Consider the following 125420-nt stretch of genomic DNA (forward strand, 5'->3'; position numbering starts at 1 on the left):
ATGTTTGCTACATATTTCAGTCTGAGACTGCCATCACTGAAATCGTTTGTGGTGATGTCGAAATTTGGGTTGTTGTACAAAACAAAGTCAACAGCGATTTAATAATTTCTAAGCAATCGGGTATCAAAGCCTATGATGCATTTTCTAAATGCTGCTTTACAAACGTGGGTTCTGGCTCTGGCCCCACCCATCAGTTTCTGGGACCAATCAGAACAGTTAGAATGGGTTTGCGTTCCAGAAATCGTCGCGGAGATACTAAGATCCAGACTCATTGCGGACAAGAAACTAACGTCCATGGACGTGTCGTAGGGTTTTACCGAAGCAAGGGGTTTGGGTAGCCAGGCAAGATGCATGTTAGATGATAATGTGTATGGGGGCGGAGTCTTACGGCTGAACACAGCGTTGTCGTACGTCATCGTAGTAACTGCCCTCTGAGCAGCCACACCCCTCAGCACAGTCATCATGGTTACAGGTCTCTCCACTGGAGAGGGAGCGGCACGAGCGGCCACAGGATGACACACAGGAATGGAACAGCATCCCACCCATACACACCACCCCTACACACACACACACCTGAGTTAAACACCTCCGTCACACCACCTACACTGTAACAAATTGCTGTAACTTTACAGCCAAAAATATTCAGTTAGCTACTGTAATTCTATATTACAGTGCAGTACTGTAAAGAGCAATGCATTATGGGGGCTCAATGTCATTCCGCTACACTGCTGTAAAATTGTGCTGTATATTTTGCTGTATATTTACAGTAGCATACTGTGAATTATGGTGCATTGTGGGAAAATGTTGTGGACGGAGAAAGAATGTCTGGCTCATTAACATATTTGGAGGTGTGCCCTGTAAGAAGCTATATTTGTTGCACTCGTAATGGAGAAAGCTGTACAACACAGAACACAGAACCATACCGTATTTTTGTGCCGCCAAAAACCTTTTGAACAGTAGTGGATGCATGGTGTTGTTGTTTCTGGCTCATTAAAATATTTTGAGGCATGCCTTGTAAGAGTCTATATTTGTTGCACCTGTCAGTGCGTACCAATTTAACTGAAATGTGGCAGTACTTTCCTAACAACGATAGACAGCTGTCCCTGATTGAGAACCATACCCGGCCAAAACATAGAAACAGAAAACATAGAATGCCCACTCCACATCACACCCTGACCTAATAAAACGTCTCTCTAAGGTCAGGGTGTGACAATCATTGCCAGTTTAGACACCTTTGTTAAGGGCATTACAAGTGAAAGTGATATAAAACACCAAATATTAATTGGTATGCTGCTGTAAAATATAATTACATATTCCATTTTATTACAATACAATTTAACAATAAAGTATTTTATTGCGGTTTTGTTGTATATCTAGTACAGCATTCTGGAAATTATGTTGCATTATGGGAGGGGTCAAATTTGCTGGATTATTAACATATTTTGAAGCGTGCCTTGTAAATGAGTGAGAATGCTGTACCAATTGAACTGATACAATACATGGTAGTAGTGCTCTAACAATTTCATGTGGATATGGAACAAATCAGAGTGGCAGGAAGTCAAGGTTAAGTGTTTTGCCAAGTCCTTTTCGTCTGTTTTGCCCTGTAATCACGGCCAGTTTGGAAGTCTTTGTTTAGGCCTCTAGAATAATGATGAGTGAGAAAATTACAGACGCACAAATATCCTACCCCCAAGACATGTTAACCTCTCACCATTACAATTACATTAACAGGGGAGGTTAGCATTTTTTTTTTTGGGGGGGGGGTATGATATTTATGCCTCTGTAACTTTCTCACACATCATTATTCCGGATTCCTTCACATTAATGTAGAAGTGTTAAGAAACATTCTGTTCTTATTTACAATAAAAGTGACGTCAAAATGACACAATACATTATTTGCCATTAATTTCTATTAGGCACAAAATAATCTGAAACACAACCAAAACAAACAGCAAATGCATCCAACAAATTTGTAGTCACAAGCTTGATGTAGTCATTGTATGCTATGAATATGGGGTCAAATACTTAACTTTTTAGTAATTTAATACACATATAAAGTGAAATTGTTCAAATACTTTTGGTCCCCTAAAATGGGGGGACTATGTACAGAAAGTGCTGTAATTTCTAAACGCTTCACCCGATATGGATGGAAGTACCCCAAAAATAATGCTGACAGTCGGCACTTTAACCTCATAGTCATTGTATCATTTCAAATCCAAGGTGCTGAAGTACAGAGCCAAAACAACAACAAAATTGTCACTGTCCCAATACTTTCAGAGCTCATTGTATATCAAATACTACGTAACAGAAATGCTGCCCATTGTTGGGACTAGCTGCCTGCACTGTAAATCTGCTACAGTTTACTAACCACTGTGCTTCAAGTAATGCACTGTACATTCTAGAAATATAGCATGTTGCTGTAGTCAGGTGTTACAGTAATAGGCTGTAAATGGGGTGGCAGGGTAGCCTAGTGGTTAGAGCGTTGGACTAGTAACCGGAAGGTTGCAAGTTCAAATCCCCAAACTGACAAGGTACAAATCTGTCGTTCTGCCGCTGAACAGGCAGTTAACCCACTGTCACTAGGCCGTCATTGAAAATTAGATTTTGTTCTTAACTGACTTAAATAAAGGTAAAAATGTATGTTTCAGTAAAGGTCCTGTAATTTACTGATGTCTGTGCTGCAAGTATTTTACTGTAAATGTACAGTAACCTACTTTTTACAATGTAGACACACCACCACTACACACAGACATATCATTCTCCAGCTCTCCACTGCCCAGACTCACCACACTCTGAGACGTGGGCCCTGTAGTTGACTGCAACATGGTGTTTGGAGCAGAGGTAAGTGTAGTGGGCCAGGGCCGTACACAGACAGGTGTTTCCACAGCGACATGCCTGGTAGCGACACTGTTGCTGGTACACACTGGGACTGACGTAACCATGGCAGGGAGAAAACACACTCCCCAACAAAACCTCACACAGAGAGGCATAGAACACTGTAACACACACACACACACACTTCTCAGCTTTTTAGAGGATATGGCTGCAGCAAAACATGAAGATATATCAAGCAGTCAATGGAGGTCAGGGTTAGAGTTTTGAGGTCAGGGGTGAGAGGTTACCGTTGTGCTGGTTCATCTCACAGGGGTCGATGATTGGCTGGTTGATGGGGGCGGAGCAAGCAGATGAGACCCTCCAGGAGTTAGCATGGAGCTGGGGAGTCCCCTCTATCATCCCTGCTGGGGAACTATACACACACAGGCCAAAATGTCATGAATATACTTACTGTAATACTCTTTTACTCAACTGCCTCAGATATAAATGCCCTAAACCTTTTCTCCAAAGAACATTTAGGGGTCAATATGAGAGGAAGTAGTTTCCTTACAGGAAGTCGTCCCGAAGATTTCCGTTGAAGGTTCCACAAAGGCCTAGCGTGTTCCCACGCCATTGGCTGTCCAGTTGTAGGTAGACGCGCCCACCACGGCCGTCATACTGCAGACGCAGTCCAAGCAAGGTCCTCAGCTGGACGAACACCGATGTTAGCCTCTGCACCTCCACTACATCTACTCACATAAACACATATTAAATCTGACGTTAAATAAGGTGTTCCACAAGGCTGTGTTGGGACCATTACAGTTCTCTCTATACCTGATGTTATCCGTATCATACTGCATATTATACGAAGTAATGATAGGAGTATCAATTATAAGTTGATTGTATCGTACCATTGGTGTAGGGCAAGGTGGGAGCGGGGTTGACCCCTATAAGCACCTCCCCCTCTCGGGTCAGAGTCACCTGGTGACTAACATTTTCATCCAGTACCACTGTCACCGACTGGATACACGCCTGCTGCTGGGCCTGTACACAGACACACACACACACACACGATTGTTTCAGATTGTGTGCGTGTTACCTATGTGAAGATGGTATACTGCAATATGTGTTTGTGTGTGTTACCTCTGTGCAGGTGGTGTACTGAACGGTAACAGTAAATCTGTTGCCAATCCGGCTCTTAACCAAGACGTACTGACACGCCCCCGGCTGCAGGAACATCCTCCCATCGAACGACGTCACAAACACATCACCGACTACTGAACACTCCGCTGAGAGAGAGAGATAGAGAGAGAAAGAAGAAGGTAGGCAGGCAGGCCGGCAGGCATTGAAAGGTGTGACATTGGATAATTCAGCATATGAGTTTCTGATCATATGACTTGAGAGGTTAGCTCACCTGTACAGTTGTTCTCTGTGCAGTTCCACACTCCCCCCATACACACACTGTAAATACACCACAGGTTAGCAACTCACAAACACACACACACACATGAACACACACACAAGTCACACACACACACTCACCAGACGCTGCAGCCCTGCTCCAGAGTGTGTCCCTGTGTGTATGAGGTCCCGTGATAGACACAAGGACACTGAGACACTGCTATACACGTCCCATTCTGTAGAATCAACCCTAAAATAGTCGGACACAGAGGGTGAGATGGAGTGTGTGTGTGCGTGTGTGCATGCGACGTGTGTGTATAAATGTGTTTGTGTGTACCATCAGGGCAGTAGCATCCATCCAGACAGTGCAAGTTGGTTCCCAGACATTCCTTGTCAAAGGTACAGGTGGGAGGGCAGCAGCTAATACAGTCTCTATGGACAAAACTCTCCTCACAACCATCATCTACGGAACAGTCAAATGAAGAACTTACTGCAGTAATAAGTTAGCTCACTGTCAATTAAAGGTTGGGGTTAATGTTTTGCTCCAGAACTTTTAGAACATTTCAGCCAAAACGGGTCCCCGTTTACATCATCCAGTTGTGTACTCCCTCATCCATTTCGTATGACATGTTTCGTCATGCAAAAGATGATTCTCATAATTTTTAGGGCAATTTGTATGATATGCAACAAATCCAATTCGTACAATATGTTGCGAATTAGTTGTGCTGAATGGGAAATAGATGATTTTTTTCTACTTAATAGTCATCCCCAGCACCACCGCAACATCAACATATGTGAAAATTGCACGTATCCATGTTTTGTAATAAGAAAGATAGAGGAAGATAAGTGTTTTCAATGACATCATCAACCAATTAGTAGGCAATTAGTAGGTGATTAGTAGGCAAAGCATACTTATAATTGGTTAAAATCACATGATGCACACTGATGATGTCATTGGAAACACTTATCTTCATATATATTTTTTTCCACAAAACATACAGAAAGTCGACAGCGTTGTACCAGATCTTCAGTTTCTCGGCAATTTCTCGCATGGAATAGCATTCATTTCTCAGAACAATAATAGACTGACGAGTTTCAGAAGAAAGTATTTTCTTCTAGCATTTTGAGCCTGTAATCGAACCCACAAATGCTGATGGTCCAGATACTCAACTAGTCTAAAGAAGGCCAGTTTTATTGCTTCTTTAATCAGAACAACAGTTTTCAGCTGTGCTAACATAATTGCAAAAGGGTTTTCTAGTGATCAATTAGCCTTTTAAAATTATAAACTTGGATTAGCTAACACAGCGTGCCATTGGAACACAGGAGTGATGGTTGCTGATAATGGGCCTCTGTACGCCTATGTAGATATTCCATAAAAAGCAGCCGTTTCCAGCTACAATAGTCATTTACAACATTAACAATGTCTACACTGTATTTCTGGTCAATTTCATGCTGTTTTAATAGACAAAACGTGCTTTTCTTTCAAAACAAGGACATTTCTAAGTGACACCAAACTTTTGAACGGCAGTGTAGAAACTCGCCATTTTCACATATGTTGATGTTGGGGTGGTGCTGGAGAAGAAGAATATGAACTAGAACATTTTTTAAATTTCCTGTTAAGATCCTGGACTGCATGTTTAAGTTAGGTTAGTATAATGTTACTGACTGCAGGAAGGGAAGCTGTCTCGCCACTCTCGTACAGGGTATCCTACATGGCTGCAGGCTCGTGTGTACTCCACCAAAGCACGACAAAACGTCTCCTCATCATCAGACCTGGATCACAGAAGACAACAGTCAGAAATACTCAAACAACAGTCAGACAACACTCAGACAACAGCCAGAAAACATTCAGACAAAACTCAGACAACACACACACAACATTCAGAAAATAGTGAGACAACACTTAAGACAATAGTCAGCCAGAAGACAGACAGGCAACTCACTCACGCACGCACACACACTGGGGTGTGACTTACACACAGAGGTCAGCGACACAGCTGGCCACGTAGGGGTTTGGATCAATGTTATCATGACAGGACAGGAAGGGGAAGAACAGGAGAGCACTGCACTTCTCTATGGCATCCTACACACACACATACACAAACATCAACATAATACAACAAAACACAGAATATCATTGTACAGTCTTATGGCACACTGACAACCTAGGTTCAAGTAATATGTTCCAAACAGACAGACAGACACAGACAGACAACTCTTACGTCCATATCAGACTCAGAGTGGCAGGGTCCAGTGAAGTCTATGTCCACCAGAGGACAACCTCTCTCATGGGGCAGATCTACTGACCAGCTGTTAGCAAACACTGCTGGCTCCTCTGTCTGCACACCTACACACAGACACACACACACACGAAACACGCACACACACAGTTAGGGGTCCTTCCTCTAGATGCCTGAAAATAATCCAATATAATATAATAACTGTATAATGACTGTATATTAAAATAACTTCTCTCCTCTGCTCTACTTTTCTCTCTTCTCCTCTCCTCTGTTTCCCTCGTCTCCCTTCCTCCCTCTCTTCTCCTCTCTGCACTCCTGTCCCCTTTGTACTCTTTTCCCTCTCTCCTCTCTTCTCCTCTTCGTTTCCCACTCTCCTCTGCTGTCTAGGTCATGTTACAGGACTACGGCCTCCACCTCCGTAATAATAACTATAATGGTTCCCTGTGGTGCTGAGAGGAGAAAGGTTGTGATGGAAGGATGATTGGGTGCTGAGACAGAGGATAAGAGATGGGTGGAGGAAAGAGGATAAGAGGCTGGTCGGACCCACCTGTCCAGTCTTACAGTAGGCTTTGATGAGGTGTGAGTGAGTGAGTGTGTGTCTCTCACCGCGGGCAGTGGTGAGGTCATCGTTGGGCAGGTTGTTATAGTTCCCACAGAGGCCACAGGGGGTGCCGTGGTGCTGTTCAGACATCTTCAGATATACTCCGCTCTCTCCGTCCCACGCCAGAGAGAAGCCAAACACACTCTTCACCAGAAGGTAGTCAGCCAGACGCTCTATAAACACACCTCCTATTGTTTGGGGCAGGCTCAGCCTATGTACATATGCAGGGATAGGCAAACATTTCAAAATACAATTACAAAATACCATAAAGATCAATGTATCAAAATAAACAACAAAATACATGTGTTGTTTTGTGTTTTTTTAACATTTTAAATGTATACATTTGCATTTAGCCGGCCGAACAGGAACAACATATTTGTACTGGCTATGACTGTGTTATGTTGTTGCTTAACTACCTTAGTTGAGCAAGTCACTCTGGATACATGTCTGCTCAATGACCAATATGTACATTTATATGTGAAAATGAACATACCAAAAAGAACTGCAAAGCACACTGTGTATTGTTTCGGCCGGAGCTCATTAGAATAATACTCAGCATGCTTTGCAATTGTTCATTTTTACATATACAGTTATATTTAGTTGATTTAGCACACGCTTTTATCACACCATAGTGCTATCAGACTTCTGATACCAGTGCAAGGTGAAAGGGTGGACACAAAATATGAGCTTCTATTTAAAAAATGGTAAAATACTCAGAAGTAATTCAAATATATATTTAAAAAACTGCCCATCTCTGCACACACACACACACACACACACACACACACACACACACACACACACACACACACACACACACACACACACACACACACACACACACACACACACACATTACAACAGAAAACATACACATTCCTCCATATCCCACGCACCTGCGGCCCCCCTGGTGGACTTGGTATCCAGAGATGTGGATCTCCTCCTCGTTGGGGAAGAAGAGACTGAGAGCCCTGGGACAGGAGTACACACTGCCCTCACACACACGGCTGTTATGGACCCACACTGTGTACTGTGGTGTGGCTGAGCGGCAGTCCTGGGCCAGTATGTAGGAGCAAGTTCCAGGGTAGTAGAAGTAGCTGCCATCGAACGTCTCATAGTGGTGCTGACCCCAAGACCTGCAGATCCCATCTCTGTCTTGGCCTTGGTTAGGAACTACATGCACACACAAACTCTGAGTTGTGCACGCTTATCTCAACTCTGAATTGGCATGATAGTGCGCTGGTGTGTTTGTTTGTGTGTGGGGGTGCCCACAATGCTAGCTCACTAAAAGCCGCTCAGTTACAGGAAAACCCGTCTCTGTGCCATACCCAGCCAACTACACCCACTGTCTAACAGTGTTGGTGCTCTGGTGGTACTTTAGCCAGGTAGGTACTTGGTTGACAGGAACAGTGTGTATCAGAGTTCATCTGCCACACCCAGCATGATAAACGAACAGCAATACTTCATATTCCTGACGCTAGCGTGCTTACCATTGCGCCAACAAAACCATTGTGGTTGGGTGAGGGAAACACTACTTTAGGTCTCAGGCAATGTATCACTATAGAGCAATGGTTGCCAACCGGTCGATCGTGATTCCTAGTCGATCACCAAATATTTCTGTAGAAAAGCCAACAAACAATAAAGGCTTGCACTCCTTTTTTAGAATCATGTTGTGCTGTTGCCGGTAGGTGCACTTGATTCATGAGAAGTAGGCGGGCTACCCGGCGGACCGGCAAATCTGTGACTAAATCGAGTGCACCTACTGTGCTGCCCAATCGGATGGCTTAAATCGCCGTGGCTGCAGAGCTTCCGGGACCCTGGCCACAGCCAAGTTGAATAGGCTACTAGCTTAAGTAAGATTAAATAACTTTTAAAATCATGACCACAGAGAGACTGTCAAAGAATTACAGCAAAGAGCTGCTGTTTTTATGAGTGAGTTCATGTTTAAGTTTAAATTCAGCACTGTCACTGTTTTTATTCAACACTATTACAAAACGCGCTTCTCCATATTCCGTACAGCTGTCATGAATGAGTAGCCAAGTATCGATAGCCCTGCATTTTATTATTATTATCAGCTCATCGTGTCGATTTTAATATTAAATAATATTAAACTTTCTCTGGTCATAGGAACAACATTAATTTGTGCATGAGACAGAAGACGATGTCCCCACTCTCTGGTTAGTCTCACCAGAGGAAAGGACGGAAAGAGCAGGGACCGTGAGAAGCAGTTGAGAAAAATAGTTTTGAAAGGTCATCCAACTCGGGAATTATTTTTGACTGCGAAAGTGATCTTGACTCAAAAAAGGTTGGTGACCACTGCTATAGAGGCTCTACTAGAGACGCATCTCTGATGTATAGAGACCCTGTGTAGTCTACAGAAACTCAACCCTAATCCTCCAGACTTAATCATACACACTATGGACTGGTGTGTGTGTGTGTGTGTGTGTGTGTGTGTGTGTGTGTGTGTGTGTGTGTGTGTGTGTGTGTGTGTGTGTGTGTGTGTGTGTGTGTGTGTGTGTGTGTGTGTGTGTGTGTGTGTGTGTGTGTGTGTGTGTGTGGTTATTTATGACAGTGTGGACAGCTTATTAATGGTTGCTGATGGATGTGACAGTCTGACTCTCATGCAGGCACACACACACCAAAATGAAACATACATTGTGGTTCTAGGTTCAAGATGTGTGTGTGTGTTACTCACTGATCTGGCAGCGGTCTCCGAGGGCCTGGAACTGTGCACAGTCACACACACCTCCCTCCTGACACCAGCCCCCATTCAGACAGCCACAGTACTCTGGTGAAACACAGACACAATCTTTCCTCAATTCCTTAGAACTCCTCTGGAAATACTTTGAGATTCACCAATTGATGAATAACTTATTCTTTACGAGAGAAATTGCTTTAACCCTTTACACTTGTGATAATTGGCCTATATGGATAGAGACAGATTAAAATGTTTCTAACAGAAGAAATATGAGTAGCATATGCATAACCATGGTAGCAATTGAAAGGGAACACTTTGGAGATTATGGTGAAATGATCAGACCAAAGATAAGGACCAAACAGTTCACCTGACACAAGACTGAATCAACACATTACACTGTTGGTTTTACATTAACTGAACTTTTCATATTATTTGTCAACATCGAAATCAGAAAATACTCTGGATATTTAGTAACATAATAAGAATATTCATGGAGGTTTTGGGGTCAGTGCAACATTTTGTAAAATGACAAGGGTCCACACACCTCTCCAAAGTGTGCACAGTTCCTAAGTCATTTCAATTCTCAAGGAAAGAGCCTTCAAGTATTAGGTGCTTTTTTGAGCTCTGTTAGCTGTGTTTTTGAGGAACTGAAGCAAGCAAACGTGTTGTTTTTTGTTTGGAACGCATCCCCCCATCGCACAATTACTGTTGTTTTTACGGAATCCAAAAACGGTCCATTATGAACCATGAAATGGGTCAGGTGGGCATAATTTGAAAGCTTATTCAAATTGCCAACATGACCAGCTAAGTTATAAAATACGGTCTTACAGTGTTTGGCTTTCACAAGGAGAAACAGATAGTAATTGTGGTGCTCATAGAATGGAGTCATGAGTACAGTTGAAGTCGGATGTTTACATACACTTAGGTTGGAGTAATTAAAACTAGTTTTTCAACAACTCCACAAATGTCTTGTTAACAAACTATAGTTTTAGCAATTTGGTTAGGACATCTACTTTGTGCATGACACAAGTCCTTTTTCCAACAATTGTTTACAGACAGATTATTTCACTTATAATTCACTGTATCACAATTCCAGTGGGTCAGAAGTTAACATACACTAAGTTGACTGTGCCTTTAAACAGCTTGGAAAATTCCAGAAAATGATGTCATGGCTTAACAAGCTTCTGATAGGCTAATTGACATCAACTGAGTCAACTGGAGGCGTACCCGTGAATGTATTTCAAGGTCTACCTTCAAACTCAGTGCCTCTTTGCTTGACATCATGGGAAAATCAAAAGAAATCAGCCAAGACATCAGGAAAAAAATTGTAGACCTCCACAAGTCTGGTTCATCCTTGGGAGCAATTTCCAAACGCCTGAAGGTACCACATTCATCTGTACAAACAATAGCATGCAAGTATAAACACCATTGGACCACGCAGCCATCATACTGATCAGGAAGGAGACGCATTCTGTCTCTTAGAGATGAATGTACTTTTGTGTCGAAAAGTGCAAATCAATCCCAGAACAACAGGAAAGGACCTTGTGAAGATGCTGGAGGAAACAGGTACAAATGTTTCTATATCCACAGTAAAACAAGTCCTATATCAACCTAACCTGAAAGGCCACTCAACAAGGAAGAAGCCACTGCTCAAAAACCGTCATAAAAAAGCCAGACTACGGTTTGCAACTGTACATGGGGACGAAGATTGTACTTTTTTGAGAAATGTCCTCTGGTCTAATGAAATAAAAATAAAACTGTTTGGCCATAATGACCATCATTATATTTGCAGGAAAAGGAAGAGGCTCGCAGGCCAAAGAACACCATCCCAACCGTGAAGGACGGGGGAGGCAGCATCATGTTGTGGGGCTGCTTGGCTGCAGGAGGGACTGGTGCACTTCACAAAATAGATGGCATCATGAGTGAGGAAAAGTATGTGGATATATTGAAGCAACATCTCAAGACATCAGTTAAAGCTTGGTTGCAAATTGCTTGTTTGCAAATTGGTATTCCAAATGGACAATGACCCCAAGCATACTTCCAAAGTTGTGGCAAAATCTAGGTATTGGAGTGGCCATCACACAGCCTTGACCTCAATCCTATAGAACATTTGTGGGCAGAACTGAAAAAGTGTGTACGAGCAAGAAGGCCGACAAACCTGACTCAGTTACACCAGCTCTGTCAGGAGGAATGGGCCAAAATTCACCCAACTTATTGTGGGAAGCTTGTAGAAGGCTACCCCAAACATTTGACCCAAGTTAAACAATTTCAAGGCAATGCTACCAAATACTTATTGAGTGTATGTAAACTTCTGACCCACTGGGAATGTCATGAAATAAATAAAAGCTGAAATAAATCATTCTCTGTACTATTATTCTGACACTTCCCATTCTGAACAATGCAGTTCACGAAATAGAATTCAGAAAATATAAAACTAAATAAACTAAAGTTTAAAAAATTAATAAAGTAACACAATAAAATAACAATAACGAGGCTACAAACAGGGGGTAACTAGTCAATGTGCGGGGGTACAGGTTAGTCGAGGTCATTTGTACATGTAGGTAGTGGTAAAGTGACTATCCATAGATAATAAACAGTGAGTAGCAGCAGTGTAAAAATAAGGGGGTGTCAATGTAAATAGTCCAGGTGGCCATTTGATTAATTGTTCAGCAGTCTTATGGCTTGGGGGTAGAAGCTGTTAAGGGGCATTTTGGTCCTAGACTTGGCACTCCGGTACCGCTTTCCATACGGTAGCAGAGAGAACAGTCTATGACTAGGGTGGATGGAGTCTTAGGCAAATTTTTGTCCCTTCCTTTGACACCACCTAGTATATATGTCCTGGATGGCAGGAAGCTTAGCCCCAGTGAAGTACTGGGCCGTGCACACTACCCTCTGTAGCACCTTAAGGTGACGAGCCGTTGCCACATGAGCAGTTGCCACACCAGGTGGTGATGCAGCCGGTCAGGATGCTCTCGATGGTGCAGTGCTGTATAACTTTTTGAGGATCTGGGGACCCCGTGTCAAATATTTTCAGTCTCCGAAGAGGGAAAAGGTGTTGTCGTGCCCTCTTCACGACTGTCTTGGTGTGTTTGGACCATGATAGTTCGTCGGTGATGTGGATACCAAGGAACTTGAAACTCTTGATCCGCTCCACTACAGCCCTGTCAATGTTAACGGGGGCCGGTTAGGCCCACCTTTTCCTGTAGTGCACGATCAGCTCCTTTGTCTTGCACACTCCTTTGTCTTGCACACTGTCAGTTCTCTGACCTCCCTATATGCTGTCTCATCGTTGTCGGTGATCAGGCCGACCACTATTGTGACAGGTTACCTTCACTTTCTTGGGCACATGGACTATGGTGGTCTGCTTGAAACATGTAGGTTTTACAGACTCGGTCAGGGAGAAGTTGAAAATGTCAGTGAAGACACTTGCCAATTGGTCCGCGCATGCTTTGAGTACACGTCCTGGTAATCCGTCTGGCCCCGAGGCTTTGTGAATGTTGACCTGTTAAAAGGTCTTGTGTGATTACACAGTCGTCCGGAACAGCTGCTGTTCTCATGCATGCTTCAGTGTTGCTTGTTTAGAAGCGAGCATAAAAGGCATTAAGCTCTTCTGGTAGGCTCGCGTCACTGGGCAGCTCGCGGCTGGGTCTCCCTTTGTAGTCCGTAATAGTTTGCAAGCCCTGCCTCATCCGACAAGCATCAGAGCCAGTGGAGTAAAATTCAATCTTAGTTCTGTATTGATGCCTGTTTGATGGTTTGTCTGAGAGCGTAGCAGGATTTCTTATAAGCGTCCAGATTAGTCTTCCGCTCCTTGAAAGCGGCAGCTCTACCCTTTAGCTCATTGCGGATGTTGCCTGTTGGTTGGGATATGTACGACCAGTCACTGTGGGGATGAGTGATTGATGCACTTATTGATGAAGCCATTGACTGAGGTGGTATACTTCTCAATCTAGAAGAAAAAGAAACGCACACCTATTTAGGCGAGGTGCTGGCTAGCGGAGTAGAAAACTTGAAAATAAAAGAGAGCCGCACACTCTAGGAGCTCAGATGCAAAAATGAGATTACCAACGTTTTGACAGCCAAGCTGTCTTCATCAGGGTATAATCACAAACACTGCGGGATGACTCGTTTATGTAGTGTCAAAAGACACAGGTGTCTGTAAACATGGCCAAAAGTGGTTAAGGGTGACATGTTCAATGCCAATATAACGCAGAGACGAAATCGAGTGGCCTGCCTCCAAGAAGTGGGCCGCAACTGGGTAAGTAAAGTTTTTACACCTAATGGTGCTACGATGCTCTGAGATACATACTTTAAATTCGTGCTTTGTTTTACCTCCATAATTTTTACCACAAGGGTAGTTAGAACACAAGAATACGTCTTTTTGCGAGACTGACCTTGAAATATATTTTTTTATACTTTTACATCACTACATTCCTAAAGAAAAGTATGTACTTTTTACTCCATATATTTTCCCTGACACATACAAATATTTGTTACATTTTGAATGCTTAGCAGGACAGGAAAATTGTCTAATTCACACACTTAATCAAGAGAACATCCCTGGTCATCCTACTGCCTCTTATCTGGCGGATCACTAAACACATGCTTTGTTTGTAAATTATAGTGTTGGAGTGTGCCTCTGGCTCTGCTTTGCTTATTATATGGGTTATACTTGTACTTTTGATACTTAAGTAAATTTTAGCAAGTATATTTACTTTTGATACTGAAGTATATTTAAAACCAAATACTTCCAGAATTTTACTCAAGTAATATTTTACACTAGGGAACTTTTTGCACCCACGGTATACCACAGTAACTTTACTTTTACTTAAGTATGAAAATTGGTTACTTTTTTCCACCACTGGGTGTTTGAGTAGGCTAAACTAGCTAGCTGCATTTTATAGCTAAGTAATGAAAGTGAAAAACATATCTCTCTCAAAACTGTTCAACGATTGACTTTCTCTCTATTTGTGTTAACTACTCACCTCATGTTATGCACTGCAGTGCTAGCTATCTATTGCTTATGCTTTCAGTACTAGATTCATTCTATGATTCGTTGATTGGGTGGGAAACATGTCAGTTCATGCTGCAAGTTGGAGGACATCCTCCGTAAGATATCATAATTACTGTGCAAGTCGATGGAAGGGGGTGAAAAACATGACCCTCCTGGGTTTTGTATTAAAGTCAATGTACCCAGAGGAGGAAGGAAACAAACTGTCCTCCGGCTACATCATGGAGCTATCACAGAGAGTGATGTTGAGGGTAATGTAGACATTGATTCCAAAACAGTGTGTTTTAATAAATTATTTGGTGATGTGAATATATTTAGCATGGTTTTATCTAAAAAGGATAACTTTTTTATGTTTCACTATTTTTATTTTTTATGAAATTCACTGAGGCGGATGGTCCTCCCCTTCCTCCTTTGAGGAGCCTTCAATACATGCAAACTATTATGTGACTTGAACTTCTTAAGTATCTGCACTTTTTCTTTTTTTCCCCCGCCTAATATGACATACCCTAATCTAACTGCCTGTAGCTCAGGCCCTGAAGCAAGGATATGCATATTCTTGGTACCACTTGAAAGGAAACACTTTGAACATTGGGGAAATGTGAAGGAATGTAGGATAATAATATTACACAATAGATCTGGTAAAAGATAATACAAAGAAAGAACCAACCGTTCTTTAGCATTTTTTTGTACCATCGTCTTTGAAATGCAAGAGAAAGGCCATAATGTACTATTCCAGCCCAGGTGCAATTTAGATTTTGGCCACTAGATGACAGCAGTGTATGTGCAAAGATTTAGACTGATCCAGTGAACCATTGCATTTCTGTTTAAAATGTTGTATCAAGACTGCCCAAATGTGCCTAATTTGTTTATTAATAATAACTTTTCATGTTCAAAACTGTGCACTCTCCTCAAACAATAGCATGGTATTCTTTCACTGTAATAGCTACTGTCAATTGGACAGTGCAGTTAGATTAACAAGAATTTAAGATTTCTGCCAATATCAGATATGTCTAGGTCGTCCTGGGAAATGTCCTTGTTACTTACAACCTCATGCTAATAGCATTAGCATACGTTAGCTCAACAATCCCAAAGAAGCACATTTTTACTCCTGAACTTATTTAAGCTTGCCATAATAAAGGGATAGAATACTTATTGACTCAAGACATTTCAAGACATTGTGTGTGTGTGTGTGTGTGTGTGTGTGTGTGTGTGTGTGTGTGTGTGTGTGTGTGTGTGTGTGTGTGTGTGTGTGTGTGTGTGTGTGTGTGTGTGTGTGTGTGTGTGTGTGTGTGTGTGTGTGTGTGTGTCCGACCTGATGAGGCATCGCGGGCGGTGTAATTGTGTAGAACACTGCGAGGGAGAGTTGCTTCAGAGAGAAGTGGACTGAATGTCTGGTGAGAAGAGAACACTGATGATCACACACACATGCACAAACATGTGTAGTAAATGTGTATCTCTACCCCTGTGTGTAGTTGCACCAGTGTATGTATGTGTATGTGTGCGTGTGCGTGTCCTACAAAGGTGTCTTTGTGCTAGTCAGGGTGTTGTGTGTGTGTATGCCCTGACCTCATCTGCTTCTCTTAGGTGTAGTGTGCCTACCTCCTCCCCTAGGAGATCCCGTTTCCTCCGCAGTGCATTAGCCCTCCTGCACGTACGCACGCACATACACATGCACACACACACACAGACACACACAGACACACACACACACGGCACAGGGAGATATACATTCATTATGAGGAGAAACATGCAAACTGAAGTTAAGTGCACTTTTGACCACTTGAATACATCCAAACCAAACACACACATGCATCAGTTTAGCCATGACATTGAATTAATGAATCCCCTGAGATTATGAATGTTTCTCGCTTCCTCTCCTCTCTTACCTCTGTAATCTACTGTCTGTCTCTGTCAGTTGGCTCTGAGCTGCTGAACACAACAACAAAAAACATCAGTAAAACCTCACACACCATCAAAAGTATTACTTCATTGCACATCACAACACATAAAATATAATCAAATATATACCACAAGTCGACAAAACATATCAAATGTATTAATTTAAACGTTCGAATTTAGGGTCGCTGGAGCACATTATTGAACAGTAACAATTTAGGCTACACCTCTGAATGATTTAAAAGACAGTATCAGCTCTAATGTATTCCTATCGAAAGGAAAACATTTGTCAATCATAATTCCCCAAGGCCATAACGATGTCACTGCGGGGGGTTGAAACCCACATCTCAAACGTGAACAGTACAATTTGCCTATCATCCGATATTTCCTAAGGTTAAAACAGCAAAATATTAACTTTTCAAAAATGTCTCGCGCATACAACACTGGTGCTAGTTTTCTCTCTCTTTGACATTTTTGGAATCACTCTTAGAACGTCAAACGTTTATGTTGAAACAGTAAAGGTTATAGTACTCATCTAAGTTATACATTTTGATATGATGCGCGTGTGTCGCTGGGAGACTCACGGTGTGCTGTCAGCAGCTGGAGAACTGAACACCACGAAAGAAGGACCAGTATTACTCTACGTGGACCGTTCATCTCAGAGCTCATCCACCCGGAGGTTAACGGAACATTTCACAGGACAGACAGGAGAGTAGAGGAGGGTCTCTGTTCGTTACCGGACTTCCCGCGGTTCACGTCCACGCGCACATAGTTGAGCGTGCAACTCGGATGAATGACGAGGTCACGAGTTCACCTTCGCGCAGGTGCGGGGGGGGCATGATTTTTGTGTAAAACTGGTGACATCAAACCGACTGAAAGTGGTGTAAAGTACTTAAGTAAAAATACTTTAAAGATTTGCTTAAGTAGTTTTGGGGGAAATCTGTACTTTACTATTTATATTTTTGACTACTTTTACTTTTACTTCACTACATTCGTAAATAGAATTATGTACTTTTTACTCCATACATTTTTCTTCACACCCAAAAGCACTCTTTACATTTTGAATGCTTAGAAGGACAGGAAACTGGTCCAATTCACACACTTCAAAATCAAAATAACATCCATGGTCATCCTTATTGCATCTGACCTGGCAGACTCACTAAACACAAGTACTTAATTTCTAAATGATGTCTGAGTGGTGGAGTATGCCGCTGGATATCTGCTATACTTCCACTTCTGATAGGTAAGTATATTTTTCTTAATTGCATCTACTGTTGATACTTAAGTCACTAAACAGTACATATACAGTACCAGTCAAAACTTTGGACACACCTACTCATTCAAAGGTTTTTATTTATTTTTACTATTTTCTACATTGAAGAATAATAGTGAAGACATCAACACTATGAAATAACACATAAGGAATCATGTAGTAACCAAAAAAGTGTTAAACAAATCAAAATATATTTTAATAGGGAACAACATTGCATCCTTCAAGATTGTTGGAAAAGCCAGGTGAAGCTGGTTGAGAGAATGCCAAGAGTGGGCAAAGCTGTCATCAAGGTAAAGGGTCACTACTTTGAAGAATCTCAAATATACACTTTTTTTGGGTACTACATGATTCCGTATGTGTTATTTCATAGTTTTGATGTCTTCACTATTATTCAACCATGTAGAAAAAGGTAAAAAAATTAAGAAAACCCCTGGAATGAGTATGTGTGTCAAAACTTTTGACTGGTACTGTATATTTAAAACCAAATATTTTTAGACTTTTGCTCAAGTAGTATTTCACTGGGTGACTGACTTTTAAGTCATTTTCTATGAAGGTAACTTTACTTTAACTCAAGTATGACAATTTGATACCTTTTCAACCACTGTCCCTACCCCATTGAAGTTGACATTTAAAATGGTTAAAGTAAGGTTAGGGTTAGGTAAGGGTTATGGTTAGGTAAGGGTTATGGTTAAGGTTAAAGGTAGGGTAGAGGTTAAGGTTAGAGTATGGGTATGGATGTTCCAAGGATCCCTGATTGCAGTATCCACAGGAGAATAGTGGGCTACCTGCAAGTTAGAGAGATTCTCTGAGTTCAGGACATAAATGCAACAAATTAATTCACTGTAGGGCCTACTTATGATTACAAATATAGTCTTACTTTAGAGACAGTCATTTAACTTTAATAAAATTATAAATTAGATTGTATATGTATATATGTGTGTGTGTGTGTGTGTGTGTGTGTGTGTGTGTGTGTGTGTGTGTGTGTGTGTGTGTGTGTGTGTGTGTGTGTGTGTGTGTGTGTGTGTGTGTGTGTGTGTGTGTGTGTGTGACTTGGACTCCCTCTGCTGGCCATTGATGTATGCCTATCTGATATGAGTGAAAATGGACATGAGCAAAAATCTCTGAATGTTTAATAACATAGTATAATGTACATGTTTAATAGTATTATCATGATATACATGTTAGTGTCCAGGATACATAATGCGTCTTAAATTCTTTAAACAGTAGAGGAGGGGGTTTGGGGTGGCACGAGTGGTGGTATTGTTAGAAAGTTAGTGGGGGTTGAGTAAGGCTTGATGGGGTTGCATACCAGTGAAGTATTGGGGGGTTAAGGAGGGGGATTGCTGATGAGGGTTCATGAGTGGTGGATGGGTATCAGGTATTTTGGAGTGGGTAAGTGGGCAGCAGTAGAGGCTGCTGAGGGGAGGACAGCTCATAATAATGGTCTGAAGGGAGCGAATGGAATGGCATCTAACACCTGGAAACCATTTGTTTGATGTGTTTGATATCATTCCACTGATTCTGCATTAGCCGTTAGCACGAGCCCGCCCTCCCCAATTTGGTGCCACCAACCTCCTGTGGTGGGTAGGAGGGCAAAGTCAGTCTGCTACAGAGAGCTGCCTAGTAATGTGACATCACTTCCTGGCAGCCAGTTCAGCGTTGACTTGATCCTCAGTTTTGAGGCCGTGCCATTGGGCGATGGGCCTGCGGGGGTTGGCCAGCATGTCTGACCAGTGACGGCGCTCGGTGCCGCTGCTGGCTCCACCCAGAAACACCTTCCCGATGGCATCATTCTTCCCAATCTTATCATAGTCCAACACTGTCACTTCTACCTGCACCTTCTACACACAGAGAAACACAGACCTCTGCTCGAAGGGTTGATCAATTATAAAGGAATTCATTGTAAGGGATAAGTGAGAGAGAGGGAGAGAGAGAGAGAGAGAGAGAGAGAGAGAGAGAGAGAGTGTGTGTGTGTGTGGGGGGTGTACCTTTATCTGTTCGAAGGGCACCTCAAAGCTGAAGGACTCATTGTAGTAAGGGTTGAGTGTGTTCTCTTCTTGTCTGGTAGAGTTTAACATACGGGTCTGAACTTCCCCCCACATCCATGGCTGGGAGATCACAAGCCTGCAGGACACCTACTACCATCTATAAATGGGAAAGGGGGGCAGAGGGTATGGAGAAGACCCACAGCTATAGCATGTGTCTGATGGAATAATATTTGGTACTCAGAGAACACGGTGAGAACTCCTTGTTCCTGCTCCGAAGGACATTGGTTAGGAGAATCAGATGTGTTAGAGCAGGGATCGAACAAGGAGTTCTCACCGTGTTCTCTGTGAAGTTGTAGTCCAATGAGAACTCCAGTCTGCCCAACTTCACTTCCTCTTTAGGCTCCTCCTCCCTGCCAGTCAATCCAGTCTCTGTGTCACCCTCATCATTTAGGGGCTACAGGACACACACACAAACACAGAAAAACCTGATACATACTAAGCAGCAGACCTACACAGGTTAAAAAACATATTCAGGATCGGTGGGACCCCTACGGGACGGTTGACCTAACGTAGGCTAATGCGATTAGTGTAACAGAATAACTTTACGTCCCTCAACTCGCCCCAACCTGGGCTCGAACCAGGGACCCTCTGCACACATCAACAACCGTCACCCTCGAAGCATCGTTGCCCATCGCGTCACAAAAGCCGCGGCCCTTGCAGAGCAAGGGGAACTACTACTTCAAGGTCTCAGAGCAAGTGACGTAACCGATTGAAACGCTATTTAGCGCGCACCGCTAACTAAGCTAGTCGTTTCACATCCGTTACATTAGCATGAGGTTGTAAGTAACAAGAACATTTCCCAGGACATAGACATATCTGCTATTGGCAGAAAGCTTAAATTCTTCTTAATCTAGCTGCACTGTCCAATTTACAGTAGCTATTACAGTGAAATAATACCATGCTATTGTTTGAGGAGAGTGCACAGCTTTGAACATGAAAAGTTATTGATAAGCAAATTAGGCACATTTGGGCAGTCTTGATACAAAATTTTGAACAGAAATGCAATGGTTCATTGGATCAGTCTAAATCTTTGCACATACACTGCTGTCATCTAGTGGCCAAAATCTAAATTCTACCTGGGCTGGAATAATACATTATGCCCTTTCTCTTGCATTTCAAAGACGATGGTAGAAAAAAAATACAAAATAACGGTTTTGTTTTTTCTTTGTATTATCTTTTATCAGATCTATTGTGTTATATTCTCCTACATTCCTTTCACATTTCCACAAAGTTCAAAGTCTTTCCTTTCAAATGGTACCAAGAATATGCATATCCTTGCTTCAGCGCCTGAGCTACAGGCAGTAAGATTGGGTATGTCATTTTAGGCAAAAAAAAAGGGTGTGATCCTCAAGAGGTTGTTGTCCACGCTATTTATTAAAAGTTTGTGTGTAGCCCTCCACAGAAAGTTGATATTACACAATGTCTGTGTGTGTGTGTGTGTGTGTGCCTCAGAGTTGTCTCCCTCCAGCTCAGTGTCCGTGTTCAAGCCGTTCTTTCCCTTCTTCTCCTATGTTAGCATACTGAGACTTCAGCAGGAGACATCTACATTCCAACTGGGTGACTGGTATTAATGTATACATGTCCCTGTGTAACTGCGCATGCATTTATGACATAGGCATTACTGTATGTGTGATTGTGCGTGCATATACTGAAAACCGGTATGCATTATGTTTCCGGTGGTTGATACTGTTTTGTCTCATATTGACTATGTATAGATGCTGCTGCCTGAATTAGAACTGTAGGATGCGGTTTCTGCAGCAACGCTGGTATCAAGTTCCGGCCCCACCCAGAGATAGAGATGCAGATTCACACACATACTGTACACAGACACACAGAGCTTAGACCTCTGTGGAGCATTGTGACTTCAACTCTGTTGTTCACCTTGCTGATGATTCGGTGGACAGGGACGTTGTATTGATCTGTGTGTTGATTCATGTCTTATAGGGAATTATAAACTGGGTGGTTTGAGCCCTGAATGCTGATTGGCTGACAGCCGTGGTTTATCAGACCGTATACCACAGGTATGGCAAAAACATGTTTTTACTGCTCTAATTACATTGCTAGCCAGTTCATAATAGCAATTAGGAACCTCAGGAGTTTGTGATACATGGCCAATATACCACGGATAAGAGCTGTGTCCAGGCACTCCGCGATGCATTGTGCATAAGAACAGCCCTTAGATGTGGTATATTGGCCATATACCACACACCCTCGTGACATTATTGCTTAAATGTACTCTGTGATTGGAGGCACTATAAGAGGGTCATTCATTTAGATACACCCAAAGCATTATATTCCAGTTTCATTTTTAGAAGAAACTGAATAATAATTTAATGTAACGTCTTGGTTGATCCGATGGTTCTAAAATATGTGGAAACAGATATTTTATTTAGATTGGTCTAAAACTTTTCACCCTATATAATACATAGCACCCAATGGTTCATTATATTTCTATTAAAGCAACCCCACACATCAGTACTCCACAAAATCCTTTTAATCAGAAAAACACTTCTCCATATCACTGGTAACAGCACACACACTGTCAACAAACAGGTGACAATGTATGTACAGGGCAGTCACCAGTGACAGGCATGGCACTGCATTGTGTAAAAAAACAGCTATATCATATACATTATATAAGACAACGCAAACACTTTACTAGAACCCTCTGTCATAAGGGCTACCTAACATGTCATAAACAATCATACTGTGTCAATTTAGCACAACTGATTTTACACCAACAATCATGACTGTTTATGACATTGTTATGGCAGTGTTAAATAGCCCTTATAAACAGAGGGTGTAAGTCAAGTTGAACCAGACCAATAACAGTGGTTATAGATGGTCATACAGTGAGGGGCATTATACAGTTATGACAACAATAACTAAAGAAGCCTGAGGGTAAATCTGACTTTAATAATCCTCCAAAACATAGTGTAGTATGTGTATGATTGTGTAGTGTGGCACAGCATAGAATTCAGCAGATTCCAAAATAAAACAGGATGTTTCATACTCATAGCACAGGGCTATGAATATGTTGTGCTAATTCAGGGACTAGATCATAAATGTATGACCCATTAGGTTCTCGGACTAAAGTTGAGAAACACTGATCTAACCCCTAATTAAGCATCACCAAGGGACTAAAACCTGCACACAGGGGTCACTGAGGACCGCCATTGGCCGATGCATGGAGATTCAGGCACACTCCTTGGATTACAACCACTAACCCTAGCAGGATTGGCCACATTGCTGGTCTTCGTATCAACTCAAAGAGCAGTTTGTGGTGGTAGCCCATAGAGTGGCCCCCCCTTCATAGTCCAGTGCATGGCAGAATACACACTGCTATTTTTATTTTACCTTTATTTAACTAGGCAAGTCAGTTAAGAACATATTCTTAGTGTCAATGACGGCCTAGGAACAGTGGGTTAACTGCCTGTTCAGGGGCAGAACGACAGATTGTACCTTGCCAGCTCGGGGATTTGAACTTGCAACCTCCGGTTACTAGTCCAACACTAACCACTAGGCTAACCTGCCGCCCCTATACACACACCAGGGTTGAAATCAATTCAATTAGTTTCTTATTACATTTGATTTCCCTTCCTAAATTGAACACTGAATTGACCCCAACACGCAGTTCGGCACATAATTGCATGCACGATATTGTTTTTGTAACCTTGTTTGAACAAACACTTACTGTCTTCTATAAATCTTTTTTTAAATTTTTATAACAAAGTTGCTCTGCAAACAAAAAGACAAGCCAAAGGAAATATCCTTTCCATTGTCCGAGAGGGTGGTGGAGGCAGAGCTGGAACAAGGTGTCCTGATTGTGTACTACTTAGTACAAAGTAATGCATTCACTAGTGTGTATAATAGGCCAGGAAATCAAATAAATTGTCCTTGGCATCAGAGTGAAAAAGTCCCATCTCAAATGTCACTCCATATAGTGCGCTAGTTTAAAATTGAGATTTTAAATTCCATGACTGAGTTGAATTGGAATTGAGCCCAACCCAGCATGGGAAGTGAAAGGGTTAGAATTCATCGTGTCTTGCCAAGGCTTCTCCAAAGTCAGTAGCCTGGCTACCAACGAATAGGTCATACTTCTCAACGATCTCTGCCTTAGTCAGTTTGCCATCCTACAAAGGGAGAATAAATAAGTGTTTCAGTATTTGCTTAAATGCACACACACAATGCAGGCAACTAGCTCAAACAGCAACATGTGTGTGTACCTTGTCATTATCTGACTCGTAGACCAAGTGTTTGGCTTCTGCCTCTGCGTGGTCATAGTCTGAAGGCAGGATCCAGTCTTTGGTCTCCTCCTTGTCCATGCGGCCATCTTTGTTTGTGTCTCTGAACTCAGTAAACTGTTCCCTCTCTGTCCTTACCCACTCTGGCTCTGACGGATCCCCCTCTTGGTTATACATGTCACCTTGAGGATGGGAGAGAAGGGAAAGGAAGGGAGAGAGAGAAATGTTAATGAACCGCTCTGCTGATGCTATAAATCGCACCCATGTCCTCCTCCAGGTGTAATAACATTTAAGAACGCCATGTATTATAGCAGGCATTGAATAACCCATGTACTTCTCCAGATGTTATAACTTACCTATGTACTCCTCCAGGTCTATAAAGCCGTCTCCGTTCTTATCAATGTCCTCCATGGTCTCCTACAGGAGGGTAATGTCACAAAGATGTTACTGCCTGGCTACCTTCAAACAACTTAAATGTTTTATTTATTGTGTATAACCTACCAGTACAACTATATCCTTCATATGGTCGTACTCCTCAGGATGGAGGAAGGCTGTAAACTCCTCTTTATTGGCCTTCAGGTCAGCATCCAGGTCAGACATTTTGAATCTCCTCTCATCGCGTGAAATCATCTGTCTGTAGCTGAAGCCATCCTCTGGGTCTGGATCATCTAAAAGGTCACACACACCAATAAGAAAAATCAGACCTTCCAATAAAAAGGCACTGGTCAGGTGTCATAGATTACATTCTTATACTCCTTTCAGAGTGTCCCCCGTACCCAGTATGTATCCATATGTAGCATTCTTGTACTCCTCCCAGGACACAAGTCCATCTCCATTATGGTCATGACCTTTCCACTGGCGGTCCACGTCGTCATAGATCCACCTCTTCTGACTGTGTTTGATCCACTTTCTCATCTCCTCTACTGACACATACCCATCCTTGTCCTCATCTATATGCTCTACCAACATACTGTAGGGAGAGAGAGATGGCGTGTTAAACCATCTTTTCTATACAAATCCATTTCTCACTTCTATACAAATGTAGCTGCTAGAGTGTGTGTTACCCAAGTCTCTCCTTGCTCTCCTCTGGTGTGAGCTGATCGAAGGTCTTGGCCTCGTCCTGTCCTAGAAACGCCTCGTGGTCGTAATCAAAGTTCTCTGCATCTTCATGATCGCGGTTGCTAAGCGGGTCGTCATGGTGGACGCGGTCCTTTTTCTCAATGGTGGGTTTACTAGAGGCATAGACCACGCACAGCGCAAAGCACATGACCAACGGCCGCAGCTCCATAATCTGGCACACATACACACAGGAGCGAGAGCAGAGTTAACTAACTTGGTTTACTACACAACAATATCGTTTGTGACAGTGCGTTTAGTTGACAGGAATTCGTCATGACTTTCCTGAGCTTAACTAATTCGGGGTTTCCCCTACTCATCTGTGGGTTCACCGGTTATGGTTAAAATAAACAGGGTAGCTAGCAAATTTGTGAGTGCTAGGACGTATTCATTACGGAAACCGTTTAAGAACCTAACAGAGTAAAACGAGAATTTCTATCGAACAAATCCAGGTACGTCACTCCACGTTTCGTTCCGTTTGTTTCCGTTTAAGAAGCGTTTTGCAACAGAATCGGCGTAATGAATACACCCTTGGTACCGGTGCAGTTTGCAAGCAAGCTAGCCAGACTTCAGTTGTTGTACTAAATGCGAGATGTCATTTGCACTCCCTACTTCAGTGTGTGTGTAACGTTAATGTCACAATAACTAAGCAGGGGGGAAAAAACATAGATGAACTGTGCATTTACGTAAGCCTGAAATAGATACTTTACTCACCACCGGTCTTTCTGAAAAGTCTTTCGATTTTGAATATCTAGCTACTCCGGATACACACCCATCGTTTCCGGTCCTAAAAACTCAACCAGCCAACAGCGTTACATATGCGTTTGTGCCATGCCTCTTGTCCATTGGTCCACTTCAGGACAGCTTCGGCCTTGTGATTGGTCAATAACCGCCACGTCCTCAAGCTATGAGCAATGGAACACGGTTTTGGGTCTTTGCTGTCAGAAACGATACACGTCAAATAACACTATTTGACGTGTCAAATAACACTATTTGACGTGTCAAATAAGATTGTTGACCAATCAATCAGGACACGAATATGACTGCACGTCACATAATAATTTAACGCCTTCATACATTTTTTAAAATGTTGTTTTTTACGAAGATATTGTACATTGATTACACATTCAAATTTCATGTCACAACAATTCATCAATACCTATGCTATGACACTGGTAAAGTTGTTTCGCGCTCCTACGGTGCTGGTCATTTAAAAGAAAGTTAGCTAGTTCATGGATGCAAACAATGTTATTCCCCAAAACATAGAAAACGACATCTGTTTCAGTAGCTATATAGTTAGCTAGCTAACTAACTAACTAACTATATAGCTAGGTGTCATCATCTAAAATAACCCTAATTTCTAAGATAGTTCTTATTTATTTAATGGTGGTCGGGTGTGAAGCTAGCCACAATAAGGAATAGCTACAATAGTGTATTTTGCGGTTAGCCTTCAAAATAAACGTATGTCATTGACAGTGATGCAAATGAATACAAATAGTATAATTATGCCATAATTGAATAGATCATGCTAAACGAGGTTAGAATGTTATAGAAAATAAACAAACGACAATAATTTGCTAATTTGACAAAAATCTGTTTGAAATCCCACTGGAGTATTATACTTTAGAATTGCATAGGGGGCATACTTATTTCACTGTACAGCCTTACCTATGGATTGTGGATCAATGACATGGGGTATCAGTCTACTCAGTGACACGCAGAGAACATTGGCGTCGAAGCTCTAATTGCGGGACTCTGAAACAACTGAATTGAGACATTTTTTGTCAACCTATGTGTATTGACCACTATTCCAAAGGAAAAACAATACTAGGTTGATGTTTTGGAGTCTAATAACTCAGAGGATGTTGGGAAAAAATATATTGGGTTTTGAGTAGACTTATACCCCATTTCATTGATCCCCAATCCTTAGGTAAAGCTGTACAGTGCAATATGAATGTCTATACACACACTAGGCTGACTGGGGTTTGCTTCACGTGGCTAATGACGCTGGACCGGACCTGGTTATGGGTTGTGAAGCAAGCCACAATAAGGATTAGGCATAATAGTGGAATTTGCGGTTTGCCTTCAAAATAAAGGTCCCTATTTGAAAGTGATGCTGAAGGTTACAATTGGCTGGAATCATGCCATATTTAGATTAGATAATGTTAAACAAGGTTGGAATGAAGTACCAGTCTACTCAGTGGCACCGACAGAACACAATTGTGAAGAGTTTACGCAAATATTAGCATTGTAGATCTTATCGCGGGACTGTGACTGTGTGAAATCACCTTATAAGGTGAGCTTTGGGCAACAGGGTTAAGGAGTGGCTATCTAGCTAATTCTTACTCACAAGGATTCCTAAATCATTCCTAAGAATAATGAAAATGACTGCAGTTTCTAGTGTTCATTGTTTTCAGGCTGATTGTATTGGTGCAAGCTCGGTACCCCAGAAGTTGCGGTCGAACAAATAATGCCTTATTACGTGGTATTGTAAACGCATCGTTCGTGGCCGGTGTTTGCTTATTTGCAGACATTTTGTACAACTTTGACAGTTCTACTGATAGTAGTGGTGGCGCTTGCCTTGCACGTACAAATTCAGAACACAACATTCTATCATATACATTTTATTTTACGTGTCAAAGTCAAATAGTGTTATTTTGAAGTGTATATTTTGACACACAAAGACCCAAACGCGTTCCACAATGAGCGTGTTAAACAAATTCATCTTCCCCATTCATGCAAATCAGCAGCACTTCAGGCAGTGAGCGATGAATTATCAAACACAACATTTATAGGTATTACACATTTATTTTCACAACACAAACTTTAATTTGTTTTTTTAAACTGCACCACACAACCAAGTTTAATAGTAAGTCCTACATTAGTGCATCCCCTCTCAAACTGCATACCCATCTCATCCTCAATCACTGACATTTTGACTGAGTGGGGATGTTCAGAAATTAAAGAAGACCATTTCAGAGGTCACCATAATCAAAATATATACTGTAGGATAGAGATGTAAGCTATGCCAGGCTTCTCAATTCCAGGTTAATCAGGAAATATTAGTACTAGAATACGGTAGGTAATCAAGCACAACATGTCTAGGAAGACATTTATTTCAACACCATAAACAAGCAGTGGTGACCCCTCATTCAGGTTTTAACCCCATATTTATAGCAAAAATGGGACATGCCTGTTTTGCATGTTATTTTGGCATTAATACGTGTCATATCAGTTTGCAAACAATGTAAAAAATAATATACATTAAGTTAATAAAGCCTCATACAAACATGGTCTCTTTTGTTTTCTTGAGTAAGGCAGCTCCAAAATGCAGGTGTTTCAGCCTAGCTCAGTGCTTTCTGTGATGGTGGGGCAAGCCAGCAGAAAATATGGAGCGTTGCGCCGTGATTGGCTCAGTGTTCTGTCACTCATGGTGACTTTACGTCACTGCAAAGTGTAAGAGGATACATTGTTACGGTTCAAACACTTAAAAGACACCCTATCCCCTCAGCCCTCAAAATAAGTGGACACTTCTGATGACGTATCATGATGTCTGAGGAGTATACACTTGCAGGGCAAGGGGCGAGGGTGGAAACAATGATTTTTAAATGGACCACCCAAGGCCGGAAATTCATCCCGAGATTATTGTGTTTTCAGCCACCGGTAGCTTGTGGGTGCTTTATTTGCGCTACAGTCAATTATGAGTGCATGTCTATTAATATTAAATACATCATTATTAATATACGCCTACTGTATGATAGCAAGGAAATTAATTCGTTAACTAACGTTAGCCTGCCAAACTGGAAAATGTTTTATTTTTACAATTTCCAAAAGATAACCAAACAAAAACATATTTACTTTTTACGAGACGTGTTTGTGCCGTCATGTGTATTAGTTGCACGATTTATAACTTATTTGCATTCGTTTTTACTTACACTTGTGTGTTGACTTCTCCATTGATGTTGTTTTTAAGTGTTCGCAGACTTTTGTTAGCGGATGTACAATCGTCGCAAATTGAATTCTGGGGAGTTTCGGGGCCAGGAGTGAACATAATTGTACACTCGCAAAACCGACTAAACGTGCACATCCAAGAAGGCTCAAGGTCATTGGCCACAGATAACATCGTGTTATATGTGCAGTAGCTTTGATTGGACTGATCATGTCAACATCATACTTTCACAATCTTAATTAGCAATCATCACATGAATCAAGTCGACAATATACTGGCAAATCCCTTTTAATCCTTGTCATATGAAGATAAATAAAGAGAAATTATAGGTAAAACGTATCGGTGCTCATCGACCATTGGACATAAACATTACACAACAAGTTGGAAATCGCAAATTCATCAATGAGTGGAACGAATCAGTGACCGTGGCTGTGTGGTGGTCCCATATCGGGGATTAAGGGTCTCATTTCCAAGTTTAAAACGATAAACATTCAACATTGGCCATGCTGTCAATTAAGCAGGAGTTGTGCTGCGCTCAAAACAACTTAACTCGGAGGCCCGCGGCACCACCTTCCTGTTCAAGTGAGCACAGCATGAACAATGTGAGTCCAAAAATGTATTGTATGCTGCTGCATAAATTGTAATATGCCAGGGAAATATGTATACTGTAGCTAAGAAAGTAATACTAAGTGTATATTGTGTAGTAAAATGTTAGTAGGCCATGTGTCTCACCCTAATAATTTGGTATATTTGCTCCTCTTCATTTTGCCACTAAAGTTACGTCCGTCCTAGCGCTCTCGTTAATGTCTTATACGAAATTACGGATTGCCTCTTATCTGCATGTGTCACAAGGAGAACAAGGCGCAGCTTGATGAGAATACATTCCTCTTTATTAAATTATTACTTACACAAACTAACGTGACCCTATAAACACTGGTGGTGACACAGGCAACTAATACATAGACAATAACCCACAGATAAACCAAGGAATATGGCTACTTAAATATGGTTCCCAATCAGAGACAACGATAAACAGCTGCCTCTGATTGAGAACCAATCTAGGCAACCATAGACATATAAACCCCTAGACATACAAAACCCCTAGACAATACAACTAAACACACCACCCTTGTCACCCTGACCTAACCAAATAAGAAAACAAAGATAACTAAGGTCAGGGTGTGACAGCATGTCACACCCTGATGCCATAGTTTGTACATCTCAGTTGTCATTAGAAACCACATTTGTTTAAGCAAATCAGTCATCTCAGCTATGTTTTTTTTAAAGGCAGTAAATGAAGCTGAATGAACTGTTTCACTGCCAGACAAGGCTCCGCTGATAGCCAGCCGGAGTAGTGGTAAGGTGTCGGGACTGCAGTTGGGACAGCTTTATGTAGGCCCTAACAGTTTGTGGGCACCGTTATAGTGCAATTACTGTATTGTTTAGTGTTGTGTAGTGGCTTTGCTGGCATGCATTCCACTTTTCTTTTCTTTTTGCCCCACCAAGATTTACATGCTAAAATCGTTACTGTAAATAAGACACACACAAAAAACAACTTAAAATACAAATAAGAGGAAAATGCTAATTCTTGTACCCCATTGTGTGTGCTCCCCCCTCCCCTGTTGTCTTGGAGGTCCTCTTTGTGTTCTGGATGAAGTAAGAGTCGTGTCTGGCTGGGAACGTTCAGTCACTCAGTGGCCGAAACTGTAATCTCCTGCAACAGAAACAGCAACAAACACCACAAACAGCTGAATTTAAACTTATTGATATGGCATAAAAAAACTGAGCTGAATTAAAGCATCTCAATGTTTGTATTTGGCTACAAAGGTAAAACTGTGCAGTACATTTGGCATTGAATGGAGTCACTAGAAGAAAAGGTCCAACCCTACCGCAGTTATCGATCGATCCAAGATAGAGAGCACAGCAGTGTGTGAGAGAGAGAGATTTTTTTTAAACATTCAGAACAAGCCATTTCAGAGTCCGATATATACACTGAGTGTACAAAACATTATGGACGTCTGCTCTTTCCATGACAGACTGACCAGATGAATCCAGGTCAAAGCTATGGTCCCTTAATGATATCACTTAAATCCACTTCTATCAGTGTAGATGAAGGGGAGGAGACAGGTTAAATAAGGATTGTGTCTATGTATAAGTGCCAATCAGAGGGTGAATAGGCAAGACAAAAGCTAAGTGCCTTTGAACGTGGTAGGGTAGTATGTGCCAGGTGCACCGGTTTGTGTCAAGAACTGCAACGCTGTTGGGTTTTTCACGCTTAACAGTTTCCCATGTGTATCAATAATGGTCCACCACCCAACATGACACAACTGTTGGAAGCATCGGAGTCAACATGGGCCTGCATCCCTGTGGAAGACTTTCGGCACCTTGTAGTCCATGCCCGGACAAATTAAGGCTGTTCTGGAGGGCGAAAGGCTGGGGTGCAACTCAATAGTAGGAAGGTCTTATTAATGTTTTGTACACTCATCTATATATATATTAGTACCAGTAAAAGTTTGTACACATCCACTCATTCAATGGTTTTTCTTAATTTGTATTATTTTCTACATTGTAGAATCATAGTGAAGACATCAAAACTATGACATAACACATATGGAAACATGTAGTAACCAAAAAAGTGTTAAACAAATCAAAATATATTTTATATTTGAGATCCTTCAAAGTAGATACCATTTGCCTTAATGTCAGCTTTGCAGGTAGTCACCTGGAATGCATTTCAATTAACAGGTGTGCCTTGTTAAAAGTTAATTTTACAACCTCATGCTGATCGCATTAGCCTAAGTTAGTTCAAACGTCTCACAGGGGACCCACCAACCCTGAAGTTTAATGCATTTGAGCCAATCAGTTCAGTTGTGACAAGGTAGTGGTGCTATACAGAAGATAGTCCATATTATGGCAAGAACAGCTCAAATAAGCAAAGAGACATTACAGTCCATCATCACTTTAAGACATGAAGGTCAGTCAATCCTGAAAGTGTCAATAACTTTGTGCAGTCGGAAAAACAATCAAGCTCTATGATGAAATTGGCTCTCATGAGGACCGCCACAGGAAAGGAAGACCCAGAGTTATTTCTGCTGTAGAGGGATAAGTTCATTAGAGATAACTGCACCTCCGATTGCAGCCCACATAAATGCTTCAGAGTTCAAGTAACAGACACATCTCAACAAACTGTTCAGAGGAGACTGCCTGAATCAGGCCTTCTTGGTCGAATTGCTGCAAAGAAAACATTACTAAAAGACACCAATAAGAAGAGACTTGCTTGGGCCAAGAAACACAAGAAATTGACATTTGTCACAGCTGTTGAAGGACGTGGACCAAGGTGTAGCGTGGTGTGCGTACATTTTCTTTTATTATAACAAATGAAGCCAACAACCGTGAAGCTACAGGCTATGTGCCATAAACAAAAGTCAACTTCCCACAAAGACAGGTGGGAAAAGCGCTACCTAAGTATGGTTCTCAATCAGAGACAACGATAGACAGCTGTCCCTGATTGAGAACCCTACCCGGCCAAAACATAGAAATACAAATAATATAACATAGAATACCCACCCCAAGTCACACCCTGACCAAACCAAATGGAGACATAAAACGGATCTCTAAGGTCATGGCGTAACAACAGACTGGTGGAAATCTGTCCTTTGGTCTGATGAATCCAAATTTGAGATTTTTGGTTCCAACCACTGTGTCTTTGTGAGACGCAGAGTAGCTGAACGGATAATCTCCGCATGTGTGGTTCCCACCATGAAGCATGGATGAGGAGGTGTGATGGTGTGGGGGTGCTTTGCTGGTGACAGTGTTGGTTGATTTATTAAGAATTCAAGGTATACTTAACCAGCATGGCTACCACAGCATTCTCCAGCTATATGCCATCCCATCTGGTTTGAGCTTAGAGGGACTATCATTTGTTTTTAACAGGACAATGACCCCAAAACTCACCTCCAGGCGGTGTAAGGGCTATTTGACCAAGGAGAGCGATGGAGTGCTGTTTCAGATGACCTGTTCGCCACAATCACCCAACCTCAACCCAATTGAGATGTTTTGGGATGAGTTGGACTGCAGAGTGAAGGAAAAGCAACCAACAAAACCAGAGTTGCAAAGAAAAAGCCATGTCTCAGACTGGCCAATTAAAATAAAATATTAAGATGGGCAAAAGAACACAGACACTGGACAGAGGAACTCTGCCTAGAAGGCCAGTATCCCAGAGTTGCCTCTTCACTGTTGACGTTGAGACTGGTGTTTTGCGGGTACTATTTAGTGAAGCTGCCAGTTGAGGACTTGTGAGGCGTCTGTTTCTTAAACTAGACACTAATGTACTTGAACTCTTGCTCAGTTGTGCACCGGGGCCTCCCACTCTTTCTATTCCGGTTAGGACATTTAAGTGACCCCAAACTTTTGAATGGTAGCGTATATTTTTTAAACTATATCTTCCCGCTGTCTCTGAATTATTAGCTAACAACCCAGCATTCACAAGGATGCAACAAACATCCTTGTTTCTTGTTATAACAATGTTTATGTGTGACATTTCCCCATACATGGAGTGAAAATGTCTGCAGACAGAAAAGGTTTCTTCACCGAACCTTTCTTGAAATGTATGTAAATGCATTAAAAGGTGGAAATGTACCATAATAGTTTTATCAGACAAAAACTTTGTACAGAGTACATTATACAGTAAGTTTCTCCAGTTTACAGAGTGGATCCTCCAAGACATCAGAGAGCATCTTCTTCCCTGAGTCTTCTGGTTTATTCATTTGTAGCTCTAGCTCTCTCAGGTGTGAGGGGTTTGACCTCAGAGCTGAAGCCAAAGAGGCACAGCCTTCCCATGTGACCCAACAACTTAACAGCCTGCAGAGAGAGAAACACCTGTCATTCTGTCAGTTCTGGACACACTGAAAAACAATTTCTGATGTCCTGAACAGCACATTACTTGCCTGATGGGTGGCAACAACTTAAAAAAGGTATAAACATGCTATGTTTTTATTACTACATTTAGTTTATAATTTGTTTTCATGCAACTTCATGGTCTCCAAGAAAGATGGCCTTACCCCAGTTTTTCCACTTTACAGTGTGTATTCCCCAGTCCAGCAGAGAGCAGCTTCACTCCTGAATCCTGTAGGTAATTGTGACTCAGGTGCAGCTCTCTCAGACTAGAGGAGTTTGAGCTGAGAGCTGAGGCCAGAGACCCACAGCATTTCTCAGTGAGGTTACAGCATTTCAGCCTGGGAAAGATATGAATGCACAGTCACAATGTTAATGTCCATCAGCAAGCTGCCTGCACACTGCCTGCAAGCCTCCAGGTGGATCAGTTATAGCGCCCCTATTCTGACATTATGGAATATGCTGTAATACTTACGAAAGTCTTTCCAGTTTACAGAGTGGATCCTCCAGGACAGCAGAGAGCATCTTCACACCTGAGTCTCCTGGTTGGTTGTTTGTCAGGTCCAGCTCTCTCAGATGTGAGGGGTTTGACCTCAGAGCTGAAGCCAGAGAAGCACAGCTCTCCTCTGTGACTCCACAGCCTACCATCCTGCAGACAGAGTGGTTCGTTTGTATAATATGCATTTTCATAGGACATGAGGACATTATTCATGTTCAAACATATAACTACCCAATTTAGTTTTCCTTTATCCTTTGTGAACATTAATGAAATAAACAAAGAACATGTATTTTAATTACACGTCACCTCAGTGTTTCCAGTTGACATTGTGGTTCCTTCAGTGCAGCAGAGAGATGGTTAATTCCTGAGTCTCTTAACTTATTTCCACCTAGGTCAAGCTCTCTCAGGTGTGAGGGGTTTGTCATCAGAGCTGAAGCCAGATAATAACATCCCTCCTCTGTGGTTTTAGAGTTATACAGCCTGCAGAGGGATTCAACATAATTGAATGTCCTACTGCCATCGGCATTGTAGTACACTTCATTACTCATTGAGAAGTAACTTAGAGTTTCTAAGAGCAACTGGAGAGCTGTACTTCCCCATTCTCCCTTTGGTTTCTGATCTCAGAATTAAATGCCCATGCCCAGATATCCTCAACAAAATCAGATCACAAATCACAAAATCATTTGACCTAAATCCTGAAATTACAGACCATTCTTGAGATGTTCTAGTACTCACTTCAGTTTTTGCAATTTACACTGTGGATTTTCCAGGACAGCAGATAGCAGCTTCACTCCTGAGTCTCCTGGTTGGTTGTTGTTCAGGTCAAGTTCTCTCAGGTGTGAGGGGTTTGACCTCAGAGCTGAAGCCAGAGAAGTACAACCCTCCTCTGTGACTCCACAACCAGAAAGGCTACAGAGGGAGAGAGTATTACATTTAAGCCAGTTAGCAGACAATCTTATCCAGAGCGACTTAGAGTTAGATCATAACTATCCTCATGTAAACAGCTATTAGAAACCCACGTATTGCTTAGTGAATGACAGATGACCCAATCTTTTTTCCAAGAAGACAGCCAACTTCAGTTGATCACCTTATTACAGGAGAACTTTCCTCAAAGCAGGAAATGTAAAACTTGTAATATATTTAGTTTTTAAAAGGCTTCAGAAGTATATAATTTCAATGTTCCCATAAAAAAAATGTCCATGAATTATAATCCACATTAATAATTCAAATTTCCTGTTGCTGCAGGATTCTTTTCCTGCTGTAGCAAACTGGCTCAAATTAGGATCCGACATCTGTATGAAACTAACCTCAGTATGTCCAGTTTACAGTGTGGATCCTCCAGTACAGTAGAGAGCAGCTTTAGCCCAGAGTCTCCAAGGATATTCTTGCTCAGATCCAGCTCTCTCAGGTGTGAGGAGTTTGACCTTAGAGCTGAAGCCAGAGAAGCACAGCCAATCTTTGTGGTACCACAGCTCTTCAGTCTGCAATGGGAAAAATACTCGGCTCTATACACAACTGGACATAGTTGAATCATTTCACATTTCCAAAAACGAAAGTAATGATATATTTCCACTCTGAGAGATGCCCTTACCTCAGTGTCTTCAATTTACAACCTGGATTCTTCAATCCATCAGAGAGCAGCTTCACTCCTGAATCCTGCAGTTTATTGTCACTCAGGTCCAGCTCTCTCAGTGAAGAAGAGTTCGATCTGAGAGCTGAAGCTAAAGACTTACAGCATCTTTCAGTCAAGTTACAATCTTTCAGGCTGGAATAAATAATAAAAACACACATTTGGTCCACAAACAGGGTAAAGACTACAAAGACCATGAGGAAATTATGAAAATGTATCCATAAATACTCACATTGCTGTTCTGGTGGCTTTGACCACTGGTAGCAGCCTAAGAAGACCCTCCTCTGATCTGAAATACTTTCTCAGTTCGAAAACATCCTGCTTCTCCACTGAAGTCAGCAAAACAAAGACCAGAGCGGACCACTGTGCAGGTGACAGTTCAGCTTTTGAGAGACTTCCTGAGCTCAGATAGCTTTGGATCTCCTCCACTAGAGAAATGTCATTCAGTTCATTCAGACAGTGGAACAAGTTGATGCACCTTTCTGGAGAGGGATTCTTCTTGATCTTCATCTTTATGTACTTGGCTGTTTCCCCACTGCTTTGGGACTTGCTTTCTGTCTGTGACAGTAAGCCCTGTAAGAGAGTTTGATTGGACTCCAGTGATAGGCCCAGAAGGAAACGGAGGAACAGGTCCAGGTGTCCATTCATACTTTGTAAGGCCTTGTCCACTGCACTTTTGTGTAGAAACAATACAGGTGTTTCTCCTGACATTGTCTTAATATTTACACCTCGAGAGAGAAGATTTACATTGCTGTTTTTGAATGTGAGAAACACATACAGAGCAGCTAAAAACTCCTGAATGCTTAGATGTACAAAGCAGAATAACTTCTCCTGGCACAGCCCTTTCTCCTCTCTAAAGATCTGTGTGCACACTCCTGAGTACACAGATGCTTCTGTGACATCAATGCCACATTCTCTTAGGTCTTCCTCGTAGAAGATCAGATGACCTTTTTCCAGCTGTTGATAAGCCAGTTTCCCCAGTTTCATTATCATTACTGTATTCCAGTGGTGATCAATGTAATCTTCTCCAAGATACTTTTTACTACTCTGTTTGGTCTGAAAGATCAGGAAGTGTGTGCACATTTGAGTCAGAGTCTTGGGGATCTCTCCACTCTCTGCTTCACCCAACATTCTCTCTAGAACAGTGGCTGAAACCCAACAGAAAACTGGTATGTGGCACATGATGTAGAGACTCTTTGAGGATTTAATGTGTGAGATGATTCTGCTGGCCAGGTTCTCATCACTGAATCTCTTCCTGAAGTACTCCTCCTTCTGTGGGTCATTGAACCCTCGTACCTCTGTCACCTGGTCAACACACTCAGGAGGGATCTGATTGGCTGCTGCAGGTCGGGAGGTTGTCCAGAGAAGCGCAGAGGGTAACAGATTCCCTTTAATAAGGTTTGTCAGCAGCACATCAACTGAGGTTGACTCTGAGACATCAAAACAGGTCTTATTGTTCTGGAAGTCAAGAGGGAGTCGACACTCATCCAGACCATCAAATACAAACAGGACTTTGCACTCATCATAGTTAATCATTTTGGATTCTTTCATTTCCATGAAAAAAGATTGTAAAAGTTCCATCAAACTGCATCTCTTCGTCTTCATCAAATTCAGCTCACGAAAAGGAAGTGGAAATATGAACTGAATATCCTTATTGGCTTTTCCTTCGGCCCAGTCCAGAATAAACTTCTGCACGGAAATGGTCTTTCCAATGCCAGCGACTCCCTTTGTCAACGCAGCTTTTATATGCCTGTCTTGTCCAGGTAATGGTTTAAAGATGTCATTACATTTGATTGGTGTATCTTGTGTTGCTGGTCTCCTGGATGCTGCCTCAATCTGTCTTATCTCATGGTCATTATTGACCTTTCCACTTCCACCTTCAGTGATGAAAATCTCTGTGTAGATGTCATTGAGAAGTGTAGGGTTTCCTTGCTGTGCTAGTCCCTCAAAAACACACTGAAATCTCTTCTTCAGAGTTGATTTGAGCTTCTCTTGGATTTCTGCCTCAGCACTGACATTTTGGTGCCTGGGAAAATTACATAAAATGTTTAAACATTTTGTATCAAAGAGGGAACAAATGGAAACTGAATTTCAACAGTTATGAAGACCTGAGACAATGTGGTCTCCAAGTGATATGAAGCCGTAGAAACAGCAGACACTCACATTTTCTGATCTCCGGGAAAGACATTCGCTCCTTCATATGGCTCCATGGACACAGTGCAGGAAGGAGGACAGTCCTGTCTCTGCTGAGGGAGTGGAGGGACCCTGTCAAAACAAACGTTTAAATCTTTACAAAGAACAAGAAGTCCTGGGTGCGTGTTTATGAGTTTTGTTTTAAAGAAACCATGAACTCTAAATATTGTAATAACCTTTTATTTGACATAAGTGGTTCATTACTGAACCTCTTTGGCAGGTCCATAGACTTGTCACTCTTCATAGACAAACAGCTGGGTACAGGAGACACTGGTCTATCTTGTTGGATCCTGACAAAAAACAAGGAAATTATATTTAGTTGGGCTAAGGAAGAAATAGTCAAAATTGTTGTTGAGGCGTAATTATAATGTACAGTACCAGTCAAAAGTTTGGACACACCAAGAGTACTCGTTCCAGGGTTTTTCTTTATTTTTACTATTTTCTACATTGTAGAATAATACTGAAGACATCAAAACTATGAAATAACACATATGGAATCATGTAGTAGCAAAAACAGTGTTAAACAAATCTAAATATATTTTATATTTGAGATCTTTCAAAGTAGTGACCCTTTGCCTTGACAGCTTTGCACACTCTTGGCATTCTCTCAACCAGGTTCATGAGGTAGTCACCTGGAATACATTTCAATTAACAGGTGTGCCTTGTTAAAAGTTAATTTGCAGAATTTATTTACTTCTTAAAAGGATCGTCCCCTTTAATTATTTTTTTTTAACCTAAAATGACACCCAATTCTAAACGGCCTGTAGCTAAGGCCCTGAAGCAAGGATATGCATTTTATTGGTACCATTTGAAAGGAAACACTTTGAAGTTTGTAGAAATGTGAAGCAATGTAGGTGAATATAACACGTTAGATCTGGTAAAATATAATACGAAGAAAAAAAAAAACCGTTCTGTTACCATCATCTCTTGAAATGCAAGAGAAAGGCCATAATGTATTATTCCAGCACAGGTGCAATTTATAATTTGGCCACTAGATGGCAACAGTGTATGTGAAAGTGTTAGACTGATCCAATGAACAATTGCATTTCTGTTCAAAATGTTGTATCAAGACTGCCCAAATGTGCTTAGTTTATTAATAACTTTTCATGTTCAAAATTGTGCACTCTCCTCAAACAATAGCATGGTATTCTTTCATTGTCATAGCTACTGTTAATTGGACAGTGCAGTTAGATTAACAAGACTTTAAGCTTTCTGCCGTTATCAGATATGTCTATGTCCTGGGAAATGTTCTTGTTACTTACAACCTCATGCTGATCGCATTAGCCTAAGTTAGTTCAAACGTCTCACAGGGGACCCACCAACCCTGAAGTTTAATGCATTTGAGCCAATCAGTTGTGTTGTGCCAAGGTAGGGGTGGCAGATAGCCCTATTTAGTAAAAGACCAAGTCCATATTATGACAAGAACAGCTCAAATAAGCAAAGAGAAACGACAGTCCGTCATTACTTTAAGACATGAATGTCAGTCAATCAATCCTGAAAAAGTTTCTTCAAGTGTAGTCGCAAAAACCATAAAGCGCTATGATGAAACTGGCTCTCATGAGGACCGCCACAGGAAAGGAAGACCCAGAGTTACTTCTGCTGCAGAGGACAAGTTCATTAGAGTTAACCGCACCTAAGATTGCAGACCAAATAAATGCTTCACAGAGTTCAAGTAACAGATGCATATCAACATCAACTGTTCAGAGGAGAGTGCGTGAATCAGGCGTTCATGGTGGAATTTCTGCAAAGAAACCACTAAAGGACAACAATAACAAGAAGTGACTTGCTTGGGCCAAGAAACACCAGCAATGTGTGGTGCCCACCATGAAGCATGGAGGAAGTGTGATGATGTGGGGGTGCTTTGCTGGTGACACTGTCTGTGATTTCTTTAGAATTTAAGGCACACATTCCTGACCCCTCCTGTCTCAGCCTCCAGGATTTATGCTGCAGTAGTTTGTGTCGGGGGCTAGGGTCAGTCTGTTATATCTGCAGTATTTCTCCTGTCTTATCCGGTGTCCTGTGTGAATTTAAGTATGCTCTCTCTAATTCTTTCTTTCTTTCTCTCTCTCTCGGAGGACCTGTGCCCTAGGACCATGCCTCAGGACTACCTGGCATGACGACTCCTTGTTGTCCCCAGTCCATCTGGCCGTTCTGCTGCTCCAGTTTCAACTGTTCTGCCTGCGGCTATGGAACCCTGACCTGTTCACTGTGATTACTACTATTTGACCATGCTGGTCATTTATGAACATTTGAACATCTTGGCCATGTTCTGTTATAATCTCCACATGGCACAGCCAGAAGAGGACTGGCCACCCCTCATAGCCTGGTTCCTTTCTAGGTTTCCTCCTATGTTTTGGCCTTTCTAGGGAGTTTTTCCTAGCCACTGTGCTTCTACACCTGCATTGCTTGCTGTTTGGAGTTTCGGGCTGGGTTTCTGTACAGCACTTTGATATATCAGCTGATGTAAGAAGGGCTATATAAATACATTTGATTTGATTAGATTTTTCAACATTGACAAAGCCCCAAAATACAACTCCAGGTTGTGTACAGGCTTTTTGACCAAGGAGAGATGAAGTGCTGCATCAGATGACCTGGCCTCCACAATCACCCGACCTCAACCCAGTTGAGATGGTTTGGGATGAGTTGGACCGCAGAGTTAAGGAAAAGCAACCAACAAGTGCTCAGCATATGTGGGAACTCCTTCAAGACAGTTGGAAAAACATTCCTCATTAAGCTGGTTGAGAGAATGCCAAGAGTGTGCAAAGCTGTCATCAAGGCAATGGGTGGCTACTTTTAAGAATCTAAAGTCTAAAATCTATTTTGATTTGTTGAACACTTTTTGTTACTACATGATTACATATGTGTTATTTCATAGTTTTGTTGTCTTCACTATTATTCTACAAAAATAGTAAAAATAAAGAAAAACCCTTGAATGTGTAGGTTTTACTGGTACTATATGTGTGTGGTTAAAACAACAAGTCTTATAACCCTTGTTCACTGGAAAAGTTGATTGGTGGTCCCATAGACTGGTCACTCTTCATAGACACACAGCTGGTTACAGGAGACACTGGTCTCTCCTGATGGACCCTGTCAAAAACCATGGAGATTAGTTTTAGTCTGAATGGGGAAGGGTGCGGGTGCTCAGATATCTGTATGGCAATCATTCTTAAATGGAAGAACTTTGGAACTACTAAGACTCTTCCTAGAACTGCCCACCCAGCCAAAATGAGCAATCGGGGAAGAAGGACCTTGGTCAAGGAGGTGACCAAGAACCCGATGGTCACTCTGACAGAGCTCCAGTTAGTCTGTTGAAATGGGAGAACCTTCCATAAGGACAACCTTCTCTGCAGCACACCACCAATCAGACCATTATGGTAGAGTGGCCAGACGGAAGCCACTCCTCAGTTAAAGGCACATGACAGCCCACTTGGAGTTTGCCAAAAGGCACCTAAAGTACTCTCAGACCATGAGAAACAAGATTCTCTGGTCTGAAGAAACCAAGACTGAACTCTTTGGCCTGAATGCCAGGCGTCACGTCTGGAGGAAACCTAGCACCATCCCAACGGTGAGGCATGGTGGGGGCAGGGTTGAGGAAAAGATGAACAAAGCAAAGTACAGAGAGATCCTTGATGAAAACCTGTTCCAGAGCGCTCAGGACCTCGGACTGGGGCAAAGGTTCACATTCCAACAGGACAACGACCCTAAGCACACAGCCAAGACAACGCAGGAGCGGCATTGGGACAAGTGTCTGAATGTCCTTGAATGGCCCAGCCAGAGCCCGGACTTGAACCTGATCTAACAACTCGAGAGACCTGAACATACAGTGCCTTGCGAAAGTATTCGGCCCCCTTGAACTTTGCAACCTTTTGCCACATTTCAGGCTTCAAACATAAAGATATAAAACTGTATTTTTTGTGAAGAATCAACAACAAGTGGGACACAATCATGAAGTGGAACGACATTTATTGGATATTTCAAACTTTTTTAACAAATCAATAACTGAAAAATTGGGCGTGCAAAATTATTCAGCCCCTTTACTTTCAGTGCAGCAAACTCTCCAGAAGTTCAGTGAGGATCTCTGAATGATCCAATGTTGACCTAAATGACTAATGATGATAAATACAATCCACCTGTGTGTAATCACGTCTCCGTATAAATGCACCTGCACTGTGATAGTCACAGAGGCACAAACCTGGCCTTTATGGAAGAGTGGCAAGAAGAAAGCCATTTCTTAAAGATATCCATAAAAGGTGTCATTTAAAGTTTGCCACAAGCCACCTTGGAGACACACCAAACATGTGGAAGTAGGTGCTCTGGTCAGATGAAACAAAAATTGAACTTTTTGGCAACAATGAAAAACGTTATGTTTGGCGTAAAAGCAACACAGCTCATCACCCTGAAAAACCATCCCAACTGTCAAACATGGTGTTGGCAGCATCATGGTTTGGGCCTGCTTTTCTTCAGCAGGGACAGGGAAGATGGTTAACATTGATGGGAAGATGGATGGAGCCAAATACAGGACCATTCTGGAAGAAAACCTGATGGAGTCTGCAAAAGACCTGAGACTGGGACGGAGATTTGTCTTCCAACAAGACAATGATCCAAAACATAAAGCAAAATCTACAATGGAATAGTTCAAAAATAAACATATCCAGGTGTTAGAATGGCCAAGTCAAAGTCCAGACCTGAATCCAATCGAGAATCTGTGGAAAGAACTGAAAACTGCTGTTCACAAATGCTCTCCATCCAACCTCACTGAGCTCGAGCTGTTTTGCAAGGAGGAATGGGAAAAAATGTCAGTCTCTCAATGTGCAAAACTGATAGAGACATACCCCAAGCGACTTACAGCTGTAATCGCAGCAAAAGGTGGCGCTACAAAGTATTCAGGGGGCTGAATAATTTTGCATGCCCAATTTTTCAGTTTTTGATTTGTTAAAAAAGTTTGAAATATCCAATAAATGTCGTTCCACTTCATGATTGTGTCCCACTTGTTGTTGATTCTTCACAAAAAAATACAGTTTTATATCTTTATGTTTGAAGCCTGAAATGTGGCAAAAGGTCGCAAGGTTCAAGGGGGCCGAATACTTTCGCACGGCACTGTAGCTGTGCAACTACGCTCCCCATCCAACCTGGACTCCCAAGTGGCACACCGGTCTAAGGCACTGCATCTCCGCTAGAGGCATCACTACAGACCCTGGTTCGTTTTTCCAGGCTGTATCACTGCTGGCCGTGATTGGGAGTTCCATAGGGCAACGCACAATTGGCCCAGCGTCGTTAGGGTTTGGCCAGGTTAAGCAGTCATTGTAAATCAGAATTTGTTTTTGACTGACTTGCCTAGTTAAATAAATGTTAAATAAAATAAACAAAAAACCTGACCGAGCTTGAGCGGATCTGCAGAGAAGAATGGGAGAAACTCCCCAAATACGGGTGTGCCAACCTTGTAGCATCATTCCCAAGAAGAATTGTGGCTGTAATCGCTGCCAAAGGTGCTTCAACAAAGTACTGAGTAAAGGGTCTGAATACTTATGTAAATGTAATATTTCAGTGTTTTTGTTATACATTTGCAAAAATGAATAAACCTTTTTGCTTTGTCATTATGGGGTGTTGTGTGTAGATTGATGAGGGGGGTAAAAACAATTGAATTAATTTTAGAAATAAGGCTGTAACGTAACAAAATGTGGAAAAAGTCAAGGGGTCTGAATACTTTCCAAATGCACCGTATATTTGTGGTTAAAACAAAGTCTCATTACCCCTGTTCACTGGAAAAGTTGATTGGTGGTCCCATAGACTGGTCACTCTTCATAGACACACAGCTGGTTACAGGAGACGCTGGTCTCTCCTGATGGACCCTGACAAAACCCATGGAAATTATTGATAGTCTGACTAGGGAAGAAATAGTTTTTGACGGCGCTCAGATATCTGTATCAGGATTATGTAGGTGTGTGGTAAAACTAAGTCTCATTACCACTGTTCACTGGACAATGGTTCTTTACTGAAGTTAAACGGAGGATCGATTGACATGTCACTCTTCATGGACACACAGCTGGGTACAGGAGACACTGGTCTCTCCTGCTCCTCTTTCTCGCCTGAGAGAATATTTTTTGAAAAACTGTCCCCCTCCTCTCTCTCTGCAGAGAGACTCATTTTAGAGGTCGTAATTCCCTTCTCACGGGAAGACAAATACTACTGTCCTCTGACCTATATCAGCCCTGTGAACACACACACACACACACACACCTCCACCCATACAGAGAGGGAGAGAGAGAGTATCAATCATACACAATGCTGTCAAATAGCTACTACACACACTACCAAATTTAAGTGGCTGGTTTCTGTAACATTTGTTGGTTATCCAGGAAGTGTATCACTTTCGACTGTTACGCATTTGTCAACTATTGTCAACTGGACTACTTTAGCTTGTTAGCAACTTTGCTAGCATGTATACCTAGCTGGCACATGTACAAGCCATAGCAGTGACAAAGATTAGTAGAATTTAAATGAATGAGGTGGTCCTTTCTGCAAACATTTTTATGTATTTAGCTGGCTCGATTACACAGTTCGCAAACAGGATCAATAATTGAATAGATGCTACTTCTTTAATCTCCCCTTTTCCCCATCTCTGCTCTACTCTTCTCATTCAATAACTTTCTATTTTCTTGTTCCAAGAAACAAAAACGGTCTGTAATGCTTACCACTGAGATGGGTTGCTCGGTTTGAGAATGCTGCTGTAGGCTGTAGCTTCTTTGTTTGACTGCTTAAAGGGCAGAACGTAGGGAGGGCAAGCCAGGGCAGGCACAGTATTTGACTTCCGTCTTATGGGAATTTGGTAGCTAGATGAGCTACATTTGCTTGATAGGTTGTTGCTATGCCTCTTTCCTCTCACTGTGATCTTTATGGGTGCTTTTACACTGTGTGGTGCATGGAAACAGAGTAATCTTCTGAGCCACTATCTTCAGACTGACATAGGGTAAAGGTCAATGTGCATCACCAAAGTTGTCCGAAGTGATTTAATAAAATAACAGGAAGTCATTTACACCAGCTGTCTGCATATGAAACCTTGGGAAACAGCCTGTTTTAAAACCTGGGGGGAAATGTATTAAAGGTGGATTAACAAGTGACTCGGTGTGACGTACAAACAAACAACGCCTCCACTGTGATCCAACAGTTTGATGAGATAGAAAATATCTTTGCTGATAAATGTAGATACTTTACGCCCACTGTAACAGTGTTCCTCTCCACCAGAGAGCACTGTTGTTTAATGAATGGTGAGGTTTGTCACCTGCTCCCCCTCTGTGCCAAATCATACTGCCAATATACCTTTTACTTCCCCTACGTTTGTCTTTTTCAATATAGCTTTTTACTTATCTCTATGGTTATATTTTTATATTGATCTATTTCTCTCCTTCTCTCTCTCTTTCTCTCTATCTCTTTTTCCAACTCTCTCTGTCTCTGTGCATCATCTCCACAATGCTGGACTTCAATGGGGTTGGAATGGATGTTACCATAGCAATCGCTCAATTTGGTGGGATACCATCGGATACCATACTGTAACCAAAGACATATAAATGTCAAATAGGGTCTGGGAGGGTGGGGGTTTGAGGTTGGGGTTTCTGTGAAGGGTTTAGGGGTGTTAGGGGTCTTGTTATCAGTGGTTAATTGCCACATTAGCAGGAACAGGGTAAATCTGTGGTGGATCAAACTGTATTACAGTGATAGCAACACCTCCTGGCACACGCCTGGGGGCAGTGGGAGGGGCGACTGGCATCAGGTGTGTGTGTGTCTTATTACATTTGGGTTGGTTACATGATGGTTGTTTTATTGATCCAGTCTGCATTCCCACCAAGATTCCCACACAGATGAATCTCTTTCTTTCTTTCTTTCTTTCTTTTTCTTTCTTTCTTTCTTTCTTTCTTTCTTTCTTTCTTTCTTTCTTTCTTTCTTTCTTTCTTTCTTTCTTTCTTTCTTTCTTTCTTTCTTTCTCTCTCTCTCTCTCTCTCTCTCTCTCTCTCTCTCTCTCTCTCTCTCTCTCTCTCTCTCTCTCTCTCTCTCTCTCTCTCTCTCTCTTACTTTCCCTCTCTCTCATGCTCTTTCTCTCTCTCTCTCTCTCTCTCTCTCTCTCTCTCTCTCTCTCTCTCTTCACAGTCACATGTGTGTGTTTAGTTGCTGTTTACTAGATTGTCTCTGAATATACAGCCTATGCATGCCTCTGACACGCACATATTCCCATGAGAGATCTCTCCACGTGCTGCTCCTGTCACAAGATCATATAATAACACAATTGTACATTGTTTAAAAAATATTTATCCTCCATGAACAATATTACATTTACAGTAGACTTTAATCAGACCAGAATGGCTTTCCAGTGATCTGTGCAATTTTACACATTTTGCCATTGGACGGAGAGAAAATGTAGTAATTTTATAACACATTTCATGCTAATCTACTCATTTTGCCTTGGGGCAGAGAGTCATCTTTGCAGTTTTAAAGCTAATTTCCTGCAATTCTGCAAATCTTCCCATGGGGTGGAGATTTATCAGCCGGGCTAGACAATCTGGACCCTCTCTGTCTAAAATTATCTGCCGAAATTGTTGCAACCCCTATTACTAGCCTGTTTCTCTTTCGTATCGTCTGAGATTCCCAAAGATAAGAAAGCTGCCGCAATCATCCCTCTCTTCAAAGGAGATACTCTAGACCCAAACTGCTACAGACCTATATCTATCCTACCCTGCCTTTCGAAGGTCTTCGAAAGCCAAGTTAACAAACAGATTACCGACCATTTAGAATCCCACCGTACCTTCTCCACTATGCAATCTGGTTTCAGAGCTGGGCATGGATCCACCTCAGCCACGCTCAAGGTCCTAAATTATATCATAACCGCCAACGATAAAAGACATTACTGTGTAGCCATATTCATCGACCTGGCCAAGGCTTTCAACTCTGTCAATCACCTCATTCTTATCGGCAGACTCAACAGCCTTGGTTTCTCAAATGACTGCCTCATCTGGTTCACCAAGTACTTCTCAGATAGAGTTCAGTGTGTCAAATCGGAGGGCCTGTTGTCCGGACCGCTGGCAGTCTCAATGGGGGTGCCACAGGGTTCAATTCTCGGGCCAACTCTCTTCTCTGTATACATCAATGATGTTGCTCAATCATCTCCAATCCAAAGTTACATCTAGAATTGGCTTCCTATTTCGCAACAAAGCATCCTTCACTCATGCTGCCAAACATACCCTTGTAAAACTGACCATCCTACTGATCCTCGACTTCAGCGATGTCATTTACAAAATAGCCTTTAATACCCTACTCAATAAATTGGATGCAGTCTATCACAGGGCCATCCGTTTTGTCACCAAAGCCCCATGTACTTTTTTTTGTGTGAATTTTTACCCCTTTTTCTCCCCAATTTCGTGGTGTCCAATTGTTGTAGTAGCTACTTGTTGCAGGAATTAAATTCCTCTGTTTTAATACCCAATTGAAATGAAACACTGTCAATTGATAAGAATTTGTATGACTCTTATTTGTATAAAATGGACAGAGCCCAGTCTTAAAGTCAACCAGCAGCGTTTATTCACGAGAGTACTGCCCATGATACATTTTACCACAGGTTATAAACTGAAAATTACGTCATTAGTTTTAGTCCTAGCCCGTGTCATCTCCGCTCCAGTACAATGGCTGTATGGTTCTCACATCGTCTCTCCCTATTAAGATCATTTATGACCGAGCCAAGGCCAGCTTGTGTAGATAAGCCTTCTAGCCAGTCTGGCTATAAGTTCATTCATTTCTACCATGGTACAGACAGTCATTGTTCTAATTCTTGATTATATTTACACACATTATATTCAGTACTAGGATTAAAAAGAAAATTCATACATATACAGTAACATAATAGTATTCTGATTAGTACATATACAGTAATAGTATACAGTATACATATACAGTAATATACATAATAGTATTCTGATTAGTCAGTCCTGATTGCAATGTATACATAATTAGTCATTATTGATAATAATTCCCTTAACACTACTATCTTGTCTCGTCGCTACAACTCCCGTACGGGCTCGGGAGAGACGAAGGTTGAAAGTCATGTGTCCTCCGATACACAACCCAACCTAGCCGCACTGCTTCTTAACACAGCGCGCATCCAACCCGGAAGCTATCCGCACTAATGTGTTGGAGGAAACACCGTGCACCTGGCAACCTTGGCTAGCGCGCACTGTGCCCGGGAGTCACAGGAGTCGCTGGTGCGCGATGAGACAAGGACATCCCTACCGACCAAGCCCTCCCTAACCCAGACGACGCTAGGCCAATTGTGCGTCGCCCCATGAACCTCCCGGTCGCGGCCGGTTACGACAGAGCCTGGGCGCGAACCCAGAGTCTCTGATGGCACAGCTGGCGCTGCAATACAGCGCCCTTAACCACTGCGCCACCCGGGAGGCCCTAAGCCCCATATACTACCCAAAACTGCGACCTGTATGCTCACGTTTGCTGGCCCTCGCTTCATACTCGTCGCCAAACCCACTGGCTCCAGGTCATCTACAAGACCCTGCTAGGTAAAGTCCCCCCTTGTCTCAGCTCGCTGGTCACCATAGCAGCACCCACCTGTAGCACATGCTCCAGCAGGTATATCTCTCTGGTCACCCCCAAAACCAATTCTTCCTTTGGCCGCCTCTCCTTCCAGTTCTCTGCTGCCAATGACTGGAACGAATTACAAAACTCACTGAAACTGGAAACACTTATCTCCCTCACTAGCTTTATGCACCAGCTGTCAGAGCAGCTCACAGATTACTGTACCTGTACATAGCCCATCTATAATTTAGCCCAAACAACTACCTCTCCCCCTACTGTATTTGTTTATTTTGTTCCTTTGCACCCCATTATTTCTATCTCTACTTTGCACATTTTTCCACTGCAAATCTACCATTCCAGTGTTTTACTTGCAATATTGTATTTACTTAGCCACCATGGCTTTTTTTGCCTTTACCTCCCTTATCTCACCTCATTTTCTCACATTGTATATTGACTTATTTTTCTACTGTAATATTGACTGTATTGACTGTTTGTTTTACTCCATGTGTAACTCTGTGTTGTTGTATGTGTCGAACTGCTTTGCTTTATCTTGGCCAGGTCGCAATTGTAAATGAGAACTTGTTCTCAACTTGCCTACCTGGTTAAATAAAGGTGAATAAAACATTTTAAAAAATATATATATTTTCAGTTTTAAAGCTAATTTCCCGCAATTCCACACATTTTGCTGTGACATATGCCATGTTAAAGGGATATTTCACCACTGCTCTATTTCACTATATATGTCCATTAATATGTTATTAACATATAAAATGTGTCATAAAAATGTTGAATTTCATCACTACATGCAAATACAAGCAGTTCTGCATCTCACCGGTAGAAACGGGGCAGCTACATTACCTGGTTGTAAGAAAACCACAATATCCAGAATTCAAAGCGATTTCAGGAAGTGGAGGAACACCCCGTGGAGGTGTGAGAAATATCAAAATGTTTGTGTTTGTAGCCAGCACTTTCAGCCAGATGATTTCGAAATGGAACTGATGTCTCAACTGATGGGGTTGCCATGTCGTCAAACTTTGAAAGGTGATGCCATTCTATCGATTTTCCCCTTCACTTCAAACTGATCGAATATTCCCTTCACTTCACTTTGAAGTCATAAACCCTTTCTTTTTCAACATACTTGGAGCTGGCCCTGGAGTCATTAAAATGTTGATCATAATGTAGGCATAAATGCTCATTTACATTTAAAAAATGTTTTTAAATACAATAATTCTTAGCAACACATTTTTCAATGGAGAGAAAGAAAATAGGTAACCTATTACTTGGCCTATTTAACATATTTAAAATGGTGAACATAAAATGTTCCTGCATATCTGGGATGCTCTTTTGAGTTGATTTTGATGCAGTTTTTATTATGCAAAATAATCTGATTTATTCAGCATAAACTTGTCAAGAACAACAACGGAAACAATAGAAATGTGTAGGCTTACATCAGTGGAGGCTGCTGAGGGGAGGACGGCTCATAATAATGGCTGAAGGCGAGCAAATTGAATGGCATCAAATACATGGAAACCAAGTGAAAATAGGCCTATAAAAAGCCTTTTATCATGCATCAACATTAGGTTAATTTTGGAAATGGTAAGGGTCTTATCCATAATATTGTCTTATAATATTACCTTTCTCAGGACCTAACAAGCAACAACAGCTGGTGTGCAGAGGACAATTTCAATATTTTAATCTCAGTACAACATGCCTTTAAATTCTGTCTCAGAAAGGTGTAGACTACAACAGTTTATATTGATGAATTTAATATTGTAGTGCATTATTTCACAATAACCATCTATGTTTAATGCATACCAATTGATGGGACAAGAGAGCATAGAGATAGAGGAATTTAGGAAGAGATGCACTTGCTGAAAATGTACCAACCTGCATGTTAATTATTATTCAAATTTCTCCCAAATGTAACCTTACAAATTAGCAGAAATTCAAATGTTAATGAATCATATATTGTAATTGCGTAGCCTATCAGATATATAATTACTGCGTGTGATTTATGAAAATAATAATTATTTGAAATGATGATATATTATATAATTGTATTAGGATGTAATGTGATATGATCCTCTATTATATTGGTCTGTATTGTTAATATTGAAAATAATAATCCTATCATAATAATAATCCAGATTATGTTATGAGAATAAGATTCTGCTAGGGAAAAAGCAGAAAGGATGATAAGGACATGTAGGCCTTAACCATTTATGACTAAAAACTGGTTTCCACTGGTTTCAAAAACAATGATTGATAGGCAGATTCAATTCTTGAATTCAACCATTATTGGGTTCAAATACACATTTAGATTTGTGAACAGCCATCCACAACAACCACAATCCGTAAAGCGTAAAAAGGTAAATGAGAGAGCAGCAATGTGATTCACATCAATGCGCTATGTAGAGATCAATAATACGTGTTATCCGTATCGCTGTAGACTACATCACTGCTGTCTTCCTTACTATACCTCTAAGCGTTTAGTCAAGTTGGATAATCTTTGGATGCCGACAGCAGTCGCACCATTGGATGACAGCTTGGACTGTAGCCCACAAAAACCTATTCCTGCTCGTTTCCCTCGATCCATCAAACACATTTGGTGTGTCATAATTAGTGGTCTCTGACTTGTGGTCAGACTCGCTCTGGTGGAACAGATTTAAATCTGAGCCTTTTTTCAATGCTGATTTGAATGTCATTGAGAAAACAGAGAAGTGTCATCCTTTCTGAATTTAAGTAATACTCGATTTTTTCAAAAGTATCTGTGATCTGATTACAATATTTTTTTGCAGGTAACATAACGGATTACAGTTACCGTTTTTTGTAATCCATTACATATACAGTGGGGCAAAAAAGTATTTAGTCAGCCACCAATTGTGCAAGTTCTCCCACTTAAAAAGACGAGAGGCCTGTAATTTTCATCATAGGTACACTTCAACTATGACAGACAAAATGAGGAAAAAAAATCCAGAAAATCACATTGTAGGATTTAAAATTAATTTATTTGCAAATTATGGTGGAAAATAAGTATTTGGTCACCTACAAACAAGCAAGATTTCTGGCTCTCACAGACCTGTAACTTCTTCTTTAAGAGGCTCCTCTGTCCTCCACTCGTTACCTGTATTAATGGCACCTATTTGAACTTGTTATCAGTATAAAAGACACATGTCCACAACCTCAAACAGTCACACTCCAAACTCCACTATGGCCAACACCAAAGAGCTGTCAAAGGACACCAGAAACAGAATTGTAGACCTGCATCAGGCTGGGAAGACTGAATCTGCAATAGGTAAGCAGCTTGGTTTGAAGAAATCAACTGTGGGAAAAATTATTAGGAAATGGAAGACATACAAGACCACTGATAATCTCCCTCGATCTGGGGCTCCACGCAAGATCTCACCCCGTGGGTTCAAAATGATCACAAGAACGGTGAGCAAAAATCCCAGAACCACACGGGGGGACCTAGTGAATGACCTACAGAGAGCTGGGACCAAAGTAACAAAGCCTACCATCAGTAACACACTAATCCGCCAGGGACTCAAATCCTGCAGTGCCAGACGTGTCCCCCTGCTTAAGCCAGTACATGTCCAGGCCCGTCTGAAGTTTGCTAGAGAGAATTTGGATGATCCAGAAGAAGATTGGGAGAATGTCACATGGTCAGATGAAACCAAAATATAACTTTTTGGTAAAAACTCAACTCGTCGTGTTTGGAGGACAAAGAATGCTGAGTTGCATCCAAAGAACACCATACCTACTGTGAAGCATGGGGGTGGAAACATCATGCTTTGGGGCTGTTTTTCTGCAAAGGGACCAGGACGACTGATCCATGTAAAGGAAAGAATGAATGGGGCCGGCAAGGGCATTGAAGATGAAACGTGGCTGGGTCTTTCAGCATGACAATGATCCTAAACACACCGCCCGGGCAACGAAGGAGTGGCTTCGTAAGAACCATTTCAAGGTCCTGGAGTGGCCTAGCCAGTCTCCAGATCTCAACCCCATAGAAAATCTTTGGAGGGAGTTGAAAGTCCGTGTTGCCCAGCAACAGCCCCAAAACATCACTGCTCTAGAGGAGATCTGCATGGAGGAATGGGCCAAAATACCAGCAACAGTGTGTGAAAACCTTGTGAAGACTTACAGAAAACGTTTGACCTCTGTCATTGCCAACAAAGGGTATATAACAAAGTATTGAGATAAACTTTTGTTATTGACCAAATACTTATTTTCCACCATAATTTGCAAATAAATTAATTAAAAATCCTACAATGTGATTTTCTGGATTTCTTTTCTAATTTTGTCTGTCATAGTTGAAGTGTATCTATGATGAAAATTACAGGCCTCTCTCATCTTTTTAAGTGGGAGAACTTGCACAATTGGTGGCTGACTAAATACTTTTTTTGCCCCACTGTATCCATTGATTACTCCCCAACCCTGGTGTTCTATTTCAAGCATGCGTCTGATGGTACAGATGATACAAGGTGTATGAGTTCGATACACTGTATATCCACAACTCAACTGTATTTGATCTATAAATCTATTAATCTAGTATTTTTGTGTCAGAATTGATCAATTATTCCATCCCTTTCTTATTTTCTATAACATCCAATATCAGCATTACAATGATAATCCATTACTTCCCTATTTTCTCCCTCCATCCTTCATCCTCTCCTCCGTAGTCTACTGCTCCCACTCTTTCCCCTTCCTCTCCTCCGCTCCGCCGCATCCAGTTGATGCTGTCTGCGCAATTACGCACATGCGCAATGGGATGTTTTAGCCATTTGCAGGAAACCAACTAGCAGGAATAATAAGTAGCTAAGTGTTTTTCTCTCCTATATGATCAGACCTAACTGTACCTTTCCCCTTCCGTCCCAATGTTTACAGTAGATATAGCTTTAAGAAGAAGCTTTTAGGAACATAGACTGTTATGCTGCTCTCTCTGGTTCAAAGGTAATATGTGGATGTTCAGTAGACCCTCTATGTGACTGGATTACTACAGCTCCAAGGAGTCCGCAGACGACAGACACCGCCGTACAGATGTGAGTCTGCGTATTTTTCTAACAGTCGGCGAAATCCCCGACAGCCCATGTAACCCAGGTGATAAAAGCTGCATGGGTTCGTTGTTGACGGCCTGTTATATCGAAATTTGTATTACTTTATTATAGCCTAACCTAGACATAATTATTCTACAAACCAGCGGACTGTTTATCTTAACGCAAATGTGTTTGTTTCGTCAGTGCGAGTTTTGAGTGTCACCTTTGTTTGGCTGTGGTTGTTGACTGGAAAGAAGAGCGCTGTGCCTTTGTAAACAGTGGCGGGCTGTTTGTACTTGTTCTCTCTAGCGTAGGCTAAACGAAGACAGAAGTAGGCTACAATAACATTAACATCGTCAAAGTCACCATTCCAGTTAAATAATGTATGTCTGTTTCAGCCGGTGTATGTTGGTTACCGGCAGCAATTGCAGGCTACTGTCAGAGATACAGTAGTTCCACGTTTTTTAGTATTTTTTGGGGCCATTATTTGGACATAGCCCGAGGTTATTGATCTATCTGTGTGGAAATGAAAACCTTTAGGGCCAGGGGAGCAGCTATAAGTTAGTAGAGTCTTGCCAATGCCTACAAGTCTGTTGGTTATTGTGTTGCAGTAACAAAGTTATTGGTAGTGTATATGCATTTCTTAATTTATTCACAGTATTTATGTGAATACAACAAAAAAACAATCTGCCTCTCTCAGGTGGGGTAGTAATGTGTGGCTTTGGTAAGCACCGTTATGAACAACGGTGAGGGGAGGAGAGGAATAGAGGGAGGACAGGAGAGAGAACCTGAAAAGAGCCCCAAACTGTTATCCCATCCACCCCTGACCCTGGAAGTGATTGATTCCCTGTGAGGGGTTGTCCTCTCGAACTTTAGCCCTGACCCCAGCCAAAGAACCCCCCCACCCTGATCCAGACAGAGACAGAGCAGTGCAGAGAGGAGATCCCGGGAGGGGAGGGAGGGGAGAGGGTTGGACACTCAAATGGAGGCAGACTGGAGGAAGAGGAAGAGAAGCTAAAGGAGAAGAAGGAGAAAGAAAGAAAGATTGTTGCTGGTGGATGACAGAGAGGAAACGGTGGGGAGAGAGAATCTTGCACCAGCCTTTAGTAGCAAAGACAGAGGAGGAAAGGAGGAGATATATTTTTATATTTTATTTATATAAACAGAGGGAAGAGGCCATCTCAAACCAAAGCCAAATGTAGTCTATTACCTCGACGGAGCCAGCACAGCTCTGCCTCCTGCACAGTTATGGCCAGTGGCACACTGAACAATAACACCCTCATCACTTCTTCCTCTTCTCCAAAATGCTCTACCTTTTTTTCCTCGTCTCCTAACTCAGAGCGAGACAGAGATGAGAGATACAGGAGGAGTGCAGTGCAGTAGTCCTAGTTTTCCTCTGAGCTTTATTAAACCCCAGAAGTCAGCCCTGCCTGAGTCCACCAGCACACCTGTTACAGATGATAGGAGGGCAGACACCACTCACACTTCACTTATTGCCAATGGAGACACCGCCAAAGTTCCAAAACCAAACAACAACCCGAAAGAGACAGATGGAAAAAGAGAGGGATATGGAGAGATAGAAGGAGATAAGGATAGAGAGGGAGATGAGAACTTAAAGACAGTTTCTAAATACCTCCACCCCTCTCTGTCCTCTCCTGGCTCACTGAACAGTCACATGGCCTTGATGCACTCCTGGAACTCCTGCAAGATGCTCAAATGCCCCAAATGTAACTGGCACTACAAGTCCCAGCAGACACTGCATGCCCACCTCAGAGAAAAACACCCTGCGTCTGGGGGCTTGTGTGTGTGTGGGGGCTCGGGGGAGAAGTGTGTGTGTGTGGAGGGTCAAGGGGTGTGTGTGTGTGTACTGTAGCATGGGGAAGGCCCACCCTCGTCTGTCCCGGGGAGAGAGTTATGTCTGTGAGTACAAGCCCTACCGCTGTGGTGTGTGGGATTACACAACCTCCTCTAAAGGAAACCTCAGCATACACATGCAGTCAGACTAACACCTCAGCAACGTACAGGTAGGGTACGTAGGGTACACACACACCCTGCGCACGGCACACACACACACTCCGCACACAATGGGGGCTACGCTGTCAGAGACACGGCAGGCGAACAGGGCTACGGACGCACACACCCCACAGTCACACAGCCCCCTGCACACACAACACACCCTACCCCAGCCAGCCCCCTTCCCAGGGTAAGAGGTGGCGGTGTGAGGTGTGTGATTATGAGACCAGCATTGCCCGGAATCTTTGCATACACATCACCAGCGAGAAACACATGCCTAACGTGCTGCGCCTGAAACAAACACACAACGTGTTGCAGAGAAGCTATTACCTGGCCCACTGCAGGTGTCTGCCTCCTCAACTCACACACAGCATAGGGGAGAGACCACACACACATACTCAATAACTGTTCTGTTCGGCTCTGTTCACTGGCACATCAAGTTAGGTTGATACTTGATTATATCCATGCTTATATGTACAGTGTGTTTTCTCACGGCCTGTTTGTGTGCTGTGTATTCTAGGTGGGGAACAGTCTTTGGATATGCATCAACTATCAGCAGAGGAGCCAGTCGCCCCGGATTCAACCCTGAACCTCTCCCCTTCTCATCCTCCCTCCTCCTCACCATCCCCTTCTCCCCCTCCTCCACTGTCTCTCTCCCCCTCTTCTCCTCTTTCCTGTGGTGTGTTCCAGTGCCTGGTGTGTTCCAGTTTCTCCTCTGACAGTGTGGAGTCTCTTATGTCTCACCTGAGCACCCCCTGCTCCCTGCCCCAGTCTGAGTGGCGCTCTCTGGTGGCTGGAGGCTGCTATTGCAGGCTGTGTGGCTACAGCACCCCCCTCAGTGCTAACTTCACCCTGCACTGCCAGACAGACAGACACAGGACCCAGTACCAGCTGGCTTCCCACCTCTGGGAGAAGGGGGAGGCCGGGGACAGGGAGGAATTTGGGAAGTTGGTTGCTACAGGCAATCCAGTCCAGCTGAAGTGTAACTTGTGTGACTTCCAGACCACCAGCTTGGAGAAACTGAAAATACACAGCAACAACCCCCAACACCAGGCCAGCCTCAGAGTCTACAGGGTCAGTACACACACACACACAATTTGGAGGCCTGTGTCATTGCTGTACTTGGACTATAAGATTATTTCTAAATATCTGGCATATAGACAGCAAATAAAGCACAGGGACCAGATTTATTTAGTGCATCTTTCTCTCCGTCACAGTCTAACCCCAACCTATCACCCTCTCTCTCTAGTTCTTACAGCAGTACGACAGTGCAGTAGATGGAGGGTCCTGGTTGTTCCACTGTGTCCTGTGTAACTACTCCTCCTGTTCTAAACTCCACCTATTGAGACATACCCACTCCCCTGGTCATCAGAAGAGGGAGCTTCACTACTTACAGTTAGTGAGAGGGAGGAGCCTGGAGGAAGGGGAGGGGCTAGTGGCTACTTTCACCATTAGGAAGTGTCCCAGTCCTGAGACAGGTAAGAGACTTAGCTGGTCATTTCCAAATCCCTCCTATCTGAAGTGTGCACTTGTTCAGTCCCCCTGATGAATTTAAAAGTTTATGATTAATTAAGGCATTGGCAAGAGGGAGTTTCAACCATATTTGTACACCAGTCCAAAACAAGTTGATGAATAGAATGGAGAAAATGATCTACAGGCCTATAATGTCAACGGAGAGAAGAAACCTGGAGAGATGGAGCAGGGTGAAGAGAGAGTGATAGAGAGAGAAGGAATGATTGATTATGGTCAGGGATCTATTGGGTTAATTGGTTTGTCGAAACAAGCTCGTTACATCCCATATTGCCCCTGACAATGCTAACTTGAGACATCACCACTGAGACACTGCTATTGAACTTTAATGTTCTAGAATGGAGATTTAAAGGGTCAGTTACCCAGACTCAGAGCCTAATCCTGGACTAAAAAGCACTGTCAATAGAGATTCTCCGGCATGATTTTTAGTCTAGCAGCACTAGGCTTAATCAGGACCCCGGAAATCTTCCCTCAGTGTATCAATCAAATACATTTATAAAGCCCTTTTTACATCATCAGATGTCACAAAGTGCTTATACAGAAACCCAGCCTAAAACCCAAGAGAGCAAGCAATGCAGATGTCTATGCACTGTGGCTAGGAAAAACTCCCTAGAGAGACAGAAACCTAGAGAGGAACCAGGCTCTGAGGGGTGGCCACTCCTCTTCTGGCTACGCTGGGTGGAGATTATAAGAGTACATGGCCATTAAGGCCAGATCGTTCTTCAAGATGTTCAAACTTTCATAGATGATCAGTGGGGTCAAATAACAGTGGTTATAGAGTGTGCAACAGGTCAGCACCTCAGGAGTAAATGTCAGTTTCTTTTCATAGCCAAGCATTCAGAGGTAGAGAGAGCAGGTGCAGTAGAGAGATAGATAGATTTTTTTATTTTTTTATTTTACCTTTATTTAACTAGGCAAGTCAGTTAAGAACAAATTCTTATTTTCAATGACGGCCTAGGAACAGTGGGTTAACTGCCTGTTCAGGGGCAGAACGACAGATTTGTACCTTGTCAGCTCGGGGGTTTGAACTTGCAACCTTCCGGTTACTAGTCCAACGCTCTAACCACTAGGCTACCCTGATGGAGAGAGAGCAGGTGCGGAAGATAGAGATAGATGGAGAGTACCTTTCTGATGACTCTAATTTCCTCTAGTTTCTAACTGTCAGGATTAAATCTGGTCTAACTGTCAGGATTTTAATCTGGTCTAACTCAGTCTGCGGCTCTATTAATTAAACAGTCGATACCAGGTATTCAGTCTGAATGAACTGGTCTGAACCCCAGAAGGTTTCCTAATAGAAAATGTATACTGGATCAATTATTATACAGTATGTGTGTGTGTTGCTGTGTATTATCATACAGTACCAGTTTGGACACGCTTTATATTTACTATTTTCTACATTGTAGAATAATAGTGAAGACCTCAAAACGATGAAATAACACGTATGGAATCATCTAGTAACTAAGTATTAAATAAATATAAATATATTTTATATTTGAGATTCTTGGAAGTAGCCACCCTTTGCCTTGATGACAGCTTTGCACACTCTTGGCATTCTCTCAACCAGTTGAACACGTTCTCATTTACAATTGCGACCTGACCAAGATAAAGCAAAGCAGTTCGACAGATACAACGACACAGAGTTACACATGGAGTAAAACAAACATACAGTCAATAATACAGTAGAAAAATAGGTCTATATACAATGTGAGAAAATGAGGTGAGATAAGGGAGGTAAAGGCAAATAAAGGCCATGGTGGCGAAGTAAATACAATATCGCAAGTAAAACACTGGAATGGTAGATTTGCAGTAGAAGAATGTGCAAAGTAGAAATATAAATAATGGGGTGCAAAGGAGCAAAATAAATAAATAAATACAGTAGGGGAAGAGGTAGTTGTTTGGGCTAAGTTATAGATGGGCTATGTAAAGGTGCAGTAATCTGTGAGCTGCTCTGACAGCTGGTGCTTAAAGCTATTGAGGGAGATAAGTGTTTCCAGTTTCAGAGATTTTTGTAGTTCGTTCCAGTCATTGGCAGCAGAGAACTGGAAGGAGAGGCGGTCAAAGGAGGAATTGGTTTTGGGGGTGACCAGTGAGATATACCTGCTGGAGCACGTGCTAAAGGTGGGTGCTGCTATGGTGACCAGCGAGCTGAGATAAGGGCGGACTTTACCTAGCAGGGTCTTGTAGATGACCTGGAGCCAGTGGGTTTGGCGACGAGTATGAACCGAGGGCCAGCCAACCAGAGCGTACAGGTCGCAGTGGTGGGTAGTATATGGGGCTTTGGTGACAAAACGGATGGCCCTGTGATAGACGGCATCCAATTTATTGAGAGGGGTATTGGAGGCTATTTTGTAAATGACATCGCCGAAGTCGAGGATTGGTAGGATGGTCCGTTTTACGAGGGTATGTTTGGCGGCATGAGTGAAGGATGCTTTGTTGCGAAATAGGAAGCCAATTCTAGATTTATCTTTGGATTGGAGGTGTTTGATGAAGCAAGAGAAACTACAGTCCATCAATACTTTAAGACATGAATGTCAGTCATTCTGGAAAATTTGAAGAACTTTGAACTTTTCTTCAAGTAAAGTCACAAAAACCATCAAGTGTTATGATGAAACTGGCTCTCATGAGGACCGCCACAGGAAAGGAAGACCAAAGGATACCTCTTCTGTAGAGGATAAGTTCATTAGAGTTACCAGCCTCAGATTATAGTTCAAGTAACAGACTCATCTCAACATCAACTGTTCAGAGGAGACTGTGTGAATCAGGCGTTCATGGTCGAATTGCTGCAAAGAAACCACTACTAAAGGACACCAATAAGAAGAAGAGACTTTCTTTGATCCAAGAAACACAAGCATTAGACAGGTGGAAATCTGTGCTTTGGTCTGATGAATCCAAATTTGAGATTTTGGGTTCCAACCGCCATTGTTTGTGAGATGCAGAGAAGGTGACCGGATGATCTCCGCATGTGTGGCTCCCACCGGGAAGCATGGAGGACGAGATGTGATGGTGTGGGGGTGCTTTGCTGGTGACACTATCTGTGATTTATTTAGAATTCAAGGCACACTTAACCAGCATGGCTACCCTAGAATTCTTCAGCAATACGCCAATCCATCTGGTTTGCGCTTAGTGGGACTATCATTTGTTGTTCAATAGGACAATGACCCAACACACACCTCCAGACTGTGTAAGGGCTATTTGACCAAGGAGAGAGATGAAGTGACTCATCAGATGACCTGGCCTCCACAATCACCCGACCTCAACCCAATTGAGATGGTTTGGAATAAGTTGGACCACAGAGTGAAGGGAAAGCAGCCAACAAATGCTCAGCATATGTGGGAAGTTGTTCAAGACAGGAAAAGCACTCTTCGTGAAGCTGGTTGAGAGAATTCTAAGAATGTGCAAAGCTGTCATTATGGCAAAGGGTGGCTACTTTGAAGAATCTAAAATATATTTAGATTTGTTTAACACTTTTTGTTGTTGTTAATACATGATTCCATATGTGTTATTTCATAGTTTTGATGTCTTCACTATTATTCTACAATGTAGACAAAAAATAAGAAAAAACCTTGAATGAGTAGGTGTGTCCAAACCTTTGACTGGTACTGTATGTGTTACCTTTCGAGGTGGAAACATTGAGGAGGAGGGGGAGAGGAGAGATTCCCTTTCTCCAGCCAAGCGATCATTCTCTAGGCTGGAGGAGACACAGAGCCCCCTCTCTCCCAAACGCCCCAGAACAGACCAGCGCTCTACTCACCAACAGGCTACTGGCAAGTGCCCACTGTGCCAGTACACACTGGTATACACACACCTGAGACGCCACCTCATACTCACACACAGTGTGGTCCAGGACTGTGTGGACAAGCTCATGAGTGTGGTAAGTGTGTGTGTTTCTGTGTGTGTGTTCTAGCTACCTTTTCTTAGCAGAAGGGCAGTCAAGCTGATGGAGCTTTTAGTGTCTCCAGCAAACAGAGTGCTCATTTTTATCCACATCACCAACCATTACTTTGCCCAGCATGATCAGTGCTCTTTGTCTCCCCCTTTGACTCCCTCTTCCAATTTCCCCCTTCATCCCTCTCTCACCCTCTCCTATCCTCTCATCTCTCTCACCCCTCTCCTCTCATCTCTCTCACCCCTCTCCTCTCATCTCTCTGCTCATTTTTATCCACATCACCAACCATTACTTTGCCCAGCATGATCAGTGCTCTTTGTCTCCCCCTTTGACTCCCTCTTCCAATTTCCCCCTTCATCCCTCTCTCACCCTCTCCTATCCTCTCATCTCTCTCACCCCTCTCCTCTCATCTCTCTCACCCCTCTCCTCTCATCTCTCTCACCCCTCTCCTCTCATCTCTCTGCTCATTTTTATCCACATCACCAACCATTACTTTGCCCAGCATGATCAGTGCTCTTTGTCTCCCTCTTCCAATTTCCCCCTTCATCCCTCTCTCACCCTCTCCTATCCTCTCATCTCTCTCACCCTCTCCTCTCATCTCTCTCACCCTCTCTCTCATCTCATCTCTCAACCCTCTCCTCTCATCTCTCTCACCCTCTCCTCTCATCTCTCTCACCCCTCTCCTCTCATCTCTCTCACCCCTCTCCTCTCATCTCTCTCACCCTCTCCTATCCTCTCATCTCTCTCACCCTCTCCTCTCATCTCTCTCACTCCTCTCATCTCTCTCACCCTCTCCTCTCATCTCTCTCACCCTCTCCTCTCATCTCTCTCACCCCTCTCCTCTCATCTTTCTCACCCTCTCCTCTCATCTCTCACCCCTCTCCTCTCATCTCTCTCACCCCTCTCCTCTCATCTCTCTCACCCCTCTCCTCTCATCTCTCACCCCTCTCCTCTCATCTCTCTCACCCCTCTCCTCTCATCTCTCTCACCCCTCTCCTCTCATCTCTCACCCCTCTCCTCTCATCTCTCTCACCCCTCTCCTCTCATCTCTCTCACCCCTCTCCTCTCATCTCTCTCACCCCTCTCCTCTCATCTCTCTCAACCCTCTCCTCTCATCTCTCTCACCCCTCTCCTCTCATCTCTCTCACCCCTCTCCTCTCATCTCTCTCACCCTCTCCTCTCATCTCTCTCCCTCTCATCTCATCTCTCTCACCCCTCTCTCTCATCTCTCTCAACCCTCTCCTCTCATCTCTCTCACCCTCTCCTCTCATCTCTCTCACCCCTCTCCTCTCATCTCTCTCACCCCTCTCTCATCTCTCTCACTCCTCTCATCTCATCTCTCACCCCTCTCCTCTCATCTCTCTCACCCCTCTCCTCTCATCTCTCTCAACCTCTCCTCTCATCTCTCTCACCCTCTCCTCTCATCTCTCTCACCCCTCTCCTCTCATCTCTCTCACCCTCTCCTCTCATCTCTCTCACTCCTCTCATCTCATCTCTCACCCCTCTCCTCTCATCTCTCTCACCCTCTCCTCTCATCTCTCTCACCCCTCTCCTCTCATCTCTCTCAACCCTCTCCTCTCATCTCTCTCACCCTCTCCTCTCATCTCTCTCACCCCTCTCCTCTCATCTCTCTCACCCTCTCCTCTCATCTCTCTCACTCCTCTCATCTCATCTCTCACCCCTCTACTCTCATCTCTCTCACCCCTCTCCTCTCATCTCTCTCACCCTCTCATCTCATCTCTCACCCCTCTACTCTCATCTCTCTCACCCCTCTCCTCTCATCTCTCTCACCCTCTCATCTCATCTCTCACCCCTCTACTCTCATCTCTCTCACCCCTCTACTCTCATCTCTCTCACCCCTCTCCTCTCATCTCTCTCACCCCTCTCCTCTCATCTCTCTCACCCTCTCATCTCATCTCTCACCCCTCTACTCTCATCTCTCTCACCCCTCTCCTCTCATCTCTCTCACCCTCTCATCTCATCTCTCACCCCTCTACTCTCATCTCTCTCACCCCTCTACTCTCATCTCTCTCACCCCTCTCCTCTCATCTCTCTCACCCTCTCCTCTCATCTCTCTCACTCCTCTCATCTCATCTCTCACCCCTCTACTCTCATCTCTCTCACCCCTCTCCTCTCATCTCTCTCACCCCTCTCCTCTCATCTCTCTCACCCCTCTCCTCTCATCTCTCTCACCCCTCTACTCTCATCTCTCTCACCCCTCTCCTCTCATCTCTCTCACCCCTCTCCTCTCATCTCTCTCACCCTCTCCTCTCATCTCTCTCACTCCTCTCATCTCATCTCTCACCCCTCTACTCTCATCTCTCTCACCCCTCTACTCTCATCTCTCTCACCCCTCTCCTCTCATCTCTCTCAACCCTCTCCTCTCATCTCTCTCACCCTCTCCTCTCATCTCTCTCACCCCTCTCCTCTCATCTCTCTCACCCTCTCCTCTCATCTCTCTCTCTCATCTCATCTCTCACCCCCCCCTCTCTCTCATCTCTCTCACCCCTCTCCTCTCATCTCTCTCACCCTCTCATCTCATCTCTCACCCCTCTACTCTCATCTCTCTCACCCCTCTCCTCTCATCTCTCTCTACCCTCTCATCTCATCTCTCACCCCTCTACTCTCATCTCTCTCACCCCTCTACTCTCATCTCTCTCACCCTCTCATCTCATCTCTCACCCCTCTACTCTCATCTCTCTCCCCTCTACTCTCATCTCTCTCACCCCTCTCTCTCATCTCTCTCACCCTCTCATCTCATCTCTCACCCCTCTACTCTCATCTCTCTCACCCTCTACTCTCATCTCTCTCACCCTCTACTCTCATCTCTCTCACCCCTCTCCTCTCATCTCTCTCACCCCTCTACTCTCATCTCTCTCACCCCTCTCTCTCATCTCTCTCACCCCTCTCCTCTCATCTCTCTCACCCCTCTCCTCTCATCTCTCTCACCCTCTCCTCTCATCTCTCTCACCCCTCTCTCTCATCTCTCTCACCCCTCTCCTCTCATCTCTCTCAACCCTCTCCTCTCATCTCTCTCACCCCTCTCTCTCTCATCTCTCTCACCCCTCTCTCTCATCTCTCTCACCCCTCTCCTCTCATCTCTCTCACCCTCTCCTCTCATCTCTCTCACCTCTACTCTCTCTCTCTCACCTCTCCTCTCATCTCTCACCCCTCTCTCTCATCTCTCTCACCCCTCTCCTCTCATCTCTCTCACCCTCTCCTCTCATCTCTCTCACCCTCTCCTCTCATCTCTCTCACCCCTCTCCTCTCATCTCTCTCACCCCTCTCCTCTCATCTCTCTCACCCCTCTCCTCTCATCTCTCTCACCCCTCTACTCTCATCTCTCTCACCCCTCTCCTCTCATCTCTCTCACCCCTCTCCTCTCATCTCTCTCACCCCTCTCTCTCATCTCTCTCACCCCTCTCTCTCATCTCTCTCACCCCTCTCCTCTCATCTCTCTCACCCCTCTCCTCTCATCTCTCTCCCTCTCCTCTCATCTCTCTCACCCCTCTCCTCTCATCTCTCTCACCCCTCTCCTCTCATCTCTCTCACCCCTCTCCTCTCATCTCTCTCACCCTCTCCTCTCATCTCTCTCACCCCTCTCCTCTCATCTCTCTCACCCCTCTCCTCTCATCTCTCTCATCTTTCACCCCTCTCTCTCATCTCTCTCACCCTCTCCTCTCATCTCTCTCTCACCCCTCTCTCTCATCTCTCTCACCCCTCTCTCATCTCTCTCACCCTCTCTCATCATCTCTACTCTCTCTCTCACCCCTCTCCTCTCATCTCTCTCACCCCTCTCTCATCTCTCTCACCCCTCTCCTCTCATCTCTCTCACCCCTCTACTCTCATCTCTCTCACCCTCTCCTCTCATCTCTCTCACCCTCTCCTCTCATCTCTCTCATCTCCCAACCCTCTCCTCTCATCTCTCTCACCCTCTCCTCTCATCTCTCTCACCCCTCTCCTCTCATCTCTCTCACCCCTCTCTCTCATCTCTCTCACCCCTCTACTCTCATCTCTCTCACCCCTCTCCTCTCATCTCTCTCACCCCTCTCTCTCATCTCTCACCCCTCTCCTCTCATCTCTCTCAACCCTCTCCTCTCATCTCTCTCACCCTCTCCTCTCATCTCTCTCACCCCTCTCCTCTCATCTCTCTCACCCCTCTCTCTCATCTCTCTCACCCCTCTCTCTCATCTCTCACCCCTCTCCTCTCATCTCTCTCACCCCTCTCCTCTCATCTCTCTCTCACCCTCTCTCTCTCTCATCTCTCTCATCTCCTCACCCTCCTCTCATCTCTCTCACCCCTCTCCTCTCATCTCTCTCACCCCTCTCCTCTCATCTCTCTCACCCCTCTCCTCTCATCTCTCTCACCCTCTCATCTCATCTCTCACCCCTCTATCTCTCTCTCTCACCCCTCTACTCTCATCTCTCTCACCCTCTACCTCATCTCTCTCACCCTCTCCTCTCATCTCTCTCACCCTCTACTCTCATCTCTCTCACCCCTCTCCTCTCATCTCTCTCACCCTCTCTCTCATCTCTCACCCCTCTCCTCTCATCTCTCTCACCCTCTCCTCTCATCTCTCTCACCCTCTCCTCTCATCTCTCTCACCCCTCTCCTCTCATCTCTCTCACCCTCTCCTCTCATCTCTCTCACCCCTCTCCTCTCATCTCTCACCCCTCTCCTCTCATCTCTCTCACCCCTCTCCTCTCTCTCTCTCACCCCTCTACTCTCATCTCTCTCACCCCTCTCCTCTCATCTCTCTCACCCCTCTCCTCTCATCTCTCTCACCCTCTCCTCTCATCTCTCTCACCCCTCCCTCTCATCTCTCTCATCTACTCTCATCTCCTCTCCTCTCATCTCATCTCTCTCACCCCTCTCTCTCATCTCTCTCACCCCTCTCCTCTCATCTCTCTCACCCCTCTACTCTCATCTCTCACCTCTCTCATCTCTCTCACCCCTCTCCTCTCATCTCTCACCCCTCTCCTCTCATCTCTCTCACCCTCTCATCTCATCTCTCTCCCCTCTACTCTCATCTCTCACCCCTCTCCTCTCATCTCTCTCACCCCTCTCCTCTCATCTCTCTCACCCCTCTCCTCTCTCTCACCCCTGTCTCTCATCTCTCTCACCCCTCTCTCATCTCTCTCACCCCTCTCTCTCATCTCTCTCACCCCTCTCCTCTCATCTCTCTCACCCCTCTCCTCTCATCTCTCTCACCCCTCTCCTCTCTCTCACCCCTGTCCTCTCATCTCTCTCACCCCTGTCCTCTCATCTCTCTCACCCCTCTCCTCTCATCTCTCTCACCCCTCTCCTCTCATCTCTCTCACCCCTCTCCTCTCATCTCTCTCACCCTCATCTCTCTCTCCTCTCATCTCTCTCCCACCCTCTCATCTCTCATCTCTCTCATCTCCTCACCCCTCTCCTCTCATCTCTCTCACCCTCTCCTCTCATCTCTCTCACCCCTCTCCTCTCATCTCTCTCACCCCTCTCCTCTCATCTCTCTCACCCCTCTCCTCTCATCTCTCTCACCCCTCTCTCTCATCTCTCTCACCCTCTCCTCTCATCTCTCTCACCCCTCTCCTCTCATCTCCTCTCACCCCTCTCTCTCATCTCTCTCACCCCTCTACTCTCATCTCTCTCACCCTCTCCTCTCATCTCTCTCACCCCTCCTCTCATCTCTCTCACCCTCTCCTCTCATCTCTCTCACCCCTCTCCTCTCATCTCTCTCTCCCTCTCCTCTCATCTCTCTCACCCCTCTCCTCTCATCTCTCTCACCCCTCTACTCTCATCTCTCTCACCCCTCTCTCATCTCTCTCATCTCCTCTCATCTCTCACCCCTCTACTCTCATCTCTCTCACCCCTCTCCTCTCATCTCTCTCACCCCTCTCCTCTCATCTCTCTCACCCCTCTACTCTCCTCTCTCTCTCCTCTCTCTCACTCTCTCACCCCTCTCCTCTCATCTCTCTCACCCCTCTCCTCTCATCTCTCTCACCCTCTCATTCTCTCATCTCTCTCTCACCCCTCTCCTCTCATCTCTCTCACCCCTCTCCTCTCATCTCTCTCACCCCTCTCTCATCTCTCTCACCCCTCTCTCTCTCTCACCCCTCTACTCTCATCTCTCCTCCTCTCATCTCATCTCTCTCACCCCTCTCCTCTCATCTCTCTCACCCCTCTCCTCTCATCTCTCTCACCCCTCTCCTCTCATCTCTCTCACCTCTCTCATCTCTCATCTCTCTCTCCCATCTCTCCTCTCATCTCTCTCACCCTCTCCTCTCATCTCTCTCACCCCTCTCCTCTCATCTCTCTCACCCCTCCCTCTCATCTCTCTCACCCCTCTCTCTCATCTCTCTCACACCCTCTCCTCTCATCTCTCTCACCCCCTCTACTCTCACCCCTCTCTCTCATCTCCTCTCTACTCTCATCTCTCTCACCCCCTCTCTCATCTCTCACCCTCTCTCTCTCTCATCTCTCTCACCCCTCCTCCTCTCATCTCTCTCACCCCTCCTCTCATCTCTCTCACCCCTCTCCTCTCATCTCTCTCACCCCTCTACTCTCATCTCTCTCACCCCTCTCTCTCTCATCTCTCTCACCCCTCTCTCTCTCATCTCTCTCACCCCTCTCCTCTCATCTCTCTCACCCTCTCCTCTCATCTCTCTCTCACCCCTCTCCTCTCATCTCTCTCACCCCTCTCCTCTCATCTCTCTCACCCCTCTCTCATCTCTCATCTCTCTCACCCCTCTACTCTCATCTCTCTCACCCTCTATCTCATCTCTCTCACCCCTCTCTCTCATCTCTCTCTCTCCTCTCATCTCTCTCACCCCTCTCATCTCTCATCTCTCTCACCCTCTCCTCTCATCTCTCTCACCCCTCTCTCTCTCATCTCTCTCACCCTCTCCTCTCATCTCTCTCTCACCCCTCTCTCTCTCACCCCTCTCCTCTCATCTCTCACCTCCCTCCTCTCACCCTCTCTCACCCCTCTCCTCTCATCTCTCTCACCCCTCTCCTCTCATCTCTCTCACCCCTCTCCTCTCATCTCTCTCTCACCCCTCTCTCTCATCTCTCTCCCCTCTCTCTCATCTCTCTCTCACCCCTCTCTCTCATCTCTCTCTCCCCTCTCCTCTCATCTCTCACTCTCTCACCCTCTCTACTCTCATCTCTCTCACCCCTCTCCTCTCATCTCATCTCTCACCCCTCTACTCTCATCTCTCTCACCCCTCTACTCTCATCTCTCTCTCACCCCTCATCTCTCTCATCTCTCTCACCCCTCTCTCTCTCATCTCTCTCACCCCTCTACTCTCATCTCTCTCATCTCTCTCATCTCCTCACTCATCTCTCTCACCCCTCTCATCTCTCACCCCTCTACTCTCATCTCTCTCACCCCTCTCCTCTCATCTCTCTCACCCCTCTCCTCTCTCTCATCTCTCACCCCTCCCCTCTACTCTCATCTCTCTCACCCCTCTCCTCTCATCTCTCTCACCCTCTCCTCTCATCTCTCTCACCCCTCTCCTCTCATCTCTCTCACCCCTCTACTCTCATCTCTCTCACCCCTCTCTCTCATCTCTCACCCCTCTCCTCTCATCTCTCACCCTCTCCTCTCATCTCTCTCACCCCTCTACTCTCATCTCTCTCACCCCTCTCCTCTCATCTCTCTCACCCCTCTACTCTCATCTCTCTCACCCCCCTCTACTCTCATCTCTCTCACCCCTCTCCTCTCATCTCTCTCACCCCTCTCCTCTCATCTCTCTCACCCCTCTACTCTCATCTCTCTCACCCCTCTCCTCTCTCACCCTCTCTCTCCTCTCTACTCTCATCTCTCTCCCCTCTCCTCTCATCTCTCTCACCCCTCTCCTCTCATCTCTCTCACCCCTCTCCTCTCTCTCTCTCTCTCTCATCTCTCTCACCCCTCTCTCTCATCTCTCTCTCTCTCATCCCTCTCTCTCCTCTCATCTCTCTCTCCTCTCATCTCTCTCATCTCCTCTCATCTCCTCTCTCTCTCATCTCTCTCACCCCTCTCCTCTCATCTCTCTCACCCCTCTCCTCTCATCTCTCTCACCCTCTCCTCTCATCTCTCTCACCCTCTCTCATCTCTCATCTCTCTCATCACTCTCCTCCTCTCTCTCATCTCTCTCACCCCTCTCCTCTCATCTCTCTCACCCCTCTACTCTCATCTCTCTCACCCCTCTCCTCTCATCTCTCTCACCCCTCTACTCTCATCTCTCTCACCCCTCTCTCTCTCATCTCTCTCACCCTCTCCTCTCATCTCTCTCACCCCTCTCTCTCATCTCTCTCTCATCTCTCCTCTCATCTCTCTCACCCTCTACTCTCATCTCTCTCACCCCTCTCCTCTCATCTCTCTCACCCTCTCCTCTCATCTCTCTCACCCTCTACTCTCATCTCTCTCACCCCTCTCTCTCATCTCTCTCACCCCTCTCCTCTCATCTCTCTCACCCCTCTCATCTCTCATCTCTCTCACCCCTCTCTCTCTCATCTCTCTCACCCCTCTACTCTCATCTCTCTCACCCCTCTCATCTCTCATCTCTCTCATCTCTCTCACCCCTCTCCTCTCATCTCTCTCACCCCTCTCCTCTCATCTCTCTCACCCCTCTCTACTCTCATCTCTCTCACCCCTCTCTCTCATCTCTCTCACCCCTCTCCTCTCATCTCTCTCACCCCTCTCCTCTCATCTCTCTCACCCTCTACTCTCATCTCTCTCACCCTCTCCTCTCATCTCTCTCACCCCTCTACTCTCATCTCTCTCACCCTCTCTCTCTCTCATCTCTCTCACCCCTCTCCTCTCATCTCTCTCACCCCTCTCCTCTCATCTCTCTCACCCCTCTCTCTCATCTCTCTCTCACCCTCTCTCTCATCTCTCTCCTCCTCATCTCATCTCTCTCCCCTCTCCTCTCATCTCATCTCACCCTCTCATCTCTCTCATCTCTCTCACCCCTCTCCCCTCTCTCTCATCTCTCTCACCCCTCTCTCTCATCTCTCTCTCTCCCCTCTCCCTCATCTCTCTCACCCTCTCATCTCTCTCACCCCTCCTCTCTCAATCTCTCTCACCCTCTCCTCTCATCTCTCTCACCCCTCTCCTCTCATCTCTCTCACCCCTCTCCTCTCATCTCTCTCACCCCTCTACTCTCATCTCTCTCTCCTCTCCTCTCATCTCTCTCACCCCTCTCCTCTCATCTCTCTCACCCTCTCTCTCTCATCTCTCTCACCCCTCTCTCTCATCTCACCCCTCTCTCACCCCTCTCCTCTCATCTCTCATCTCTCATCTCTCTCACCCCTCTCTCTCTCATCATCTCTCACCCCTCTCCTCTCATCTCTCTCACCCCTCTCCTCTCATCTCTCTCACCCCTCTCATCTCTCATCTCTCTCACCCCTCTACTCTCATCATCTCTCCTCCCTCTCATCTCTCTCACTCTCCTCTCTCATCTCTCTCACCCCCTCTCCTCTCATCTCTCTCTCACCTCTACTCTCATCTCTCTCACTCTCATCTCTCTCACCCCTCTCCTCTCATCTCACCCCTCACTCCATCTCTCTCACTCTCATCTCATCTCTCTCACCCCTCTCCTCTCATCTCTCTCACCCCTCTACCCCTCTCCTCACTCCTCTCCTCTCATCTCTCTCCCTCTCCTCTCATCTCTCTCACCCCTCTCCTCTCATCTCTCTCTCACCCCTCTCTCTCTCATCTCTCTCTCTCATCTCTCTCACCCTCTCCTCTCATCATCTCTCTCATCCCTCTCCTCTCATCTCTCTCTCACCCCTCTCCTCTCATCTCTCTCACCCCTCTACTCTCATCTCTCTCCTCCTCTACTCTCATCTCTCTCACCCTCTCTCTCATCTCTCTCACCCCTCTCATCTCTCTCATCTCTCTCATCTCTCTCACCCTCTCCTCTCATCTCTCTCACCCCTCTCCTCTCATCTCTCTCACCCCTCTCCTCTCATCTCTCTCACCCCTCTCATCTCTCATCTCTCTCTCATCTCCCTCTCCTCTCATCTCTCTCACCCCTCTCCTCTCATCTCTCTCACCCCTCTACTCTCATCTCTCTCACCCCTCTCCTCTCATCTCTCTCACCCCTCTCATCTCTCTCATCTCTCTCACCCCTCTCCTCTCATCTCTCTCACCCCTCTCCTCTCATCTCTCTCACCCCCTCCTCTCATCTCTCTCATCTCTCTCATCTCTCTCACCCCTCTCCTCTCATCTCTCTCACCCCTCTCCTCTCATCTCTCTCACCCTCCTCTCATCTCTCTCACCCTCTCTCTCATCTCTCTCACCCCTCTACTCTCATCTCTCTCACCCTCTCCTCTCATCTCTCTCACCCCTCTCCTCTCATCTCTCTCACCTCCTATCTCTCATCTCTCTCACCCCTCTCCTCTCATCTCTCTCACCCTCTCTCTCTCACTCTCTCATCTCTCTCACCCCTCTCCTCTCATCTCTCTCACCCTCTACTCTCATCTCTCTCACCCCTCTCCTCTCATCTCTCTCACCCTCTACTCTCATCTCTCTCACCTCTCTCTCTCTCATCTCTCTCACCCCTCTCCTCTCATCTCTCTCTCCCCTCTACTCTCATCTCTCTCACCCCTCTCCTCTCATCTCTCTCACCCTCTACTCTCATCTCTCTCACCCTCTCCTCTCATCTCTCTCACCCCTCTCCTCTCATCTCTCTCACCCTCTCCTCTCATCTCTCTCACCCCTCTCCTCTCATCTCATCTCTCTCCCCTCCTCTCTCTCTCATCTCTCTCACCCCTCTCCTCTCATCTCTCTCACCCCTCCTCTCTCTCATCTCTCTCTCACCCCTCTCCTCATCTCTCTCACCCTCTCTCATCTCTCATCTCTCTCACCCCTCTACTCTCATCTCTCTCACCCTCTCTCCTCATCTCTCTCACCCCTCTCCTCATCATCTCTCTCACCCCTCTCCTCTCATCTCTCTCATCTCTCTCACCCCCTCTCCTCTCATCTCTCTCACCCCTCTCCTCTCATCTCTCTCACCCCTCTACTCTCATCTCTCTCACCCCTCTCCTCTCATCTCTCTCACCCCTCTCCTCTCATCTCTCTCACCCCTCTCCTCTCATCTCTCTCACCCCTCTCCTCTCATCTCTCTCACCCCTCTACTCTCATCTCTCTCACCCCTCTCCTCTCATCTCTCTCACCCCTCTCCTCTCATCTCTCTCACCCCTCTCTCTCATCTCTCTCACCCCTCTCCTCTCATCTCCTCTCTCTCTCATCTCTCTCACCCCTCTCTCCTCTCATCTCTCTCACCCCTCTCCTCTCATCTCTCTCACCCCTCTCCTCTCATCTCTCTCACCCCTCTACTCTCATCTCTCTCACCCCTCTCCTCTCATCTCTCTCACCCCTCTCTCCTCTCATCTCTCTCACCCTCTCCTCTCATCTCTCTCACCCCTCTCCTCTCATCTCTCTATCTCATCTCACCCCCTCCTCTCTATCTCACCCTCTCATCTCTCTCACCCTCTCCCTCTCATCTCTCTCACCCCTCTACTCTCATCTCTCTCCCTCCTCTCTGTCTCTCTCACCTCTAATTCTCTCATCTCTCTCACCCCTCTCCTCTCATCTCATCTCTCACCCCTCTACTCTCATCTCTCTCACCTACTCTCTCTCACTCTCATCTCTCTCACCCCTCTCCTCTCATCTCTCTCTCACCCTCTCCTTCATCTCTCATCTCTCTCACCTCTCACCTCTCTGCTCTCATCTCTCTCACCCCCTCTACTCTCATCTCTCTCACCCCTCTCTCTCATCTCCTCACCCCTCTCTCATCTCTCTCACCCCTCTTCTCATCTCTCTCACCTACTCTCCTCTCATCTCTCTCACCCCTCTCCTCTCATCTCTCTCTACTCTCATCTCTCTCCCCTCTACTCTCATCTCTCATCTCTATCTCTCACCCCTCTCCTCTCATCTCTCTCACCCCTCTCTCTCATCTCTCTCATCTCTCCTCTCACCTCTCTCACCCCTCTTATCTCTCATCTCTCTCACCCCTCTACTCTCATCTCTCTTCATCTCCTCTCACCCCTCTCCTCTCATCTCTCTCACCCTCTCCTCTCATCTCTCTCACCCCTCTCCTCTCATCTCTCTCACCCTCTCCTCTCATCTCTCTCACCCCCTCTCCTCTCATCTCTCTCTCACCCCCTCTCTCTCATCTCTCTCACCCTCTCCTCTCATCTCTCTCACCCTCTATCTCTCATCTCTCTCACCCTCTCACTCTCATCTCTCTCACCCCTCTCTACTCTCATCTCTCTCACCCTCTCCTCTCATCTCTCTCACCCCTCTCCTCTCATCTCTCTCACCCCTCCCTCTCTCTCACCCCTCTACTCTCATCTCATCTCTCCCTCTCTACTCTCATCTCTCTCACCCTCTCCTCATCTCTCTCACCCCTCTCTATCTCTCACCCCTCTCCCTCTCACCCTCTCCTCTCATCTCTCTCACCCCTCTACTCTCATCTCTCTCTGCCCCTCTCTCTCACCTCTCCTCTCATCTCTCTCACCCCCTCCTCTCATCTCTCTCACCCCTCTCCTCTCATCTCTCTCACCCCTCTCCTCTCATCTCTCTCACCCTCTCCTCTCATCTCTCTCACCCCTCTCCTCTCATCTCTCTCACCCTCTCCTCTCATCTCTCTCACCCTCTCTCCTCCTCTCATCTCTCTCACCCCTCTCCTCTCATCTCTCTCACCCCTCTCCTCTCATCTCTCTCACCCCTCTCCTCTCATCTCTCTCACCCCCCTCTCCTCTCATCTCTCTCACCCCTCTCCTCTCATCTCTCTCACCCCTCTCCTCTCATCTCTCTCACCCCTCTCCTCTCATCTCTCTCACCCCTCTCCTCTCATCTCTCTCACCCCTCTCCTCTCATCTCTCTCACCCCACCCCTCTCCTCTCATCTCTCTCACCCCCTCTCCTCCTCATCTCTCTCACCCCTCTCCTCTCATCTCTCTCACCCCTCTCCTCTCTCACCCCTCTCCTCTCATCTCTCACCCTCATCTCTCTCACCCTCTCCTCTCATCTCTCTCACCCTCTCTCTCATCTCTCTCCTCTCATCTCTCATCCTCACTCCCCTCTCCTCTCATCTCTCTCACCCTCTCCTCTCATCTCTCACCCCTCTCTCTCTCATCTCTCTCTCCCTCTCTTCTCATCTCTCTCTCACTCTCTCACCCCTCTCTCATCTCTCTCACCCTCTCTCTCATCTCCTCTCCTCTCTCATCTCTCTCACCCCTCTCCTCTCATCTCTCTCACCCCTCTCTCATCTCTCATCTCTCTCACCCCTCCTCTCATCTCTCTCACCCCTCTCCTCTCATCTCTCTCACCCCTCTCCTCTCATCTCTCTCACCCCTCTCCTCTCATCTCTCTCTCTCACCCCTCTCATCTCTCATCTCTCTCTCACCCTCCTCTACTCTCATCTCTCTCACCCCTCCTCTCATCTCTCTCACCCCTCTCATCTCTCATCTCCTCTCTCACACCCCTCCTCTCATCTCTCTCACCCTCTACTCTCATCTCTCTCACCCTCTCCTCATCCTCTCATCCTCTATCTCTCATCCCCTCTCTCTCATCTCTTCACCCTCTCTCACCCTCTCAACCCTCTCATCTCTCTCACCCCTCTCCTCTCATCTCTCACCCTCTCTCATCTCTCATCTCTCTCACCCTCTCCTCTCATCTCTCTCACCCTCTCCTCTCATCTCTCTCTCTCTCACCTCTCTCTCTCATCTCTCTCCTCTCATCTCTCTCACCTCTCATCTCTCTCACCCCTCTCCTCTCATCTCTCTCACCCCTCTCCTCTCTCACCCTCTCTCTCACCCCTCTACCTCTCATCTCTCTCACCCCTCTCCTCTCATCTCTCTCACCCCTCTCCTCTCATCTCTCTCACCCCTCTCCTCTCATCTCTCTCACCCTCTCTCCTCTCATCTCTCTCCCTCCCTTCTCACTCTCTCCTCTCATCTCTCTCATCCCCTCTCCTCTCATCTCTCTCACCCCTCTCCTCTCATCTCTCTCACCCTCTCCTCTCATCTCTCTCACCCTCTCCTCTCATCTCTCACCCTCTCTCTCATCTCTCTCACCCTCTCCTCTCATCTCTCTCACCCCTCTCCTCTCATCTCCTCTCACCCCTCTCCTCTCATCTCTCTCACCTCCTCTCTCTCTCTCACCCTCTCATCTCTCTCACCCCTCTCTCATCTCTCTCATCTCTCTCACCCCTCTCTCTCTCATCTCTCTCTCTCATCTCCCCCTCTCCTCTCATCTCTCTCTCACCCCTCTCCCTCTCATCTCTCTCACCCCTCTCCTCTCATCTCTCTCACCCTCTCTCATCTCTCTCACCCTCTCCTCTCTCTCTCTCACCCCTCTCCTCTCATCTCTCTCACCCCTCTCCTCTCATCTCTCTCACCCTCTCTCTCATCTCTCTCACCCTCTCCTCTCATCTCTCTCACCCCTCTCCTCTCATCTCTCATCTCTCCTCTCATCCCTCTCTCTCTCTCATCTCTCTCACCCTCTCCTCTCATCTCTCTCACCCTCTCTCTCATCTCTCTCACCCCTCCTCTCCTCTCATCTCTCTCACCCACTCTCTCTCATCTCTCTCACCCCTCTCCTCTCATCTCTCTCACCCCTCTCCTCTCATCTCTCTCACCCTCTCCTCTCATCTCTCTCACCCTCTCTCTCTCATCTCTCTCACCCTCTCCTCTCATCTCTCATCTCTCTCACCCTCTCTCCTCTCATCTCTCTCACCCTCTCTCTCTCTCATCTCCTCTCATCCTCTCTCCTCTCATCTCTCTCAACCCTCTCTCTCATCTCTCTCACCCTCTCTCTCATCTCTCTCACCCTCTCCTCTCATCTCTCTCACCCCTCTCCTCTCATCTCTCACCCTCTACTCTCATCTCCTCACCTCCCTCTCATCTCTCTCACCCTCTCTCATCTCTCACCCCTCTCTCTCACCCCTCTCTCCTCTCATCTCTCTCAACCCTCTCCTCTCATCTCTCTCACCCCTCTACTCTCATCTCTCTCACCCCTCTCCTCTCATCTCTCTCACCCTCTCCTCTCATCTCTCTCACCCCTCTCCTCTCATCTCTCTCACCCCTCTCTCTCTCATCTCTCTCACCCTCTACTCTCATCTCTCTCACCCCCTCTCCTCTCTCTCTCTCACCCTCTACTCTCATCTCTCTCACCCCTCTCCTCTCATCTCTCTCACCCTCATCTCTCTCACCCTCTACTCTCATCTCTCTCACCCCTACTCTCATCTCTCTCACCCCTCTCCTCTCATCTCTCTCTCTCCTCTCATCTCTCTCACCCCTCTCCTCTCATCTCTCTCACCCTCTCTACTCTCATCTCTCTCACCCCCTCTCCTCTCATCTCTCTCACCCCTCTCCTCTCATCTCTCTCACCCTCACTCTCTACTCTCATCTCTCTCCCTTGCCCCTCTCTCCTCACCCTCTCTCTCATCTCCTCTCACCCCTCTCCTCTCATCTCTCTCACCCCTCATCTCCTCTCATCTCTCTCACCCTCTCTATCTCTCATCTCTCTCATCCCCTCTCCCTCTCTCATCTCTCTCACCCCTCTCTCTCATCTCTCTCATCTCTCTCACCCCTCCCCTCTCTCATCTCTCTCACCCCTCTCTCTCTCTCACCCCTCTCTCATCTCTCCCCTCTCCTCTCATCTCTCTCACCCCTCTCCTCTCATCTCTCCACCCCTCTCCTCTCATCTCTCTCACCCCTCTCTCTCTCATCTCTCTCACCCCTCTACTCTCATCTCTCTCACCTCCCTCTCTCCCCCTCTCATCTCTCTCACCCCTCTCCTCTCTCATCTCTCTCACCCTCTCCTCTCATCTCTCTCACCCCTCTCCCTCTCATCTCTCCACCCTCTACTCTCATCTCTCTCACCCCTCTCCTCTCATCTCTCTCACCCCTCTCCTCTCATCTCTCTCACCCCTCTCTCTCATCTCTCTCTCTCACCCTCCTCTCATCTCTCTCACCCCTCTCCTCTCATCTCTCTCATCTCCTCTCCTCTCATCTCTCTCTCTCTCCTCTCATCTCTCTCACCCTCTCTCTCTCTCTCTCACCCCTCTCCTCTCATCTCTCTCACCCCTCTCCTCTCATCTCTCTCACTCACCCCTCTCCTCTCATCTCTCTCTCCCTCTCTCTCATCTCTCTCACCCTCTCTCATCTCTCATCTCTCTCATCTTCTCACCCCCTCTCCTCTCATCTCTCTCACCCCTCTACTCTCATCTCTCTCACCCCTCTCCTCTCATCTCATCTCTCTCACCCTCTCACTCTCCTCTCATCTCTCACCCTCTCTCCTCTCATCTCTCTCACCACCCTCTCTCCTCCCTCATCTCTCTCACCCCTCTCCTCTCATCTCTCTCACCCTCTACTCTCATCTCTCTCACCCCTCTCCTCTCATCTCTCTCACCTCTCTCTCTCATCTCTCTCACCCTCTCCTCTCTCTCTCTCTCTGCCCTCTCTACTCTCATCTCTCTCACCCCTCTACTCTCATCTCTCTCACCCCTCTCTCTCATCTCTCTCACCCCTCTCTCTCATCTCTCTCTCACCCTCTCTCTCTCTCATCTCTCACCCTCCTCTCATCTCTCATCCTCTCTCTCATCTCTCTCACCTCTCATCTCTCTCACCCTCTACCTCATCTACTCTCATCTCTCTCACCCCTCTCCTCTCATCTCTCTCATCTCTCCTCTCATCTCTCTCACCCCTCTCTCACTCTCATCTCTCTCACCCCTCTCCTCTCATCTCATCTCTCTCTCATCTCCCACCCTCTCCTCTCATCTCTCTCACCCTCCTCTCATCTCTCACCCCTCTCTCTCATCTCCTCACCCTCTACTCTCATCTCTCTCCCTCTCTCACCCCTCTCCTCTCATCTCTCTCACCCCTCTCCTCTCATCTCTCTCACCCATCTCTCTCACTCCTCATCTCTCTCACCCCTCTCCTCTCTCACCTCTCTCTCACCTCTCCTCTCATCTCTCTCACCCTCTCCTCTCATCTCTCTCACCCCTCTCCTCTCATCTCTCTCACCTCTCTCATCTCTCTCACCCCTCTCCTCTCATCTCTCTCACCCCTCTCATCTCTCATCTCTCTCACCCCTCTCCTCTCATCTCTCTCACCCTCTCCTCTCATCTCTCTCTCACCCTCTCTCTCATCTCTCTCACCCCTCTCATCTCTCATCTCTCTCTCTCTCACCCTCTCCTCTCATCTCTCTCACCCCTCTACTCTCATCTCTCTCACCCCTCTCCTCTCATCTCTCTCACCCTCTCCTACTCTCATCTCTCTCACCCCCTCTCTCTCACTCTCTCATCTCTCTCACCCCTCTCTCCTCTCATCTCTCTCACCCCTCTCCTCTCATCTCACCACCTCTATCTCTCATCTCTCTCACTCCTCTCTCCTCTCATCTCTCTCACCCCTCTCCTCTCATCTCTCTCACCCTCTCTCTCATCTCTCTCACCCTCTACTCTCATCTCACTCCTCTCATCTCTCTCACCCCTCTCCTCTCATCTCTCTCACCCTCTCTCTCTCTCACCCTCTCCTCTCATCTCTCTCACCCCTCTACTCTCATCTCTCTCACCCCTCTCCTCTCATCTCTCTCACCCCTCTCCTCTCATCTCTCTCACCCCTCCCTCTCATCTCTCTCACCCCCTCTCACTCTCTCCCTCTCTCTCATCTCTCTCACCCCTCTACTCTCATCTCTCTCACCCCTCTCTCTCATCTCTCTCTCCCTCTCTCTCATCTCTCATCTCTCTCACCCCTCTCTCATCTCTCTCACCCTCTCTCCACCCTCTCATCTCTCATCTCTCTCATCCCTCTACTCTCATCTCTCTCACCCTCTACTCTCATCTCTCTCACCCCTCTCCTCTCATCTCTCTCACCCTCTACTCTCATCTCTCTCACCCCTCTCCTCTCATCTCTCTCACCCTCTCCTCTCATCTCTCTCTCACCTCCTCTACTCTCATCTCTCTCACCCCTCTCTCTCATCTCTCTCACCCCCTCTCCTCTCATCTCTCTCACCTCTCTCACTCTCTCTCTCTCACCCCTCTCCTCTCATCTCTCTCACCCCTCTCTCTCACCCCTCATCTCATCTCTCTCACCCCTCTCTCTCTCATCTCTCTCTACTCACCTCTCTCCTCTCTCATCTCTCTCACCCCACCCTCTCTCTCTCTCATCTCTCTCACCCTCTACTCTCATCTCTCCTCCTCATCTCATCTCTCACACCTCTCCTCTCTCATCTCTCTCACCCCTCTCTCTCATCTCTCTCACCCTCTCTCTCATCTCTCTCACCCCTCTCCTCTCATCTCTCTCATCTCCCTCTCCTCTCATCTCTCTCACCCTCTACTCTCATCTCTCTCACTCCATCTCTCTCACTCTCCTCTCATCTCTCTCACCCTCCCTCTCATCTCTCATCTCTCATCTCACCTCCTCTCATCTCTCTCACCCCTCTCTCATCTCTCTCACCCCTCTCTCTCACCCTCTCTCACTCCTCTCCCTCTCATCTCTCTCACCCCTCTCTCTCCTCTCCTCTCTCTCTCTCACCCTCTACTCTCATCTCTCTCATCTCTCTCATCTCTCTCACCCTCCTCTCATCTCTCTCACCCCTCTCTCTCATCTCTCTCACCCTCTACTCTCTCATCTCTCTCACCCTCTCCTCTCATCTCTCTCACCCCTCTCCTCTCATCTCTCTCACCCCTCTCCTCATCATCTCTCTCACCCCTCTCCTCTCATCTCTCTCACCCTCTCCCATCTCTCTCATCTCTCTCATCTCTCACCCTCTCCTCTCATCTCTCTCTCACCCTCTCCTCTCATCTCTCTCACCCTCTCCTCTCATCTCTCTCACCCCTCTCCTCTCATCTCTCTCTCTCTCTCATCTCTCTCACCCTCTACTCTCATCTCTCTCACCCCCTCTACCTCATCTCTCTCACCTCTCCTCTCATCTCTCTCTCACCCTCTCCTCTCATCTCTCTCACCCTCCTCTCATCTCTCACCCTCTCTCTCATCTCTCCACCCTCCTCTCATCTCTCTCACCCCTCTCCTCTCATCTCTCTCACCCTCTCCTCTCATCTCTCTCACCCCTCTCCTCTCATCTCTCTCTCACCCTCTCCTCTCATCTCTCTCACCCTCTCCTCTCATCTCTCTCACCCTCTCCTCTCATCTCTCTCACCCTCTACTCTCATCTCTCTCACCCTCTACTCTCATCTCTCTCACCCCTCTCCTCTCATCTCTCACCCTCTCTCTCATCTCTCTCACCCCTCTCCTCTCATCTCTCTCACCCTCTCCTCTCATCTCTCTCACCCCTCTCTCTCCTCTCATCTCTCTCACCCTCTCTCACCCCTCTCCTCATCTCTCTCACCCTCTCTCTCATCTCACCCCTCTCTCATCTCTCTCACCCTCTCCTCTCATCTCTCTCACCCCTCTCCTCTCATCTCTCTCACTCTCTCTCATCTCTCTCTCCTCTCATCTCTCTCACCCCTCTCCTCTCATCTCTCTCACCCTCTCCTCTCATCTCTCTCACCCCTCTCCTCTCATCTCTCTCACCCTCTCTCCTCTCTCACCCCTCTATCTCTCTCACTCCCCTCTCCTCTCATCTCTCTCACCCTCTCCTCTCATCTCTCTCACCCCTCCTCTCCTCTCATCTCTCTCTCACCTCTCTCTCACCCCTCTCCTCTCATCTCTCTCACCCTCTCCTCTCATCTCTCTCACCCTCTCCTCTCATCTCTCTCACCCCTCTCCTCTCATCTCTCTCTCACCCCTCTCCTCTCATCTCTCTCACCCTCTCCTCTCATCTCTCTCACCCCTCTCCTCTCATCTCTCTCACCCTCTCCTCTCATCTCTCTCTCTCCTCTCATCTCTCTCACCCTCTCCCTCATCCTCTCACCCTCTCATCTCTCTCACCCTCTCTCATCTCTCTCACCCTCTCCTCTCATCTCTCTCACCCTCTCTCCATCTCATCTCTCTCACCTCTCTACTCTCATCTCTCTCACCCTCTCTCCATCTCTCTCTCTCACTCTCTCTCTCCCCTCTCCTCTCATCTCTCTCACCCTCTCCTCTCATCTCTCTCACCCTCTACTCTCATCTCTCTCACCCCTCTCTCATCTCATCTCTCTCATCTCTCTCACCCCTACTCTCATCTCTCTCACCCTCTCCTCTCATCTCTCTCACCCTCTCCTCTCATCTCTCTCACCCTCTACTCTCATCTCTCACCCTCTCCTCTCATCTCTCTCACCCCTCTCCTCTCTCTCTCACCCTCTCCTCTCATCTCTCTCACCCCTCTCCTCTCATCTCTCTCACCCTCTACTCTCATCTCTCTCACCCTCTCCTCTCATCTCTCTCACCCTCTCCTCTCATCTCTCTCACCCTCTCTCTCATCTCTCATCTCTCTCTCACCCTCTCTCTCATCTCTCTCACCCCCTCTCCTCTCATCTCTCTCACCCCTCTCCTCTCATCTCTCTCACCCCCTCTCTCATCTCCACCCCTCTCCTCCTCTCATCTCTCTCACTTCCCCTCTCCTCTCATCTCTCTCACCCCTCTCCTCATCATCTCTCACCCCTCCTCCTCTCATCTCTCACCCTCTCTCTCATCTCCCCCCTCTCCTCTCATCTCTCTCTCTACCCCTCTCCTCTCATCTCTCTCCCCTCCTCTCATCTCTCTCACCCCTCTCCTCTCATCTCTCTCACCCCTCTCTCTCATCTCTCACCCTCTCTCTCATCTCTCTCACCTCTCTCTCTCATCTCTCTCACCCCTCTCCTCTCATCTCTCTCACCCTCTCTCTCATCTCTCTCACCCCTCTCTCATCTCTCACCCTCTCTCTCATCCTCTCACTCTCCTCTCATCTCTCTCACCCTCTCCTCTCTCTCACCCTCTACTCTCATCTCACCCCTCCTCTCATCTCTCTCACCCTCTCTCTCATCTCTCTCACCCCTCTCCTCTCATCTCTCTCACCCTACTCTCATCTCTCTCACCCTCTCTCTCTCCCTCTCTCATCTCTCTCACCCCTCTCCTCTCATCTCTCTCACCCTCTCTCTCATCTCTCTCACCCCTCTCTCATCTCTCTCACCCTCTCTCATCTCTCTCACCCCTCTCCTCTCATCTCTCTCACCCCTCTCCTCTCATCTCTCTCACCTCTCTCTCATCTCTCACCCCTCTACTCTCATCTCTCTCACCCCTCTCCTCTCATCTCTCTCACTCCTCTCTCCTCTCATCTCTCTCACCCCTCTCCTCTCATCTCTCTCATCTCCCTCTCCTCTCATCTCTCTCACCCTCTACTCTCATCTCTCTCACCCTCTCCTCTCATCTCTCTCACCCTCTCCTCTCATCTCTCTCACCCCTCTCTCATCATCTCTCTCACCCTCTCCTCTCATCTCTCTCACCCCTCTCTCTCATCTCTCTCACCCATCTCCTCTCATCTCTCTCACCCCTCTCATCTCTCATCTCATCTCTCACCCCTCTCCTCTCTCTCATCTCTCTCTCATCTCTCTCCCCCTCCTCATCTCTCTCACCCTCTCCTCTCATCTCTCTCACCCCTCTCTCTCATCTCTCTCACCCTCTCCTCTCATCTCTCTCACCCCTCTCCTCTCATCTCTCTCACCCTCTATCTCATCTCTCTCACCCTCTCTCTCATCTCTCTACCCTCTCTCATCTCTCTCACCCCTCTCCTCTCATCTCTCTCCCTCTACTCTCATCTCTCTCACCCTCTCATCTCTCTCACCCTCTCCTCTCATCTCTCTCACCCTCCCTCTCTCTCTCTCTCACCCCTCTCCTCTCATCTCTCTCACCCCTCTCCTCTCATCTCTCTCACCCTCTCCTCTCATCTCTCTCACCCCTCTCCTCTCATCTCTCTCACCCTCTCCTCTCATCTCTCTCACCCCTCTCCTCTCATCTCTCTCACCCTCTCCTCTCATCTCTCTCACCCTCTCCTCTCATCTCTCTCACCCTCTCCTCTCATCTCTCTCACCCTCTCTCTCATCTCTCTCACCTCTCCTCTCATCTCTCTCACCCTCTCTCCTCTCATCTCTCTCACCCTCTACTCTCTCTCTCTCACCCCTCTCTCTCATCTCCTCACCCTCCTCTCATCTCTCTCACCCTCTCCTCTCATCTCTCTCACCCTCTCTCTCATCTCTCTCTCCCCCTCTCCTCTCATCTCTCTCACCCCTCTCCTCTCATCTCTCTCACCCTCTACTCTCATCTCTCATCTCTCCTCTCATCCCCTCTCCTCTCATCTCTCTCACCCTCTCTCTCATCTCTCTCATCTCTCTCATCCTCTCACCCCTCTCCTCTCATCTCTCTCACCCTCTCCTCTCATCTCTCTCACCCCCTCTCCTCTCATCTCTCTCACCCTCTCTCTCATCTCTCTCACCCTCTACTCTCATCTCTCTCACCCCTCTCCTCTCATCTCTCTCACCTCTACTCTCATCTCTCTCATCTCTCTCTCATCTCTCTCACCCTCTCATCTCTCTCACCCTCTCTCTCATCTCTCTCACCCCTCTCCTCTCATCTCTCTCACCCTCTACTCTCATCTCTCTCACCCCTCTCCTCTCTCTCTCCCCTCTCTCTCTCATCTCTCTCACCCCTACTCTCATCTCTCTCACCCCTCTCTCTCATCTCTCTCTCTACTCTCATCTCTCTCACCCCTCTCTCTCATCTCTCTCACCCCTCTCCTCTCATCTCTCTCACCCTCTACCTCTCATCTCTCTCACCCTCTCTCTCATCTCTCTCATCTCTCTCTCTCTCCCCTCTCCTCTCATCTCTCTCACCCCTCTACTCTCATCTCTCTCACCCCTCTCCTCTCATCTCTCTCACCCTCTCTCCATCTCTCTCTCTCTCCTCTCATCTCTCTCACCCTCTCCTCTCATCTCTCTCACCCTCTACTCTCTCATCTCTCTCACCCCTCTCCTCTCATCTCTCACCCTCTACTCTCATCTCTCTCACCCCTCTCCTCATCTCTCTCACCCTCTCCTCTCATCTCTCTCACCCCTCTACTCTCATCTCTCTCACCCCTCTCCTCTCATCTCTCTCACCTCTCTCTCATCTCTCTCACCTCTCCTCTCATCTCTCTCACCCTCTCTCTCATCTCTCTCACCCTCTCTCTCATCTCTCTCACCCCTCTCCTCTCATCTCTCTCACCCCTCTCTCATCTCTCTCACCCTCTCCTCTCATCTCTCTCACCCTCTCCTCTCATCTCTCTCACCCCTCTCCTCTCATCTCTCTCACCCCTCCTCTCCTCTCTCATCTCTCTCATCTCCTCTCTCCTCTCATCTCTCTCACCCTCTCCTCTCATCTCTCTCACCTCTACTCTCATCTCTCTCACCCCTCTCTCTCATCTCTCTCACCCCTCTCCTCTCATCTCTCTCACCCTCTCCTCTCTCTCTCTCACCCCTACTCTCATCTCTCTCACCCCTCTCTCTCATCTCTCTCACCCCTCTCCTCATCTCTCTCACCCTCTCTCTCATCTCTCTCACCCCTCTCCTCTCATCTCTCTCACCCCTCTCTCATCTCTCATCTCTCACCCTCTACTCTCATCTCTCATCTCCTCTCATCTCTCTCACCCCTCTCTCTCTCTTCACCCCTCTCCTCTCTCTCTCACCCCTCTCCTCTCATCTCTCTCACCCTCACCTCTCATCTCTCACCCCTCTCCTCTCATCTCACCCCTCTCCTCTCATCTCTCTCACCCTCTACTCTCATCTCTCTCACCCCTCTCCTCTCATCTCTCTCACCCTCTCCTCTCATCTCTCACTCCTCTCATCTCTCTCATCTCTCTCATCTCTCTCACCCTCTCCTCTCATCTCTCTCACCCTCTCCTCTCATCTCTCTCACCCTCTCTCTCATCTCTCTCACCCCTCCTCTCATCTCTCTCACCCCTCTCCTCTCATCTCTCTCACCCTCTACTCCATCTCTCTCACCCCTCTCCTCTCATCTCTCTCACCCTCTCCTCTCATCTCTCTCACCCCTCTCCTCTCATCTCTCTCAATCTCTCTCTCTCTCATCTCTCTCACCCCTCTCTCCTCTCATCTCTCTCACCCTCTCCTCTCTCTCTCTCATCTCTCTCACCCTCTCCTCTCATCTCTCTCTCTCTCACCCCTCTCCTCTCATCTCTCACCCTCTCCTCTCATCTCTCTCACCCTCTACTCTCATCTCTCTCACCCTCTCCTCTCATCTCTCTCACCCTCTCTCCTCTCATCTCTCTCACCCCTCTCCTCTCATCTCTCTCACCCTCTACTCTCATCTCTCTCACCCCTCTCCTCTCATCTCTCTCACCCTCTACTCTCATCTCTCTCACCCTCTCCTCTCATCTCTCTCACCCTCTACTCTCATCTCTCTCCCCTCTCCTCTCATCTCTCTCACCCTCTCCTCTCATCTCTCACCCCTCTCCTCTCATCTCTCTCACCCTCTCCTCTCATCTCTCTCACCCTCTCCTCTCATCTCTCTCACCCTACTCTCATCTCTCTCACCCCTCTCCTCTCATCTCTCACCTCTACTCTCATCTCTCTCACCCCTCTACTCTCATCTCTCTCACCCTCTCCTCTCATCTCTCTCACCCTCTACTCTCATCTCTCTCACCCCTCTCTCTCATCTCTCTCACCCCTCTCCTCTCATCTCTCTCACCCCTCTCTCTCATCTCTCTCACCTCTCATCTCTCACCCCTCTCCTCTCATCTCTCTCACCCCTCTCCTCTCATCTCTCTCACCCTCTACTCTCATCTCTCTCACCCTCTCCTCTCATCTCTCTCACCCTCTCCTCTCATCTCTCTCACCCCTCATCCTCTCACCCTCTCCTCTCATCTCTCTCCCCTCTCCTCTCATCTCTCTCACCCTCTCCTCTCATCATCTCTCTCATCCCCTCTCCTCTCATCTCTCTCACCCTCTACTCTCATCTCTCTCACCCCTCTCCTCTCATCTCTCTCACCCCTCTCCTCTCATCTCTCTCACCCCTCTCCTCTCATCTCTCTCACCCTCTCCTCTCATCTCTCTCACCCTCTCCTCTCATCTCTCTCACCCTCTACTCTCATCTCTCTCACCCTCTCCTCTCATCTCTCTCACCCCTCTCCTCTCATCTCCTCACCCTCTACTCTCATCTCTCTCACCCCTCTCCTCTCATCTCTCTCACCCCTACTCTCATCTCTCTCACCCCTCTCCTCTCATCTCTCTCTCTCCTCTCTCTCTCATCACCCTCTCCTCCCTCTCTCCCTCTCATCTCTCTCACCCCTCTCCTCTCATCTCTCTCACCCTCTCTCTCATCTCTCTCACCCCTCTCCTCTCATCTCTCTCACCCTCTCCTCTCATCTCTCTCACCCTCTCCTCTCATCTCTCTCACCCCTCTCTCTCATCTCTCTCACCCTCTACTCTCATCTCTCTCACCCCTCTCCTCTCATCTCTCTCACCCTCTACTCTCATCTCTCTCACCCTCTCTCTCATCTCTCTCACCCCTCTCCTCTCATCTCTCTCACCCCTCTCCTCTCATCTCTCTCACCTCTCCTCTCATCTCTCTCACCCTCTCTCTCATCTCTCTCACCCTCTCCTCTCATCTCTCTCACCCCTCTCCTCTCATCTCTCTCACCCTCTCCTCTCATCTCTCTCACCCCTCTCCTCTCATCTCTCTCACCCTCTCCTCTCATCTCTCTCACCCCTCTCCTCTCATCTCTCTCACCCTCTCCTCTCATCTCTCTCACCCCTCTCCTCTCATCTCTCTCACCCCTCTCCTCTCATCTCTCTCACCCTCTCCTCTCATCTCTCACCCCTCTCTCATCTCTCTCACCCTCTACTCTCATCTCTCTCTCTCTCTCATCTCCTCTCTACTCTCATCTCTCTCACCCCTCTCCTCTCATCTCTCTCACCCCTCTCCTCTCATCTCTCTCACCCTCTCCTCTCATCTCTCTCACCCCTCTACTCTCATCTCTCTCACCCTCTCTCTCATCTCTCTCACCCCTCTACTCTCATCTCTCTCTCCTCTCATCTCTCTCACCCTACTCTCATCTCTCTCACCCTCTACTCTCATCTCTCTCACCCCTCTCCTCTCATCTCTCTCACCCTCTACTCTCATCTCTCCCCTCTCTCTCATCTCTCTCACCCTCTCCTCTCACTCTCACCCTCTACTCTCATCTCTCTCACCCTCTCTCTCATCTCTCTCACCCCTCTCCTCTCATCTCTCTCACCCTCTACTCTCATCTCTCTCACCCCTCTCCTCTCATCTCTCTCACCCTCTACTCTCATCTCTCTCACCCCTCTACTCTCATCTCTCTCACCCTCTCCTCTCATCTCTCTCACCCCTCTACTCTCATCTCTCTCACCCCTCTCCTCTCATCTCTCTCACCCTCTACTCTCATCTCTCTCACCCCTCTACTCTCATCTCTCTCACCCTCTCCTCTCATCTCTCTCACCCTCTACTCTCATCTCTCTCACCCCTCTCCTCTCATCTCTCTCACCCTCTACTCTCATCTCTCACCCTCTCCCCTCTCCTCTCTCTCATCTCTCTCACCCCTCTCTCTCATCTCTCTCACCCTCTACTCTCATCTCTCACCCTCTACTCATCTCCCCCTCTCCTCTCATCTCTCTCACCCTCTACTCTCATCTCTCTCACCCCTCTCCTCTCATCTCTCTCACCCTCTACTCTCATCTCACCCCTCTCTCTCATCTCTCTCACCCCTCTCCTCTCATCTCTCTCACCCCTCTCCTCTCATCTCTCTCACCCCTCTCCCTACTCCCTTTTTCTTTACTGCCTTTTCTTATCTCTCCATCTTCTCTCACTTTCTCTATCCCTCTTTCCACTCTCTATCTCTCCATCTTTCTTTCTGCTACCCCTTGTTCTTTCTCTATTCCCATCTCTCCACCCCTTGTTCTGTCTCTGTCTCCCCTCCCCAGCCCCCCCCGTTTTCTCTCTGTACCCCACCCCCCATTTGCCCTCCCCCTCGTTCTCTCTGATAATAGCATAGGTTCATTAATTCAGACTTGGATTATGATGGCCATTATGTTCCGGGCTTTCCAAGCCTGACCTTCACTCTCTCACTGGGGCGTGTGTGTGTGTGTGTGTGTGTGTGTGTGTGTGTGTGTGTGTGTGTGTGTGTGTGTGTGTGTGTGTGTGTGTGTGTGTGTGTGTGTGTGTGTGTGTGTGTGTGTGTGTGTGTGTTGATTTAAAAACACTCTTGATTCGGTTTTCCTCCATCTATTATTAGTGTGTAATGGGAGAGTGAGGTGATGTAGACAATACAGGAGCATCACTATTATTATTCCATCTGCACTATCAAACAGGAAAGACACTGTTTTGACTGACTATAAAGGCAATCAGTCATCTGGATAGATTCAGACTGACGTTTTAAACCTTTGTTGTTGGTTTCTTTTCCAGGTGGCAGTGGAGCTGCCAGAGATTCTGCAGAAAGAGACACTGCAGATGGAGTCCCACTCAAATATAAAGGAATCTCAAACAAACGATTGCAACACAAACAGCTCTTACATGAAGGAATCCCTCACAAACGAGTCTCAAACAAACGACTACCATACAAAAAAAGAAAAAGTAATCACAGCCAAAGATGTCCCTGCTCTTCTGTCCCTTCCCTGTGAGGACCAGCACCCAGCAGAGGACAACACCTCTCACCTCCTTGAGTCCCCCAGCTCTCCCCCTTCCCCACCCACTCTTTCCTCTCTCTCCCCCAGCAACCTCCCTTCATCCACCTTACCCCTGTCTCCTCCCAGTGATGCCCCTCCCCCCTCTGATTTTCATGGTTACAGGTTTCGCTGCGGCAGGTGCAGTCTAGCGGTCCGAAGGCAGAACCACGCCATGAGGGCGGCGACAGAGTGCCACCTCTGCCCCAGACGGTGCTGCAGCCAAGAGGCCCTGCAGAGACACCTGCTCAACACACACCTACAGGACCTACACCTACAGGGTACATACCCTGACCAGAGTGGAGCACACATCCAACAACCAATCAGCCTGGAGGGGGAGGAAGAGGAGGGGGAAAGTATGAGTGAAGAAGAGACAGATAAGAAAGAGGATGATGATGAGGAGGGGGAGGGAGAGCAGGGAAAGGGAGATGAAGGAGAGGATGAAAAGGATGACCCAGATGAGTTGGAGGAGAGGCCCAGTACAGGGGTTGGTGACAGTGACCAGGGTTCAAGGCAGCAGGAGGAGAAGGTGGCAGGGTCAGAACCCAACCCCTTCAGCAAGGGCTCCAACCCCACTCTGGAGCGGTTTTTGGACCCGGCTCAGCCCTACAAGTGTTCCTTCTGCTGTGAGTCCTTCACCCAGAGATCCATCCTTCCGGTCCTCTATAACTCTCTGTCCCACCGAGCCAGAGCCAGATGGGTCCTGCAGGACTCCAGCCCCAGTTCCCCTCACACCCGCTGCAGCCCGGACCCAAGTTCCTACCGCTGCAGAATGTGTCGGGTGGCTTACAGCCAGAGTTCCGCCCTGGACATTCACCTCCGCTCTGTACTGCACCAGACACGAGCCCGTGGAGCTCGGACCCAGCTATCACTGAAACCCCACACCCTCCAAACCCTAGTTCCAGCCTTGGTTCAGACCACTGCCTCCAGCCGTTCACCAGGGGGAGGAGAGGTATCTACCAGGGGAACTCTCCCAACAGCCACCAGATCAGCCCCTTCCTCCTCAAGTCCCTGTTCCTCCCTCAGTGAAGCCCAGCTGAGTGTGGGTGTCTCTGGGAAGGCTGAGGGCCACCAGGCTAAGAGGCGGAGAGTAGAGGACCTGACAGCATCTGGAGGAAAGCAGGACCTAACGTTACTCCAACAGCAGTTAGCCCAGGCCCAGATGCTACAACAGCAACATAAGTTATCCCAGGCCCATATACAGGAACACACAGTCCTCCTCCAGCCCCAGCTCTTTAGTCCAACACTGCTCCCGCACCTCCCCTTACTGCAGCAGAACCTCTTAAAGCAGTTCCTCCCTTCAGCAGCAGAGAGTCTCCAACAGAGGAACCTCCTCTCTCCACTCTCCACCCCAGACAGCCTGTTTTCTCTACAGCAGCAGATGCTCCAGTCCTACCTCTCTGGAGATCTGCAGCTCAACCCTAACATGAACATTAGTCAGATCACCTCAGCCCTCTCCCTCCAGACCATCGCTGCCCTCTCCTCTCAGACAAATGGGCTTAAACATCCCTCTCCAAAGCTGGTGACAACTAGCATCCAGTCTCCAGCCCAGCCCCCGAAATGTGAGACCCAGGCTGAGACAGCTGACAGTGACTCCCCCCTTCACCAGATGGAGAAAGAGTCAAATCCATCCTCATCTCCTGAGGGAGGTGGAGAGATGCAGGAGAGTGAGAAGAGGGATGGAGCAGAGAAGGCCCTCAGAGTTCTGCTGGAGAGATATGGCTGGGAGCTGGCCCTGCAATCCAATCAGAGCAGACAGAGACTACAGAACAGAGAGATGGAGGGATGCCTGGAGGAGGAGAAGCAGTGTGGAGAATGTGGGAAGCTGTTCTCTGACTCAGTGATCCTGAAGAGCCATCAGGAGTTTGTTCACCAGCAAATGATCACTCCGGTAGTGTTGGAGACGTTCTCCAGACAGTATGACTGCCTCTACCCCCTCACACCCTTCCCAGTGGGGGACAATGATAATACTGTTGTTGCACATCTAACCCCAGGCACAGCACTTGTACTTGCACCCTTACCCCCAGCACCAGTCTCAGATTCAATCTTTGACCAAGCCCAATCCCTCTCCCAAGCCTCCATAGGTCCAGATCAAGCTGTACACACCACACCGGCATCTGTACCTGTAAACTTGTTCACAGACCAAGCCCCAGTTAATTCCTTCTGCCCAGCCCAAGCCTCACCAACACCCTCTCCTCCTCCACCCTCTTCCCAAACACAACCACTTCCAGAGCAGCAGCAGGACACTACGACATCGACAACCACCCCTGCCCCCTCTCCAACTATCATACCCCAGTCCAATCTCTCCATGCATTTCCCCTTATCCCAACTCCCCCTGCCCCCTCTTCCTTTACCAAGCCTCCCCACTCTTCCCTTCCCCATAGACCTCTCTCTCCTCCCCCTTGGTCTAATGCAGCCCATAGTACTCCAGTCTATGCTTCAGTACCAGTCCCTGTTATCATCTGGCCACCAACCACCCCTATCCCTATTCACCAACGCTCACTCCACCCACAAACCATCTCTACCCTCATACACTAACACACACTGTGATCCTAGCCCATCTCTAACCTCATACACTAACACACACTGTGCTCCTAGCCCATCTCTAACCTCATACACGAACACACACTGTGCTCCTAGCCCATCTCTAACCTCATACACGAACACACACTGTGCTCCAAGCCCATCTCTAACCTCATACACGAACACACACTGTGCTCCTAGCCCATCTCTAACCTCATACACGAACACACACTGTGCTCCTAGCCCATCTCTAACCTCATACACGAACACACACTGTGCTCCTAGCCCATCTCTAACCTCATACACAAACACACACTGTGCTCCTAGCCCATCTCTAACCTCATACACGAACACACACTGTGCTCCTAGCCCATCCCTGCCCTTTCTGAAGCGTAGGCTGGAGGAAGGGACAGCGGTAACGCCTATGAGGGATGTGATGGACGGTGAGAGAGAGGAAGAGGGAGTTAGAGAGGGTGATGAGCAGAGGAGGGATAGGCGCCAGAGGACCACCATCAGTTCAGAGCAGCTAGAGGTTCTATACCAGCGCTACAGTCTGAACTCCAACCCAACCCGCTCTGTACTGGAGGGCATCACCAGGGACACAGGCCTGAAGAAACGTGTAGTGCAGGTACTCTATCATTCTCATAGTAACATTTCTATAATTATGTAATGGTGATCATGTTGTGTTTGTCTGTACTTCATCAGGTATGGTTCCAGAACACCAGGGCTCGTCAGAGGAAGGGCCAGCTCCAGACCCTGGGGAGAGGAGGACGTCTGGGTGAGAACCACAGGCGCTGTCCATTCTGCAGGGCTCTCTTCAAGGCTCAGAATGCCCTGGACGCCCATGTAAAGGCCCACCACTGTTCACAGACCGACAGAGCTGCCTATGGCTCATTTAATCAGATGGGTCCTGCAGATGACTCCAGCTTCTCTCACAACCATTGATCCTACAGAGACAGGGAGGGTCACTCTCTCTCCATCCAGCCTTTTCCCTCTCTCTCCCAGCATCCTCCTCTCTCTCCCTCTCTCCATCCCTCCCCAAGCCTGTTTCATCCCTCCCCAAGCCCATGGGGCGTCCCTGCTGAGAGAAAATACATTTCTGGGAAAACCGATTTGTTCTTTGACCTGAACAAACCCCAAATTGAAGAGGAAGAGAAAGAAAAGAAAGAACATCTGTCAGTAAAAAAAATCCCTTTGTCTGACCAGGCTCATCAAATCAAATCAAATCAAATTTATTTATATAGCCCTTCGTACATCAGCTGATATCTCAAAGTGCTGTACAGAAACCCAGCCTAAAACCCCAAACAGCAAGCAATGCAGGTGTAGAAGCACGGTGGCTAGGAAAAACTCCCTAGAAAGGCCAAAACCTAGGAAGAAACCTAGAGAGGAACCAGGCTATGTGGGGTGGCCAGTCCTCTTCTGGCTGTGCCGGGTGGAGATTATAACAGAACATGGCCAAGATGTTCAAATGTTCATAAATGACCAGCATGGTCGAATAATAATAAGGCAGAACAGTTGAAACTGCACATGAGGGTAACTGTAGCAATCTGTTGTCTCTGGGATACAATTATGGAATGGCAAGCTTCAACGTTCAAGACTGTGACCAGAACACCAGTCCAAATCTGTCTGAGTGTGGATAGGCATGTACCGAGACAGCAGCAGAGGCTGCGTACCCAGATGACCCACCAGCAGGTTGCCCAACTCCGTCTGCTACAGGGAGCAACCCTGCGGTGTGAGGGCCTGGCATGCAGGGTAGTGCAGGTGTGGTTTCAGAATAACCGGGCCAAAGAGAAGAGGGCCAGGAGCCTTAGAGTCAACCCAACCACAGGATATAGAGAGACTGCAGAGGACAGGGGAGAGAACACACAGCCATGAACCAAGTTCACGTCAGTCACAACAATGAACCAACCACAGACACAGCCATGAACCAACCACATGCCCAAGAAGCCAAAGAGCATTCTACCAGTGTACCTCATCCCCTCCTCAGCCCAAAAACATCACAGGGCATACCTCCTAGAGCTTTAAGACACAACTCCTCTGTTCCTCCCTCTCTCCTCTCCTGTACTTTCTTCCAACTGATACCTCAGGAGTTAACCCCTCCATGCCAACAGATGTCCCTGTCGAGACCATATCATCTGGAGAATCAGGAAATGGTATGTCATCTTCCCACTTCTGTTTAAAGACTTTACTAGTGTTGTAGTTCTGTTGCAAGTACGAACAGATTCTATCAAGATAGTTTAAGACGTTTGGTGTATAGAATGTTCTTTCAAAGTAAAAGAACTGAAAGAAACAAAAGCCGCTACGGAAAACAAAAATAAAGAATATTCTTCACAAGGAGCTTCTGCAAAGACTGGCTTGGATTCCAATGCTTGTAACCAAAACCTTACATGTCCTTGGATTGTGTTGTCAACATGGTGGTTTTAATTTCCTGAACTGCAGTACAGACCATACAGTGAAGGGTAGATCTGAGACCGGTGTAGTACCAGGTGTGCAGCAAAAGACTGACTGGCCTATGTGGTGCCGAAGCAGACCTCAACCTTCTCAAGCCAACGGTGACTCTATTGCACATGTAAATGTTCCTTATGTGGATAATAGGCCAAATAGCACTGAGATAAGTCCACTTTGTCCTTTAAGAGAGACGTCATATAAGAAGCTATTTTGATCATGTCCAACCAATATATGTCACAACCACTCCAACCAAACACTACACAACATTGTTTAGTAAATGTTAATGAATATGAATATTATGGATTGACGGTTGTTGTCATGCTTTGATAAGACAAGTGTTGTTTTGTGGTTTATGAGAACATAATGTATGTGTTATGATGTGGAGTTTAGGTAAGATGTTACCACGCACTCTAACCATCTCTCTCTCTGTGTATGACGTCTTCTTACTCTCTCTGCATTAATATTACTGTAGTAATTATGATTATAACAACAGTAATAACTATGCTAATATACAATGCTTTATAACACAACCCAAAGACATAATATCACTGTAATCATTGGTCCATAAAGCCCACAAAAACAACTTGATACTGTATCATTGAATGATGGAAAGAAGAGAGACTGTATAACAACTGCTGTATAACAACTGCTGTATCTGCCTCTTCACCAGGCCACTGGTGACTGTATACTGAAATCTCCATGCAACCTACTGCTGTACTAGGATGGAGTAGCACTTCTCAAAGCCAAACTCCCCAGGCCCTAGTGCACTGGGTAGAAGAGTACTCAGTAGGGAACCAACCCCCAGCCCCTAGTGCACTGGGTAGAAGAGTACTCAGTAGGGAACCAACCCCCAGCCCCTAGTGCACTGGGTAGAAGAGTACTCAGTAGGGAACCAACCCCCAGCCCCTAGTGCACTGGGTAGAAGAGTACTCAGTAGGGAACCAACCCCCAGCCCCTAGTGCACTGGGTAGAAGAGTACTCAGTAGGGAACCAACCCCCAGCCCCTAGTGCACTGGGTAGAAGAGTACTCAGTAGGGAACCAACCCCCAGCCCCTAGTGCACTGGGTAGAAGAGTACTCAGTAGGGAACCAACCCCCAGCCCCTAGTGCACTGGGTAGAAGAGTACTCAGTAGGAAACCAACCCCCAGCCCCTAGTGCACTGGGTAGAAGAGTACTCAGTAGGGAACCAACCCCAGCCCCTAGTGCACTGGGTAGAAGAGTACTCAGTAGGGAACCAACCCCCAGCCCCTAGTGCACTGGGTAGAAGAGTACTCAGTAGGGAACCAACCCCCAGCCCCTAGTGCACTGGGTAGAAGAGTACTCAGTAGGGAACCAACCCCCAGCCCCTAGTGCACTGGGTAGAAGAGTACTCAGTAGGGAACCAACCCCCAGCCCCTAGTGCACTGGGTAGAAGAGTACTCAGTAGGAAACCAACCCCCAGCCCCTAGTGCACTGGGTAGAAGAGTACTCAGTAGGGAACCAACCCCCAGCCCCTAGTGTACTTAGTAGAAGAGTACTCAGTAGGGAACCAAACCCAGCCCCTAGTGTATTTAGTAGAAGAGTACTCTGTAGGGAACCAAACCCCAGCCCCTAGTGTACTTAGTAGAATAGTACTCAGTAGGGAACCAAACCCCAGCCCCTAGTGTACTTAGTAGAAGAGTACTCAGTAGCGAACCAAACCCCAGCCCCTAGTGTAATCAGTAGGGAACTACTTCAGAGCCATTGCAGTAGAGTGGTTGAAATTCTTTCCTCCTCGATGTAACCAACCAGATAGATTGTTTCAGCTCAGTCTTTGAGGACGTCCAGTTTGCTGCTCAGTCTTTGAGGACGTCCAGTTTTCTGCTCAGTCTTTTGAGGACGTCCAGTTTGCTGCTCAGTCTTTGAGGACGTCCAGTTTGCTGCTCAGTCTTTGAGGACGTCCAGTTTGCTGCTCAGTCTTTGAGGACGTCCAGTTTGCTGATCAGTCTTTGAGGACGTCCAGTTTGCTGCTCAGTCTTTGAGGACGTCCAGTTTGCTGCTCAGTCTTTGAGGATGTCCAGTTTGCTGCTCAGTCTTTCGAGGACGTCCAGTTTGCTGCTCAGTCTTTGAGGACGTCCAGTTTGCTGCTCAGTCTTTCGAGGACGTCCAGTTTGCTGCTCAGTCTTTGAGGATGTCCAGTTTGCTACTCAGTCTTTGAGGACGTCCAGTTTGCTGCTCAGTCTTTGAGAACGTCCAGTTTGCTGCTCAGTCTTTGAGAACGTCCAGTTTGCTGCTCAGTCTTTGAGGACGTCCAGTTTGCTGCTCAGTCTTTGAGGACGTCCAGTTTGCTGCTCAGTCTTTGAGGTCGTCCAGTTTGCTGCTCAGTCTTTGAGGACGTCCAGTTTGCTACTCAGTCTTTGAGGACGTCCAGTTTGCTGCTCAGTCTTTGAGGAAATGCAGTTTGCTGATCAGTCTTTGAGAACGTCCAGTTTGCTGCTCAGTCTTTGAGAACGTCCAGTTTGCTGCTCAGTCTTTGAGAACGTCCAGTTTGCTGCTCAGTCTTTGAGGACGTCCAGTTTGCTGCTCATCCAGTTTGCTGCTCAGTCTTTGAGAACGTCCAGTTTGCTGCTCAGTCTTTGAGGATGTCCAGTTTGCTGCTCAGTCTTCGAGGACGTCCAGTTTGCTGCTCAGTCTTCGAGGACGTCCAGTTTGCTGCTCAGTCTTCGAGGACGTCCAGTTTGCTGCTCAGTCTTCGAGGACGTCCAGTTTGCTACTCAGTCTTCGAGGACGTCCAGTTTGCTGCTCAGTCTTTGAGAACGTCAAGTTTGCTGCTCAGTCTTTGAGGACGTCCAGTTTGCTGCTCAGTCTTTGAGGACGTCCAGTTTGCTGCTCAGTCTTTGAGGACGTCCAGTTTGCTGCTCAGTCTTCGAGGACGTCCAGTTTGCTGCTCAGTCTTCGAGGACGTCCAGTTTGCTGCTCAGTCTTCGAGGACGTCCAGTTTGCTGCTCAGTCTTCGAGGACGTCCAGTTTGCTGCTCAGTCTTCGAGGACGTCCAGTTTGCTGCTCAGTCTTCGAGGACGTCCAGTTTGCTGCTCAGTCTTCGAGGACGTCCAGTTTGCTGCTCAGTCTTCGAGGACGTCCAGTTTGCTGCTAACGTATTGTGTAATATTGCAATAACTGTTATAACATCCATGATGCAGTTTATAACCTGACCTTTAATTCTGATGTTATCAAAGAGATACATGCGGCTCCAGTATTTACTCATTAATGAATTACTATGTGACAGTGATTTCTAAACAAAGCTAGAAAATACTTCTATACTAAAGATCCTGCATAGCTATGTTTTGCAGGTTAGATTGTATCTAGCCCTAAACCTTCCACAGGTCTGTGTACCAGTCTGTTTCTGCTCTTGTGTCACTGGCTTGTTTAGTCATGTAGCTAGCCATGTTTGTCTCTGCTTTAGGCCAGGCAACAATGTAGCCATGTAGTGGCATAGACACGTATCCATGCAGCCATGTAGCTGAGTTGCCACATAGTCATGTAGCCACATAGATTGTAACAATGTAGCCATGCAGCGGAACTGGACACAGAAACCAGGCTAATCTTCCAAAGGATGCTAACTAACCCAGTTTTAGCTCTAAAACCAACCACAATACCAATGATCTTTTTCTGTACTGAAATTCCAAATACTGTTACTACATGGCAGTTATGTACATATTGTTGTTTTGTTCCTTTTCCTCATTTTATCATTTAACTGTAAGATGTAAATATAGTTTTTTATTGTTCCCGGAGGCTGTTGCCATAGTGATAACCAAAATATACCTGTGTTGTGCACCTGTCCCAGTCTCTTGCTCCAGTGGTTGTTTGTTTGTTCTCCCCAGTTCTACAGATGTTTTCTCCCCCTCCCCACTCTATAGCCACTGAGGTAAATAAAGTCTGGTTTGGTGTACATATTTTCCTTGTGCGTGCGTGTGTGTGCGTGCGTGTGTGGCCGATGTGAAATGGCTAGCTCGTTAGCGGTGGGTGCGCGCTAATAATGTTTCAGTCGGTGACGTCGAGGGTCCCTGGTTCGAGCCTAGGTTGGGGCGAGGAGAGGGACGGAAGCTATACTGTTACACGTGCTTGTGTTTCATTTGCCTGTTCCCACAAGGTAAAAGGCTATTTTAGGATTAGCATTAGAGTTATAAATTGGGGTTAAGGGTTATTATTAGGGGTTAGGAAAAATAGAGCTTTGAAAGGGAATCCATTTTGTTTGGTCCCCACAAGGATAGTAAAACAAACTGTGTAAGTACATCAGTGACATCCAGCCAGTTGACTTTCCTTTGTGAAAAAATTATATGATGAATATTAATGACCTCGCATGAATTAAACTGCTGCTAACGCTGGGATGGGTATGGTGGAGGGGGGTTGAAGTATGGGGAGGGTATATGTGTGTGTAGGGTATATAATGTTTATTACCTACTTGTGTGTGCATATTTGATGCTGTGGGGTTACAGGGAGGAGGTTAAGGAGGGGGGATAGTAGGATGTAATGTCATGCACTGGAGTATCAGCGATCATGGGGGAGGGGTCGGGGAGAGAGAGTAGAGAGGGGGGGAGAGACCATAAGGGTTATAATATCATTGGTATTGTTGTGTATGTAGGCTCATTTAGATTTAAATTGGTTCTGTGTGAGCAGAGGAGAAAAGCCTGTTCATGTTTATTCATGAGTCTCTTGGCTCAGCCACCAGCTAAAGACATAGGACTCTGTTTTCACTGATAACACCCCCACTCCAGCCTCAACCCCCACGCTAGCAGATTATTTTTAATGATTTATCTGTATGTGTGTGTGTTTTTGTATGTGTATTTCACATTATCAAGGTATCAGGTTTTTATTCATCTCTAGGGATCCCAGTACAGTCACTGTCCTGATGGTGAGCTGATTGATGGAATACTACACTGCAATAGCCATTTCCCTAATGGTGTACAGTATTAATAGCACACACACACACACACACACACACACACACACACACACACACACACACACACACACACACACACACACACACACACACACACACACACACACACACACACACACACACACACACACACACACACACACACACACAGTGAATGTCATTGAGGGGGAGTTTGCTCAGAACTTCAACAGGTAATAGAGTGGTGTTTATTAGAAGATGTGCTCTATATCCATCTTCTGAAGGAGAAATGGTGGGGGCTTGGGCGGGTTGTGCCGGGCAGTTGACCGGGGTAGGGGTAGCCAGGTGGAAAGCATGGCCAGCCGTAGAGAAATGCTTATTTAAATTCTCAATTATAGTGGATGTATCGGTGGTAACAGTGTTTCCTAGCCTCAGTGCAGTGGGCAGCTGGGAGGAGGTGCTCTTATTCTCCATGGACTTTACAGTGTCCCAGAACTTTTTTGAGTTTGTACTACAGGATGCAAATTTCTGTTTGAAAAAGCTAGCCTTAGCTTTCCTAACCACCGGTGTATATTTGTTCCTAACTTCCCTGAAAAGTTGCATATCACGGGGGCTATTCGATGCTAATGCATTGAGTAATGATGAGAGAGATATAGTCTCTAGAGACGTTTAAACCAGGTGATGTCATCGCATATGTAGGAGGTGGAACAACATGGTTGGTTAAGGCATATTGAGCAGGGCTAGAGGCTCTACAGTGAAATAAGACAGTAATCACTAACCAGGACAGTAATGGATGAGGCATATTGATATTAAAGAGAAGCATGCGTAGCCAAGTGATCATATTGGTCCAGTGAGTGGTTGGGCTGGCTGGGGAAATGGCGATTCAGACAGTTAGCAGGCCGGGGCTAACAAGCTAGCAGTTAGTAGGCCGGGGATAAACAAGCTAGCAGTTAGCAGACCGGGGCTAGCAAGCTAGCAGGAGGGCGTTTGTGGGACATTGCGATGGAGGTAAGTCTGTTTTTGCCTCCTCGTGCGGTGACGTCGATAGAGCAGTCATGGATTAGTAGGGTTCCAAGTAGCTCTAGGTAGCTAGGTTCTAGGTTAGCAAATGGGCCTTCAGCGGACGTCGCGCCTGAGGGGCCTGTTGGAATCCTCGGGCAGATTGTGTCGGCATTCCAGTTGTAGAGGATCAGCTTACCGGCAGTAGAAGGGGTCCGGATATTGTAGCCCAGGAGTGGGCTTCGGTGGTAGCCCAGGTACCCTAGCCGGGCTAGCTTCAGGCTAATTGCTGCTTGCTCCGGAATGGAAACGCTAGCCAGGAGTAGTCACCTGGGATTGCGGTTAGCTAGTTGCGAAGATCCAGATGAAAACATTCAGAGTTCGCGGTACGAATCCGGGGATATGGAGACAAAAATTGGTCCGTTATGCTCTGGTTTGAGTCATGTTGTACGAACTGGCGAGAGCTTTCCGAGCTAAAGGTTAGCTGAAGACCGCTAGCAGTGGTTTGCTGACTGATAGTTGGTAGCTAGTTGGCTGTCTAGCTTCAGGTGAGGCGATTCCAGATCCGAAGTAAATAGAAATACTTTAGAAAAAACAGATCCACGCCACATTGGGTGAGGCGGGTTACAGGAGAGTATTTAGAAGTTGAGGTTTAGGGAAATATTTTAAAAAGATATGTGAAGAAAATATATAAACCAGGTGATGTCATCGCATATGTAGGAGGTGGAACAACATGGTTGGTTAAGGCATATTGAGCAGGGCTAGAGGCTCTACAGTGAAATAAGACAGTAATCACTAACCAGGACAGTAATGGATGAGGCATATTGATATTAAAGAGAAGCATGCGTAGCCAAGTGATCATATTGGTCCAGTGAGTGGTTGGGCTGGCTGGGGAAATGGCGATTCAGACAGTTAGCAGGCCGGGGCTAACAAGCTAGCAGTTAGTAGGCCGGGGATAAACAAGCTAGCAGTTAGCAGACCGGGGCTAGCAAGCTAGCAGGAGGGCGTTTGTGGGACATTGCGATGGAGGTAAGTCTGTTTTTGCCTCCTCGTGCGGTGACGTCGATAGAGCAGTCATGGATTAGTAGGGTTCCAAGTAGCTCTAGGTAGCTAGGTTCTAGGTTAGCAAATGGGCCTTCAGCGGACGTCGCGCCTGAGGGGCCTGTTGGAATCCTCGGGCAGATTGTGTCGGCATTCCAGTTGTAGAGGATCAGCGTACCGGCAGTAGAAGGGGTCCGGATATTGTAGCCCAGGAGTGGGCTTCGGTGGTAGCCCAGGTACCCTAGCCGGGCTAGCTTCAGGCTAATTGCTGCTTGCTCCGGAATGGAAACGCTAGCCAGGAGTAGTCACCTGGGATTGCGGTTAGCTAGTTGCGAAGATCCAGATGAAAACATTCAGAGTTCGCGGTACGAATCCGGGGATATGGAGACAAAAATTGGTCCGTTATGCTCTGGTTTGAGTCATGTTGTACGAACTGGCGAGAGCTTTCCGAGCTAAAGGTTAGCTGAAGACCGCTAGCAGTGGTTTGCTGACTGATAGTTGGTAGCTAGTTGGCTGTCTAGCATCAGGTGAGGCGATTCCAGATCCGAAGTAAATAGAAATACTTTAGAAAAAACAGATCCACGCCACATTGGGTGAGGCGGGTTACAGGAGAGTATTTAGAAGTTGAGGTTTAGGGAAATATTTTTTAAAAATATGTGAAGAAAATATATAAAAAGAAACATACAAGGGACACGACAGGACAACGACAAAGATGTCTGACTGCTACACCATCTTGTGTGTTTTTGTTCTACTTTACTTTTTACTTTTTTTTTATTGAAGAGGGCTGGGGGGAGGAATTGTCCTGTCTTCTGTTCTATCTTCCACTATTACACACCTCTTCTCTCTCCTTTCCTTCGTCCTCCATTCTTTCTCTATCCTTTTATCTATCCTCCATTTTATCACACACACCTCCTTTTCGTTTTCTCAAGCCTCAATACTATCTTCCTTCATTCCCTTTTCCTCTACTATCCTCTTTCTCTTCCCCACCACGCATTCCTTCTCTCAAAGCATCCAGAAGGGGATGGCCTCTCATCTCCAACCTTTCTGTTCTGTTCTCCTCGCCTCTATTCTCATTTCTTCTCTGCCCTCTCTCCATTTCTGCTCTCTAAACATCCCATCAAGCACACATCACAGCTAGATTTCTTCTGGGATACCTGCCAATGAAGTGACGTGGTCTCCCTGTTTCGACTAACCTCTATTAACCCCTCAGCCTCTCACTGTCCTCCTTCTCTCCACTAGCTGACTCACTCAATGCTTCAAATGAGCGATTGACCACCGTGGTAAAACAGAAGAGAGAGACGAGAGATCGAGAGAGGGAGAAGGAAGGAGAGAGGAGAGGGAGAAGGAAGGAGAGAGGAGAGGGGGAGAGAGAGGGAGAAGGAAGGGGAGAGAGAGGAGAGTGGGAGAAGGAAGGAGAGAGAGAGGAGAGGGGGAGAGAGAGAGGGAATGTGTGTGTGTGTGTGTGTGTGTGTGTGTGTGTGTGTGTGTGTGTGTGTGTGTGTGTGTGTGTGTGTGTGTGTGTGTGTGTGTGTGTGTGTGTGTGTGTGTGTGTGTGTGTGAGAGAGAATGATTTATGAGTTGCATATATCTATTCCAGTCTATTCCGTTATGTTTCTGCTCAATTGAGTTTTGAATCTCTTTCCATTCATTCTCCTGGAGATGTTATGGTTATACAGAAGTCTGCATGTGTGCGTGTTAAGGAGACAAACTACAGAGTAACACTATTGGCTGCTCCTTTACTCTTTCTCTCTCTCCCTTCGCTGTCTTTTGCTCAAATCAAATCAAAGTTTATTGGTCACATGCACAGATTTGCAGATGGTTCAGCAAAATGCTTGCGTTTCTAGTTCCAACCATGCAGTAATAATACCTAGCAATACAAAACAATGCACACATATTCAAAAAAGTAAAAGATACTACATTTACATTTACATTTAAGTCATTTAGCAGACGCTCTTATCCAGAGCGACTTACAAATTGGTGCATACACCTTATGACAACCAGTGGAACAGCCACTTGCATCTAAATCTTGTTGGGGGGGTGGGAGAAGGGGGGTGAGAAGGATTACTTACCCTTACTTACCCTATCCTAGGTATTCCTTGAAGAGGTGGGGTTTCAGGTGTCTCCGGAAGGTGGTGATTGACTCCGCTGTCCTGGCGTCGTGAGGGAGTTTGTTCCACCATTGGGGGCCAGAGCAGCGAACAGTTTTGACTGGGCTGAGCGGGAACTGTACTTCCTCAGTGGTAGGGAGGCGAGCAGGCCAGAGGTGGATGAACGCAGTGCCCTTGTTTGGGTGTAGGGCCTGATCAGAGCCTGGAGGTACTGAGGTGCCGTTCCCCTCACAGCTCCGTGGCGAGCACCATGGTCTTGTAGCGGATGCGAGCTTCAACTGGAAGCCAGTGGAGAGAGCGGAGGAGGGGGTGACGTGAGAGAACTTGGGAAGGTTGAACACCAGACGGGCTGCGGCGTTCTGGATGAGTTGTAGGGGTTTAATGGCACAGGCAGGGAGCCCAGCCAACAGCGAGTTGCAGTAATCAAGACGGGAGATGACAAGTGCCTGGATTAGGACCTGCGCCGCTTCCTGTGTGAGGCAGGGTCGTACTCTGCGGATGTTGTAGAGCATGAACCTACAGGAACGGGACACCGCCTTGATGTTAGTTGAGAACGTCAGGGTGTTGTCCAGGATCACGCCAAGGTTCTTAGCGCTCTGGGAGGAGGACACAATGGAGTTGTCAACCGTGATGGCGAGATCATGGAACGGGCAGTCCTTCCCGGGAGGAAGAGGAGCTCCGTCTTGCTGAGGTTCAGCTTGAGGTGGTGATCCGTCATCCACACTGATATGTCTGCCAGACATGCAGAGATGCGATTCGCCACCTGGTCATCAGAAGGGGGAAAGGAGAAGATTAATTGTGTGTCGTCTGCATAGCAATGATAGGAGAGACCATGTGAGGTTATGACAGAGCCAAGTGACTTGGTGTATAGCGAGAATAAGAGAGGGCCTAGAACAGAGCCCTGGGGGACACCAGTGGTGAGAGCGCGTGGTGAGGAGACAGATTCTCGCCACGCCACCTGGTAGGAGCGACCTGTCAGGTAGGACGCAATCCAAGCGTGGGCCGCGCCGGAGATGCCCAACTCGGAGAGGGTGGAGAGGAGGATCTGATGGTTCACAGTATCGAAGGCAGCCGATAGGTCTAGAAGGATGAGAGCAGAGGAGAGAGAGTTAGCTTTAGCAGTGCGGAGCGCCTCCGTGATACAGAGAAGAGCAGTCTCAGTTGAATGACTAGTCTTGAAACCTGACTGATTTGGATCAAGAAGGTCATTCTGAGAGAGATAGCGGTAGAGCTGGCCAAGGACGGCACGCTCAAGAGTTTTGGAGAGAAAAGAGAGAAGGGATACTGGTCTGTAGTTGTTGACATCGGAGGGATCGAGTGTAGGTTTTTTCAGAAGGGGTGCAACTCTCGCTCTCTTGAAGACGGGAGGGACGTAGCCAGCGGTCAGGGATGAGTTGATGAGCGAGGTGAGGTAAGGGAGAAGGTCTCCGGAAATGGTCTGGAGAAGAGAGGAGGGGATAGGGTCAAGCGGGCAGGTTGTTGGGCGGCCGGCCGTCACAAGACGCGAGATTTCATCTGGAGAGAGAGGGGAGAAAGAGGTCAGAGCATAGGGTAGGGCAGTGTGAGCAGAACCAGCGGTGTCGTTTGACTTAGCAAACGAGGATCGGATGTCATCGACCTTCTTTTCAAAATGGTTGACGAAGTCATCTGCAGAGAGGGAGGAGGGAGGGGGAGGATTCAGGAGGGAGGAGAAGGTGGCAAAGAGCTTCCTAGGGTTAGAGGCAGATGCTTGGAATTTAGAATGGTAGAAAGTGGCTTTAGCAGCAGAGACAGAGGAGGAAAATGTAGAGAGGAGGGAGTGAAAGGATGCCAGGTCCGCAGGGAGGCGAGTTTTCCTCCATTTCCGCTCGGCTGCCCGGAGCCCTGTTCTGTGAGCTCGCAATGAGTCGTCGAGCCACGGAGCGGGAGGGGAGGACCGAGCCGGCCTGGAGGATAGGGGACATAGGGAGTCAAAGGATGCAGTAAGGGAGGAGAGGAGGGTTGAGGAGGCAGAATCAGGAGATAGGTTGGAGAAAGTTTGAGCAGAGGGAAGAGAAGATAGGATGGAAGAGGAGAGAGTAGCGGGGAGAGAGAGCGAAGGTTGGGACGGCGCGATACCATCCGAGTAGGGGCAGTGTGGGAAGTGTTGGATGAGAGCGAGAGGGAAAAGGATACAAGGTAGTGGTCGGAGACTTGGAGGGGAGTTGCAATGAGGTTAGTGGAAGAACAGCATCTAGTAAAGATGAGGTCAAGCGTATTGCCTGCCTTGTGAGTAGGGGGAGGGTGAGAGGGTGAGGTCAAAAGAGGAGAGGAGTGGAAAGAAGGAGGCAGAGAGGAATGAGTCAAAGGTAGACGTGGGGAGGTTAAAGTCGCCCAGAACTGTGAGAGGTGAGCCGTCCTCAGGAAAGGAGCTTATCAAGGCATCAAGCTCATTGATGAACTAAAAGTGAAAGTAAAAAGAAATGAAGAAATATCAGAGAGAGCAATGTCAGAGTAGGTGTGTCCAAAAGTTTGGACACACCTAGTCATGCAAGTGTTTTTCTTTATTTTGACTTTGTTCTACATTTTAGAATAATAGTGAAGACATCAAAACTATGAAATAACACATATGGAATCATGTAGTAACCAAATAAATGTTAAATAAATCCAAATATATTTTATATTTGAGATTCTTTGAAGTAGTCACCCTTTTCCTTGATGACAGCTTTGCACACTATTGGCATTCTCTCAACCAGCTTCATGAGGATGTCACCTGGAATGCATTTCAATTAACAGGTGTGCCTTGTTAAAAGTTAATTTGTGGAATTTATTTCCTTCTTAATGCGTTTGAGCCAATCAGTTGTGTTGTTACAAGGTAGGGGTGGTATACAGAAGATAGCCCTATTTGGTAAAATACCAAGTCCATATTATGGCAAGAACAGCTTAAATAAGCAAAGCGAAACAACAGTCTATCATTACTTTAAGACATGAAGGTCAGTCTATGCAGAAAAGTGCAGTTGCAAAAAGCATTGAGTGCTATGATGAAACTGGCTCTCATGAGGACCGCCACAGGAAAGGAAGACTCAGAGTTACCTCTGTTGCAGAGGATACGTTCATCAGTTACCAGCCTCAGAAATTGCAGCCCAAATAAATGCTTCACAGAGTTCAAGTAACAGACACATCTCGACATCAACTGTTCAGAGGAGACTGTGTGAGACTGTGTGAATCAGGCCTTCATGGTTGAATAGCTGCAAAGAAACCACGACTTAAGGACACCAATAAGAAGAGACTTGCTTGAGCCAAGAAACACAAGCAATGGTCATTAGACCGGTGGAAATCTGTTCTTTTGTCTGATGAGTGCAAATTTGATATTTTTGGTTCCATCCACTGTCTTTGTGAGACGCAGAGTATGTGAACGGATGATCTCCGCATGTGTGGTTCCCACCGGGAAACATGAAGGTGGTGTGATGGTGCTTTGCTGGTGATTTATTTAGAATTCAAGGCACACTTAACCAGCATGGCTACCACAGCATTCTGCAGTGATACACCATCCCACCTGGTGTCCACCATCTCCCTCCCGTCTGCCACCACCTGTGGCCCATACACCACCACTAATCTAAATTTACAATCCCTTATCGTGACATCCACCCCTATAACCCTCCCCTGCATTACCACAAAATAATCCTCCACTTTTACCTCCCTGTGCCCACACAAAATCCCTACCCCCGATGAGTGCACCCCTCCAATACCCCAAACCGACTCCCCCTTGTCCCACTCCCTCTTAAACCTACTAACATCCCCTCCATCCCTCAGGTGAACCTCCTGTAAAAAACAAAAATCAAACCCCACACCCTCCAAATAACTAAAAACCGCCCTCCTCTTAACAAAATCCCTTAAACCCCTTACATTTAAACTAATAAAAGTAAAATTAGACTCCATGAAAAAATAAAAACATGTAATACACTCAAATTCTAAACCCAGACAGAAAAAAAAACAAACCAGGAGACTCACCCGATGCTCCCCTGCTCCATATCTACCGGTGAGAGAACCATCCGTACTCCTGACATCCCCCCCCTCTTCCTCCATCTCACCATCCCAGGATTTCATTTAATTTTTAATTTTACCTTTATTTAACCAGGCAAGTCAGTTAAGAACATATTCTTATTTTCAATGACGGCCTGGGAACAGTGGGTTAACTGCCTGTTCAGGGGCAGAACGACAGATTTGTACCTTGTCAGCTCGGGGGTTTGAACTCGCAACCTTACGGTTACTAGTCCAACGCTCTAACCACTAGGCTACGCTGCCGCCCCAGGATGCAGGAATAGTGTTTGGCTCCGGGGTGCCCTGCACCCTGGGTCTACCCCCACAATCCTCCCCCTCCCCAGTGTTGCAGCTGGTTTGGAAAAAAATCGGGGAGGCTGAGTCCCCAAACAAAAAACACCCCACCTCCTCCTGTACCCAGTCCTGAGTCTTGTTAGGTGTATCCCCACCCAACAGAAATTGAGGGCCTGGGGAAACCAGCAGCAACCCAGAGGTTTCTCCCACCCCCATCACTCTCTTGGCCATCCCCTCCCTCTCACTGTCGGCCAATCGCACCCTCCTCTTCATTCTCTTCTTTGGTGATGGCGGCAGTGGAGAGATACCACCCCCCCCCCCCCCCCCGCCAGCTCCTCCACCATACCCCTCATCTCTTCCACCAGGGCACTTTCCCCCCAGTCCACTTGCTCTTCCACCGTCTCCTTCTCCACCACTCCTCCCTCGCTTTCTTCTCTCTCATGCTCCTCCACTCGGTTGCCTTCTTCCGCTGCTTTTCCTGGTTCTCCTACTCCCGTGCCTTCCGTTTCCTTCTCTCTTCCATCCGCCGCTTCTTGCTCCTCCTCCTTCCTTGTGGCCTTCCCCTCTGGACCTGTACTCTGGTCATGAGGCGTGCTTCCTTCCCCTCCTCTTCTTCCCCCATCCCCCGCCCCTGCTCCCCCCCCAGCCGCAGACGCATATGACCTCTGACGGGCCGGGCACCCCCGCCACAGGTGTGCTGACGAGCCACACCCATGGCACGTCTTAAGCTTGTCACAATCCCTCGCCTCGTGTTCCTCAGATCCACAAAATCTGCATTTTCTTGTGCTGCACGTGGCGAATATGTGACCGTAGGCCATACAGCGCCTGCAAAATGGGGGCTGACGTGCATAAAACAACGTCCCCCTGTCAGCCCCTAGGGAGAACATAGCAGGAGGATGGAGGTAGCCACCATGTCCCTTTGGGTCCTCTCTGAGGAGGGCCTGGAAGCCTCTCCTCCCATTCCAAAACCCAAGGGAGTCTTTGAGGTGCCTTGCTGAGGAGTATCTCATGTATCTCCCCAGAAAAGCTCTCACATCTTCGTCCTTAACGTAAGGGTTGTAAATGTTGACAGTTACAACCCTAAAGTTATTCTTCGCCAGGCTTGTTATTTCATAGTGGCTCATCGGCCTCTCACCTCCCACTGCTCTTGCCCTTCTCAGGATATCATCGTGTCTTTCCTCTGTATATAGTGCCACATCGTATGCTCCCTCCAACGAGTTGCCTTGGAAACAAAACACGTCCTCACCGTCAGCTTTAGAATCCCCATTAATATTATCCTTCCAAAAGTTTCGCGTCCTAAAGGCTCCAACTCCTTTTCCTTCCAAGCAAACCGAATCGTGTTGGCCAGCCCAATCCCAGGGACCGACCGTGTTGATGTATTTAGCACCATCTCCGCAAGGAGAATGGCGCTCGTTCTCTTCTTCCAAAACAAGGAAAAAAGAAAAACCAAAGTGACCGAGCCTATCTGGTGAAACTACACAGAGACAGGAACAATCACCCACGAAATACACAGAGAAACCCCGGCTACCTAAATACGGTTCCCAATCAGAGACAACGAGAATCACCTGACTCTGATTGAGAACCGCCTCAGGCAGCCAAGCCTATACAACACCCCTACTCAGCCGCAATCCCAAATACTACACAACCCCAATACGAAACACAACATATAAACCCATGTCACACCCTGGCCTGACCAAATATATAACGAAAACACAAAATACAATGACCAAGGTGTGACAATTGGAGTCAACATGGGCCAGCATCCCTGTGGAATGCTTTCGAAATGCTTTTTTTGGTGTGTATAGGGAGTATGGACAGTATATGAATAGAATAGGTGTGTACAGCAGTAGTTGTATAAGATGAGCCAGGACTAGAATACAGTATATCCATATAAAGTGGATAAAACAGCATGTAACCATGAATAAAGGGACCAGTGTTCAATGTCTCTATGTACATAGGGCAGCAGTCACTAAGGTTCAGCCTAGAGTACCGGAAGGTGGCCGGCTAGTAACACTGACTAAGGTTCAGGGCAAGGTACTGGGAGGAGGCCAGCTAGTGGTGATGGATAAACATTCTGATGGCCTGGAGATAAAAGCTGTTTATCAGTCATGGCTCGGGTTGCTGAGGTCCTTGATGATCTTCTTGGCCTTCCTGTGACACCAGGTGCTGTAGATGTCCTGGAAGGCAGGCAGTGTGCCCTGATGATGCGTTGGGCTGACCACACCACCCTCTGGAGAGCCCTCATCTCTTCTCCTGTCACATATTTTTCTCTCTTTGATCTCTTAGGTATACATTCAAAACAGATCTTTATTGATAGTATGTGACGGCAGACAGATGTGTTTAGGCTTATGGCAGATTGGTCCATTCACTGATCTGTCTGTTAGTGAGAGACAGAGAGAAGCCAGCTAATCTCACTGTTCTCTATTGATCACACACTTAGAGACTACATACTTTGTCTAAACACTATTGATCTCCCTCTCTCTCGTATAGCATGAGGATCAAGAGAATAAATTAAGAGTATAAAAGACACTTGGTGGGAGAGGGATGATGATTTTATTTGTCTTTAGTGTGGAGAGGGAAGCTGTGAGCGTTTCTCAGGAGCACTGTGAGCGTAGGAAGTGAGACTAATGACTGTAATATTGTAGACTTGGGTGCCCTCTACTGGTCACAATGTTACATTGCATCACATCCGATGTAATTACAAAACAGCGTGGGATTGAGTTTGTGTAACTGGCTATCAGGATGTTGAGTAACTCATTCACGTTGCAGCATACTCGATCCTCTCTGTCCCACTATCACCACTAATTGAAAACAATCGAAAGATGCAAAAGAAATCAACAACCTTTAACATTGTCTTCTCATGGATGATTACGACCTAATCTGGATTTTTTGGGGGTATTTGGAATTTTAAGAGAGACTGACAGTTTCAGTAGGGAACTCCTCTCAGTTTTATTGCTTTTCATCACCAGCAATAGACCATGCCTGTATCGGGTGGTGAGGACCCCATGTCCCAGGTTCGTCAGATGCTGAGAGAGTTGCTTGTGGGGAGAGAGAACGCTGAGGGCTTCTTCTGTCTGTGTGTGTCTGTACTGGGACACAACGATACACGGACACATTTCTTGCCGCTCATCCAGCTCCTAGCCACCGATCACAACAGGCTTCACACCACCCTCACCTCCATCTATTTGGAATACTTCTCCAAGGTACGGCTGTTTGTTTGGATGTATGTGTGTGTATGTATATATATATATATAGTCCAGTCATATTCTAAAAGTATTATAGATACTCTGTCTCAACACAATGACATTTGTTAGTTTGATAGTTGTGTGTGTTTTGTTAGTGTTGTAGGCTTAACCTACCCTACTGGAAAATCCAGTTTAGACCAGATCGTATTTTGAGCTGTTCACTGGCTTGAGCTGGTACAGTTGGATTTTCCAGCAGAGTTGTATTTGTCAAGAAGTTAATTACAATGTTAGAGGTTCACTATTTTGAACCTCTAACATTGTAAATCTGTATATATGACTAAAGCTGTAACCGTCTGTTACAGGATGAGGATGATGAGTTGGCAGTGGCTCTGGCTCTGTCCCTATTAGAGGTCAAAGGGCAACAGCAGACCAATACCAAGCCCCTCTTCCCAGACCCTAAACTCCAGGGTCAAACAGACACCCAGGCTACGGCAACTTACAGACCCCAGAATAGCTCCATTCAGAGTCAGTCAGTTTCTCCTAATGGTAGCTCCAGCCAGCCTCCACCAGCCCCTCTGCCCACGGGTGCGAGCTACGCCCAGCTAGCAGCAGTAGGAGGAAGGAGACAGACTCAGGCTCAACACCAAGACTCCACATCACCCAGAAGATCATCTGGACATGGCAGCTCTCCTCAGACAGAGAGACAGAGAGGCCCAACCCAGACCCAGAAACAGACAGACATAAAGCGGTCTAACGTCACTCAGGATGTGTGTGCCTCTATTGCCACTTTGACATCCAATCTCAACCAAACCAAAGATGACGTCACTGTGGTGGAGTGCAAAGTGGACCAATCTGAGAAGCCAAAGCGCTCAAAGAACAGACGTCAGCGGAGGAAGGGGTATGGCCAGCAGGTGGTAGGTGTGCCTCGATGCCCCTCTGCTCCACCCCCTGTGCTGCTGTGGTTCCGCAGGGACCTGCGTCTCCATGACAACCCAGCTGTGATTGGCTCGTTGGAGGCTGGAGGGCCGGTCATCCCCGTCTTTATCTGGTGCCCAGAGGAGGAGGAGGGTCCTGGGGTAACCGTGGCTATGGGAGGGGCCTGTAAGTATAAACATATACATATTATGTCATTATTTCTTTACCTCGGCTTCTGTGTCTCCTGATCTGTGTCTAATCCTTCTCTGTCACATACCAGGTAAAGTCTGGCTGCACCAGGCCCTGTCCTGTCTCAGCTCTGCTCTGGAACACATCGGCAGCCATCTTGTTTTCCTTCAGGCGGATGAGGAGAGAGAGGGGATTGGTTCTTCGCTGCTCGCCCTGAGGAGTCTGGTGAGAGAGACGGGGGCTCAGACGGTGCTGGCTAGCGCCCTCTATGAGCCGTGGCTGAGAGAGCGGGACCAGGTAGTGGTGTCAGCGCTGCAGAAAGACAGGGTGGAGGTTAACATGGTCCACTCCTACTGTCTCAGAGACCCTTATACTGTTACTACTGAGGGGGTGGGACTCAGAGGTATGGTAATACTACTGTTACAACCACTACTACTGTTATTAACATTTAATATGACACAGCAGTAACTCTCTCTCACACACTTTCCCTCCCTCAGGTATTGGTTCTGTATCCCACTTCATGAGTTGCTGTCAGATGAACCCTGGCCCAGGGTTAGGGGTTCCCCTGGACCCCCCCATATCGCTCCCCTCACCCTCTGTCTGGCCCAGAGGCTGCCCTCTGGAGGGGCTAGGACTGGCACGAATGCCCTGCAGAAAGGATGGAACCACAGTCAGTAACCCCTTGGACTGAAGCACATGGGGGTCTGGGTTATTGTTGGTTGTATGTTAATGTGAGTGTCTGTTCCAGATTGACTGGGCGGCTAACATCAGGAGTTCATGGGACTTTAGTGAGGAGGGGGCTCAGTCACGTCTCGAGGCCTTTCTAAATGATGGTGAGACGCACACATTTCCCTTTCTCTACTCAGAATTAAACTGCCCTACAGAATAGATATGTTATGTGTGTGTACATATTCCAGGTGTGTACAGATATGAGAAGGAATCAGGGCGTGCGGATGCCCCCAACACCAGCTGTCTGTCTCCTTACCTGCACTTTGGCCAGCTGAGTGCTCGCTGGCTGCTGTGGGACACTAAAGGGGCGCGCTGCCGATCCCCCAAGTTTATGCGAAAACTGGCCTGGAGGGACCTGGCCTACTGGCAGCTAACATTGTTCCCAGACCTGCCCTGGGAATCACTCAGACCACCATACAAGGCAAGGACCGGGTTAACACTAGCTCTAGCACTCTCTTCCTAGTTTGTATCCAATGAAAGCGGGACACTCACTCTCTTCTTGGTTTCTGTCCAATCAGGCCCTTCGGTGGAGCAATGAGAGGGGTCATCTGAAGGCATGGCAGAAGGGCAGGACAGGTTATCCTCTAGTAGACGCTGCAATGAGACAGCTGTGGCTGACTGGATGGATGAACAACTATATGAGACACGTAGTGGCTTCTTTCCTCATAGCTTACCTCCATCTACCATGGCAGGAGGGATATCGCTGGTTCCAGGTGAGACTCACACACACACACGGTCACACACACACAGACATACACACCAGACTATAGAGATTTGTCTGTTTAATGAAAATGTCTACTGCAACGAGTCGGCAGCTCTGGATGTTCAGCTTACTCAGGACCAGGCCCCTAGTCCCTGGGAATCGAAAGAGGAAGCGGCACCGAAAGGCAGGCGAGGCGGCATCCTGACAAAAATAAGTTAGCCGGCAAATAGACGTACACTGAACCCAGGTGAAAGCTATGATCCCTTATTGATGTCACTTGTTAAATCCATCTTTTTTAATGCTTCGTTCAAAACAACTGGGAACTCGGAGCTGGGAAATCGCTGACTCCCGACTTCAGTGCGTTCAAGGCAACTGGAAAATCGGAAAGAAACTAGCTCCAACTGGGAAAATTAGTTGTGATCGGTCATCCAACTCGGAATCCCATGTGGGAATCTGGCCTCTTTCTAGAGCTCCGACTTTCTGAACTGAAGATCACTGACATCATGATTCGATCTAGTTTTTTTTCCGAGTTCCCAGTTGTCTTGAAAGCACCATAATACTGCACAAATGATCGAAATGACCGGCTACTTTGACACTGACAAACTGAGAATCTGAGACGAATCTATGAAAACGACTTTGTCTTGAATCCATCAATAGCCTTGGCCTAGTTGTGTGGAGACACATTATTGTAGGCTACAATATTAGGAAATTATAGTCCTAAAAAAGCTTTCCAGCTGACTCACACAATGATGCACAGTTCACTCACTGGTGAAGGCCTATGCGCTCGTGCCTCTCTCTAACTCTACCTTTGGTAAATGTATTTAAATTTCTCATGTGTGCCGCAGTTCCTCTCGAACTCTTTGCGCAGCTATAATTTTATAAGGGAAAAAAGTATGAAGTGCAATGCTGGAGAGATGAGAGTTGCAGGCTTATGTCTATCAGAGCAGAGGGAGAGAGATCATAGAAAGTTAATCTCATTCTATTTCTATGAGAGATAGGGGGGCAGGAGAATTAACCAAGAGGCAACTCGAATGAACTTTGAACGCGTTCACTATCATTTTAACATTGCAAAAAGTGAAAATTATTTTTCACACCACGAGAGGTACCGTGGATCCGGCTCAAATTAAGCACTGCTCAAAGTACAGCTCGCTGGTTGTTCTATGCTTTGTCAAGACCGGGCGGCAGACTTGGGTAAGATGAAAGGAGGAGGGGTGTGTCTTTTTGTTAACAGCTTATTTGCGATCTCTAATGTTAAGTCTCGAGTTGTTGCTCGCCCTAGTTAGAATACCTAATGATAAGCTGCAGACCATAATATTGACCAAGATATTTATTTTTCATAGCTGTATATTTACCACCATAAACTGATGCTGGTAATAAGACCGCACTCAACAAGCTGTATAGGGTCATAAGTAAACATCCGCACTGAACTAAAGGATAGAGCTGCCGCTTTCAAGGAGCGGTACACCTATCCGGATACTTATTAGAAATCCTGCTATGACCTCCAACAAGCCATCAAACAGGCAAATCATCAATACAGGACTAAGACCGATGCGTACCAGGCCGGCTCTGATGCTTGACGGATGTGGCAGGTCTTGCAAACGATCATGGATTACAATGGGAAACCCAGCAGCGGGCTGCCCAGCGACGCTAGCCTACCAGATGATCTAAGTTACTTTTATGCTCACTTCGAGGCAAGCAACACTGAACCATGTATGAGAGCACGAGTTGTTCCGGACGACTGTGTGATCTCTCTCTCTGTAGCTGATGTAAGTGGGACCTGATGCGTACTCTTCCCCCTTTAGGAGGCTTAAAAAATTTGGCACAGGCCCTCAGATCCTCAAAAAGGTCTCCAGCTACACAATTGAGAGCATCTTGACTAGCTTCATCACTGCTTGGTACGGCAACTGCAAGACACCTGACCGCAAGGCACTACAGATGGTGGTAAGTACAGCCCAGTACAGCCCAGTACATCACTCGGGCAAAGCTCCCTGCCATCCAGGACCTCTATACCAGGCGGTGTCAGAGGAAGGCCCAAAAAAATGGTCAAAGACTCCAGCCACCCAAGTCATAGACTTTTTTTCTCTGCAAGCGGTACCAGTGCACCAAGTCTGGAACCAACAGGACCCTGAACAGTTTATAATCCCAAGCCATAAGACTGCAAAATAGCTGATGAAATGGCTACCCGGACTACCTGCATTGACCATTTTTGCACTAACTCTATGCACATACAGTGGACTCACTCACCCATACTTACACCCCAACACACACACACTACAAATGCCCACACATGGATACTGATGCCACACACTCACCACACACTGCTGCTGCTGCCTATCATCTATCCTGTTGCTTTGTCACTTTACCCCTACCTATATGTACATAGTGTCTACTGCAATAACCTCATACCCGTGGACCTCGACTCGGTTCTGGTACTAACTGTATAAAGTCATGTTATTTTTGCTTGTTATTGTTATTCACAGTGTCGCTATTTCTATTATTTATTTTTTACTTTGTCTTTAACTCTGCATTGTTGGAAAAGGACCTGTAAGCAAGTATTTCATAGTTAGTCTACACCTGTTGTTTACAAAAGCATGTGACAAATAACATTTTATTTGATAATAACATTGGACTGTGTGTGTGTAGGACACTCTTGTGGATGCTGACGTGGCCATAGATGCCATGATGTGGCAGAATGGAGGCATGTGTGGTCTGGACCACTGGAACTTTGTCATGCACCCTGTTGACGCAGCCATGACCTGTGACCCTTACGGAAGCTATGTCAGGAAGTGGTGCTCTGAGCTGGCGGTGCTGCCTGATGACCTCATACACAAACCCTGGAAGTGCCCAGCCTCCATGCTGCGCCGTGCTGGTGAGAGACAACAGAACCAGCCTTATCCTCCTAATCTTAACTTAAACTTCCAGAATTTTCCCTAACATTATTGTAATAATAATACCATAGCCTTACCCTTATCAAACTGTTGAGTTACCATAGCCTTACAATAGCCATACTGTAGCTTTTACCACTAACCCAACTCTCATGTATAGACTTGTTGGTGTTTAACTCCCCTTATCCATCTACACTTTAGCTAAACCTCAGCACTCTCCCTCTAGGTGTAGTCCTAGGCCAGTCCTACCCAGAGCGTGTGGTGACAGATCTGGAGGAGAGGAGGAGCCAGTCTTTGCAGGACGTGGCATTGGTGAGGCGGCGTTTTGGGGAGTACGTGGACCCCTGCTCGGGGTGCGACCTGGTCCCCCTGCCCCCCCGCCTGGTCTCGGAGGCCATGGGTGTACGTCAACTCACTGCTTCTAATCATATTATGTCTCATGTGTGGTCCTCAGTACTGTCTTTCCTGTTTGATTTTATTCTTTGGCCACATAGCTTCTGTATGCCTTGAGACAATTCTTTAAATATACAAATGTCACATTGTGAACTAAATTGAGTGAGTGACAGCTTCTCTCCCTTTGTCAGGGAGGTATGGTCAACACAGGTGGGCAGTTCCTCCTGCCTGTTATCACCCGTATGGAGTTCAAGCACCAATCAGAGGATCCAGACGCGGACGCTGCCTCTAACCCCTATAACGCCGTTCTGAAGGGCTACGTGAGCCGCAGGCGGAATGAGACCATCGCCTTCCTGAACCAGACAGACTTCACAGCCAGCGTGATAAACGAGGGAGCAGAGAGGAGGGAAAGACAGGAGCAAGACCAGAGGAGGATGGAGGGACTTCCACGCCCCCTTGCAGTTGAACGAAGGGGAAAGAGGACCCCCGCTGCCAAGGACAGGTTCCCCACAGTGCCTGGGAGAGTGGCTACTTCTCACAGATGACCATAAGGGCAGGGGCTAAAGGTTCGATAGAGCCACTGTGGTGCCCAATGGCCTTTCCTCAATTGATTTGCTTAACTTCTGCGTCCTTCCTCACCTACTTTTGAAAATGGTCAAAGGTAAATCAAGGAGACGCGGGGAAGTGAGGGAATGTGGACTAAAATGTGTTTGTATCAATTGTCTCTCCTTCATTCACATGTCATCAGCCAAATTGTTTACAGTGGATAACAAAAAATAAATGTGTAAAGTGATCAAAATGAATTAAGTTAGTTGTGCAAGACATTTTTTTGATAAACAATATGCTACTTACCATTTTTAAACGTATGCATGCTTTTCTGTTCCGACAAAACAAAAGCTGATTCAACTGGGGTGTGGCAGATTTAAAAACTCCAGTAGGATACATGACTATCCCCGATTATTTTTTATTTCACCTTTATTTAACCAGGTAGGTTGGTTGAGAACAAGTTCTCATTTATAACTGCGACCTGGCCTCGATAAAGCAAAGCAGTGCGACACAAACAACAACAGAGTTACACATTGAATAAACAAACATGCAGTCAATAATACAATAGAAAAAGTATACATACAGTGTGTGTAAATGAGGTAGGATAAGGGAGGTAAGGCAATAAATAGGCCATAGTTGTGAAATAATTAATATAGCAATTAAACACTGGAGTAATAGATGTGCAGCAGATGGATGTGCAAGTAGAGATACTGGGGTGCAAAAAAAACAACTGGGAATGAGGTAGTTGGGTGGGCTATGTACAGGTGCAATGATCAGTAAGCTGCTCTGACAGCTGATGGTTAAAGTTAGTGAGGGAGATATGACTCCAGTGTCAGTGATGTTTCCAATTCGTTCCAGTCATTAGCAGCAGAGAACTGGAAAGAAAGACAGCTAAAGGAGGAGTTGGCTTTGGGCATTGACCAGTGAAATATACCTGCTGGAGCGTGTGCTATGGGTGGGTGTTGCTATGGTGACCAGTGAGCCGAGATAAGGCAGGGCTTTGCCTAGCAAAGACAGATTACCTGGAGCCAGTGGGATATGAAGCGAGGGCCACCCAACGGGGGCATACAGGTCGCAGTGGTGGGTAGTATATGGGGCTTTGGTGACAACACGGATGGCACTGTGATAGACTGCATTCAATTTGCTGAGTAGAGTGTTGGAGGCGATTTTGTAAATGATCAAGGATCGGTAGGATAGTCAGTTTTACGAGGGTGTTTGGCAGCATGAGTGAAGGAGGCTTTGTTGCGAAATAGGAAGCCAATTCAAGATTTAATTTTGGATTGGAGATGGCTAATGTGAGTCTGGAAGGAGAGTTTACAGTCTAACCAGATTTGACACACTGAACTCTGAGTAGTAGTTGGTGAACCAGACGAGGCAGTCATTTGAGAAACCAAGGAGGTTGAGTCTGCCAATAAGAATGTGGTCATTGACAGAGTCGAAAGCCTTGGCCAGGTCGATGAAGACGGCTGCACAGTATCGTCTTTTATCAATGGCAGTTATGAAATTGTTTAGGACCTTGAGCATGGCTGAGGTGCACCCATGACCAGCACGGAAACCAGATTGCCTCGCGGAGAAGGTACGGTGGGATTCGAAATGGTCGGTGATCTGTTTGTTAACTTGGCTTTCAAAGATTTTAGAAAAGATTGGGCAGGATGGATATAGGTCTATAACAGTTTGGGTCTAGAGTGTCTCCCCCTTTACAGTGGGGTATGACTGAGGCAGCTTTCCAATCTTTAGGGATCTCAGACGATACGAAAGAGAGGTTGAACAGGCTAGTAATACGGGGTGCGGCGGATCATTTTAGAAAAAGGGTCCAGATTGTCCGGTTCAGCTGATTTGCAGCTCTTTCAGAACATCAGCTATCTGGATTTGGGTGAAGGAGAAATGGGGGAGGCTTGGGCAAGTTGCTGTGGGAAGGGGTGCAGAGCTGTTGACCGAGGTAGGGGTAGCCAGGTGGAAAGCATGGCCAGCCGTAGAAAAATGCTTATTAAAATTCTCAATTATCGTAGATTTATCCGTGGTGACAGTGTTTCTTAGCCTCAGTGCAGTGGGCAGCTGAGAGGAGGTGCTCTTATTCTCCATGGACTTTAGTGTCCCAGAACTTTTTGGGACTTTGTACTACAGGACGCACATTTGTTTGAAAAGGTAGCCTTAGCTTTCCCAACTGCCTGTGTATATTGGTTCTAACTTCCCTGAAAAGTTGCATATTGCGGGTGTTATTCGATGCTAATGCAGTATGCCACAGGATGTTTTTGTGCTGGTCAAGGTCACTCAGGTCTGGAGTGAACCAAGGGCTATATCTATTTTCACTTCTACTTTTAAAGAATCACCAGGCATCCTCTACTGACGGGATTAGGTCAATATCCTTCCAGGATACCCGGGCCAGGTCGATTAGAAAGGCGGAGCGTTTGACAGTGATGGGTGGTCTTTTAACCGCGGACCCATTAAGGACGCAGACAATGAGGCAGTGATCGCTGAGATTCTGGTTGAAGACAGGTGTATTTAGAGGGCAGGTTGGTCAGGATAATACTGATGAGGGTGCCCTTGTTTGCAGATTTAGGGATGTACCTGGTAGGTTCCTTGATAATTTGTGTGAGATTGAGGGCATCTTAGATTGTAAGACAGCCAGGTTATTAATCATATCCCAGTTTAGGTCACCTAACAGTACGAACTCTGTAGATGGGGGGCAATCACTTCACATATGGTGTCCAGGGCACAGCTGGGGGCTGAGGGGGGTCTATAAACAAGCAGCAACAGTGAGAGACTCATTTCTGGAAAGGTAGATTTTTAAAAGTAGAAGCTCCAACTGCTTGGGCACAGACCTGGATAGCATGATTGAACTCTGCAGTCTCGCTCTGCAGTAGATTGCAACTCCACCCCCTTTGGCAGAATATGTTGAAGTTGGGGGTGGAACTGTCAGAATTTTTTGTGGCCCTCCTAAGCCAGAATTCAGACACGGCTAGGACATCAGGGTTGGTGGAGTTTGCGAAAGCCGTTTTATTCACTAACTTAGGTAGGTGAAAGGTGACTATAGAGGAGGGGAGGACACTTCCATTCACCTACTAACAAATTGACATCTTATCAGTTTAGTGGCTTTTTCACGTTTGGGAAAAAGTCCATTGGAAGACTGTCCTTCCCGCCTCGATAGCCACCGGTTGGTGAGGAAGCACAAGTGTATCCTACCTCAAGAGTTTTGATATCTGGTAGTCCCCCTTTGAATCAGATAATGTATTGTCAGAGGAGGAAAGAATGCACACATTTAAAAACTATATGCTACTTATCCTTTTATCTATAAAATGTCTTGCACAACTTATCACTTTACACATTTTGGGATCCACTTCTGTAAACAATTTGCCTAATGGCGTGCGAGTGGAGAAGCTTCTCATTTCATACAAGCACATTTTTCCAGACGCCTCTCTTCGATTACTTGACTTTAAAAAAAAAAGAGGCGAGGATGGAAGCGAGGACGCAGGAGATAAGCAAACCTAATTGAGAAAAGGCCCAGAATTGAGAAAAGGCCAAGATCACAGAAGGTGGAGGATGGATTTTTACCAAATGAGAAAATGCCAAAGACTACCTTGGTAGTTACAAAACTGTTTCAAAATGGGTGCATGTTGCAGGTCATGCAATCATGCTGCAACATGGCAGGAACCACATTAAGGGTTATGCTGTAACAGGAACAAACTGCTGTTTACACAAATGTATTTAAATGAGTCATTTACCAAAGCTATTTATAATAACATTCTGTAATGGAGGCTGAAGGGGGGTAAAGTTGAAAAAGTTACAGTACTAATACATTCAAAGTAAACACACGTGTACGTTTTATTTTTAAGTCTCCTCGATAGTGCCAGTACATGCAGAGGCGCAACATACAGTAGAAACTAGCCTGCACTAGATCCAAAGTGCTTTATTGTTAGTCCCTTCCCTCTACTCCCTTAGCACACAGACTGATCCAGCTGTAATTGATAGAGTGAAATTGAGGACTATTTTTCAGAGTATTCACAATCTTAAGTTCCTCATACCCTGTGCTCGGGGCAGGCCTTGAGCACCAGAGGAGAGATTGAGGATGAATCTTAAAAGCCTTTTCCTCAATTCCTCAAAACAGAGTGAAACCCTCTGATTTGTTTTATTAAAGAGGCAGAGAACAGACACAAGGAATCAAGGAAAAGACTTGAGATTCTTCCATAGGTTGCATCAGGACTCATCAGGAGTCGTACAGTATCACTCATCCACATACTGTACACGTCACAGGTGTAAGACACTTGTCCTCAGCATCTCCATTAAGTCAGTCATTACCAGTACAACAAAGACTTAACATTCAGAGCACAATAACACTGGCAGGTCAATACGGATGAGCTCTGCAGTCTCTCTGGCATCTGTTGGTTCCCCGGTGTAGTGTCATGGCACAACTGGTGCACTTCCTCTACTAGTGATTGACAGGCAGGTGAGGGGGTGATAAGGGTTGGGGCTAGGCTGTGCTAGTCCTCTATGGATCGGATGTATCTCTCATAAGCCTTCTCATCCATCAGAGCATCTAGCTCCTTAGGGTTGGCAATGGTCATCTTCATCAGCCAACCTGTCCCAGCAGGGGTTACATGTCAGAGGTTAGCCTAGACATCGGCCCTGTTTGAATATTCTTTCTTTCCTTAAAATAGTCACTGATGTGTGCACGTGTAGACTAGAGCATGCATGCATGTCTGCAGGTGTAGTGTGTATGTATGCTCACCGTCTTTGTAGCAGGACTTGTTGACAAGGCCGGGGTTGTCTGCAAGGAGTGTGTTGACCTCTGTGACTTCCCCAGTTAGAGGAGAGTACAACTCACTAGCTGCTTTCACACTCTCCAATGCTCCAAACTCATCTAAAAAATGACAGCGATGAGTCAGGTCATGAATAGGTCTTGGGGAAGGGTGACTAGTATAACCCTAGAGGACCAGCAGTTGCGTTACCCTCCTTACATGTCTGTATGGTAGTAATTGCTCCTTACCAGTCTGCGCCAGCTGCGTGCCAATCTCTGGTAGTCCACAGTACACCACATCTCCTAGAGCCTCCTGCATGACAGATTTAGATAATGAGAAATTAACCAAATGTGTCACTTCATGATCCGTGTGCCACAACACACGCTAACATTGGGTAGTTAAGACCACAGGTCCCAATGCGGCTCATACGAACCAGTGGGAGCATAGGCTCGTGAGAACTCACCTGAGCAAATTTGCTGATGCCAACCGTTCCTACCTCTCCCTCTACTCGTATCCATTCGTGTTTGTCTGTGAATTTAAGAGCTGCGGAATTCAGGAGAAAAGTCAAATTAGTTCGAGTACACAAACGTAGACACAAACCGAAAAACAGTTATAGCTACACGCTTAACAAACTACGTTACGGTCGTGCTATGCGTTCTTGCTATGAACCACCTACGTTACGAGGTCCACAAGCCAAGTAACGTTACCTGATGAGAGTCGGGTGGTAGTGGACAAAGTCCGTCGTAAGTATGCCCTGGATACCAGCCCAGAGGGAGGTAGCTGTGCCAAACGGCAGAGCAAGGCAGAGGTAAAGTTGGAAGACAAGCAACGTAGCATCACACATGTAGCCATTATCGTCGCGTCTTGACGACTGCAGTGACTGTCGCCTTTTTTAGACGTCATCATCTCAGACGCCACTAGGGGCGCGTTCAGCAGGCATAACGTTATGAAACGTTAGAGTTACAAATAGCCTTGTGGCATGTTTTATGTAAAACAAACATGCATTTTTGACATGTGGAATACAGATAGGCATACATCCAGAGAATAACATATTCATTTATTTTTTTCAATATGGACAATGGGAATAGAAAATACAAAGTTGTTGATTCGAATAGAGAGGCTTCAGGCTACCAAATAAAATGGTATTGGTCACATACAAATATTGTAGCGTAATTAGGTGATAGTGGGGTAAGCCAAGCCAATTTTTACATTCAGCATCACTCCGTCAAGGGAAATATAGTATTCTTACTAACAAAGATATCTATGTATATTTAACAATGTTGTATATCCCTGAAAATAATCCAAATCCATGTAAACAACAGATTTGAAAACATAGCTTGTCCCAAAAAAAGTGGTCTCTTGGCACAACTTGCCCCGGGTATAGGGTAAGTTTAGCCCTTATCGTGACTCTCAGTTCCATTATACTAACTACCACAGTATGAGTCATAATACCCATAAAACCTAGTGGTCAAACAGTAAAATGGTTCCAATTGTTTTTCCCATAGGGGATTTTGGATAAAGGCTTACCCTGGTGTGACTTTTTGATAACTGTGTAAATCTCTCTGGGACAAGGTGACTTTTATCAATATATTCGCTGTTATTTAACACCCCCCCCAAATGAAAGACTAATTAGCTGCTAATGCGGCTATCACAAAGAGCTACAAATGCCATGATGATCTGGACGAGACTGCCGAATCGAGGCAAAGGTAAGAATCTCTGTATTAACTAACTAAATGTAGTAGTGAATAAATTGGCTACATTTCTTTAAATGGACAATTGTGTAAACTTTCTTGTGCAAGTTTATATGGACACAATACCTGTTAACAAACGTGTCAGCTACAAATGACTTGCAGGGATTTGTAGTTTTGGATGTGTACTTTGATGCTAATTACCATTTTCAAATCTAAGAGTGAATAGAGCCAAATATATTGATGAAAGTCACCTTGTCCAATAGAGACTTCTATGGTTATAAAAACGTCATGCCAGGGTAAGCCTACATGAAACACAGCCCTTATTTTTAGTGTTTCTAAAATCCCCTATGGAAAAATGAATGGTGGAAAAACAATTGGAACCATTTCCTTGTTTGACTGCTAGGTTTTATGGGTATTATCATACCTCCACTGTGGGGATCTACTATACATACAATGTTAGTCATTGGATGAAGACATCTACTATAGGGGGGAGTTTTGTTCGAGATCCCTGACGCTCTGTATGAATATTAACATGTATCGCTTGCAGTGCAGTTTTGGAAGCACCTTATCTTACATATCAGCATTAAAGAAAATAAGGTTAAATTGATACAATTCTTGATAGGGTTAGTGTTTCAAAACAGCCATATCTCCATGTTACAGTGCTTGTTTATGGAAAACAGACGACCACCTGTGCTAATTACTTAACTAGCTTGCTCTGAACACCTGTGTGTAAGCGTAACTTGGGAAGTGTAGTTTCCTTAGATGGAGGCACCCATAGATGAATGGGTCTGTGCAAAAACTGCTACAGTAAGGGTATCTTTTTTATTTGAATGATTATTTCTCCGGATGAAAGATATGGGCCATATGTTTCAAAAGCTGCATCGCAAGCGATGATTATTTATGTTTCTAAACGTTAAAACACAGCGTCGGGATTGTAGTTCACATGAGGCAGTCGTGGGCGACGCTAACAGCTGAGACCTGTAGCGAGAAAGCAGAATGCCGCATAGGGTTTTCAAGAACTACAGGGTAAGTTAAGCCGCCTACACAGTTCTGTACTGAATGAAATATTACCACTACCTTTTTAAAACCATGTCTATCTTTATTTCCCAAACACTATATATATTTTTTGTCTTTTAATAATTTTAATCATCTTTTAACACCGGTGTGACAGGTTTAACACCTAACAAAACACCTTTAAAAAAAACAACAACACTTTTAACATAGGCCAGGCCCTGATGTTACCTCATATCCCAGCCATAATGCCTTGTGTTACCCCTGGGAAGAAAACACTTCAATTTGCTCAATTTGCCATTGGCTCAACTTACCCAACTTACACTTGGACTATATTAGCCCAAACAGCTATAAGGATGCACTTTCATGCTAGGTTTAGGGCCTCATATTGAAGCTAATAGAGACTGAGGAAATGATGACCTCTTCCTAAATATTTGGTCAAATGATTAATTTTGTTTATGGTTTTCTAAATTTACCCTTTTGGCTCAATTTACCCCACTCTCCCCTACAGGGCATACAGAAAGAGAGTATACAAGAGAGAGAGAGAGACTGTAAGTGAGTATTGAAGAGGCTTTTTAGGTCCAATCCCTCAGTACTTGTCACAAGCAGTCATCTGCAGATGATGTTCCTGAGAGCGTCCCTAGCAACCCAGTCACCCTCTGCTCAGTCAATGGGTTCAGAGCAGCACAGAGTTTAGTTTAGCTAACCTGCCTACACAAAGCTGTCAGAGACTAGTAACACACACTCCCCTCACCATGGCGATACTGGGAAGGGAAAGTGTGTCATCTCGCCACCCCCAACCGTTCCCTCCGCCCCCTCTATCACTCCACTCTCACTCCCTCTCTCCTCCCTCCACTCCACCTAGTTGCCCCCTCCTGCTTTAATTCCCTCAATCCTCTTTGTAGGACTGACGTCTGCTACAGTCACAAACAGAGCTAAGACAAGAGAGGAGAGTGGAGGAAAAAGAGTCTGGTAGACTCAGAATCAAACTGCTCTTTGTCTCTCACACTTCCACTAGCTCAGCTCCCAGGGCTCTCCAG

General features: G+C 46.3%; 6 protein-coding genes, 1 long non-coding RNA gene and 1 pseudogene across 11 annotated transcripts in view; 3 read left to right on the forward strand and 5 right to left on the reverse strand.

The window, feature by feature from the left end:
- LOC118400839 (otogelin-like protein) overlaps window positions 1–17412 on the reverse strand; it is a 64264-nt gene extending 46852 nt beyond the window's left edge. The window contains 20 exon segments of the mRNA XM_052474893.1: window positions 389–557; window positions 2787–2996; window positions 3123–3247; window positions 3386–3563; window positions 3726–3858; window positions 3958–4103; window positions 4229–4275; window positions 4357–4465; window positions 4553–4678; window positions 5882–5988; window positions 6192–6298; window positions 6438–6562; window positions 6703–6834; window positions 6837–7267; window positions 7953–8229; window positions 9752–9844; window positions 16078–16156; window positions 16365–16410; window positions 16652–16694; window positions 17246–17412. Of these exon segments, the coding sequence (XP_052330853.1) occupies window positions 389–557; window positions 2787–2996; window positions 3123–3247; window positions 3386–3563; window positions 3726–3858; window positions 3958–4103; window positions 4229–4275; window positions 4357–4465; window positions 4553–4678; window positions 5882–5988; window positions 6192–6298; window positions 6438–6562; window positions 6703–6834; window positions 6837–7267; window positions 7953–8229; window positions 9752–9844; window positions 16078–16156; window positions 16365–16410; window positions 16652–16694; window positions 17246–17330 (2768 nt within the window). The 5' untranslated portion in view covers window positions 17331–17412.
- A 2123-nt stretch (window positions 17413–19535) lies between these two features.
- Window positions 19536–20614, reverse strand: LOC127910568 (synaptotagmin-1-like; annotated as a pseudogene).
- A 1844-nt stretch (window positions 20615–22458) lies between these two features.
- Window positions 22459–26224, reverse strand: LOC118401168 (calumenin-B). The gene is made up of 7 exons (XM_035798457.2): window positions 26057–26224; window positions 25291–25517; window positions 25003–25196; window positions 24728–24894; window positions 24583–24643; window positions 24209–24408; window positions 22459–24115 (listed from the first exon to the last, which is right to left on the reverse strand). The coding sequence occupies exons 2-7, from the start codon at window positions 25512–25514 to the stop codon at window positions 24011–24013; spliced, it is 951 nt and encodes a 316-aa protein (XP_035654350.1). The 5' UTR covers window positions 25515–25517; window positions 26057–26224; the 3' UTR covers window positions 22459–24010.
- A 6407-nt stretch (window positions 26225–32631) lies between these two features.
- LOC118401164 (NACHT, LRR and PYD domains-containing protein 12-like) lies at window positions 32632–45556 on the reverse strand. Of its 5 annotated transcripts, none has more exons than XM_035798446.2 (14): window positions 45199–45556; window positions 44472–44715; window positions 44257–44355; window positions 41495–41593; window positions 38683–38796; window positions 38477–38578; window positions 36546–38339; window positions 36275–36448; window positions 35991–36164; window positions 35419–35592; window positions 34990–35163; window positions 34660–34833; window positions 34352–34525; window positions 32632–34151 (listed from the first exon to the last, which is right to left on the reverse strand). In XM_035798446.2, exons 2-14 carry the CDS (start codon window positions 44648–44650, stop codon window positions 33971–33973), a joined length of 3612 nt encoding a protein of 1203 aa, XP_035654339.2. In that variant the 5' UTR covers window positions 44651–44715; window positions 45199–45556; the 3' UTR covers window positions 32632–33970. The 5 variants fall into 5 exon arrangements, with proteins under 5 accessions (XP_035654339.2, XP_035654337.2, XP_052330847.1 ...); XM_035798444.2 differs by having other exon boundaries at window positions 44472–44743; XM_052474887.1 differs by lacking the exon at window positions 44257–44355 and having other exon boundaries at window positions 44472–44743; window positions 45199–45555.
- An 8292-nt stretch (window positions 45557–53848) lies between these two features.
- Window positions 53849–95265, forward strand: LOC118400840 (zinc finger homeobox protein 3-like). The gene is made up of 6 exons (XM_052474894.1): window positions 53849–54114; window positions 56642–57195; window positions 57371–57599; window positions 61272–61522; window positions 88850–92257; window positions 92335–95265. The coding sequence occupies exons 2-6, from the start codon at window positions 56662–56664 to the stop codon at window positions 92572–92574; spliced, it is 4662 nt and encodes a 1553-aa protein (XP_052330854.1). The 5' UTR covers window positions 53849–54114; window positions 56642–56661; the 3' UTR covers window positions 92575–95265.
- Window positions 95266–95272: 7 nt separating this feature from the next.
- On the forward strand, window positions 95273–97988 carry LOC127910604 (uncharacterized). The gene is made up of 2 exons (XR_008075441.1): window positions 95273–96399; window positions 96458–97988. It is a non-coding gene; the product is annotated as an uncharacterized LOC127910604 (long non-coding RNA).
- A 12025-nt stretch (window positions 97989–110013) lies between these two features.
- LOC118401172 (deoxyribodipyrimidine photo-lyase-like) lies at window positions 110014–117199 on the forward strand. Its single transcript, XM_035798461.2, has 10 exons — window positions 110014–110600; window positions 110945–111683; window positions 111778–112089; window positions 112184–112356; window positions 112435–112519; window positions 112604–112836; window positions 112934–113128; window positions 115762–115987; window positions 116230–116405; window positions 116588–117199. Exons 1-10 carry the CDS (start codon window positions 110376–110378, stop codon window positions 116939–116941), a joined length of 2718 nt encoding a protein of 905 aa, XP_035654354.2. The 5' UTR covers window positions 110014–110375; the 3' UTR covers window positions 116942–117199.
- A 3540-nt stretch (window positions 117200–120739) lies between these two features.
- Window positions 120740–122617, reverse strand: LOC118401173 (glycine cleavage system H protein, mitochondrial-like). The gene is made up of 5 exons (XM_035798462.2): window positions 122386–122617; window positions 122142–122221; window positions 121927–121990; window positions 121669–121800; window positions 120740–121518 (listed from the first exon to the last, which is right to left on the reverse strand). Exons 1-5 carry the CDS (start codon window positions 122582–122584, stop codon window positions 121421–121423), a joined length of 573 nt encoding a protein of 190 aa, XP_035654355.2. The 5' UTR covers window positions 122585–122617; the 3' UTR covers window positions 120740–121420.
- Window positions 122618–125420: the final 2803 nt, after the last annotated feature.

The sequence above is a fragment of the Oncorhynchus keta genome, chromosome 22, assembly GCF_023373465.1.
Source record: "Oncorhynchus keta strain PuntledgeMale-10-30-2019 chromosome 22, Oket_V2, whole genome shotgun sequence".
Classification (NCBI taxonomy): domain Eukaryota; kingdom Metazoa; phylum Chordata; class Actinopteri; order Salmoniformes; family Salmonidae; genus Oncorhynchus; species Oncorhynchus keta.

Excerpts from the sequence above, each read along its gene's own strand:
- LOC118401168 (XM_035798457.2), bottom strand. The coding sequence starts at position 25,514 with ATGGAGCTGCGGCCGTTGGTCATGTGCTTTGCGCTGTGCGTGGTCTAT. Across the intron at positions 25,197-25,290 it reads GAGAGCAAGGAGAGACTTGG|TATGTTGGTAGAGCATATAG; the intron begins GTAACACACACT and ends CTCTCCCTACAG. Across the intron at positions 24,409-24,582 it reads AGACCTGGAGGAGTACATAG|GTGACATGTATAACCAAGAG; the intron begins GTAAGTTATAAC and ends CCCATCCTCAAG.
- LOC118400840 (XM_052474894.1), top strand. The coding sequence starts at position 56,662 with ATGCATCAACTATCAGCAGAGGAGCCAGTCGCCCCGGATTCAACCCTG. Across the intron at positions 57,196-57,370 it reads CCAGCCTCAGAGTCTACAGG|TTCTTACAGCAGTACGACAG; the intron begins GTCAGTACACAC and ends CTCTCTCTCTAG. Across the intron at positions 92,258-92,334 it reads TGAAGAAACGTGTAGTGCAG|GTATGGTTCCAGAACACCAG; the intron begins GTACTCTATCAT and ends GTACTTCATCAG.
- LOC118401172 (XM_035798461.2), top strand. The coding sequence starts at position 110,376 with ATGCCTGTATCGGGTGGTGAGGACCCCATGTCCCAGGTTCGTCAGATG. Across the intron at positions 112,090-112,183 it reads TGAGGGGGTGGGACTCAGAG|GTATTGGTTCTGTATCCCAC; the intron begins GTATGGTAATAC and ends TCCCTCCCTCAG. Across the intron at positions 113,129-115,761 it reads AGGGATATCGCTGGTTCCAG|GACACTCTTGTGGATGCTGA; the intron begins GTGAGACTCACA and ends GTGTGTGTGTAG.
- LOC118401164 (XM_035798446.2), bottom strand. The coding sequence starts at position 44,650 with ATGAGTCTCTCTGCAGAGAGAGAGGAGGGGGACAGTTTTTCAAAAAAT. Across the intron at positions 36,165-36,274 it reads TGTAAATTGAAGACACTGAG|ACTGAAGAGCTGTGGTACCA; the intron begins GTAAGGGCATCT and ends TTCCCATTGCAG. Across the intron at positions 35,164-35,418 it reads TGTAAATTGCAAAAACTGAA|GCTGTATAACTCTAAAACCA; the intron begins GTGAGTACTAGA and ends ATCCCTCTGCAG.
- LOC118401173 (XM_035798462.2), bottom strand. The coding sequence starts at position 122,584 with ATGATGACGTCTAAAAAAGGCGACAGTCACTGCAGTCGTCAAGACGCG. Across the intron at positions 121,991-122,141 it reads GCATCAGCAAATTTGCTCAG|GAGGCTCTAGGAGATGTGGT; the intron begins GTGAGTTCTCAC and ends TCTGTCATGCAG. Across the intron at positions 121,519-121,668 it reads CAAGTCCTGCTACAAAGACG|GTTGGCTGATGAAGATGACC; the intron begins GTGAGCATACAT and ends CTGCTGGGACAG.